A 144,179-nucleotide genomic window follows, 5' to 3' on the forward strand; every position below is an offset into this window, starting at 1 on the left:
TTTTGGGTAATGTTTAGGATTTTAAGTTCTAGTTGAACTTTGATGAGTAACCAGTTGAGTGTTTTTTGAGATGGAGTGATATGTTCACAAGGCTTGAGTTTTAGTACACATCTTGCATTATTATTTTGTATAATTTGGAGTGAGTTTAGTTTTCTAAACGGGGAAACTATTACTTTGAGAATTGTTTCAAGTCAGGTTTTTATGGTGATCTTCTGAAATTCTGATATAAATAATTTCAGAAGTTGCAAAGAAAATAAATAATGTATCTCTCTCTCTATATATATATATATTCACTGGAAAAACGTTGTTAAAGGGACATTATGGTTAAGTTGCACTAACAAAAACCTATGAAAGTCACTGAAAAAAATGTTGTTAAAGGGATGTTATGGTTACATGTAAAAAAGAAAAACTCTTGAAACTACCAGTTATGGTATGCTAAGCCACCATATCTCACGCCACCTCCATGCACTGCTAAGACTAACACCCAGGACATCAAAGATGACATCACACATGTTTCATAAAAGAAAGTAAAAGCAGATAAAATAGATGTGTACACCATTTTTAAGTGGCATGCAGTCTGTATCAGTTTGATATATTGACAGTAAGTGTATACTTCCTATACATCCTAATATAACGCATTCCAATCTTCAGCTAGTTATGCAGTCCTAATTTTTTCTCTGCAATCAGGGACTTGTACTCCAACTTTTATAATGGGAAAAGTGGAACTACAAGTCCCAGAACACAAACAAAACATCTAGGACTACAGTAACACCTACAGATTATAATGCATCATGGTGGCAAGAATGCATATAATCCTAAAATATTAAACTTCCACACACCAACTGCCATTTAAAAGTGTACTACAAATCTTTTCCATCCATTTTTCTTCTCTTTTATAAAAAGTTGCAGAGCTTCTATAAATGCACATACGCATTTCTTAACTTTAATGAAAATGCTCCTAAAAGCAAACATTTTTAACCGTCCACCGATTTAAATTCACTGTTTTCCCCATGACTCCCCCTGCCTTCATATTTAACAACCTTGCTTACTAAAAGTATTTCACCATTACCACATATCCCCACTAGCTTTCTTTTACAATTACAGGGGTGAAGCACATTACTGAAGACAAGAACTGAAAAAGAATAACCTTCACTTCCAACAAAGTAAGTAAAGTAATGTACCATGTATATGTATGTAATTACATCAGCACAGTTGCACTATTTATTGCCCCAGACTACTCTTTTCAAACCAACATTTCTTCTACTCTAAGCCATTATATTCCACCATTCACACTCTTCGAAATTCCTTTCTAAACACCACCTTTGCAACACCCACAGTGTTCCTCAAAACAGCACAATGTCCCTAAAGATTCCATCACACTACCACTCCCTTACTCACTAATACAACACCATCCCACCTCTGCAGACTCTTACTCTAACAACCTTCCCAACCATACCTAATATTTTATTTTTATATATTAAATTTATAAAGCACACTGGACGCCCAGAGGCATTGAGGTGCTGTTACAAGAATGTGTCTTAGTTACATGGAAAATACATTGCTACTGGGTACAGTCAGTGTAGCAGAATTGTGATGCCCAGTTATTTTTACAGTTGTGTGGTTACAAAAGCCAATACAGTTGCACTCATCATATTGAAAACAGTGAAAACTCAGTCGCAGGTGAAGACTGGATCATACAAACAGCAGAGTTTTAATTGCTTTGTGGGAGGCCAGGTGAGCCTCTATCCCTCTGAAAGTGGGGTGGTAAGGAGTTCCATTGGGTAGTAGCAATGAAGGGGAAACTGGAGCCACCGGCACAAGCCCTGAGTATCTTAGGCTCTGTGATTCTGTTGGTGTATGCTGTTCTGGTGTGTCTAGCTGAGTGTGGATTTGTGATTCTCTGTGAAAGGTACAGTGGGGCTGCATTGTGGACACCACCTCACAATCAAATATCTCTCTATTTAACTCTACAATCACATCCACAGACACATGCACCATACATGCATATACATTGCACAACTTTCCAGTGTAAATGTTCTCTTTTCTCAACAGACACAAGAAAATGCCTACTAAAAATCAACTCCTTAGAAAAGAAAGAAAAAGTAGGGCAGATAAGAATAAAACTACACCATATAGTCATCAACCTCTGAAACAATTTATAGAAAATATTAAAACAAAAGAGCTCAACAAAACAAAACCAGCCAACACAAAAAAATGTAAGGCCCCCTCCTTCAAAAAAGAAAAGCAAAAAAAAAATTGTACAAAGAAAAGCATACCTACTAACGGACCTAACATTTTATCTACCGGTGGTAACATAGGCACTGTAAAGCAATCCAAAAAATGTATGTTACAGAAAATGTTCCACAGAAGAGTTCTTCACAATCATATAAAAATATCTGACTTGTCACGATCTACCCTTAAAAACTACCGCAGGAGACTAAACCCGCCAGCTATGATTGACATCACTTTTCTACTAAGGAGAACATTGTTTATATTGATTTTAAACAGAATGAAACCACTAACTAAATTAATCAAGACATTACAAAAAGTACTTCTAAACATGTGTAGTGTCAATATACAGACCTTTTCACACTTTTGTGATGGTGAATGGGTTCACACAAGCAGCACAGAGCCATATTTCAATGAAGAAGCATACAAACAAGAACAACAAAAAAACAATTGCCATAGACAATAATGGTTGAGGGTATGAAAAAGTGGAAGAAACCATTATGACAAAAAAAAACGCCCTTACAGAAACAAAGTCCCCAACAACCAAATGCTCCTTTCACCCAAACAAACTGTCCAGTGTGCAAATGGACATGAAGCTCAATGTTTAATGTACACCAATAATCCTTTAAATCTTTATAACAATTCCTCAATCACTATGTGAAACTGAAAGAAAAAAAATAGAATGAAAACCTTACAAACCATGGACTCCTGTCCATTGCACAGCCACACTTGTCTGCAAGGACATTCATTAGCTTGCATTTTAGGAACTGCTTACAAAAAACACTTTCCACCACATCAACATGTTTGCAACGCACCATTCTACTATACAGAATCCTATGCATCGACTATACTATGCAAAAAGTCCTGCTCTAGAACTGCAAACTTTAAATAACATTCTCCTATATCGCACAGACAAAGAACTGCTTCAAGAAATAGAGCACATCCAACGTAAATACATTGGATCTGAAGTTGACTTACACAATTCTTTACTTTCAGAAAACATTTCTGAAAACCTCATAAACTCCAACATCCTAATATCCTAATAAAGGCATACAAAAAAGAAATAGCTATGATTCAAAACACATCTTCTGAAATACCAGACCAAATATGTGTCTTTTGTCACAGAACATTTAACAAAAAGAGCAAAAAAAAATAGTAGATATAGCCTACAAAATAGAAGACAATGAAGAATCCTATTGGTTCCAATTAGCTTTATATCTAACAGCAGAAACTAAATTAAAAAATAACTGACCACTCAGCAATTTGCAGGTACTGCAACACAATGCTTGATAATAACTAAATGCCATCACATACTATCACTAAATAGTCTCACTTCTGCAACAACGTAACTTGTATGAGAGCATAATAATCAAAACAGTACACCCATTTCAAGTTATAATACACCTTCAACCAACATCAGCAAAAATTACCTACATCTGTGTTACTAAACGGCATCCGTGACAAAGTAGTATATTTGCCATTAGATCTGAAAGAAAATATACACACTATAGGAGCGCAATGACCAGTACATCAATCTTTCATTTCACTAGTTAATGGTGTGCCAACAAAAGACAACACAATTTGGCAACAACTTGTCAACTTAAACAAAGTTAGACAAGCCTTACAATATCTAAAATATACCAATGAATACTACAAAGATTAACAGGGTAATTCATGGAATAAATGTGCGCCGAAAAGGGGAGCCAAGCGTGAAAATCGCAGGCACGCGTGTTAAAGCCGCCCACGCAGCCATTCGTCGATTCATGGAATGCGCTGCGCATGTAAACCCTGGGATGTGCGCCAAATCCGTGGGTGGCGCACACCGGCGCACACATCACTAAACGCTGTAGTGCACACAAGTAAAGGGGGCGGAACACGGGGTGTAACACGCGAAATGGGGAACAACGTATGAAAATGTGGGCATTACGGGGGAAGTACAGCAGGTAAATGCTCGCAACGCCAACACGCACGCTAACAACACGTATTCATGGAATCGAACAGGGGAAACCCGTGCGCCAAAAAAGAAACGCTAATCCAGAAACAGCAGGAAACGGGTGGAAGCGGCCCAGCGCAGCATAAAAATGCCTGCAAACAACAAAAAAGCTCATATGCTACAATGAATATACCGTTCCTCGCAGCAGTGGTCATGGGACACAGCAGGAGGAGGAGGATAGCCAGACCCCGCATTTTTTTATCCAGAACCAACCTTTTTGGGATGCCTGATGACCAGGTCTATGGGAGGTACAGGATTCCACCAATAATAATCCTAGAACTGGTCAGGGAGTGGGAGGATGACCTCACATCACCCACCCTGTGCTCCCAAGCACTGAGCCCCTTGGAAAAGGTGCTCAATGTACTGCATTTCTTGGCTACTGGGTCATTTCAGTGGACAAGTGCCATAGTTGGGGGTGTCTCCCAGGCCACACAGTCACACTGCCTACACCAGGTGTTGGCGATCATTACTGCATGCTCCTACGTCCGCAGGCACATATAGATACAGAACACCTGCAGAAATGCAGGCCGTCGTCCAGGACTTTTAAAGGATGGCACACCTTGCTAGGTGCCATTGATTGCATGCATGTGGCTCTACGTCTTCCCAGGGCCACTGAGCACATCTATCGAAACCGCAAGCACTGGCATTCCATCAATGTGCAGGTTGTATGTGATGCCAAGGGAATCATCACCTCAGTATATGCCAACTATCCAGGGTCCAGCCTTGATAGTTTCATATTCCGAATGTCACACCTAAACCGGGTCCTGGAAGCTGGGAGGCATGGTGACATATTGGCTAATTGGTGAGTACAAATGCCTCTGCACATGCATGCATGTCAGACACTGAGAATGGGAAAACCCAACTAATGACAACCATTATCACCTCCCCAGGGGACAGTGCCTACCCTCTGAGCACCTATATGATGACGCAAATACGGAACCCCACCACACCACCCGAGTTAAGATACAAAACAGCCCATATTGCAACCCGGGGCATAGTGGAGCACTTTCGCTCCCTGGACCACTCTGGTAGGCAACTGCTACATGTGCCCCCAGTAGTGTGCACAATTATAGTGGCAAGATGTGTCCTGCACAACGTTGCAACCAGGCGGGGCATGTCAGTGGACATGGTGGTGCCCCCACATCCGCAACACATGCACGCCCGCTGCGCATGGGAAGTGAAAGGGCACGTGGTGAGGCAGCCCCTACCCAGCTTGTTGCAAATTTCTTCACCTAAAATCCCACCCCTGCAGAGTGCACACAGGCCTGGCACATACCAGCTGACAATTTATGATGATGACAAAAGGGACAGTCAACTGTCACAACCATACCACCCTGAGATTGTTTACCTGGAAGTGCTACATTGTGTGCATCCCTAGCTACTTAAACACACCCAATGCTGTGTAAGTAAAAAGCACACATTCATGCAGCATGAAAGACTACCCCCTTGCAAAATACTACAACCAAATAGTGGCATGTCACCCAACCCCTCCCTAACCCCATATAAGCTACCCAACACACCATGGCATGGCATGCTATGTGAAAGCAACCAAATGAATGCACAACACATGACACAAGTGTCACAAAGTGCACTGTCCCAAATGGAAACAGGCCAGAGACAATGTCCTCTCACTAATGAAAAAGAAACAGCACACATCAACAAATACTTACCAGCAAGACAAAACATTAGTACAGGATCCAACAGTGGCAACGTATGAGAGTAAAAAATGAAAGTAGTGCAAGTGTCACAACCTGACAAAGGCAGCACATCGACCCCTTCCAACTGCAGTGTGTTGCTGGTAGGCAAATGTGGCAGTATACTGCATACAACATGAACTGCATCTGCAATGTAGACGGGCTCGTTAAGACACGAAGAAGCTACATGTATATATGCAAAAAGTCCTGTATGTAATACTATATACAAATCAACCATGCAGTGGAGAAATCAACACCAATCCCCACTAGGGATGTATACACAGTTTGGACTACAGACTGCCCACACAATTTATGGGAGCCCAATGCCTCTGTGTAAGTTACTGTCCCTTGGTCACACCCTTTGCGAGCTCACTGAAAGGGGAAGCAGGAGGGACGTGTGTGTCAGGAACCCAAGTTTCTAACCCAAAGACAGGACAAGCCTGCATGTGCCCAGCTGGAATGCACAGTGGATGCCTACGGGAGCCACACAAAGCAACACACTGTAACATGAATTCACAATCTGAAAGAAAATGGTTATGAACAAAAAAGTAAATGCAAATTAAATAAAGAAAAAGAAAAAGTAAATGAAAAGTAAGCAAAATAAATAAAATAATAAAGTAAAAATCAGAGTACAATTTAAATTAAAAAATTAATGAAAACAAAAAACAAATGAAAAATGAAAATAATAAATAGAAAAAAGAAGCAGCAAAAAAGATAATAAATATATTACATTCTAATTTTAATTTGCAATTCGGAATGAAATATGAAAAAAAAAAATGGAGGGAGGAGGTACAGGGTGCACCCCAACACGCACATGCGTGGATGTTGGGAAAAAAAAAAAAACTCCATGGGCTCATGGCCTGCACGGCTACCATACAGTGGGAGAACTGCCGTCGCTGTCATTACCCTCTGGTGGTACATTAGAAGTTGCGCGTCATAAGGGAGGCAGGCCATGTAAAGCCCTGGTATGCTCCTCCATGGCAGCAAGCATGCGTGTCTGAAAGGTTTGGTTCTGCAGGATGATGGTACGGAGATCCCCATGCAGCACCTATTTCACGCATTTCTGCCTCTAAGGCCTCGTGTGATGCCTGGATCTCCTCACGGGTTGCCTGGAGCTCAGCTGAGAGTGTGCGTGTTAAATGCTCCAGCTGCTGTTCTGACCTTGTACTCTGGGACACCTCAAGTGCACCCAGAGTATCTCTGAGGGACCTGTGTTCTAGCCTCAGGGCATCCCTGTGGGCCTGTGACTCTGCAGTTATGGCTGTGCGCAGAGTCTCCAGTCCAGCCCGTCGGTCCCTGTTGGACGTCAACATGTCCTCCCTGTGTGAGCGGCACATGGACTCTGTTGCCTGCTGCGGGAGCTCCACCTGCCTTTCAGGGGAGAGAATGGAAGTGGCCACCCTATCCACGGCCTGAGCCATCATCTCACACAATGCCCACAGTTGTGCAGCAATAGTGTACATGGAGTTCTCACATACAGTATTGCCTGGTGGTGCACGACCACCGCGTTGGCGGGCACCACACCTGTTTGGGGCAAGGTGATGTGCACCTTGCTGTGCTGGCACTGCCTGAGGCTGCAGGAATGCATTCCTCTTTTGATCTGCTGGCCCACGAACAGGAGAAAATATAGTGGAGTGTGACCCTGCATCCGTAACTGCCACAGGCAGACTTTCCAACACTGAATGCCCTATAGAGGGGTCTACCCCCAGTGCAGGTGGTTTGGACAGAACAGCATCCCTGCCAGAAACACTCACCTGCGACGGGACATTTGTCTCAATGTCAGATTCAGCACCTGAGGCATAGAGGTATTCGGAGGTGTACCCAGAGACACCCATGGACAGAATGGTCTGTAGGAGTAATGGATTTTCACCCACCACCACCCCACGTCCTCCACTGTTGCCTGGTTGTGGCTGTGATTACTCCTGCCTCTGCGCCATCTCCTCCTCCTCAACAGCCTCTAGTGCCTCATCACCTGCAAAAACATAAAAGAAAATTAATGAAGAGAGGCCTGAGCAGCATAGCCCACACGCATAGGCATCACGAGGTACACATTGAATACATAAATGACACATGTCACACATGACAGTAACTCTGGCATGCATGCACTGGCATTGAAGTGGAAGGGGAGCCTACAAGCAGACACTGAGGACTCCAAGATGGAAAAGCAACACATGTGCTGCATGCTGCACAGCACCAGCATCACACATTAGCCTGTGAGTGGCATGGGCAATCCACATACATGACACATGCCAGCACACAGATGGCACATAGCATAGCCATGGCAGATTTGACAAGGACACCCAGATGGTAGCAAATCAGTACTGTCACCCATCCATGTGAGATGAACATCATGAAATAGAACATGCAAAAGAGTGTGACAAGACACGCATGTGCCACACGCTGCAACAAAGCCAGTGTTCACTAATACAGTGCTGGCATGGATACATCAATGGTTGGTCACTTGTACATGACAGAAGACACTTGTCATGTTGAACATTCAAACAGGGCCCCGAAGTGATTGTGTGCAGGGCACGTGTAGGTGCACAATACTCAATCAGCCTGATTGATGAAATCATTCCCATAATAAGTGAACAAATGTGGGGCATTGTGGGTTGTAATCTATGTCTGAAGTATGTTACATTTGGGGCAGAACGGCACAAAAATGTGTGTTAAACATGCAAAGGATTCCATCAATCAGGCAGAATGAACAGGAAAACAGTTTGAACAATGTTGTGGCATGATGGCAGTTGAAGGGAAAGTGCAGTAATCAGGTGCAATTTGTTAACTGCGGTCAGAAGGGATACTGTAAAACCCAAACCCAAGGCCGGGGGATGGTTTGGAGGCACCACATGGGTGACCCAAATCAGTCATGACTACACAGTCTCACCTGGCACTCAATCAGAACACATCACCCAAGCAACATACACATGGTTTGCACACACATGCATGCCAACTCACCAGACATTGCCTCAAGATCTGGTAGGTCTCCCACGCCTTGGATCTGATCCTCTGTGATGAAGCCTCTAGCGATTGACTCATGTTGTGTGAGTACTTCCTCCTCTGGTGGAGACCCACTGCCAGTCACCAGAGTAGAGGCATGATTGGAAGCCAGCTTGTTTTTTGCTCTGCGTTTTAGGTCATTCCACCGCTTAGAGCAATCATCAGTTGTGCGCCTCAAAAATCCAAGGGAACTAATCTGGTCCGCGATGCACTGCCAGTGGGCCCTACGTTGAGCAGTCGTAGTCTTGCACCCTGCAGTCATCAGCATTTCGCGGCCATTGGCCGACACATAGCCCACAAGTGCATCTAGTTCCACATCATTGAGACTACGCTTCCTAGACGTGCCGGAGGGGGGAGCCGTGTCTGGGGTCCCAGCCTGTACCACAAGAGCACCCTTCTTCCTCTTGAGAGGTGGTGCGGACCCTGAGTGGCTTACGCTGCTCTGGTCGGTAGGGGCTGAAGGGCAGGTGAACTGGGCACTGAAAGTAGCCAAAGGCACGATGACCAAAGGTCTCACTGCAGGCATTGGCTGTTGGGTAATGTTGGCAGGACCAACCTTGGTGTGATGGTCTCGGACCAACACTGTCCCAGTGGGGTGACTTGGAGCTGGGGTGGATTGAGCTGCAGCTGCCCCTGCAGCCTCCTCACCCTGGCTACTTGGGGCAGCAGATGACATTGCTGCCCCAGATCCACGTGGCCTGGGGACAGCAACTTTCACCACCATGCGTGGCTTTGACTTGGTGACACGGAAGTCGGCCTGTGAGTCATCCTGTGCCGTTTGGTCAACAATATGGGCCGGGTTAACAAGGCCTGAGCTGGGATGGTGTCAGCTGCATTTCCCCGACCCATTGGGGGGGTATAGGTGTCCCCGATTGGTCCTCCACACACTGGCCTCTTGGGCCACCCTGTACATCCTGGCCATGTCCCCTACCGTGGATACCTCTTGGAGGTCGGCCACCTTTGCCTCCCTTACCTCTTGGTCGCCTCCCAACCATGGCACTGATGTTCTTGTGCGAAAGGGAGGTGCAGTAAACAATTGTCCTGGGCAATTGGGGTGAAAGGGGCATGGTACTAGATGGAATACGTATCCCACTGCTCTAGCAAGGCTGTCTGTGACCCCTGGGGGAAGATGACAGGTCACGCAATGCTCAGGCACCGCAAAAACAAAATTGTACTTGCACGGAACCCCTGGTAGCCCACGTGCATGGAATAAAGAACCTGCACTATGCTGTGGCATCCAGAAACACAAAAATAAGCGTACGCATGGTACACGCAGGCTACAATGATCTCTGAATGGGTACGCGACACACAGGGCAACCACAGTTGAAAAATATGTGCGCAGCTCACCATCTGCCTGGAAAAAGAACATGAAAAAGACGCACGTGTTTGCGTTGGCAGCACCCCCACCAAAAGAAGAATTGAACGCTGTCTAAGTATACAAGGAGTACGAACTGGAACCGTTGTGAAGTAATCGCGTGTGAACCGACAAGAAGTACAAGAATCACCTGCTCACTCTCCACAAAAAGCATGTACAAGAAAATGTCATCCTACGCGTACCTTTTAACCCAGCCCACACGTGTGACGTCACTTACGCGCATACGTGCTAAGGGCCTTTCTTCCAATTACACTCAGTAACACCCGGACATGCAGTTTTTGCACGTGTACAATCAACATGCACCCATGTGGAGGGAAACGCCTGGGTACATTACGTCACAGACGCGCTCATGCGCTAAGGGCCTTTCCTCGAATTACACGCTGACGTGCAGTTTTTTCACGTGCCAAATCACTCTGTATCAAGCTGGTTAGGCGACAACACATGGAAGACCATGCTCCTGCCGAGAAGGCCATTTTCCTCCCCCCCAGAGCCCCGAGCCCACTCCCACCTGCCATCTGCTGCTGCCTGCCTGCCTGCTGGCCACGTGCCCTGCTATTTGGTGCCTGCATGTCAGCCATCTGCAGGGGTCCAGTTGCTGTAACCACCCCTGCTGGAACAGAAGACTCCCGACTGAAGTTCCATCGCTCCACAGCCCAGCACCAGGACCCAGTTGCCCACCCATACCTGCCTAGAGGGTTGCCATGTCGGGGGAAACACCATCGGAGACCACTGGCAGCCCCCAGCCAGAGAGGCAGAGGGCTACCAGCTTCAGTGCCGCAGAAGTTGGTATCATGTTGGAGCAAGTCCTGGTGAAATATGATGCCTTCTTCGGAAGCTCACGCGCCGACAATGAAGGATGGAAGAGGATCTGGAAGCACATCGTGGCTGCCATCAACGTGGAGGGGGTGGCAGTCCGCGACATGGAACACGTCCGGAAGCGCTGGGAGGACTTCAGGTCTAGGACCCTCAGAAAGGCCCGGAGCCTCTTGGAGGCAGCGCATACAGAGGGGTGCCGGGTCTGCCTTACCAACATCCAGATGAGGGTCCTGGAACGCATACACCCAGCGCTCCACCTCCAGGTCCTTCAGAGGCAGACCCTTCCGGAGTCGACTGGTAAGTGTCCATGCGTACTGATTGGATGCAGTGCATGTTGAGGTGCGCCAGGAGTGTGCAGGTTGGACATATGTCTTGAAAGGCCCATGTATGGATGTGTATGTACAGGGACATGAGCCTGCCGCATGTGAGTCCAGTCATGTGTGAGGCACATCAATGGTGTATGTGTTCAAATGCATGATGCACAAATGCATGTGTGGATGCACACATGTTTACATTTCTGTGTATGTACTATGGCATGGTTGGGGTGTGACACATGGATGCTGGTTCCACCTTCATGTACGCGCATGGTGTGCATGTGCGTGTGTGTATTTGACATGTGTGCCACTGTGATACACCATGGATGCATGTGACAACGACATGTAGGAGGCTGATTGGCAGATGTGACATAGTTGCCGATGATTTCACTGTGACAGGTGGTGGAGATGTACAGATGCATGTATGTCTGGTGGCGTGTGTGCATGTGTTGGGCACTCCCCGTGTTGCATGTGATGTCAGGCTGACCTTCGGATGCTCATGCTGTTGTATGTGTATGGATGGTTCTGCCTGCTGCATCATTCCTGTTAATTTGCGCATTAGTGTGATTTCAAATGATATGTGTGTTGGGGAGTGTGATGTCATCTGTGAAGTTTGAGACTGCCACTCATGTGCCACTGTCATGTGTGTATCAGACCATTGTACAGTGCCTTGATGCCTGTGTTCTGTCTCTCCCTGTCTGCAGCGTCAACTGATGAAGAGGGCGGAGACGGTTCTGTGGAGCACAGTGGCAGGGAACCCACCGCCAGCCGGAGACGCAAGGACCAGCTCCCCTCCCATGTTGTCATCTCTTTGGGGAGTAAGGAGTCAGGTGCCACGTCCGCAGCCGCAGCTGCCAAGGGTAGGTCCAAGAGGCAGATGTCGGAGGTGGACTCCTCAGCAGCAGAAGGGGCAGCTGAGACCCAATAGGCCTATGGAGAAAGATAGCACCGAGTCATCCAGGTTGTTGGTGGGTTTGGTTGAGGAGGAGGCCGTGGAAGGCCCACGCATGGGGCATGGACAGGGGGTACTAGTGGTGCAGTCTAGGGGCAGGGACAGGAGGCAGCACAGGCGGCCGCGGAGGTGCCTGTGTGTAATCCTGTCCTATATCCTGTGACTGCATCATCCCACACCAGCAGGGATGCCTTCGTCCAGACCTGTTTTCAGGGAGGGGATGCGCGAACAACAACTGGCCTTCCTCTCCCTGCAGATGTGGCAATCCAGGACCATGTTGAGCCTGTCCTGGCTGGGGTGGCATTGCTTCAACGTGGCATTCGGGATGACGTGCAGGGTTCCCGTGTGGACAATGCACGTTATTTTGGATGCTCGTTGAACGCGTTGACCTACTAAGACGGGTCACCAGTGCTGGATTCCTTCATGTGCTGGAACTTCTACCGACCCCCTCCTCAACGGAACCCCCTATGCCTCAGTCGTCCTCCGTGCCATCTTCCTTCCCACATATCACCTGGGAACCCTGTGGAGATGCCTCTGACCCAGCTGCCAGGCTGGTGGAGGACACATCCCTGCCACAGTCGGGAGTCAGAGGGCCAGCAGGGGTGGCCACCCCAACAACTGGACTTCAGCAGGAGGAGGACTTTGCAGGCATTGACAGGCAGGGCACATGCACAGCAGTAGCAGGCTCAAGGTGGGAGCGATGATGGCTCAGGGCCATCAACATCACAGGGGCAGGAATCGGCCAGAGGGCAGGAGGACCCTGTATTGGGAGTGTCTTCCGTGTGGCAGCGGTTGGGCCGGCAAATAGATGCGGAGCAGCGGCAGGCGGAAGAGGCACAGCTCACTATGGTCAGGGCGGAGAACTCCATGCTCAGGGCGTTGAAGAGGAGTTCGATGATGCCCAGACCCGGGACATCAACAAGTGAGCTGTTGGACTTGCCCGCCACCTTTGTACATAGTTATTTAGGGTTAGGCTTCCTTTGTGTTTTCTTTATTTTGGAGTCCATGGACTTTGCTCCAACTTTATGTACATTGTTATTTTTATAGGATTTTTGGTAGGTTTCATTTTGTATTGGCATCATGGACCCTTTGGACTTTCACAGACTTGTACATACTTTAGTTATTTTGTCATCCCATGGATAAATGGTTTTTGTTTTTATTTTCTCATGTCCTTTATTTGGACATTTGAAATGGACCACTTCCCTTTTTTCCTCTTGTGGATTTTTGTCTTACATTGGATTTTTTTTTTTTTTTGGATTCAATCATTTCTTAATTTGCAAGTTTGATATTTCTTTATGTTTTTTCATTACGCATTTTAATACAAATCATATTTCTTCATTATTGCTTTTGTGTACTCTCATTGGTTTTGTGCATGTCTCAATGAGTATTGCCTCAGTTATGTGCTGCCACTGTGTGCCTCTGTTGTACATTTATGCATGGCCATGGTGGATCTTTTGAGGCTCTCATGGCATGGGTAATTTGGGAGTGGGGGCAGTGGATGCTTGTGTGCTTGTACTGGGGATCAGGGGGGATTTGTGTAGGCACTAGGCCCATGGGTCTCTTTTGTTAGAACATGGTGTTTGGTAGACATGAGTCGGGGCCTGCTGGCAGGTGCCCGTCAATGGTGGGTGGGTTGATGGGGACATGAGTCGGGCCTGCCGGCAGGTGCCCGTCAATGGTGGGCGGGTGGATGGGGGACATGAATCGGGGCTCACAAGTGCGCTCACAATTGCATGTTGCCATGTGGGCTGCCTGCAGGGCATGGTGAGGGGTGTAGGGTAGTCCCCTGTGGTGTGGGCTGCCTGCAGGGCATGGGGAGGGGGGAAAGGGCACACCCGGGAGGGTCCACAATGCCAAATTGCATGTTAAACTCCCCATGCACCCCCGGAATAGACGTACCCGGCTCTCCCAAGGCCTATCGCATGTGAAACTTCCCGCACACCCCCAAAATACACATACCCCGCTCGCCCAAGGCCTATCGTGTGCGAAATGTCCCGCGCACCCCTGAAATACACGTACCCCGTTCGAACAAAGGCCTATCGTGTGTGAAACTTCCCGCGCACCCCCGAAATACACATACCCCGCTTGCCCAAGGCCTATCGCGTGTGAAACTTCCCACGCACCCCTGAAATACACGTACACCGCTCGCCCAAGGCCTATTGCGTGTGAAACTTCCTGCGCACCCCCGAAATACACGTACCCCGCTCGCCCAAGGCCATCGTGTGTGAAACTTCCCGCGCACCCCCAAAATACACGTACCCCGCTTGCCCAAGGCCTATTGCGTGTAAAACTCTCCGCGTACCCCCGAAATTCACGTACCCCGCTCACCCAAGGCCTATTGCGTGTGAAACTTCCCACGCACCCCCGAAACACATGTACCCCACTTGCCCAAGGCCTATCACGTGTGAAACTCCCTGCGTACCCCTGAAATACACATACCCAGCTCGCCCAAGGCATATTGCGTGTGAAACTTACTGCGCACCCCTGAAATACACGTACCCCGCTCGCCCAAGGCCTATCGCGTGTGAAACTTCCCGCGCACCCCTGAAATACACGTACCCCGCTCGCCCAAGGCATATCGCGTGTGAAACTTCCCGTGCACCCCCGAAATACACGTACCCCGCTCACCCAAGGCCTATCGCGTGTGAAACTTCCCACGCACCCCTGAAATACACATAGCCCACTCGCCCAAGGCCTATCACGTGTGAAACTCCCCGCACACCCCCGAAATACACGTATCCCACTCGCCCAAGGCCTATTGCGTGTGAAACTCCCCGCGTACCCCCGAAATACACGTACCCTGCTCGCCCAAGGCCTATTGCATGTGAAACTTCCCACGCACCCCAGAAAAACACGTACCCCACTTGCCCAAGGCCTATCACGTGTGACACTCCCTGCGTACCCCTGAAATACACGTACCCCACTCGCCCAAGGCCTATTGCGTGTGAAACTTCCCGCGCACCCCTGAAATACACATACCCCACTCGCCCAAGGCCTATCGCATGTGAAACTTCCTGTGCACCCCCAAAATACAACACCCCGCTCGCCCAAGGCCTATCGCGTGTGAAACTTCCCATGCACCCCTGAAATACACATACCCCGCTCACCCAAGGCCTATCGCGTGTGAAACTTCCTGCATACCCCCAAAATATACATACCCCACTCTCGCCAGGACTATTGCGTGTGAAACTTCCCGCGCAAACCCAAAATACACATACCCCACTCTCCCAAGGCCTATAGCATGTGAAACTTCCAGTGCACCCCCGAAATACACATATTCCGTTTGCCCAAGGACTATCACGTGTGAAACTTCCCGCGCACCCCCGAAATACACGTATCCCACTCGCCCAAAGCCTATCGCATGTGAAACATCCCACACATCCCCGAAATACACGTACCCCGCTCGGCCAAGGCCTATCGTGTGTGATACTCCTGCGTAACCCCGGAATACACATAGGCACCCCATCCACCCTGGGCATGCCCCACAGGCAGCCCACACCACAGGGGGTGCTTTTTTAATGCAATTTACCTGACGCGAGTTGGGTACACGTATTCCGAGGGGTACGCGAGTACCTTTTCATGCGCTTTGGCTGCCGTGAGCGGGGTAGGCGTAGTATTTTTACGCGATTACAGTGTAGCGGCCCTGTAAGATGGTCCAGGGTTAGCACAGCCCTTTGCGCTGCATTGGGGATTTCAATGGCTTTTCCTTGTGCAAGGGGCGTTCTTGGGGGCGTAACTGGCACTGCAGGATGTTCGCTGCGCCAGCGCTCAAAATGGCTTGGAAATTCCATGAATACGCGGTGCGCAGAATGCTGTTTAGCGCACACGGCTGGTGCACGCTCCCTCTCTGTGCTACTCGCGTGCGCTGCCTCTGCGCTGAAATCTATGAATTACCCCCATAAACATAGAGGCAAACTTAAGAGAAACTACCCAAATAATTCAATACTCACCAGCAACAGGCCACTTTGAACGTGTAGATCCTGTTACTGCAGCCAACATTTTAGACCAATATAGAATTCACCCACTACACTCCAAAGACATCATTGACAATCCATTATAACCATATCAAATACATAAAGCCAAACAATGCCCAATGAGCATATAGGAAAAAAGTATAGAAGCAAAAAAGAAAAAGAGGAATATATGATGAAAGGTCCACGCAAGTCAGTGTATCAGAATATCGCTCTTTAAGAATTCAGACAAAACATTGAAAATATTTTCCACCTCTTCAAAAGTGAACTAGCAACTCTATGTTATGGAGTTGCACACACATTAAAAACAGGCTCTAATTTTTTAAACATATCTGCTAAAAAACTGCTTCAAAAAATAAAAGACAAAGATGAAGTTTTACAGTCAAGTATCACACATCTCTTGGCAAACATGCGTGGTACAAAAGAATACTGGATCCGATGCCACGCTGATGTGAGTTGTATGCTAAGGAACTTAGGCCCACCCACAGTGTTTGTTACTTTAAGTTGTGCAGAGGTTTGCCTAGCATTTCGGTGCTGGACCGCCCTTGTGGGCAGGACAAAAACTGATATGCAAATGGTTATTACTCGTTGGTGAAAAGTACAGTGAACAAAAAGCGATGGCTGCAGACTCTAAAAGTGGGTAAAAAACACTGAACAGGTTATCATGCCATGTTCATTCTAGAGAGGGGTGCCTGCTGCCTTTTTTGTATTTATGCATCGGATAACTTGCACTAATTCCTACACACTGTAAAACAAAATAAAGACAGAATAGATATAAAAACAGTGGGAGAACTCTGTTCTCTTGACCCTGTCAATGTATCAAGGTACCTTCACCATCGCTTCATTGCCATGTTGCACTTTGTCTGCAATAAAACTACCCCTCCTCTCAGAGAAGTGCAACACTTCTTTTGGGGAAAAGAATATCAATCCGTAGGACTACCACACATCCACATGTTTTTCTGAAGAAAAGGTGCTCCACAATTTGGCCATGATAGTGATGTCACTGTTTTACAGTTTATTGAAAAATAAATTACCTGTGACATCCCTTCAGATAGTGACCACCATACACAAATCTCATGCTACCAAAAACATAAGTGTGGCAAATACTGCTGACGTAGATATAAAAACAAAGGCAAATACTATGCCAAACGTTGTTTTGGCTTCCATAAACCGGTTTGCACAAAAGGACAAGTAAATAGTTTGATGTCTTCTGTTAGACACAGTGTGAAAGGCAAATACACCAAAAATATATAAAACATTAAAAGGTACAAAGCATCCAAGTACATCAATGATTACAATGCAGTCATTGCCTTGTTGTGGAATGCTAACATAGACATACAATACATTGCAGACAATTCTACTGCAGTTGCAAGATATGTCACAGCCTCACAAAAGCTGAGAAAACAGAGCTAAAAGACCTCTAGCATGACATATCATCTAACAAAACACTATCACAAGAAATGTACATCTTCGGTAAGAAATACTCTCCCATATGCCGTATGCAGGTGCTAAGAAGTAGTAGACCATTTAACAGGTACAGCCTTATATGGCTAATCTGAACACAATGTCTGGCTGAATCTTGGACTAGCTTTATCTTGACAAAATAGTAATAAAATCCTACCACGAGATAAAATCATAGCCACAAATCCCAACAGCCATGACATTTTTAAAAAACAATTTAATTGACACATACATACTACCGAAACAGAAGTTCTGCTTTGGAAACCATGTGTCTGTACGACATTGCTCAAAACTACACCTACAAAAACAATGTCACACCAATTGAGACAACTGGCAAATACTCAGTCTCAAATTGTGAAGGAAGCCTAGTGAAACTCACCAAACCCAGTCTAATTAATCATATCAAGTTATCAATTAAATCCCCACAACATAGAGAACTGTATTACATGGCCCCATTCCAACTTTTTATACCTTGGAGAAAAGAAAAATAATTATTAGATGACTATCACTCATTCCAAGCTGCATTCAAAGCAAATGAAAGCAGTATAACAAATGACAATTTCAAATAACACAAACACATGTTTGACAATGAACGCCTACAAGAGGAAAACATTGTTGCTCAACTTGGCCCTCATTACAACTCAGGCGGTAAGGGGTTTACGGCGCCGTAAACAGCGCCGACCCTTACCGCCTGAGTACGAGGTCCCTTAGCGCCATGGCGGATTTAACACCTGCTTTTAGCAGGTGTTAAAATCCATGGCGCTAAGGGACCATGGAGTTAATTACGCCACCGTAATTTACAGTGGCGTAATTAACGCCTTCCCCACTCCCATTATGCCCTATGGGGCAAAAATGGGAATGGGGAAGGGTAAATGGGGATTGGGGACTTACCGCCCCGCCAAGGTTGGAATGGGGCGGTAAGTCCGCCAACCACCATGGCGTAAACGTAGTTTACGCCATGGTGGTAAAGTCACGGCCCAGGCGGTAACATACCGCCTGGGTCGTAATGAGGCCCAAAGACACTCCTGAGGGAAGTCAACCTGCCCTTACAAGAAGCCAAGAACTATTTGGCGAACCACTCATTCTAAATGTAGCTTTAATAGCCATGACAGAGGTAGAAAATAGCATGTCACTCAAAAAATGTAACATGTTTTTAAACATGAAACTAAAACCTGTAGCTGTAAATATTGTAAGCCTCTGCTCCTGCATGGAAGTGGTGAAGCTGGTTCTGGTAAAACATTCTTAATTAACATAATCAGCACAGTTCTAATAAACCTCACAAACAACCGTTGGTTCTAGTGAGAACCCCCACAGGTCTAGCTGCCTACACGGTAGGAGGTGTAACATTACACAGACTCCTGCTCCTACCCATTGAGAACCAAAACAAATGAGAATATTACAAATTATCAGCAGAAGCTGCTACTGAAATAAGCAGAATTATAAAACAAATGAAAGTGCTCCCAATAGATGAACTAAGCATGGTTTCCAACCTCATGTTCACCCCTTAATTCATCTCTGAATGCAAGAAGTCCTAAAAACCAACTACAAAGAACGGTTTGGAGGAAAACATGTTATTGTTTCTGAGACCTACTACAGTGAAAGGTCAACCTTTTTTCAAAACGTTAGGACACAAACAGAGTAGCAATACCCTAGGCAGCATTGGACATGTAAATCTCTGACAATATTTTTATTACAGAGAACAAACTAAATACATGCATGAGACCGCAGACCACAACTAAGCTAATATTTTAAAAAGCATTGGAACTTTTCTGCTTACTAAAGATGCAAAATCCATATTAAAAAGTACAATAATCCATGAGCTCTATGGACAAAACACATGTGATCCTAATGTCATGGAACTATTAACTCAACAAAATACATGTCCTAATGCCAACCCTTGCAAGCTGTAGTCAATTCAACAAGACTATGTTAAAAAAACAAATGCAACCCATACTGCATACCACCTCCACAGACAAACTAGAAGTGCACGACATTACACTTCCTATGTGTCAACAAGTAAAAACATGACTAAATAGCTTGGAAAAATGTTTTCCTACACAGCTGGATTGTAGAAAATATTGACTTAGTGTCTAAACTGCAGAGTAATTCTAAAATATAACCTTGACATAGAACAATGTTTATTCAATGAAGCAATTGGTACAGTTGTTTTATTCCAAACATATCCACATGACAACAACATTCAGTTTGTCAACCTCCGCTTTGACAAACTTGCAGAAGTTAAATAAATTGACCGGATAATAGTAGGTTTCCTTCTTTCCAAATATATGTATGTACGCACTCAAAGAGCAATTTTCTCTATCTCTTGCATATGCTGTCACTATTCACAAATCACAAGGTCTCATCCTAGATCAAGCATAGATTGACATTGGCAGCACAGTCTGTAAAGAAGGTATGAGGTGCATAGCACTTTCACATCTGCATACACTCAGTGGTCTATTCCTAGTTAACTGATGCAAACAAAGTCAATGCTGACATTCATTGCATCCTTGAATTCAACAGGGTATGGGCATTATACGCCCTCCATATAGATATGTACCCTCTACCTCAAAAACAGAAACATTACTGCTAAAGAAACAATGGGCCTCATTATGTGTTTGGAGGTAGCCATGCCATTTTTACCGGCATGGCTACCCCCAAACTTGGTTCCGGGTACCAAAAAATGGGAATTACTGAGCTATTCTGACCTTTGTGGGCCCGGTAATTCCTATTCACAGGACCCGTACCCGGTACATCCCCATTCCCATTTGAGCCCCCATAGGGCTCAATGGGAATGGGGAGAATGGTAACAATGGTCCCGTTAATAATGGGACCATTGCTACCTTCCTGTTCTGCTAGCGGGTACCGCTCTGCACATCTGGTGTGACCACATGTACAGAGCGGCCCCGCGATCAGAACTCGGAATGTTGCAACGAGATAACAACGGCTCCGGTAGTGCTACTGGTGCCATTGTTGCCTTACTGCACCACTCATAATGAGGCCCAATGACCAACACCTTCTGCATCAAACAATACAACCACAAAACTGTCTAGTGAAAAGGCAACTGCATGTCCATCAGAAAACAAGGACACAAATGTCTCTTTTCCAGAAAGATCTAAAGGCCCAACAAAAGGTCCAAAAACTCTTTGGTCCATTTCAATTCAGCAACCCAACTGGAGTAAATTGTTATGCTAATGTAACAATGAATACTTCTTTCAACTGCCACATTCAACATTTACTTAAATGGCTCAGACCAGTTGTTTTTGCAAATGCCTGTCCTTCATAGACATGTCACAAATAATCCTGACAACAATTACTGTGTATCAGGTATAAGGCACACATTGGACTAATGGTAACATTTACCATAAACACACAGGAAGATTCACAAGAATTCCTTATGTACTTACTCCAAGTACTGGAAACCAAAAACTACATCCCTATAAATGAAATCTTCCAAGATGTCATACACATGGAAACATACATGCACTCTCTGCAACCATGTGTATTGCTCTCCCAGAGTGCACGGAAAATCCTAAATCACCAATGCAATTACAGAGCCAATACTTTGAACGCAGAAAGACGCAATAACTTGCAACCACACACTCTTAGAAAATAATGAGCACTTATACGGCTATTTATTCAAAGCTTAAAAGCAACCATTGATAACATAGAAATAACTCACAGAAGAAACATAGAAATATATCACATAAGAAGCAAAGAGTTCAAAAGGAAATACATCACCATGAGCGTAACTGGATTCCTCATCTCGCCAGAAGCGGCTGGAAGACCCCGATAACAGCCAAGCCGAGAGCACAACAATCCACAGGAATGCTGGATGAAAGCGTCCCCCTCCGGCTGAGTCTCACCTGACCACCCCCGGAGTTCCGCATATATGCACACTCCGAAAAGGGGTGGCGATTTCGTGATCCTTCTGGCAACACACTTGCGCATTGATGTGCAGCCGTTGGTTGCCAGCTGGGTCAACCGACAGTACCCTCAAGGAGCAGAGTGCCTCCCTCCTCTAAAAACAAGCACCACGAAAAACAGTCCCATAGCTCATAACAAGACATAACAAAGTTAGCTTTCCCAGCCGAAATGTACTTGACTGCATACCAGGTTTGGAAAGCATGTTTTCTTCAGCACCGTGAATCTAACTCTGAGAAAAATGCGTGCAGCGTTTCACTGCGGCATGAAGTAAATATCCATCATGGCTCGAGCGCTCCCAGAATGCACTGGGCACCAGCGCCATTTTAGTTCAAGCATAACACCATGTTTCACAATACCACAATTCTTATGAACAATCTATTTGTGTACCCAGACCAAATTCTGAATCCATTGCATTTCACCATCTTCTTCATATGTTTCATATTCTGTGAGTGAACCCCAAATGAATTACTGTAAGAACATATTTGAATTATAAGTCTACAAATATAGTACTTTTTTTATTTCTTTGTTCCTAAGTATTACTGGCTAAGATATATCACTAAAGGAAAAAAGAGGGAGCCTGACATGTGATGCCATCAGTGATGTCATCAATGATATTTGTGATGTCATCTTTGATGTCCTGGGTGTTGGTCTTTGATAGATGTTTACTAGGATTCCCTTACTTTATAGACATATAACAGGCTGAACCCCCTGTTAGTAATTTTGATGTCTGCGGACAATGCTCATGTCCGCGGACGTACGCAGACAACATCAACACTACCCAAAAACTCAGGGGGTATCTTAGATTGTTCTATCATGCCATATAAACACTGAACAAGTTCAAAAAGCAGCACATAAACACATTATATGTAACAATAAATAAGAAGTGCAACCTATATATGTAACACATCAACCGTCCATTTAAATACCATGTGTACTAAAATGGAATATACCAGCATAATTACTTCACAGTAAATGGCAGCAGGGAGCAACAGCACACCTACACAACAGTAAGAACATATCTTACCAAAAACTAGTAAGTAAACTTCATTGTTCTTATATATTTAAACTATATATATATATACATGTAGTTATGGTTAAGTTGCTGTTTCCATAGGAAGAGCACTTTTTGGGCGGCTTATAACTTCGCTCTCCCTGGATGGATCCTCACCAAACTTTGCAAAAAAAGTAGTTTGGTCACTCTGAATTGTTTTGCGAAGTTTGGTGAGGATTCGCCCAGGGGGGGAAAAGTTATAGGGGGGTCCCAAAACTTTTTTTTCCCATAGACTGAATGGGAAAAAACTTTGCGCACGGCTACAGCCCGAACCGCTGGACGGATTTACACCAAATTTGTGGCAGGAGCGGCGGCCTGGTCCCAAAAGCGTGCTTTTGTAAATTTGGTGTAAATCTGTCCAGTAGTTGTTTTAAAAATGACCAAAATGTAAGGCAAAAAAATTAGTGATATCTGCGTTCGCTTCGCGGACGGACTTCCCTGTTCGCTCCGCGGACAGCACCCCAATTGGCCCATGGGCTTGCGTCATGTCCGCGGACATGCGACGTGTTCGCTGATTGGACGGCGAGGGGCGTGGAGCGCGTCAGATTTTCTGTGGCGCCCGCCATCTTGTATTCGCAGTCGACCGCGTACAGTGCAGTGAAACGTGGTTAAAAAATTGTATTTAGTGCCGTGTGTTGGTGTGTAAGAGTGTTTGGGGAGGGTTGGGGAGTATGAGATAGGTTCAATGTTTTGTTTTTTATGTGCTAGACCTTTTTGTTGCTTTCGATTTGTCCGCGGAGAACACGGCTGTTCTGACATTTTGTAAATAAACTAAATGGTGGGGTGTTTAGACATAGCTCTCAACCATTTTTGTTTTACAGGCGGGTGAAATCACCCGATTCTGTTTTTAGCGGGTGAGACGCCCATTGGAATGAATGGCCGTGCAGGAGGCTTGGCGGGTGAGTCTGCCCTTTACAAGGCGTGTGACACCCGCCAAAAGCGTGTGAGTTGAGAGCTATGGTTTAGAGGACGGAGTATGTGTCATTTTTGTTCGCAAGGAAGGTAAAAATGAGCTATGAACACTCACGGTGTACTTAATTGTTCGTAAATACACAAACTGGGGGTGTCCTCAGGACGCTGTCCATATTGTAATCTGTCTAGTTGAATGTGTTCTAAGAACACTCGCAGTGTTCCGAAATGGTTGCAATTACACAAAATGGGGGTGTTCTGAGAACGTTGTTTGTATTGTTCGTTGTCAGGGTGAAAGTGTTTTAAGAGCACTCCTTTTGTTCGCTAATAGTACAATTTCCTAGGGGCGTCAACCGACTTTTTGTCCACTAAAGAAACGATAAATCCGGCTGGTGTGCGTCGACATTATGTGATAATCCTATGACTGGCGCTATTGACCTGGCTGACTTGCTTTTGCGACACTAAATCATATGTCCCGCCCCTAAGCCTGATATTATCAAAGCATTCATATTCCCCGCCTTTCTCCATGACGTTACAGGGTGCGTAATGAAACGCGCCCAGTCGTCTCCAGTACTACGCGACTTTACACAGAACCCAGAAGACATCACACATTATGTCACAACACAGCGCGCCACAATTCGGAATATGAAACTGTGATTTAAAAGCAAAGAGCAAGATTGTAAATGTTGTAAAGTACATTTATTTGACATCAAATGTTTACAGAATATTCAGCAATTTGCATTTGTCTTTGTTGTCGATCCGCAAAAGTTCATGTTGAGACACGCAATGTTCCTTTGCGGTACAGAGAGTGTTAGATCAGCTTACAACTCAGTGCGCCACAATTCGGAATATGAAACTGTGGTTTAAAAGTAAACAGCAGGATTGTACATTTGGTAAAGTACATTTATTTCACATGAAATGTTTAGTGAATATTCAGCGATTTGCTATTGTCTCTGCTGTCGATCAGCAAAAGTTTATTTGGAGCCACGCATTGTTCCTTTGCGGTAGATAGGCTGTTGGTTTATGATAAAAGAGGTAAATGGTCGCTCTGATAATCGGAAGGTTGCTCCAACAACGAGCCATTAGACCACCCTATTGGTTGGTATGTTGTTTGTAGCCGCTAGTACTGCGTAAGGGCATATTGGTCCTTGGCGATTGTCCCATAAAATGGTGAGGGTCATGAAGTTGCATATTTGGACTTGCACCTGGCAGTTGAAGACCCCATCCGCTGGAGTCTGTAAATCGTGACATAGACAAAATGGGGCCACGTACCTGTTTTAAAAAACATAAATTAGTCTCACCAGCCGATCTTCATTAAAAATCATCATTTTATTTATTAGGGCGTGAAACTATTTGCTATCGAAGATAGTGCAACAGAGTATGTTAATAATAAAATAATAATATTTTCCCATTCATATAGCTCTAAGAACTGTGAGGTATGTAAGCGGTGCTTATTATTAACCACGGTGTGTGGTGCTCATTTATCGACCACGGAAGGATGAATGGCTGAGTTTCGCCTTGCCGGGATTCGAACTTGCGTTAGCAAGCTGTGCACGCATGTCAAAGCGAGCGCTGTACTCGCTGTGCCACTTGACAGGCTACAGTGAAGTGGCACAGCGAGTAGAGCGCTTGACCGCCTATAGACCGGTTAAATTATTTATATTAACCCACTCTGTGTCGTCTGCCTTTTTCAGTGCCCTCTAAACGACAGGGGATCAATTCGGCGGTGATAGTGCGCGGTAGAAAACATTATGCCACTTTCAACGAACAAGTTCAACTTCAGCGGTCTTTAATGCTACGCTATTGTAATTATATTTGGTATAAAGTAATCTAAAGGGTTACTTACAGTACAATTGCAATTTCCATTGTCTACGAGTGGTGCATTCCCAAAATACGACTCCGCGTGTGCCAACGATCTTTCGCATAGTGAAATAATATGTAAAAGTGGTTTTGTTTCAGAAATTTCATCTTTATCTTCTCTTACGTTTTAGCAACACTCCTTCAAGAGAAGTCTTTCATCACAATATCTGTCTGTCAAGGTCAAAACACAATACAACCTTATAGTCTGCTTCGTGAGCCTCTCCGGGGCCCGCGAAAAAAATGGAAGCAGCTGACCTTCACTGTGAACGAGCATAAATTCTTACTTTGCAACATTCTGTGTAAAGCCATCTGTAGAAGTTGGTTTTTGCACGCCATGTTTGTACATTGTTTGCGTGATATTAAAAAAAGTTTGTTTAAAGGACGTTATGGTTCTAAGTACAGCCGAAAGACCCCTGAAAATAGCAAGTTATGGTAAGCTATGAAAAATAACTCGCGCCATGCACTGCTAAGACTAACACCCAGGACATCAAAGATGACATCGCAAATGTCATTGATGAAATCACTGATGACATCAAATGTGTATGTACTTTTCATGGAATTTGTGTAATAGGGATTTTTATTATAATGTTCCGAAAAAAGTGTCAAGGATATTGCAATAAATATCATACCGTTATTAGTGCTTTGAACGATGCATTTATATCAATAAATAGCATTGTATTATGGGATTCTATGTAGTATACTGAGCTACTAATGGAGAAAGATAGCATTGTGTGCAGAGTACAAGATAAAAGTATAATATTTGTAATGTTAATATGTTGAATAATGAAATGATAATTGTCCTGAAATGTTCGAAAATTCACAAAATGGGGGTGTTCTGAGGACGTTATTCGTATTGTGTGATTGCTTAGCTGTATGCAATGAGGGAATGGTACAGAGAGTAAAGTGGACGCCGTCCGCGGACACCGCGGCTGTTCTTGGACAGGGCATGGTAAATCCGGGTTTTTCCAGGAAATCCAACATGGAAAGAAGACTGTACGGATCAGCCAATCAGATGTCGAGGTTGTGGATTTGTGTTGAAAGAGACTGTGTGTGGTGAAGATGGCAGAAGTGGAGAAAGTCAGGGTGTTGGTGCTCGGAGATATGTTTGTGCATGGTTTACAGCAGTACGCTGAATGCAGGCATGTTGCAAAGAACTTTGATGTGAAAGGAGTGGAGGTGGTGTGGAACACTGTGCCTGATTGCAATGTACAGGGAATTGTACAAGTTTGTGAGGATATGGCCACGATGAACAGCCCGCATGTGGTAGTTTTGCACTATGGTGCTTTCCATTTGGGCAACGTCAGTGCCCCTACTTTGTTGGCTGATTTGGAACGCTTGGTTCAAGCCGTAATGAAGATCCTTCCAAATGCGAAAGTAATTTTTTCTGGATTACTACCTAGGGCAATATGGGACAATAGTTCAGTTTTTTGTCCTCAGCAAAACATTGCTAGGTGTGTCATCAACCGAGGCATGTGTGCCTTCATGCTTAGAGCGGGTATGTTCTTCTGTAACAATGAGAATATTGATGCCAGTAATGCTGTTAATTTTAAAGAAGATGGCATTTCTTTATCTTTTACCGGAAATGCCTTTCTATTTTGGAATGTAAGGGTTGCTTTGGAGAAGGTTATGTGAAGATTTTAAGAGTAAAGTAAGAAAAAAAAACAAGAAAAAAAAATATAAAATAACAGGTGTCTGTCAAGCATCTGTAAAAAAAAAAACGGCTCTTTTCAGAGCCAACTTCAAAGGGGAAATGGGGCACACTATTTAAATTTACATTCACCACGCTCAGATTTTCAATGTGTCCGCAGACATGGCGGTAGTCCGCGGACATGAAAATCACTACGAGGGGGTTAGTATGTTCTATGTTACATGTCAGGGATATTATGGTTAAGTTGTGCTACTAAAAACCTATGAAATTCAGTGAAAAAACTTTGTTAAAGGGACGTTATGGTTCCAAGTAAAACCGAAAAACCCTTGAAATTCGCCAGTTATGGTAACATAAGCAACCATAACTCGCGCCACCGTGCACTGCTAACACTAACACCCAGGACATCAAAGATGACATCACAAATGTCATTGATGACATAACTGATGACATCACATGGCTGGGTCTCCCTTTTTATCCTTTACTGACATATCGAAGCCACATAGTTTTCTTCAGTAATAGTCAGGAAGTAAAAATTGAAAAGGTACTATATTTGTAGTCTTGGGGTCCTGTCACATCATATGAAACATGTACATAGCGGAAGATACAGGCTTGAAAGAGAGCAATCCTTTCTGTGCATGAAGATAATCATTATGGTTATCAGCACTTTGTCATAGTTTTATTTTTATTACTCTACCTTCCCTCTATATGCTCATATTTGTATACATTATACTCACTCTCCATAGAGTGAATGGGAAAAGGATTTCCACCAAATTTGGACCAGGAGCAGTGGCTTGGTCCCGAAAGCGTGCTTTGGCAAATTTGGTGAAAATTCGTCCAGTAGTTTTTTTTTTAAATGACCAAAAAATAGGTTAAAAAAAATTAGTGATATCTGTGTTCGGTTTGCGGATACACTTCCCTGTTCGCTCCGCGGAAATCGTCCTGATTGGCCAATCGTCTTGCGTGATGTTCGCGGACATGTAAAGTGTTCGCTGATTGGACGGCGTGGAGCGTGAAGCGCGTCAGATTTTTTGGTAGCGCCTGCCATATTGGATTCGCGGACGTCCCCGGACAGCGCGGTGAAACTTTGTTCAAAATGTGTATTTTGTAGAGTGTGTTGGTGTGTAGGAGTGTTTGGGGAGGGTGGGAGTGTGTGAGATAGGATGAAAGTTGTGTTTTTTATGTGTTAGACGTTCGTTTTGTGTTCGATTTGTTTGCGGACATCACGGGTGTTCTGAAATGTTCTAAATAAACTGACTAGGGGGTGTTCTAAGGCGTCAATATGTGTCCGTTTTGTTCGCAAGCAAAGTGAAACTGTTCTAAGAACACTCCCGGTGTCCTGAAATGTTCGTAGGGGGTGTCCTGAGGACACTGTCCGTATTGTTCTCTGTCAAGTTGAATGTGTTCTAAGAACACCCGCGGTGTCCTGAAATGTTCGCAAATAAACAAAATGGGGGTGTTCTGAAGACGCTTCTAAGAACACTTGCGGTGTCCAGGGAGTGTTCGTAGGGGGTGTCTTGAGGACGCTGTCCGTATTGTTCTCTGTTAAGTTGAATGTGTCCTAAGAACACTTGCGGTGTCCTGAAATGTTTGCAAATAAACAAAATGGGGGTGTTCTGAAGACACTTCTAAGAACACTCGCGGTGTCCGGGGAGTGTTCGTAGGGGGTGTCCTGAGGACGCTGTCCGTATTGTTCTCTGTCAAGTTGAATGTGTCCTAAGAACACTCGCGGTGTCCTGAAATGTTCGCAAATAAACAAGATGGTGGTGTTCTGAAGACGCTTCTAAGAACACTCGCGGTGTCCGGGGAGTGTTCGTAGGGGGTGTCCTGAGGACGCTGTCCGTATTGTTCTCTGTCAAGTTGAATGTGTCCTAAGAACACTCGCGGTGTCCTGAAATGTTCGCAAATAAACAAAATGGGGGTGTTCTGAAGACGCTTCTAAGAACACTCGCGGTGTCCGGGAAGTGTTCGTAGGGGGTGTCCTAAGGACGCTGTCCGTATTGTTCTCTGTCAAGTTGAATGTGTCCTAAGAACACTCGCGGTGTCCTGAAATGTTCGCAAATAAACAAGATGGTGGTGTTCTGAAGACGCTTCTAAGAACACTCCCGGTGTCCTGGAATGTTCGTAGGGGGTGTCCTGAGGACGCTGTCCGTATTGTTCTCTGTCAAGTTGAATGTGTTCTAAGAACACCCGTGGTGTCCTGAAATGTTCGCAAATAAACAAAATGGGGGTGTTCTGAAGATGCTTCTAAGAACACTCGCGGTGTCCGGAGAGTGTTTGTAGGGGGTGTCCTGAGGACGCTGTCCGTATTGTTCTCTGTCAAGTTGAATGTGTCCTAAGAACACTCGCGGTGTCCTGAAATGTTCGCAAATAAACAAGATGGTGGTATTCTGAAGAAGCTTCTAAGAACACTCCCGGTGTCCTGGAATGTTCGTAGGGGGTGTCCTGAGGACGCTGTCCGTATTGTTCTCTGTCAAGTTGAATGTGTCCTAAGAACACTCGCGGTGTCCTGAAATGTTCGCAAATAAACAAGATGGTGGTGTTCTGAAGACGCTTCTAAGACCACTCGCGGTGTCCGAGGAGTGTTCGTAGGGGGTGTCCTGAGGACGCTGTCCATATTGTTCTCTGTCAAGTTGAATGTGTTCTAAGAACACCCGTGGTGTCCTGAAATGTTTGCAAATAAACAAAATGGGGGTGTTCTGAAGATGTTTTTGAGAACACTCCCGGTGTCCTGGAATGTTCGTAGGGGTTGTCCTTAGGACGCTGTCCGTATTGTTCGTTGTTAAGTTGAAAGTGTTCTAAGAACTATCACGTTTTTCTGAAATGTTCGTAGGGGGTGTCCTGAAAACGGTGTCCGTATTGTTCGCTGGCAAGTTCAAAGTGTTCTAAGAACACTCACATTGTTCGCGGACATTAAAAGTTTCCCATAGATCATAGTTGAAATGTTTGACTCTATGGATGTGATATGCTGCGGTGGTTGTTGCCAGGGCATAGAGTCTTGGGTGCATGGCCATTTGGCCATGCACCCAAGACTCTATGCCCTGGCAACAACCACCGCAGCATATCACATTCATATTTGCTTATAACTTTGGGTGAAAAACAAATGTATAAGTAACAAAGTTATTAGATACTATGGATGTGATATGCTGCTATGGTTGTCCTTATTATTGTATACTTACTGTTTGGTCTAGTAATGGGAGTCCATATTTTTCTTCTTCATTTCTGTGATAAAAGAAAATAGCTTGTTAGTATTAGTATTTTGTAATAATTTATTACATTGTATAAGCAATGTACTTTTATTTTTTTTCGACCCTCATATTTAATAGAGTACAAATCAGAGTACTGTGCAATTTGCTCAGTTTCTGTATTTGTTGCTAAAATCATTGGGTCTGTGGGAGAAAAAAAAATCCATGTTGGATTAAAAAAAAACCTTTTTCTGTTATGCTACAGTTTATTTGTTTGTTTGTTTTCAGTGTTCACTTGTTGTTTCTGGCTAATGCTTTATACTTTGCTTTGTTGTATTTTTTTTGGAGCAGTAACAGATTCTTCATTTGTTTTGATATTATAAAATTTTGGAGCAGTTAGATACCAATTGGCGTATTCTAACTGTCTATTTTTTTAATATATTTTAGTGGTTTTGATTTATCTATTTGGATATTGTTAAATTTTGGGACAGTTAGATACCAATTGGCGTATTCTAACTGTGTATTTTTTGGTCTAATTTAGTGCTATTCATTTATCTGATTAGTTGTTCTAGAATCTTTGAGCAGTTAGATAGCTTTTGGAGTATTCTAACAGTTTATATTTTTTTAACACAAATTTACTTAAAGGTTTAAATACAGTTTATTTATCAAATTTTGGTTTTAAGAACATCAAATAAGCGTTTGTAAGATTTGCTGGTAATCTCTGCTTTAGAGTAATGGTACTATCATTACATTCAAACCATCCACATTTCTTTTTTATGTATGCAGTGTAGTGCCCTGAATTGGCTGTGGCTCCTGCGTGGTAGATTATACCTATTGTTGTGAAGGTTTTCTTACCAAGTGATATTTGACCATATGTGAATCCAGTCAGCTTGCAGTTGTTTTTGGTACCATCTGAATTGTAACGTAGAAGCATTAGTATTACGTATTTACTAAGTGTTTGTATTACTAACGTGGAGCGATTATCTGAATTGCAGGTAGAGCATAATCACCATGGTTTGCATTTTGTACAAGTTGCTGAAATGGAATGGATTCACAATTTGGTATTGATATATATATATGAAGCGTTCATTGGGGATTTCTTCTTGTGTCACATTGTTGCAGAGAGTGCATGTATGTTTCCACATGTATGAAATCTGAAAGATTTCATTTATAGGTATGTTTTTGTTTTCCAGTACTTAGTAAGTACATTAGAAATTCTTGTGGATCTTCCTGTGAGTTTATAGTGAATTTCACCATTCCAGCACAGTAGTCCAATTGTCGTCTTATTCCAAAAACACTATATGTGTTGTCAGGATTGTTTGCTGCATTTCTGTGAAGTACTAACATTTGCAAACACAATGGGTCTGTACTGTGTAAGTAAATGTTGTCAACAATTGGTGGTAATTGAAATAGAATATTCATTGCTACATTTGCATAGCAACTTACACCAACTATATTTGAGAATTTAAATGGTCCAGGTAGTTCTGTATCTAACTGCTTTTTTTGGACTTTGTCTTCCTTCTTTAAAGAAGTACCTGGTTTACTTTCTCTAATTGATTCTTTTTTGTTTGTGGTACTTGATGAAGTATTAGTTTCTTTTACTCTCTTTGGAGGATTTGCAGTGACGTCCTGTTGCATTTCTGTTTGATTTAGTTTTCTTTTACAACGTTTTAGTTTTTGTGGAACAGAATATGTGTTTAGATGGGGAGTGTATAGTGAGCGAAGTCTATTATATTCTAAAATGCAAGGATTATCAGCGTTTACTTTACTTGCATCAAAGTTGATTAGAAATAGACCGTCAAGTGCACGTAAGCGTGATAGTGCTACGTAGCTCATGCCTTCTTTAAAGACTGTGTTACCAATATCTATCATTGCTTTGTCTAGGGTAAGACCTTGTGATTTATGAATCGTGACTGCGTATGCAAGAGTTAGAGAAAATTGTTCTCTGCGTACATACATATCTTTGAAGAGAAGTATCTAGCTGTTGAGCGTCCTATCCGTTTTACTTCTGAAAGTTTGTCAAAGAGTATATTGACAAACTGAATTTTGTTGTCACGTGGGTATGTTTGAAAGCCAACAACTGTACCCAGTGCTCCATTAACTAGTCCTTGGTCCACGTGAAGGTTACGTTTAAGCATTACTCTGCAATTTAAGGATAATTTTAACATCTTTCTAAGCCTGCTGTGTTTGAGATTGATTTTTCAAAATTATTTATTCTTGTTGTGGCTTGGTCACAGATGGGTAGTGTCATACCATGTACATCTAGTTTGTCTGTGGCGCTAATTTCCATTATTAGTTGCATTTCTTTACTTAACATTATTTCATTGAATTTGAGACAGCTTGCAAGAGTTGGGATTAAGGCCATACAATTGACATTTTTGTGGGCTAATTGTTCCATAACATCTGTAGCACATGCATTATCACCATAAAGTGCATTAATGTGCCGGGTTTTCAATGTTGCTTCTGCTTCTTTAGAAAGTATACAGTCAGTCAACAAGTTTATTCGGATTCCGAAGAAAATCCATTAAACACAAAAAAACATCATACAAAAACAATTACATTCAATATTCCAAGAGATAACAGAATGCACCCCATCAAAAATAATTGAGGAGGAAAATAAGTAAAACTAAGAGCCCCATTATCATCAAGAAGTCCCCCATTACAAGGGCCTATCCCCCAAGGAACCTGACCAATGACGTCCCAGAGGGGTGAGGTTAGCACCAGACAGGGGGGAGGGTCTCATAGTTAACCTCGGGGGGCACTCGAGGACTATTAGAGGATGACTACTGATTAGAATACCACTCCAGGGTGACCAACTAGTCCCCCCACATTGTCCTAGGACCGCCCTTGCCACTCCCAGGTCCCAAAATGCAAGTTCCACAATGTCACCCTGCTGATTGTCCACTCTTGGCATTCTGCGACACCCTGCCAAGGATTCCCTGGACACAAAAGAGCAGCCTCTTATGGACCGCAGCCAATGTAGACTTTTGTTGAGGAGGGCATCCCTTGACTCCTTCCTGTCCCTTGCCAACCCGGGTACGCCATGCAAGTACACGGTAGCTTGCCCAGTCCGGCCTAGGACATAGGGTGGAGGTAACTTCTCTCTACGCCACGAGCCATAGGCTCTCCCCTCTCCAGGAATGAGGCGTGTTGGGCCCGATTTGCTTGGTGCAGTGTCCTCCCGAGATGTAGGTTTAGCCTTAGATTGGGGCACCCCATTGGACACTCTAGGCTCGACACAAGTACTGGGGTTGATACCCTTGGCTGCTTGTAGATTCCCAAGCACCATGCTAGAGCAAGGTTCAGTGAACGTGGGTGACACAGGGGCCTGTTCCTGATGGTGTGCCAGGGGGTGGGCCAGGGGTGAGACGTTGGGTCCTTTGCGAGCTATTAGAATGTTACAGGGCTCCCCCTTGCACTGCTTTTCCCCCTGCAATCCTATGAGGACTGAGAGCAGATTTTTGATAACTGCCAACTCAGCCAACACTTGGGTGCATACACATTTGCACACCCTGGCTGTAGAATCACCCCAAATTGAGGGGTCAGTGGCTGGTTTTGTAGCGGAATTGGGGTCATCAGGTTGTTGCTTCGGAGCCCCGGGTAAGGATAGATGAGAATGCGAGCTGACTGAAGGGCTTAACGATGACATATAATCACTCCAGAGACTACTATTGTCAGAGGATAAATTCAGCGGGGGTATGTCAATAGGCGGACTGCAAAAATGCAGGCTGCCCTCGTTGAGTGAGCAGACAGGGGTGGAGCTGGACGGGGCCACCTCTGTGCAAGAGCCAGGGTTAAGACAAGGGACTGGGATGAGGACCATGCTGAGGGATCCGGGGGTAGGATTTAGTGGAGGACAGCTGCTTTCCAATGTTACAGTCCCGGCCGCTTCCCTCTCTTGTTCCCCCTCTTGCTCTTGCTCGAAACAGGATTGGCCGGATACAGGAATCCCAATTGAGGCGCTGGGTATCGTGGGGAGCTGAGGCGTGGGGAGCTCGACCTCATCAGAGTTCTGGAGGGCCGAGTTAGGGGGTTTGACTGTATGACACTGTTGACGCTGCCTCCTGACAACCAGCATCTTGCGATCCGATTTAGGACCGTTCACATGGGGAGCAGACGTGAGGCCAAAAGGGGGGGGGAGGGGCAAAACAGAAGGAGCTTTCCTTGGCACAGCATGAGACTTTAAGGACCTTAGAGACTTTAGGAGAGTCATGGTCAACAGTCTCTGTCCCCCCTTGGCAGCAGTTGGATTAGTGGTTGCTTGATGACTGTCTCTTATGTGGCTTCGTGTGGTACTTACTCGTGGTCCTCAATTTTCTGAATTTGCAAGCCGGACCAGGCAGGTCTCCCGCCGCAGGCCAAACCTTGCCCCGCCGCGCTCTTCACCTCGACACGGTCCAGCACAGATCGTTGAAGGCCAGTCTGTCTAGCCCCCCCACTGATCCGCGAACACCCCAGCGGGCCGCCAAAGAGAAATACACGGGGGGGCGTGGCCACCAGTAAGGAGTCCCTCCAGGGACAAACAGCGTTCGCAGCGGGCCGCCAACACCAGTTTTCTTTTACAACGTTTTAGTTTTTGTGGAACAGAATATGTGTTTAGATGGGGAGTGTATAGTGAGCGAAGTCTATTATATTCTAAAATGCAAGGATTATCAGCGTTTACTTTACTTGCATCAAAGTTGATTAGAAATAGACCGTCAAGTGCACGTAAGCGTGATAGTGCTACGTAGCTCATGCCTTCTTTAAAGACTGTGTTACCAATATCTATCATTGCTTTGTCTAGGGTAAGACCTTGTGATTTATGAATCGTGACTGCGTATGCAAGAGTTAGAGAAAATTGTTCTCTGCGTACATACATATCTTTGAAGAGAAGTATCTAGCTGTTGAGCGTCCTATCCGTTTTACTTCTGAAAGTTTGTCAAAGAGTATATTGACAAACTGAATTTTGTTGTCACGTGGGTATGTTTGAAAGCCAACAACTGTACCCAGTGCTCCATTAACTAGTCCTTGGTCCACGTGAAGGTTACGTTTAAGCATTACTCTGCAATTTAAGGATAATTTTAACATCTTTTCTAAGCCTGCTGTGTTTGAGATTGATTTTTCTAAATTATTTATTCTTGTTGTGGCTTGGTCACAGATGGGTAGTGTCATACCATGTACATCTAGTTTGTCTGTGGCGCTAATTTCCATTATTAGTTGCATTTCTTTACTTAACATTATTTCATTGAATTTGAGACAGCTTGCAAGAGTTGGGATTAAGGCCATACAATTGACATTTTTGTGGGCTAATTGTTCCATAACATCTGTAGCACATGCATTATCGCCATGAAGTGCATTAATGTGCCGGGTTTTCAATGTTGCTTCCGCTTCTTTAGAAAGTATACCAACTCTCAAACTTTTTAAAATGTTGGCATAAGTTAGATCTGCAGATTGGCGCATGTTTTCTGTTAATTCTCTGTATTGGAAATGTTGCCAAAGGTTGACATTCCCAATGCTGCCAACAGTTTTACGGCAGAGTTTGTGTCCTAATGTTTTAAAAATAGATTCACCTTTTACTGGTGTTAATTGAAGCAGATCTCCAAAAACAATAATGTGTTTTCCTGCAAAGAGCTCTTCAAAGTCTGTTTTGAGTACTTCTTGTAATCTAAGGTGAAACAAAGCTAATATCAGGTTGGAGACCATGCTCACTTCATCTATTAGTAGCATTTTCATTTGTTTCAATACTCTGCGTAATTCCATTGCAGCTTCTGCAGAAAGTTTGTAATAGTCTAATTTGTTCTGGTGTTCTACTGGTAATAGTAGTAATCGGCGTAATGTAACACCACCTATGTTGTAGGCAGCTAAACCTGTGGGGGCAGTGACAACAGCTGACAGTTTGTTGTTTGTCAATTGTTGAAGGAACTTACTAATGATTTTGATTAGGAATGTTTTGCCAGAACCAGCTTCACCACTGACGTACAGTAGTATAGGTTTATAATTATGGCAGGAACATTCTTTATTTTCATGTTTTACACCATGTGCAATTTGTTTTGTTACTTCTTGAAAAATACTACTTTGCTCATTGTTTAGTTTTGATTGTAGTATAGTTAAGTCTTCCTTATCTTCATACTGACACAAGGTGTTTTCTACTTCTATCATAGCTAATTCTGCCTCATTTGTTATTAGTGGTTCTCCCAGTGGTTCTTGGCTTCCTGTTACAGAAGGTTGACTACTGTCAGGAGTATCCTTATCTAGTTGGGCTTGGAGTTCTTCTTCATGTTGCTGTTCATTGTGCAACATTGTTTTGTACTGTGTAAAGGTTACATCAGTTATAGGGCTTTCATTTGCTTTGAAAGCATCCTCATATGAGTCATAGTTATCTAGTAATTGTTCTTCTTTTCTCCATGGTTTCAAGAGTTGTAGCAGGGACATGTAATATACTTCTTTATGTTGAGGAGTCTTCAATGACAATTTGATATGATTAATTAAATTTGGTTTAGTGAGTTTAACTAAGCTGCCTTCACAGTCTGTCACTCTATATTTACCTTTTTTTTCATCGGGTTTCATATTATTTTTGTATGTGTAGTTTTGGGCTATTTGGTATAGACACATGTTTTCCAAAGTATTACTTCTGTTTGGGTAGTATGTGTCCAATAAATTGTTTTTTAAATGTCTTGGCTGTTGGGATCATGTTTGGCTATTGTTTCTATATCTTCATATGATTTTAGAACTCTTTTTCTAGATTTAGCTGGACCAAGACTTAGCCATACTATATTTTCAGATTTACCATACAATGAAGTACCAGTTAAACGATCAGCTGCTTCATAAGATCCACATTCTCTATGGGTGAGCATTTTTATGCCCAAGCTGTATAAATTCTGAGATACTGTTTTATCTGATGACAGGTCATTCCAGAGATCTTGGAGCTCTGTCTTTTCTGCTTTAGTTAAGTATGCTGTGACATATCGTGCAACTGCAGTAGAATTGTCTGCAATGTACTGCACATCTATGTTTGCATTCCATAAGTGGGCAATGATTGCATTATAATCATTGATATATTTTTCTTCTTCTTTTCTTTTTATGTAACATGCATTTTTAGGTGACTTTCCTTTAACAGTATGTCTAACTGAAGACATGAGGTTGTTTACTTGACCTGTATTTGTAACTGGTCTAGGGAAACCAAATCGGCATTTGGTGTAGTATTTACCTTTGTTTTTGTATTTGCGACGACAATATTTTCCACATTTGTGTCTTTGAAATTGTAAAATTTGTGCACAAAGATCACTATTTGTGGCTTCTGATGGAATTTCACAAGTGACATATTTTTCAATAAACTGTAAAACAGTGGCATCACTGTCTTGAACAAATTTAGGAGCATCTTTAATCCATAAAAGCATGTGGATATGTGGTGCTCCTCTGGCTTGGTATTCTTTTCTCCAAAAGAAGTGTTGCACTTCTCCAAGGGGAGGAACAGTTTTATTACAAATAAAATGTAGCATAGCAATGAAGCGATGGTGAAAATATCTTGAAACATTAACGGGATCCAAAGAACAAAGTTCTCCAGGTGTTAGAATATCTATGTTTGTTTTGTTTTTATTTGATATGCGTAGGAATTCATGTAAATCTTCCCATGCATATTCTACACAACTTAATGTAACAAACCAAGTGGGTGGGCCAAGGTTTCTGATCATACAACGTACATCTCCATGACGTCGAAACCAGTACTCTTTAGTACCACGCATATTTGCTAATAGATTTGTAATATTTGATTGTAAAACCTCATCCTTTTGTTGCATTTTCTCTAATAATTGTGTAGCTGTCATATTTTGAAAGTGTGATCCTGATTTTAATATGTGTGCAACTCCGTAACATAAAGTTGCTAGTTCACTTTCAAAGAGTTGGTGGAATATGTATTCCACATTTTGTCTAAATCTGGGATCTTCAGAATACATCTGTAATGAGCGGTATTCTGAAGCTGATATTTGAATAGGTCTATCATCATACCTTCCTCCTTTGCCAGTGGGAAAGAGTAGAGGAAAAGCATGTGCTTCTATACTTTTTTCCCATATACTGTTTGGCGATCCTTTTGTTTGACGCATTTGGTAAGTTTCCAGTATATCTTGTACGGTGTCATTACAGTGCAAAGGATGAATTGTATAATGGTCTAAAGTATTTGATATTGTAGCAGGATCTAGTAGCTCAAATTGACCAGCTTCTTGTGTTTCTTGAATTATTTCAGTTGTATCTTTCAAGTTTTCTTCAATATCAATTTCTTTGTAATATTCATTATTCTCTTTAAGATATTGGAAGGCTTGTCTAACTTTATATAAATCTACCAGCTGTTGCCATATTTTTTTGTCTTTTGTAGGTACTCCATTTACTAATATAATTAAAGATTGCTGCATTGGACGTTGCACTCCTAGAGTATGCACATTTTCTTTTAGATTTAATGGTAAATAAACTACTTTTCCACGAATGCCTTTTACCAATTCAGAGGGAGGTAATTTTGCTGTTTTTGGTTGAAGGCGTATTATTGCTTGAAATGGGTGTACTGTTTGAATTATGATGCTCTCATATAAATTAAGTTGTTTTAGAGGTTTTGGTACTGGGTATAATTCCAAATTATTTGTGATAGAACGTGAAGGAGTTTGGTTGTTGTCAAGTTTTGTAGTGCAATAATTGCAAAGTATTAAGGGCTCAGTTATTTCATATTTGTTTTCTGCTACAAGGTAGAGAGCTAATTCAAACCATTTAGAATCTTCATTGTCTTCTATTTTGTATGATAGGTCCACAGTTTTTGTGTTACTTTTATAAAAAATTCTACGGCAACATACACATACATGGTTTGGTACTTCAGCCGATGTACTTTTAAATTTTAGTATTTCTTTTTTTTATGTGTTTAGCAAAAGGTTGCCATGTGTAGAATTGTTGCTTAATTGGTTTAAAGCTATTTCATTCTGTAAATGGCTTTCACTTCCAAAATATTTTTTCTGGATATAGTGAATTTCTTCAAGTAGGTTTTTTGCTGTACCATGTAGAAGGATGTTATTTAACTTTGCTAGTGCTAAAATCAGGACTTTTAGCATAGTACAGTTTATAGACTCGATTTCTTATAGTTGAATCATGTGTTGATATCCTTTTGATATCATGGAAAGTGGTTTTACAAGTAGGTCCTGTAATGCAGGCCAACGAATGTCCTTGTAGTCCTGTGTACTTGCGCACTGGACAGGTATCTATATTTTGCAGTAATTTAATTTTGATTTGAAACATTTTTTGGGAATGTTACACATTGACGTGCATGGCCATTTGTGCACTAGACGTTCTGATTCTGTTGAATGGAGGGGTAATTCTAAGTTTTCAAGACATATTTTTGTAAGAAGTACTTCTTGTTCCATTATGGTATTATTCACTTTTTCATAACCTCAACCACTGCTATGTATGGCAATTGTATTAGTTTGCTTTTGTTTGTACGCTTCTTCATTAAAATATGGTTCTGTGTTTGTAGTGTGATTCCATTCACCTCCGCTGATACTTAAGAAGTTCTTTCTGTTGATATTTCGCTTATTGAGAAATCTTTTTTGTAATTTAGTAATTTAGTTATTAGTTTTGTTAGTGGTTTCATTTTGTTTAACAGTAAAATAAATACATTTCTTTTGAGAAGAATTGCACTGTCCATCAATGCTTCTAAGATTAATTTCCTACGATAGGTTTTAAGCTTTGAACCTGATTTCTCTCCTGTTTTTATAAGATTTTGAAGGACCTTGTGACGATATATTTTGGCTAAAATACTTTTCTTGGTATGCTTACTTTGCACTATATTAACATTTGAAGAAGTAGTTTTATCTGTACTGATAGCTGATTTTCTGTTAATTGTTTTTTGGTTTGTTTTACATTTTGATAGAGTAAGCGAAGTTGTTGTACTTGAAACTTCTTGTGTTTCACAAAATGATTGTATTAGCTGTTTTGTTTAAACTTTTTTTACAAATTCTGCTAGAGATGGATGCTTATGTTGGACACCTTTATTTTCATTTGCTCTATTTTTGCGTTGCTTTCTACGGACTTGACTTTTGGTAGGCATTCTTTAGGGTCTGTTGAAAAAAATAAAGAAGATATGGGTTGGGGTGTTCTGGAATGTATGTGTGCTGTGTGCATGTATGTATGTAATGGTGTGTGATTGTGCATTGGGAACTAAAACTATCAGGGATAGGTATTCTTGAATTTATGTGTTACTAAACTGGGGTTCAGATGACATAAAAAAAGTAAGCTAGTGGTGTGGAAAAGTACAAATAGTAAATCTAATGTTTACAATTAAAACAGTTGTTTGTTCTATAATATGAAAATTGTAGTGGTTCAGTTGGGTAATGTGTGTGTTCTGGCTGTAAATCGCTGTTTAAGACATGGACATTTTTGGACAAAATGGTACAAAATCTCTATTTTTAGAAACCGAAATAGCTCGTATTAATGTTATAGTATATTTGATTAATAATACAAATATTATGGTGATATTTAACTTACTTTTTTTTAAAATAAACAGGTAACTTCTTATTTTTTCTTTCTTCGAATTCGGCAGCTTCTTTTCAGGAAACTGGTCTTCACTGCAACTGTAAAAGCTTCAAATTAGTAACTTTGTTTGTATATAGCACTGTTTTTAATTTAGATATTGATTTTTTTAATTGAAATCCTCAGTGCCTTCTGTAAAACCATTAAACTAATTTATTTACATAAGATACATTGCATCAGTTCAGTACATATGATATGTTCTTAATGAACAAATTGTATTGAATGACTAACTGTAGCAAAAAAAATATCTTTACTCTGTCTTGTGAAATTTATAATATATTAGTGAATACCACTATTTCTGTAAGTAAACTGTTCTAGGTAATAGCGCCTCAATGTCATGTCTAATTTAAAGTAATTAAGTAAATAAATAAATAAAAACAAAAAATATGAAATTGTATAAGTATTTTTATAAAGGTTTAAACATAGATTGTGTTTGCATGCAATTTTGTTTCAATATATGTAGTCTATATATTTCATTTAAAAAATGTTAGTTTAACATGATTTGAGTGTGTGTGTATAAAGAAAGTAAAAAGTATAAAGGTTTATAAGTGATAGTTGATTTTAGGAAATTGAAAAAAGTACAGTAAATTCATTTTACAGATTTTACAAGGTAAAAGTCTGTTTGAAAATGTGTTCATCTACTATACAGAAAATATGCATACCTGAAGTTTGTGTTCATGCATATGGATATGCATGGAGCTGCAAGTAGAAATCTTGAAGACTTGTACAGTATTTCTGGTAGATGCTGCTTGCCAATGATATGACATTTGCAATGCTGATCTATGATGATGCAGTTAGATGTAGAGGTCTTGAATGTGATTGGTGCATGGTCATGTGATTTTTGAGGTACATCCAATGAGGGAATGGCAGAGAGAGTGTAGTGGAAATGGTAGAAGGACTGTTCATGTTACGATATGTCCGCGGACATGGCGGTAGTTCACGGACATCGGGAGTAACATCCGGGGATTTTTGGGTTCAGAAGTCATGCAAATGAGAATAAGCACTGAAAGGGATTGGTCAGGAAAGTTTGGTGGGTGTGTTGTGCCAGGAGAGATTTTCTCAGATACTCTTTTTGCTGAGAGAACAAAAGATAGCTATGGCTGTGTGTTTCAGAAAACAGATTGTTTGGATTTTAGGAGATTTGTGCATACATTGGTTGAAGGTGCATGCAGAAAGCTGTGGAGTAGCTGTAGATATTGGATTCCCACATGTGGAAGTAAACTGGCATGGAGTACGTGGAATGAAGTGGTTGGACTTGCTACCTCTCTGTGCTACTTTGGAGACAGAGCAACATCCAGATATAATTGTAATTCATTGTGGAGGGAACAGTTTAGGACATGTGACTGGAATGTTTTTGCAATTTGCTATGAAAGAAGGACTTAGGAAGGTTATGGACATGTTTCCTAATTCTCAAGTGATATTTTCACGGATTGCGCAGAGACAAATGTGGCTTCGTTCTTCTTCATTTGGTCCACAAATGGAAAAAGCAAGGCGCAATGCTAATAAGGCTGTTTGTGGCTTTCTAAGAGATTTTGGCATGTCTTCTTTTCACAATGAAAATATTATGTTTTGTAGTACATACATTTTTCGCAGAGATGGAGTCCATCTTACTTATGCTGGCAATCAGATTTTTCTGAGAAATGTACAAAATGCATTGCGACCTTTTTTGGAATTACAACAACGATTTTAAAGTAGATGTTAAGCATTTACAATTTTTGACTTACAAACACCACCCAAAGGCTCTTTTCAGAGCCACCACCTCTTTCCAGAGAAAATTACAATGTTTGTGATTGAGTAGCAACCCAATTTTTTTAATGTTCGCGAACTGTCCGCGGACTTCTAAAAAATACAAAGAGCCCTGCTTCATTTATTCTCACTTCTATTTTTTAACTGGGAAAGGCGGCTCTGAAAAGAGCCTTATTTTTTTTTGATTTTTGTCATTTTGTATTTTTTTTGGTTTTTCAGACACGACACACTAGGAGAGGAGGGTAAAGGAGGGTAAAGGGGGGACACCAACCACAGGGATAAGAAAGGGCGAGCTGAGAGAGGAAGATGTAGAGTGGGTTTTATTTGGGTAGTGAGCAGGTCTTCTCGTGCTCTGAGACGATAGTCTCAAAAGCACTCCGAAGTCGCTCCCCCCTGCAGAGTACTGTGTCACAGTACATACATACAACTGTGACCCTCGAAAGGTAAGGGTCATCAGCATTCTGTATGGCCTGTGAGGCAGCTTGAGAAAGACGCTGTCCCACAGAGGTGGTCCTTGTGGTGACAGGATCAGAAACAGAGGATGAAGTAGAGGAAATCAACCTGCTACGTTCTTCGCAAGGTATAACCCTGCGAATAGCCCCAGAGTGAAATGACCTCAGGTGTCGCTTCATAGTAGTGGTCCCAAAGCTGTGCTTACCGTGTTTCCCGCGACTGAGTATCATTTTGCACTCATTGCAGGTAACACGGTTCACACGAGCCTTAGGACCATTCCCATGAATGGAAAATAACCGCCACACCCAAGACTCACGCCTAGTGCGGGTAGTAGGGATTTCCTCTACCTCATTCTCATCATCCTCTTCTTCCGCCTCCGCATCCTCACTCCTGTTCCCCTCTTCAGGCCCTTGGGGAGGTGGTGGTGATGGAGGGGGTGGGGGTGGTGCTGAAGCAGGTGCAGCACCAAGTGGCAGTTCAGCAGCCAAGGATGCCATCTCGATGATGGTGTAGTCTGCAGGTGGCAGCAAAAATCACTGTGTTCTGAAGAATAGCCAGAAACACAATACGAATAAGCTCTTGGGCGTGGTCTTTTTTTTCACTGAATTTCATAGGTTTTTAGTAGTGTAACTTAACCATAACGTCCCTTTAACAAAGTTTTTTTCACTGATATATATATACATACTTTCAATATTTGGTACACTAAAAGTAATATATTACAGAGAAATGTCTGAAGACAGTGATACTAATGGTAGACACTTCTTTATATAAGAAAATTAATAATCATTACTTTATGTGTACTTAACATATATATATTTTTAACAGACCATACAAACATTGAAAATAATACAGCAAAAGAGACATTAGAAAATAATCTACAGCGCATGGAACAACAAATGTATATGCTTATGGAAAATGTCAATCTTTTGAAACATTTTGTAGAGGACCACATAAAAGAAAAAATTAAATATCATTGTCCCACATGCACCTGTTCCCGTCTCCATGTCCAGTCAACTATCCCCAAACCCTCATCACCAAGAAAAACGTTATGATGAGACTTCCATCCCTTCATCCCCTCACATCGATCCTCTCCATAGCCCTAATTTCCGTGTATTTGTGTCAGTTTCTGCTTCCCCATCTATTTCATACATTTTATATCTGTATATAATTAAAAAAATATATTATGTGCGTTTTAATTCAGTCCTTTATGTCTTATTTTTTTTAAAAAGGCAGTTAAGGTGTCCGCGGACAGCGAAGGTGTCCGGTATGTCGTAATTAACCAAAATGTAGGTGTCCTAAGGACACTTTACCTGTCTGTACTGTCCGCAAGCAACATGGAACTGTTCTTAGAACACACCCGGTGTCCGGAATGTTCGCAATTAACCCAAATCGAGGTGTTCTAACGACACTATACTTGTCCGTACTGTCTGTAGAACATCTACGCACATGCGCACCACACCCATAAGTCCTACGAATATCGTGCCTGTCCGTAACTGTCCGTCTCACTTGTGTCGCACTTTTAATTAGTTTGAGGACCTGAACACTGTCCGTAGAACACCCATGCACATGCGCACGACCGTTCCTGTGCATTTGGTGTCCTGCGGACACCCATTTCCTTCACGGACGTGTTCGCGACGTCATCATGTGACCGCACCCAAGCTGAGTGTATGTCCTGATTTACGGACACTGTCCAGGTCCCCGAACATTTTAAAAGTCCTTTGCAGACAATCCAAAGTAATTTACAGTACACATTCAACATTGCACATGTCCCAGACAATGACCCTGCCTTTTTACAAACTTTTTGGAACTTTTTGAGCCTTTTTAGGGTGTTCGATCTGTCCGCGGACAGCGCGGCTGTCCGCGGAGCGCACACCTGCACCCCTATGAAAGGACACACCCCAGAGCTGATCTTCATTGTGCTTCTGGCTATTGCAGATTGACTTTTGCTGCCTTTGCTGCTCTTGCTGAGATTATCTCACCAACCCTGATGGCATCCACAGCTGATGCTGCTCCAGCTGGTCCTATATCTGCCTGAGCACCACCCCCAATCCCTCCAGCACCACCACCTCTCCAAGGGCCTGCAGAGGGGAACAGGCGTGAGGATTTAGAGGAGGACGATGAAGAGGATGACAAGGATGAGGAAGTGGAAGTCCCTACTACAAGCACTCCCCGTGAGTCTTGGGTGTGGCGGTTGTTTACCATTCAGGTTGATGTACCAAAAGCATGTGCGAACAAGGTCACCTGCAACCAGTGCAAAATGGTGCTGAGTCATGGGAGGCTTGGTTCGTACAGCTTTGGTACGACATCCATGAAGCGACAGTTAAGGTGGTTCCATGGTGGGGCCATTCGCAAGGTTGTACCTTTTGATCAACGTAGTAGGATGAGTTCCTCTACCACATCCTCCGTTTCCGCTCCTGTCACCACAAGAGACACTCCTGTGGGACAGCACATCCCTCCAGCTGCCTCACAGGCCATCCATGATGCTGTTGACCCTTACCTTTTGAGGGTCACAATATTGTGTATGTACTGAGACGCAGTACTCTGCAGGGGGGAGAGTCTTCGGAGTGCTTTCAAGACTGCAGTCAAGGAGCACGAGAAGGTTGGCTACCTACCTAAATAAAGCCCACCCTACATCTTCCTCTCTCCACCTGCCCTTTCTTATCCCCATGGTTGCTGTCCCTTCCTTAACCTCCTTTGCCCTCCTCTCCTAGTGTGTCATGTGTAAAAAAACAAAAAAATATAAAACATCAAAAATCCCCCCAAAAAAGCTCTTTTCAGAGCCACCTTTCACAGTTTAAAAATAGAAGTGGCAAATAAATGGATCAGGGCCCTGTGCAATTTTTAGAAGTCTGCGGACAGTTCACGGGCATCTAAAATTTTGGGGTGCTGCCCTATCATAACCATTGCACTTTTCTCTGGGAGGAAGTGGTGGCTCTAAAAAGAGCCTTTTGGTGGTGTTTTTATGTGTTTGAAAAACTTGAAATGGTCAACACCTACTGCAAAATGGATGGCTGTAATTTCAAAAAAGGTTGCAATGCATTTTGTACATTTCTCAGAAAAATCTGATTGCCAGCATAAGTTTTCATTGTGAAAAGAGGACATGCCAACATCTCTTAGAAAGGCACAAACAGCCTTATTGACATTGTGCCTCGCTTTCTCCATTTGTTGACCAAATGAAGAACGCAGCCAAATTTGTCTCTGCGCAATACGAGAAAAAATTACTTGGGAATTTGGAAACATGTCCATAACCTTCCCAAATCCTTCTTTCATTGCAAATTACAAAGAAATTCCAGACACATGTCCTAAACTGTTCCCTCCACAATGAATTATAATTATGTCTGGATGATGCTCTGTCTCCAAACTAGCACAGAGAGGTATCAAATCCAGCCACTTCATTATACGCACTCCATACCAGTGCACTTTCACATGAGGGAATCCAAGATCTGCAGATACTCCACAGCGTTCTGCATGCACCTCCAACCAATGTATCCATTAATCTCCCAAAATCCATGTAATCTGTTTTCTAAAACACACAGCCATAGCTATCTGTTCTTCTCTCAGGAAAAAGACTTTCTGACAAACTTTCTTCTTACACAACACACCCAGCAAACTTTACTGACCAATTGTCACGGATGGCACTCTGTTAAGAGTGGCACAGGGCACCCAGGTAGGGTTTGGGTGGTTGTGCTGAAGTAAGGTGGATAGACAAATACACACACAGCAGAAAGTAAAAGGTAACAAAGAGTAGGCAAGTGTAACAGGGGAATAAAGGTACAAACAAACGGGATTCCCTCTTGGGGTGTATGCAGAAGTGGGAAAGAGTGTTCCACAGACCTTAGGAAAAACTCCAGCCTTCTACACAGATTGCTATAAGAGAGGCCCACGCTGTTTGCTCATGGCTGGGAACAACAGCTGTGGGTGTCTGTAACACAGAAACGAGGCAAGGGAAGGGGCAGAGGTTGCCTGCCGGAAACCAACAGACAAACTCTGTACAAAGGGGTCTACAATAATACTAGAGAAGACAATTACAGACAAATCCAGGAAAAAAGGAAGTCGATGAGCAAACTAGCAGAAGGAAATGAAAGGAAAGCAGTATAACTGAATTGGACAGGGATAAAGAACTGAGGGTTGAAAACAAGGAAGAAAGCAAGGGAGCAGCAGTCAGGAAACAGGGGGGCTGCAATAACTGAAAGTAATAAATGCAGGTAAACTGTTGTGGATTGCAGAGGACTGTAGGGTGCAAGGTAGAGAGCTCAGAGGAGCAGGACAGCAAGGAGCAAGCCCAAAGGAGCAGAGCTGTAAGGAAGGGAGCCCAGAGGATAAGGGCTGTAGGCAGCCGAGTGAAGCAGGCTGCAAGGCAAGGAGCCCAAATGACAAGGGCTGTAGGCAAGGAGCCCAAAAGACTAGGGCTGTAGGCAGCAGGGTGTAGCAGGCTGCAAGGCAGGATGCCCAGAGGAGCAGGGCTGAGGCAGGGAGCCCAAAAGGCTAGGGCTGTAGGCAACAGGGTGTAGCAGGCTGCAAGGCAGGACGCCCAGAGGAGCAGGGCTGAGGCAGGGAGCCCAAAATGCTAGGACTGTAGGCAGCAGGGTGTAGCAGGCTGCAAGGCAGTATGCCCAGATGAGCAGGGCTGAGGCGGGGAGCCCAAAATGCTAGGGCTGTAGGCAGTAGGGTGTAGCAGACTGCAAGGCAGGAAGCTCAGTAGACTAAGGCTGTAGGTAGAAGGCAGCGGAGCGTGATTGGCTGCAATGCAGAGAGCTCAGCAGGGCACTGGATCAAAAGCAGGAGTAAGCAGGAACAGCATACAAAAATTCGTAGCTCGAAGCAAAAAGGTGCTGGAAGGACTCTTAATGCAAGAGACTGAGACCCTGCAGGCAGCAGCTTTTATACCGCCCTGCCCAACACAGAGGCAGGCTAATTGGCCGCACCTGGATCAGCACACCTGAATACAATCTGCCTCCTCCCTCTCTGTTCCTGAGCTGGTGGAAGCAGAGCTGATCCCTAGGGCTTCTGGGGATTGTAGTTCCGATGATGACAAATAGGAATGGCCAGAAATAGACAGTTATGGCAAAGTGCATTGTGGTACTTGTAGTTAGTTGGGAAAAATAAAAAAGCACCAAAGTCTCGCATATGGGAAATAAGGTCCAAAAAGTGAATAGAGGTTGATCCAAGAGTTTTCTGTAGATAAAAGAATAACAATTAGTCCATATTGATCGCCAATGTATGCGCCCATGGCGCAGGCATGACACCAATCCCTTGCTTTGCTCATTCTCATTTGCATGCCTCTCCACCTCAAAATCCCTGTATGTAATATGCGGTGTCCGCGGACTACCGCAATGTCCGTGGACATTTCGAAAATCTGAGCGTAGTAAACTTAAATTTAAATAGTGTGCCCCATTTCTCCTTTGAGGTTGGCTCTGAAAGAGCATTTTTTTGTTTTTTTTGCAGAAGCTTGACAGACACATTTTATTTTGTATGTTTTTTTTTCTTACTTTACTCCTAAAATCTTCACAGAACCCTCTCCAGAGCAACCCATACATTCCAAAACAGAATTGCATTTCCTATAAAAGATAAGTAAATGCCATCTTCTTTCAAATAAATAGCATCACTGGAATCAGAATTCTCATTATTACAGAAGAACATACCAGCTCTAAGCATGAAAGCACTCATGCCTCAGTTGATTGCACACCTAGCAATGTTTTGCTGAGGATAAAAAAACAGAACTATTGTCCCATATTGCCGTAGGTACTAATCCAGAAAATATTACTTTGGCATTTGGAAGGATGTTCATTACTGCTTGAACCAAGTGTTCCAAATCTGCCAACAAAGTAGGGGCACTGACATAGCCCAAATGGAAAGCACCAAAGTGCAGAACTACCACATGGGGACTTTTCATCCTGCCCATATCTTCACAAACTTGTACAATTCCCTGTACATTGCAATCAGGCACAGTGCTCCATCAGATCTCCACCCCTTTAACATCAGAATTGTTTGCCACATGCCTACATTGAGCATACTGCTGTAAACCATGCACAAACATATCTCCAAGCACCAACACCCTGACTTTCTCCACCTCTCTCATCTTCACTACACACAGTCTCTTTCAAAACAAATCCACAACCTCAACATCTGATTGGCTGATCCCTATAGTCCCCTTTCCATGCTGGATTTGCTGGAAAACCCTGGATGTCGCACACCCTGTCCGCGGAGAGCTGTGGTGTCTGCGGACCGTGTAACTCTTGCACAGCCCTTCTACCCTTTCCACTTCATTCTCTCTGCCATTCCCTCATTGGATACAGCTAAGCAGTCACACAACTGTCCATCAATCAAATCCAAGACATCTACATATAACTCCATCATCAGAGTTCAGCACTTCAAATGTATTGTTGATCACTCTGAGTACAAGTCTCATATCATTGGAAAGCACCTACTACAAAAACTACTGTACGAGTCTCCAAGATTTCTACTTGCAGCTGCATGCATATCCACATGCATGAATACAAACTAGAGGTATGCATATTTTCTACACAGTACATGTACAACTCTTATGAATGCATATAAACAGAGTAACTGCCACTTAATCTATATAACCTATGACATTAATTTACTGTCATTTTTCCCATCTGCTATAATCAACGGTCACTTCCAAACCTGTCTGCTATCTAATTTTATTTTTTTACATACACAGCTATCTAAAAAATTATAATATTAAAAGATGGGAGAAATAACAGTATAATTGTAGAAAAACACTTAGTAGTGTATTATAAAATTACACACAGCCAGGATAAGGCTATGCATCTTCATACACTCACACAGATAGACACTATCCTTGAAAAGCTCCCAGCTGAAATAACACCATTGCCTGTAAATCAATTCCTTCTGCTTTATTACCCATACCTTCACAAATGCATATATTCCATGCTTTTCTATACAGTTTCTGCCATTTACCTTATAAAAATTGCAAAATAAGTATATCATTATTTTTTCTATCTCCTAACATTCAATAACACAGCCTTAAGAAACCAAGTGAGTTTCATACACTTAGCATTCTACTCATTTTCAAAGCATGTTGAACTAACATATTTTAAGTAAGTAAAATATAAAGCCTGCACATAGTCAAAGAAAACTGCATTCACATTCACATACTATGCTCAGTTATCACACAGGAATACTACTACTACTACAAAAACATACAAATCAACGTCTAAATTAACATCAGTGCTATAAACACACAAAATTACTAACTTCTTTCTTTGACAATTGCAGTGAAGACCACTCTCCTGAAAATGAGCAGCATCTGAAGTACAAACATCAACTCAGAAAAAAACTGCTCATTCCAAAATAAAAAAGTAAGTACAATACTACCATAATATTCTTACTGTTACTCAAACACACTGTGGGGTTGATTCATGGAATTTGTGCGGCAGAAAACAGAGATTTGTGCACCATTCTGCCCACAAATCCCCATGTGTTAAACAGGGATTAGCAGACAAAGTGGCGCACAAATCCCTGTTTTTCGGCACACAAATGACATAACTCAGCCCCTAGAACAGAACAAAAAACTGTTTTAATTCTATACCATTAGATTTAGTATTAGTGATTCTCCTCACCACTAGCTTACTTTGTACTGTCATCTGAACCCCAGTATAGTAACACACAAATACAAGAATAGCCTTCCCAACTACTTGCAGCTGCCCAATGCACGATCACACACCACCAAATACATCCTTACCATCATACTCAGACACTCATGCACACAGCACACATACATTGCAGAACAGCCCAACCCATACCGTCTTTTTTTTGTCAACAGACCAAGAAGCAAGTCTGTAGAAAGCAACACAGAAGTAGAGCAAATTAAAATAAAAAATAAGCATCCATCTCTAACAGAATTTGTACAAAAAGTTCAAACAAAATATCTAATAGAGTCATTAAGTGAAATAAAACAAGCCTCCAATACAAAAACTTTCCCTCCTCTTTCAAAATGTAAAACGAAACTGAAAGTGATTAATGAGAAATCATTTACCACTACTGCTAACACTGCTCCTATAAATATTGATGAAGTGGCAAGTAACCATACCAAAAAAGTATATTAGACATTTTTTTTGCCACAGAGTCCTTCAGAATCTTTTAAAAACAGGAGCAAAATCATACACAACCCTTAAAACCTACCGTAGAAAATTAATCTTAGAAGCTTTGATAGACAGTGCAATCCTTCTAAAAGGAAGTTATTTATTTTTGTGTTAAACAGAATGAAACCACTAACAAAACTAACTAATAAATTACAAAAAAGACTTCTCAATAAATGTGATGCCAACAAAAATAACTTCTTAAATATCTGTGGAGGTGAATGGAGTCACACCACGAGCACAGAACCATATTTCAATGAAGAAGCATACAAACAAAAGCAAACAAACACAATTGCCATACATAGCAGTGGACAAGGGTATGAAAAACGTAATAATACCATAAGGCAACATGAAATGCTGCTTACAAAAATGTTCCCAGAAAACTCAGTATCACCTCTCCATTCGACTGAACCAGAATGTCCAGTATACAAATGGACATGCAAGTCAATGTGTAACATTGCCAAAAAAATCTTTCAAATCTTTACGTCAGTTCCTCAATCATTATGTGAAAGTCAAAGACAAAATCAAAATGAAACTAATACAAAATATGGATACCTGTCCAGTGCGCAAACACACAGGACTACAAGGACGTTCATTAGCCTGCATTTCAGGACCTATTTCCAAAAGCACCTTCCATCGTATCAAAATGATATCAACACATCATGCAACTATAAGAAATCGAGTCTATAAACTGAACTATGCTAAAAGTCCTGCTTTAGCACTAACCAATTTAAATAACAATCTTCTACATGGTACAGCAATAGACCTACTTGAAGAAATAGAGCATATCCAGAGAAACATTTTTGGAAGTGAAAGCCACTTACAAAATGCAATAGCTTTACAACAGACTAGCAACAATTGTACAGATGTCAACCTTCTACTACACACATACAAAAAAGAAATACTAAAATTTAAAAGTACATCCGCTAAAGTACCAAACCATGTGTGTGTGTGTTGCCGCAGAAATGTTTATAAAAGTAACACAAAAACTGTAGACATAACATAAAAAATAGAAGACAATGAAGATTCCAAATGGTTTTAATTAGCTCTCTACCTTATAGAAGAAAAGACATATAAAATAACTGACCCCTTAATACTTTGCACTTACTGCACCACAAAACTTGACAACAACCAAACTCCTTCACGTGCTATCACAAATAACTTGGAATTATTCCCACTACCAAAACCCCTGCAACAACTCACTTTATATGAGAGCATCATAATTCAAACAGTGCACCCATTTCAAGCAATAATACACCTTCAACCAAAAACAGCAAAATTACCTCCCTCTGAATTAGTGAAAGGCATTTGTGGCAAAGTAGTTTATTTACCATTAGATCTGAAAGAAAACGTGCACATTCTGGAAGTGCAACATCCAATAGAGCAATCTTTAATTGTCTTAGTAAATGGTGTCCCTACAAAAGACAAAATAATTTGGCAACAACTCATAGCCTTAATTAAAGTTAGACAAGCCTTGCAAAATCTAAAAGAAAATAATGAATACTATAAAGAAATGAATATTGAAGAAAAAATGAAGGAAACCACTGAAAAAATTCAAGAGTCACCAGAACCTGGTCAATTTAAACTTCTAGATCCTGCTACAGTATCCAATATTTTAGACCATTATACAATTCATGCATTACACTCTAATGACACCATAGATGATGCACTAGAACGATACCAAATGCAACACACCAAAGGATCACCAATCAGCATATGGGAAAAAAGTATAGAAGCACATGCTTTGCCTTTACTCTTTCCTACTGGGAAAGGAGGAAGGTACGATGATAGACCCATTCAGATAACAGCATCAGAATACCGTTCATTACGAATGCATTCTGAAGATCCCAGATTTAGACAAAATGTGGAATACATATTCCACCTACTCTTTGAAAGTGAACTAGCAACTCTATGCTACGGAGTTGCACACACATTGAAATCAGGTACCCACTTTTAAAATATGTCAGCTATGCAATTACTGCAAAAAGTGCAATAAAAATATGAGGTTCTACAATCAAGTATTACAAATCTATTAGCAAACATGTGTGGTACTAAAGAGTACTGGTTCTGACGTCACAGAGATGTACGTTGTATGATAAAAAACCTTGGCCCACCCACTTGGTTTGTTACATTAAATTGTGCAGAATATGCATGGGAAGATTGACATGATTTCCTACGCATATCAAACAAAAACAAAACAAACATAGATATACTAACAACTGGAGAACTTTGCTCTCTAGATCCTGTTAATGTTTCAAGATATTTCCAATGTCGCTTCATTGCTATGCTACACTTTATTTGTAATAAAACTGTTCCTCCCCTCGGAGAAGTGCAACACTTCTTTTGGAGAAAAGAATACCAAGCCAGAGGAGCACCACATATCCACATGCTTTTTTTGATTAAAGATGCTCCTAAATTTGGTCAAGACAGTGATGCCACTGTTTTAAAGTTTATCGAAAAATGTCACTTGCGAAATTCCATCAGAAGCAACAAATAATGATCTTCATGCACAAATTGTACAATTTCAAAGACACAAATGTGGGAAATATTGTCATTGAAAATACAAAAACAAAGGGAATACTACACCAAATGCCGCTTTGGTTTCCCTAGACCAGTTACAGAAACAGGTGAAGTGAACAACTTCATGTCTTCAGTTAGACATAGTGTTAAAGGTAAATCACCTAAGAACACATATTACATAAAAAGAACAGAAGAAGCAAAATATATCAATGATTACAATGCAATCATTGCCCTCTTATGGAATGCAAACATAGATGTGCATTACATTGCAGACAATTCCACTGCAGTTGCACGATATGTTAGCTACTCCCTCCTATCACGCTCTCTATGATGACTGTATTAACTCTGCTAAATGAACTTATTTCTCTGATCTTCTCCATAGTCAATCTGCCCACCCTTGGCTGCTTTTTCAAACTCACCTTCTCCCCCCCCTACGTCTGATCCTTCTATTATTTCATCTCTACCAGCATCTGATTTTGCACATTTTTTCTCTTCTAAATTTAATTCCCTACGTCAGGATATTCTATCCTCACCCTCTTATAATTATTCTCTGTTATCTTTTCGTACTCCTTCTAATATTATTTCTAACTTTGTTCCTGTTTCTGACTCTGATGTGGCTCTCGCGTTGGCCAAAGCCCACCCCACTGCCGCCCACACTGATTCTATTCCTTCTCTGCTTATTCCTAAAATCTATCCGCTCTTTGTACCATTTCTTGCTTCTATATTCAATAACTGTCTCTCTACTTCCACTTTTCCTTCTGATTTCCAACACGCAATTATTATCCCTATTATAAAAAAAAACCTACAGCTAATCCCCTTCTTGTTTCAAACTTTCGTCCCAAATCTCTTTTACCTTTTCTATCTAAGCTTCTGGAGCGCCTTGTTTATTCACAAATTTCAACGTTTGTGTCTGGTCCCCCCCCACTCAGTCTGGCTTTTGCCCCCATCACTCCACTGAGACAGTCTTGACCTGTGTGCTTAACTCCCTCCTCATAGCCCGCTAATCTAGACACTCTTCTGTTCTCATTATTCTTGACTTATCTGCAGCTTTTGTCACTGTGGATCACTCCTTGCTTTCGGACTCCCTTTCTTCTTTTGGTCTTCGGCGTTCTGTACTATCGTGGTTTTCTTCTTATTTATCTAATCAAACTTTTTCTGTCTCCTGGGGTGGCAACACTTCTGCACCTTTTCCCCTTGATCACAGTGTTCCTCAAGGGTCAGTCCTAGGTCCTTTTCTATTCTCCCTATATAACTCACTACTTGTTCCAATAATTTCTTCTTTTGGACTATCGCATCACTTCTATGCTGATGATTCTCAGCTCTTTCTATCCTTCTCGTCTTTTCACTCCTGATATTAATCACACTCTTTCAACATATCTTTCTGCCATCAAATCTTGGATGGCCTCTCATTTTCTTACTTTAAATGCAGGAAAGACTGAGGTCTTATTCTTTCCTGCTAACACTCCCTCCAAATCCCCCTCCTCAGTATTTCTTTTTTCTTTTCCTCCCTCTATTCTATCTCTCCCACTGCGCATAACCTTGGTTTTTAAGGGCACATTCTTTGGCCCTCCATGTTCACGTCTCGCTCCTCTTAAATCAATCTATCACTCTTCCTTTTGCTTACTTTGTCTTCTTTCCTATCAGGACTCAATCTTTCCTTCTCTTGGTTGGCTGCCCTTCCATTCTCAACTTAAATTTCACTTTTTGTTTAGTTTTTAAATCCCTCTACGAGCTCACCCCTTGCTTCTATTTTCTCTTTCTATACTCCTCACTCTCTGCGTTCTTTCAGTCTTTTCAGGCTGAATGTTCCCCACCCCCCTGTGCTCAATCCCACTTTCGTTCATTTCAGCTCCTCTTAATTGGAACATGCTCCCCCTGTCTCTCTGTTCCATTACTTCTTACTCTCTGTTCTGTTGTACCCTGAAAACTCACCTGCTTCTTTGTCCTCGATTGCCTGTTACCGAAAGTATCTGAATGTCGACATGCACTACCGATTTTTATGTACCGTTGTTTCTTTCTATGTAAAGCGCTTTGGACAAAGGCGCTATATAAAGTACAATAAAAATATAATTATAAAAATACAAAAGCAGAGAAAACAGAGCTTCAAGACCTCTGAGATGACCTATCATCGGGCAAAACACTGTCTCAGAAATTGTACAGCTTAGGCATAAAAATGCTCTCTCATAGAGAATGTGGCTGCTATGAAGCTGCAGATCATTTAACCGGTACTGCTTTGTATGGACAATCTGAAAATATAGTATGGCTAAGTCTTGGTCTTGCTAAATCTAGAAAAAGAGTTCTCAATCATACAACGACATACAAACAATAGCCAAAAATGATCCTAACAGCCAAGACATTTTGAACAATAATTTACTGGACACCTACTACCCAAACAGTAGTACCACTTTGGAAACAATGTGTCTATACCACATAACCCAAAACCTCACATAAAATAAAATAATATAAAACCCGATGAAAATAAAGGAAGATACAGAGTGACAAATTGTGAAGGCAGCTTAGTGTAACTTACCAAACTAAACTTAATTAATCATACCAAATTGTCAATAAAAAATCTTCAACATAGAGAACTATATTACATGTCTTTGCTTCAACTTTTTAAACCATGGAGAAAAGAAGAAGAGTTACTAGAAATCTATGACTCCTATGAAGATGCTTTCAAAGCAAATGAAAGCGCTATAACCGATGTAAACTTTACGCAATACAAAACAATGTTGCACAATGAGCATCAAAACGAAGAAGAATTCGAGGCCCAACTAGATAAGAACACTCCCGACAGTAGTGAACCCTCTGTAACAGGAAGCCAAGAACCACTGGAACAGCCACTAATACCAAATGAGGCAGAATTAGCTATGACAGAAGTAGAAAACACCATGTCTCACTATGAAGAAGATACAGAAGACTTAACTGTACTGCAATCAAAACTGAACAATGAGCAGCCTAGCATTTTTAAAGAAGTAACAAAAGAAATTGCACATGGTCTACAACATGAAAATAAAGAATGTACCTGCCAAAATGACAAACCTATACTACTATATGTCAGTGTTCAAGCTGATTCAGGCAAAACATTCTTAATCAAAATCATCAGCAAGTTCCTTCAACAATTGACAAACAACAAACTGTCAGCTGTTGTAACTGCCCCCCCCCCAGGATTAGCAGCCTGCAACATAGGCGGTGTCACTTTACACCGATTACTACTCCTTCCAGTACAACACCAAAGCAAATTAGAATATTACAAACTTTCTACAGAAGCTGAGAAATGGAACTACTCAGAGTGTTAAAACAAATGAAAATGCTATCAATAGATGAAGTGAGCATGGTTTCCAACCTTATGTTGGCTTTGATTCATCTCAGATTACAAGAAGCACTCAAAACAAACTACGAGGACCTCTTTGGAGGAAAACACATTATTGTTTTCGGAGATCTTCTTCAATTGACACTAGTGAAAGGTGAAACTATTTTTAAAACTTTAGGACAAAAACTCTGCCATAAAACTGTTGGCAGCATAGGAAATGTTAACCTTTGGCAACATTTCCAGTACAGAGAAATAACAGAAAACATGTGCCATTCTTCAGACCTCACCTACGCCAACATTTTAAAAAGTATCAAAGTTGCTGTACTATCTCAAGAAGCACATGCAATATTAAAAACCCGGCACATCCATGCACTTTATTACCATAACTCATGTGCTACTGATGTCATGGAACAATTAGCACACAAAAATGTTAATTGTATGTCCTTGATGCCAACTCTTGGAAGCTGTTCCAAATTCAATTAAACAATGTTGAAAAAAGAAATGCAACCAATAATTGAAATTTGATCCACAAACTGGATGTACATGGTATGACACTACCCATGTGTCAACAAGCCACAACAAGACTAAAAAGCTTAGAAAACTCTATCTCCAACACAGCTGGTTTGGAGAAAATATTAAAATTATCTTTAAACTGTAGAGTAATGATTAAACGTAACCTTGACGTGGAGCAAGGACTAGTTAATGTAGCACTTGGTACATTTGTTGGCTTTCAAACATACCCACGCGACAACAACATTCAGTTTGTAAATGTTCTCTTTGACAAACTATCAGAAGTAAAAAGTATAGGACGCTCAACAGCCCGATTCCTTCTTTTCAAGGACATGTATGTACGCAGAGAACATTTTTCTGTAACTCTAGAATACGTAGTCACAATTCACAAATTACCCTAGATAAAGCATTGATAGATATTGGGAACACAGTCTTTAAAGAAGGCAGGAGCTACGTAGCAATATCACGCTTACGTACACTTGACGGTCTATTTCTAATGAACGTTGATGCAAGTAAAGTAAACACTGATATTCCTTGCATTTTAGAATACAATAGACTAAGTTCACTATACACCCCATCTAAAAACCTATCATGTTCCACAAAAAGCAAAATGTTGTAAAAGAAAACTACTTCAAACAGAAAGGCAACAGGATCTCACTGCAAATCCTCCAAAGAGAGTAAAATAAGGTAATACTTCATCAATTACTACAACCAAAGAAGAATCTACTACTCAAAGTAATTCAGGTACTTCTTCAAAGAAGCAATACACACTGCAAAGAAATGACATGGACACAAAACGATCTGGTCCATTCAAATTTTCAAATATAAGTTGTGTAAATTGCTACTCAAATGTAGCAATACATATTCTGTTTCAATTGCCACCAATTGTTGACAACTTGTACTTACACAATACAGACCAATTGTGTTTGCAAATGTTAGTCCTTCATAGAAATGCAAGTAACAATCCTGACAACACATACAGTGTTCATGGAATAAGACAAGAATTAGACTACTGTGCTGGAATGGTCAAATTCACTATAAACTCACAAGAAGATCCACAAGAATTTCTTTTGTCTGTACTACAAGTACTGGAAAACAAAAACATATGTATAAATGAAATCTTGCAGATTTCATACATGTGGAAACATACATGCACTCTGTGCAACAATATGGCACAGGAACAAATCCCTAATGAACGCTTTGTGTATGTATCCATACCTAACTGTGAATCCGTTCCATTTCAGCAACTTGTACAAAATGCAAACCATGGCAGATTATGTACTACCTGCAATTCAGATAATCACTCCACCTTACAAATACAAACACATAGGGCCTCATTACGAGTCCGGTGGTAACCTGCCAGTTTTTCCGACTAGGTTACCGCCGGACTCATCTAACCATTCTGCCTCCGTGCTTCCCGGAATTACCGGGGCATTATGACCCTGGTGTCACGGGAATTCCGGAGGTGGAATTCGGTAAATCCTCATTCCCATTGAGTCCCATAGGACTCAATGGGAATGGGGACCATGGAAACACCGACACCATCTCGTGATGGTGCTGGTGTTTCCGCGTCCACCTGCAGGCGGGCGGTGTTAAACCCGCCAGGTCAGACCTGGCGGAAACACCACCTCCCGCCTGCAGGACTCGAGATCGGGCGGTCCGGATATAACAGTGGCGGCGGGTTTACCACCACTGTTATTTCTGGACCGCCCAACCCGTAATGAGGCCCATAGTAAATACATAATATTAATGCTTCTATGTTACAATGCAGATGGTAGCAAAACAACTGCAAACTAACTGGATTCACAAATGGTCAAGTATCACTTGGTAAGAAAACCTTCACAATTGGTATAATCTACCATGCAGGAGTCACAACCAATGAAGGTCACTACACTGCATATATAAAAAAGAATTGTTGATGGTTCGAATGCAATGATAGTACCATTACTCTAAAGCAGATATTACCAGCAAATCTTATAAACGCTTATTCAATCTTCTTGAAACCAAAATTTAATAACTAATCTGTACATAAACATTAACACAACGTCAATTGGAAAACTATAAACAGTTAGAATACGCCAACAGGTAAATAACTGCCCCAAGATTCTGTAACAACCCAACAAATAAATCAATACCACTAAATTATAAGAAGAAATAAACAGTTAGAATACACCAACAGGTATCTAACTGCCCCACAATTTTGCAACAACCAAACAAATAAATCAAAACCACTAATAACTAATCTGTGCATACATATTAATACAATTTCAATTAGAAAAGTATAAACTGTTACAATATGCCATCAGGTATCTAACTGCCCCAAGATTCTGCAACAATCAAACAGATAAATCAATACCACTAAATTATAAGAAGAAATAAACAGTTAGAATACGCCAACGGGTATCTAACTGCCCCAAAATTCTGCAACAACGAAACAGACATATCAATACCACTAAAATATAACAAGAAATAAACAGTTAGAATATGCAAACATGTATCTAACTGCCCCAAGAATTTGTAACAACCCAACAGATAGATTAGCAACTTCAGAATATAAATAAAAAAACAATAACCAGTTTCAATTCAACAACAGGTATCTAACAATCTGCAAAAAGCCAACAGATAGAACATTAGCCAGAAACAACAAGTAAACACTGAAAACAAAGAAAGAAATGTACTGTACCATAACAAAAAAGTGTTTTTTTAATCCAACATGGATTTTTTTTCCCACAGACCAAATGATTTAAGCAACAAACACAGAAACTGAGCAAATTGCACAGTATACTGGTTTGTAAACTACTAAATATGAGGGTCGAAATAAAGCAGAAATGTCTATTATGCAATGTAATAAGTCTTTATAAACTACGTACAGTGACATGATCTTTTCTTTTAACACAGAAATTGAAAAAGAATATCTGCTCCAGTTACCCAAGTCATGAAAAAATATATTCAATCACAAAAAATCAAACAGTAAGTATATTACAATAAATACAACTCATAAATACTGCTCATTAACACAACCATTAAAGCAAACATCTAACCATACACCACAATACAAAATGTTTATTTCCATGGATATATTATACTGCAGTGCTTGTTACCAAACTCTACAATCTTAATGACATCACATAGCCAAAACTTCGCATACACACTATACAAATGAAACAGTACACAAACTGTACATTTACAAATAGTTGATAGATGTTTGATTCTATGGGTGTGATATGCTGCAGTGGTTGTGGCCAGGTCCTAGAGTCTTGGGTGCATGGCCTATGGCCTAAGGCCTTCTGCCATGCACCCAAGACTCTAGGCCCTGGCCACAACCACCACAGCATATCACACCCATAGATCACACCCATAGAATCAAACATTTTAACTGGCTATATGGGCAACTGCATTGCATTGTTTTTGTCCGCAGACAGCCGCCGTGACCGCGGACATGACAAACACATCAGGGGTGCCTGCCACCTAAATAAATACAGCATTTCACACATCTCTTACTCCGGCACCCTCCCCAAGCCCTCTTACACCCCAACACACTTGGATCCAATATGGCGGGTGCATCAAAACAATGCAACACACCTCACGCTTCATTCCAGCCAATCAGCTAACAAGTCACACGTCCGCAGACATGACACAAGCCGATTAGCCAATGGGTGTCCTGTCCGCGGAGCGAACAGGGAAGTGTGTCGGCAGAGCAGACATAGATATCACTATTTTTTGTGACCTACTTTTGGGTGGTTGTTTTTAAAAAAAATATTGGACGGAGTTTCACCAAATTTTCAAAAGCACGCTTTTGGGACCAAGCCGCTGCTCCTGCCGCAAATTTGGTGAAAATCCGTCCAGCAGTTTGGGCTGTAGGCATCAGCAAAGTTTTTCCCCATTCGGTCTATGGGAAAAAAAGACATTTTGGGACCCCCTATAACGTTGTCCCCCCTGGATCAAACTTCACCAAACTTTGCAAAATTTGGTGAGGTTTCGTCTAGGGAGAGCGAAGTTATAAGACGCCCAAAAAGTGCTCTTCCTATGGGATTAGCAATTTAACCATAACTACACAGCCACTACCGTGGCTGTGTAATATATATATTACATGGCCACGGTATTTGGTGTAAATCAGTCCAGTAGTTTTTTTAAAAATGACAAAAATGTAAGTACAAAAAATGAGTGATATCTGTGTCTCCTTCACAGACACACTTCCCTGTTCGCTCTGCGGACTGGACGCGGATTGGGCAAGCGCTTGCGTGATGTCCGCGGAGATCTGAAGCGAGCTCTGATTGGCTGCTGTGAAGCATGCAGTGTGTCTATTGTGAGAGACACCCGCCATCTTTGTTCATCAGTTCATGGAGCGTTTCACAGTAAGCTCCATGTGTTCCTCCCATTTCCCCCACCCCAGCTTATGCTCCATGTCTCTCTCCCAATCCCCCCACCTCCCGCTCATGGCCTGTGTCTCTCTCCCGTTTCCCCCACCCCCCGCTCATGGCCCGTGTCTCTCTCCCATTTCCCCCCACCCCCTGCTCATGTCTCGTGTCTCCCCTGTTCCCCCACCCCCCGCTCATGCCCCTTGTCTCCCATGTTCCCCCCACCCCCCGCTCATGCCCCGTGTCTCCCTTGTGTTTCCACCAGCCCCTTGCTCATGCCCCGTGTCTCCCCTGTTCCCCCCACTCCCGCTCATGCCCCGTGTCTCCCTCCCGGTCCCCCCCACCTCCTTCATGCCCCCCACACCGCACTCATGCCCTGTGTTTCCTCTGTTCCCCCCACCCCCCGCTCATGCCTCATGTCTCCCCTGTTCCACCCCACCCCCTGCTCATGCCCCGTGTCTCCCTCGTGTTAACCCCCCACCCCCGCTCATGCTGTCTCCCTCATGTTCCCCCAACCCCCGCTCATGCCCTGTGTCTCCCTCCTGTACCCCCCACCCCCCGCTCATGCCCCATGTCTCCCTCGTGTTCCCCCCCACACCCCGCTCATGCCCCGTGTGTCTCCTGTTGTCCCCCGCTCATGCCCCGTGTGTCTCCTGTTGCCCCCACTCATGCCCTGTGTTTCCCTCGTGTTACCCCCCACCCACACGCTCATGCCCTGTGTGTCTCCTGTTGCCCCCCACCCCTGCTCATGCCCCGTGTTTCCCTCGTGTTCCCCCACCCCCGCTCATGCCCCGTGTTTCCCTCGTGTTACCCCCCACCCACCGCTCATGCCTCATGTGTCTCCAGTTGCCCCCCACCCCCGCTCATGCCCACGTGTCTCCCCTATTCCCCTCCATCCCTCGCTCATGGCCCTGTGTCTCCCTCCTGTTCCCCCACCCCCTGCTCATGCCCTGTGTCTCCCTCCTTTTCCCCCCACCCCCTGCGCATGCCCCGTGTGTGCCCCGTTCCCCCCACCCCCTGCTCATGTCCACGTGTCTCCCCTGTTCCCCCCACCCACTGCTCATGCCCCGCGTCTCCCTCCTTTTCACCTCCACCCCGCTCATGTCCACGAGTCTCCCCTGTTCCCCCGCACCCCCTGCTCATGCCCACGTGTCTCCCCTGTTCCCCCCCACCCCCTGCTCATGCCCCGTGTTTCCCCTGTTCCCCCCACCCCCGTTCATGCCCACATGTCTCCCCTGTTCCCCCCCACCCCCACTCATGCCCCATGTCTCCCTACTGTTACCCCGACCCCCCTCTCATGGCCTGTGCCTCTCTCTTGTTCCCCCAACCCCCGCTGATGCCCCGTGTTAACCTCGTGTTGCCCCCCACCCCCCAGCTCATGCCCTGTGTCTACCTCGTGTTCCCCCCACCCCCCGCTCATGCCCTGTGTCTTCCTCGTGTACCCCCGACCCCCTGCTCATGCCCTGTGTGTCTCCTGTTGCCCCCACCCCGGCTCATGACCCATGTCTCCCTCATGTTAACCCCACCTCCCGCTCATGCCCCTTGTTTCCCTTGTGTTACCCCCACCCCCCGCTCATGCCCCGTGTTACCCTCCTGTTCCCCTCACCCCCGCTTATATCCCGTGTCTCTCTCTTCTTCCCCCCACCCCCCGCTCATGCCCCATGTCTCCCTCCTGTACCCCCACCCCCCGCTCATGCCCTGTGTCTCCCTCCTGTACTCCCCACCTCCTGCTCATGCCCAGTATCTGCCCTGTTCCCCCGACCCCCCACTCATGCTCCTTGTCTCCCTTGTGTTCCCCCCACCCCTCGCTCATGCCATGTGACTCCCCTCTTCCCCCTCCGCTCCAGCCCTGTGTCTCCACTGTTCCCCCCAGACGACCCCACTCATGCCCCGTGTCTCCACTGTTCCCCCCACCCCCGTTCATGCCCCTTGTCTCCCTACTGTTCCCCTACCCCCTGCTCATGGTCCGTGTCTCCCTCCTGTACCCCCCACCCCCCACTCATGCCCCATGTCTGCCCAGTTCCCCCCACTCCCCGCTCATGCCCCATGTTACCCCCCACCCCCAGCTCATGCCCCATGTCTCCCTCATGTTCCCCCCACCCCCCACTCATGTGCCGTGTCTTCCCTGTCCCCTCCAAACCCCGCTCATGCCTCGTGTCTCCCTTCCATTCCCCCAATCCCCGCTCATGCCCCGTGTCTCCCTCCTGTACCCCCCAGCCCCACTCATGCCCTGTATCTCCCCTGTTCCCTCCCACTCCCCGCTCATGCCCCATGTCTTCCTCCTTTCACCCCCACCCCCCACTCATGCTCTGTGTCTCGCTTGTTCCCCCACCCCCTGCTCATGCCCCGTGTGTGCCCTGTTCCCCATCACCCCCCGCTCATGCCCCGTGTGTGCCCTGTTACCCCCCACCCCCACTCATGCCCCGTATCTCCCCTGTTCCCTCCCACTCCCCGCTCATGCCCCGTGTCTCCCTCCTTTTCCCCCCACCCCCTGCTCATGCCCTGTGTGTGGCCTGTTCCCCCTACCCCCCGCTTATGCCCACGTGTCTCCCCTGTTCCCCCCACCCCCCACTCATGCCCTGTGTCTCCCTCCTTTTCCCCTACAACCCCCGCTCATGCCCCGTGTCTCCCCTATTCCACCCCACCCCCTGCTCATGCCCATGTGTCCCCCTCCTTTTCCCCCCACCTGCTGCTCATGCGCATATGTCTCCCCTGTTCCCCCACCCCCACTCATGCCCACGTGTCTCCCCTGTTCCCCCCACCCCCGCTCATGCCCACGTGTCTCCCCTGTTCCCCCCACCCCCCGCTCATGGCCCTGTGTCTCCCTCCTCTTCCCCCACCCCCTGCTTATGCCCTGTGTCTCCCTCCTTTTCCCCCCACCCCCTGCCCATGCCCCGTGTGTGCCCTGTTCCCCCCACCCTCCACTCATGTCCACGTGTCTCCCCTGTTCCCCCACCCCCCGCTCATGCCCCGCGTCTCCCTCCTTTTCGCCTCCACCCCCGCTCATGTCCATGAGTCTCCCCTGTTCCCCCGTACCCCCCGCTCATGCCCACGTGTCACCCCTGTTCCCCCCACCCCCCGATCATGCCCGTGTGTCCCCTGTTCCCCCCACCCCCCGTTCATGGCCACATGTCTCCCCTGTCCCCCCCACCCCCTCTCATGCCCCATGTCTCCCTACTGTTCCCCCCACCCCCCGCTCATGGCCTGGGTCTCTCTCTTGTTCCCCCCACCCCCTGCTCATGCCCCTTGACTCCCTCCTTTTCCCCCCACCCCCCGCTCATGCCCCTTGTCTCCCCTGTTCCCCCCACCCCCGCTCATGCCCGTGTCTCCCTACTGTTCCCCCCACCCCCGCTCATGCCCCGTGTCTCCCTCCTTTCCCCCCCCCAACCACAGCTGATACCCTGTTGGGTTCTCTTTATACACCCCGCCTTCTCTTTCCATGACAGCCATCTTGGTAAAAGATTGTCATTAGTACACCGGGCGGCCGCAGGCGGCCCGGTTTGGGAAGACATATTTTTTTTTTTACCACCCGGTGTTCCCACTTTGACGACCTAAGATGCTAGTGGTGACATCACATGTCTGGCTCACTCTTTTTTCCTTTACTGACATATCTAGGCCACATGGTTTTCTTGAGTAATTCCCTTAGGGTCCAGTCAAATCATGTGATACATATACATAGGGTAAGTAGCAGCTTTGAAACAGAGCAATCATTTCTCTGCATAAAGGTAATGAGTTAGGTTATGAACACGTTCTGCTAATACTGCTGTTTTTTTTCTTACTTCAATTTCCTTGTATATACTCATATTTGTATGTGGTGTTGTCTCTTGGGGGCCGATTCATGGAACAAATGTGCGCCGAAAATCCCAGCGCAAGCAGGCGCAAGGTGGCGCAAGCGTGAGAAAGCAAGCACACGCGCACGCGTGCGATTCAAGGAAGGCGCTGCGCTTGTTTCTCACTGGTTGTGCGCCAAATCCATGCATGTCGCACGCGGGCACACACGTCATCAAATGGCGTGCGCTACACGCACAGCAAAAGCGCACATAGCGCAGCGCACACAACAAAAGTGGGCGGAACAGTGGGCGTAACACACGGAATGGGGAATAACGTGTGAAAAAGAAGGCGTAACTGGGGAAGTACTGCAGGGAACTACACGGAACGCCCACACGCATGCGAACAACCTGTATTAATGAATTCGAATACGGGAAACCCGCGCACGGCAAAAGACGCACACAGGCGTGAACGCGTCCGCCACACGAAGGCAGGCGGAAGCGTCCCCGCGCACAGTATAAAAGTGCGCGCAAACAACAAACACGTATATACAGCTACGATGAATGCCCCATTTGTCGCAGCGCTGATCGTGGGACACTGCAGGAGGAGGAGAATAGCCAAGGCACACATTTTTTCACCACGGACAAGCCTTTTTGGGATGCCTGATGACCAGGTCTACGGCAGGTATAGGTTTCCACCCCGTATCATCCTAGACCTGGTCAGGGAGTGGGAAGATGACCTTACATCCCCCACCCTTTGCTCCCAAGCATTGAGCCCCTTGGAGAAGGTGCTCAATGTCCTGCATTTTTTGGCCACTGGGTCATTTCAGCGGACTACTGCCATAGTCGGGGGGGTCTCACAGGCCACGCAGTCACGCTGCCTACACCCGGTCTTGGCAATCATGACAGCGCGCCCCTCAGTCTGCAGGCACATATACATGCCCAGAACACCAGCAGAAAGGCAGGCCGTTGTCTTGGACTTTTACAGGGTGGCACACTTCCTCAAAGTGCTTGGTGCCATAGATTGCACCCATGTGGCCCTACGTCCACCTGGGGCCACTGAGCACATCTACCGAAACCGCAAGCACTGGCATTCCATCAATGTACAGGTGGTATGCGATGCAAAGGGAATCATCACCTCTGTCTATGCAAACTACCCTGGCTCCACCAATGACAGTTTCATATACAGAATGTCCGCCCTGAGCCGGGCCCTGGGAGCTGGGCAGCATGGCGACACATGGCTCCTAGGTGAGTACAAATGCCCTTGCACATGCATGCATGTCACACACACACACACACACACACACAAATGCAAAAACCCCAATAATCACAACCATTATCACCTCTCCAGGGGACAGTGCCTACCCTCTGAGCAACCACATGATGACGCCAATCCGGAACCCCACCACACCACCCCAGGTAAGATACAACGCGGCCCATATTGCAACCAGGGCCATAGTGGAGAGCACATTCGGAGTGCTCAAGTCACGCTTCCTCTCCCTTGACCGCTCTGGTGGGCAGCTACTCTATGCACCCCCAGTAGTGTGCAGGATCATTGTGGCAGCATGTGTCCTGCACAATGTTGCAACACGGCAGGGCGTACCGGTGGACATGGTGGTGCCCCCACATCACCAACCACAGGCACAGGTGCTGCACATGGGTGGGGATAGGGCACGTGGCGAGGAAGCCCGGATCCAGCTTGTGGACACATTTTTCACCTAAACTCCCACCCCTGCGGAGTGCATACAGGCCTGGCACATAAAAGGTGACAATCGATGATGACAAAGAGACAGTCAACTGTCACAACCTTACCACCCTGAGATTGTTGCCATGGAAGTGCCACATTGTGTGCATCCCTAGCTACTTAAACACAAGCAATCCTTTGTGACCAAAAGGCACACATGCAAGGTGTGAATCACACACACCTGCAAAACAGGCCATGACTATCACTGGTATGTCACTCAAACCCTCCCAAACCACAACATGACATGGCAGGCAATAGCCATACACCAACACAGTACCAAAAAGATACACATTGCCATGTGAAAAATGTAAATTGGCATCAGACAATGATGCCTGACATGTAATCAGATGAAATGACTGACCAACTACCTCCCACCCAAAATAAGTCATACCCAAATGCATTCCAAAAGTCGTAGTTGTAACATAACAATGAATGCCTATCTACATGCACATTGTGCATTTCTAAATCAACACTGCATCTTCTGTGTGCCGTGTCCACCTCCTGCAACACACTACTCAGTGCACAGCACAGTTATCAGCCATTACGTGGGATGCACACCCTGAACATCACATCTAAGCGACAAACCACATCAAAAAGCAAATTAGGCATGTACAGGATCCACAATTGGTCATAGGACATGTGCTGCAGGGACACAGTGGGCACCAGAAGGAAAACAGAGTGTACACGTGGACATGGAAGGGTGGTTGTACATGTAGTGCATTATAGTGTGAGTGTGTGGGTCTGTAGGGACTCAACATATGCACGTGCAATCAAGTAACCATCAGTGTCCTCTACACATCACATGTGAACATTCACCATGTGTACACCCCAGCATGTCAAACCACAACTATCCCCTCACACCTGATAGGTAAACACAACACATGAACAGGCATTTATCAGCAGAACACATCATGGTCATAGGATACCACAATTACAATGTCAGGGTGCCCATCACACTGCAGGGCAAGGCAACTATAACCAACAAAGCACCCCCCTCCCTCACAAATCACCATGACCCACTGAACAACTGAACCAGGGTTATGGAGCCTTCATCCCTGAATTTCACCTGGCCACATGATCACCCTTCCCCTTTGTCACCATCTCCCACCTTGTGTGTAAAAAGTTGCCAGCACCCTCTGAGTCCACCTTGATTTGCAAAAACACTACATCCAAGAGAACTCAAAGCAGGCCAACACAGAAGCCAAGCAAAAAGCCTGCAGGCAGAAAAACTAACCAGAACAGCCTCCAGTAGATGACTTGAAGTAGCAGTACCTCACAAATGCCAAGTACTACCACAATGACGTAACAACCAAGGTAGCACAGTAAAAACAATGTCACAACAGGATGTGTACCATGTGTGGTACATAACATAGAATGATGCACCACAAACGGATGTGGACTGTCACAGCTCCCGTGTACAGGCGCAGGAGTGGCACAAACCAACCACCCCCCACCGTGGTCTGGTTGGCTGCAAGGTCAAACTCACACGGAAGGAGGGTCAGGTATATGCAGTCGGGACAGGCGTTGGCATACTGGATAACCAGAATGAGGGGAAGGAGAGGGGAGTAGGATTGACACAGGAAAGTAGGGAATACCCAAAAATGTAGTACTCACATTAACACGTACACAATCATACCAAACTTGTTCATCATGCACATAGCAGCAATTCACTGAAATGGAAGTCAAAGAGAAACTTATCTCTGGGGTGAGTGCTGGCCTCCTGCCTGCGCACTCTCAGGTCCGGTAACAGGAGCACTTCAATGCTGCAAAGAGAGCCACATTTAAAAATCTGTGCATGCCCATAACACACAAACACACCACCAAATATGCCCCAAAGTAACAAACTACTCTACAAACAGACAATCTGGTGTGGATGCTTTGTACCCATATGTAACATTACCCCTGTGATGGTTCATACACAGTCAATGCAGTAAGTCAGGCGCCGGTGGGTGCGTGGCAAATGGAACACAGACGCATATAGCAAGGTATGACTTCAGAACAAGTCGTGTTCCACCATGACCGAAAAAAAGTAGGCAGTGCATGTTTCAAATTCTACATGGAAATGAAATTCACTGCACCCGAGTCTGTCCCTTGCTGTCTGTCCCTGTGAGCTGCTTCTTTCCATGTCTCGGAACGTTACATGGGTGATACAAGTGCCTCAATGGACCATGGTGGACCGGAGAGTAAGTGCCACTGCCCCTGCAGATGCCCCAGACAACCTTAAAATCAACTAGCCATGAGTCCACCAACACATCTGAGCTGTATTGTGCGCTTCAACACCAATATTCGTCCAAGCTCACCCTCAGTGCTCTACTAAGAATGCATGTGCAACTGGCCTGGTGGAAGGATTGCTGTGTTGTTGCCCCCCTGTGCTGCTCACCTTGCCTAGAGTCCCTTGAAACACGTCAGAAGTTTTATGATGTATGATTGCAATCCCTGTGGGCACCACCAAACGTGTCCAGATTCCAGACGTCCAATGGACCATGGCCCTCATTACGACCCTGGCGGAGGACCATGGTGCAATTTGCACCATGGTCCATGGCGCAGAGCTGCCAACTCCGCCATGGGGGTTGGCGGACTTACCGCCCCATTCCGACCTTGGCGGGGCGGTAAGTCCCCAATCCCCATTTACCCTTCCCCATTCCCATTTTTGCCCCATAGGGTATAATGGGAGTGGGGAAGGCGTTAATTACGCCACCGTAAATTACTGTGGCGTAATTAACAACAGGTCCCGTAGCGCCATGGATTTTTCCGCCCAGAAAAACCAGGCGAAAAAACCACCATGGCGCTACGGGAACTCGTAGTAAGGCGGAAAGGTACGCCATGAATTACGCTGGCGTAAAACCCTTTCTGCCAGGGTCGTAATGAGGGCCCATGTCTGCTGGCAAAGGTGGTCTGGAGGCTCATCCCCCTGCAGAAAGGGCATGAAACACATGATTAATGCTTTAGATTCATCTGTGTGTGTCTCTTCAGGCATCACATCACTGGACCATGTCAGAGATGTACATCAGAAATCACACTATCAGTCCGTCTTCCAAAGCCAAAGTGTGGAACACACTGGCCCTCATTACAAGTCAGGCGGTGGACCATGGTGCTATTAGCACCATGGTCCATGCCGGATTCCGCCATGGTGGATGGCGGAATTACTGCCCCATTCCAAGGTAAGTGGGGCGGTAATTCCCCATTCACCATTTGCCCTTCCCCATTCCCATTTTTGCCCCATGGGGCATAATGGGGATGGGGAAGGCGCTAATTACGGCACCGTAAATTACGGTGCCGTAATTAGCACCAAGGTCGCTTAGCGCCTTGGACTTTAACGCCTGCAAAAAGCAGGCGTTAAAGTGTGAAACAGGCGTTAAGGGTTAACGGCGCCAACGGCGCCGTTAAACCCTTAACGCCTGACTTGTAATGAGGGCCACTATCTACGGCATGAATTGCAACAAGCACATGTACAGTAAAGATACGAAACATACTACACAATGCATAGCAATGAATGTACACATTAATCATGAAACACCCCATCTAGCAAAAGCAGAACAGTGGTCAATAACACCCCAATCATCCGCACTAGGGGTGTTAACACAAGTTCCACAGCAGCAGACATGCCACAGATATGACAGTCCAAAGCCCTTGTGTAATAGGCTGTTATACCGAACCATCCTTGCGAGCCCATGGATAAGGGAAGCAGGAGTGGCATATGTGAGTCAAGGACCCCAAGCAGCAAACACATACACAAGACAAGACTGAAGGGCCCAGCTGGAACAGACAGTGGATGCTTTCAAAAGCCACAAAGCACCACACTGTCACATGAAAGCACAATAGACAAGCAATGTTAAACTATATTAACTAATTACACTAACTATGAAAAATCTACATTACCTAATTAAACTAACTATCAAGCAGAAACTAATGGCCACATACGACCCGGGGGGGCACCCAGAAAGGGGGAGGTACAGGGTGCTGCTCAACACCCACATGCAATGATGTTGAGGAAAAAAAAAACACCATGGGCTCCATGCCTGCACAGCCCGACCTATGTGGGAGATACCTCGTCATCCGAGTCTGGCTCATCCTGGAAAGGAGGACGTGGCACAGTAGCCTGGCCACGCCAAGCCGCAGCTTGCCCCTCATTGGCAGCAAGTCTGCTGGACGGGTGAGCCTGGTTATGTGTGGTGATGACAGGTAGGTCTGTATGCAGAACCTCCCGTGAAACACGTGCTTCCTCTTGCAAGGTAGCACGTGTAACATGGAGTTCCTCCTGCAAGGCCCGGCTGGACAACCACTGCACCTCCCGGCAAGCCTGTAGCTCAGCCGAGATGGTACGCTCAAGCTGTGCAAACCTCTCCTCTGACCGCTCCCTCTGGGACATCAGAAGGACCCCAGAGTGGATTTGAGGGAAGCATACTCCTCCCTCAGGGCCTCCATGTGTGCCTCTGCGTGAGCAGCAATTGCTTCACGCAGAGACAACATTTCAGCCTGGTGTGCCCTGTCTGAGGCCGCCATGCCAGGCCTGAGCGAGCGGGCCGTGGACCGTGCCGCCTGCTGCTGGAGAAGCACCTGCCTAACAGGGGGGAGCACGGATCGGGCCACATGCTCCATGCTCTCAGCGATGTTCTCCATTGCTGCCCCTTGCCGTTCTGAATTGGCAGTCATGTCTTGCTCCCACTCAGTATACTGCGGTTGCGCGCGGCGACCGCGTTGCTGGGCTTGACCCCTGCGGGACCCAAGGACCGGGTGTCCTCTTCGTGTTGGCACGACTACATGCCCCGTCGACGTGATGTCCCAGGCACATCAGTGACTGTGTGGAGGGTGACCCTGCATCCTGATCCACCACGGGCGGAGGTTCCGAGTCTGTTTGACCCCTCAGTGCAGGTGTCGTGGACAGAGGAGTGTCCACATCAGAACCACTCACCCCTGACACATGGACCTGATGCTCATCCAACTCGACATGGACGTCGGAGTCGTCATCAGGGCTGGACTCATAGGCAGCCAGAGACAAGATGGACTGTAGCACTTGGGGGTTTTTGTGGCCTACCACCCCACGACCCCCACTTGTGCCGGGTTGTTGTAGTGAGAACAACCCTGTGCCTGGCATGACAACACCATCCTCCGGCTCCATTGCGTCATCATCTGAAAAATAGAGAGAAAAAAGGTCAGTACACATGTCAGAAGCACACAACACACACACACATCAACAACAAACACATCAGGCAGACATGTGACACACAAAATAGAACCTGGCATGCATGCTGGGTCAACTTGGAATTGCTTCTGTGATCAGACCTGTTGAAAGGTGGCAGTTTGCATTGAAGTGGGTCTATGCAGTGCAGCAAATGCGTATGTTACTCACTACCTACATGTACAAGTACTACATGGCGTGTGTCAGAGAATTTGAAGGCAGTGCAAGGTCAACTTCAGGCATCACGTGCAATGTGCATTCAATGGGTAGCATATCTACAAGCAAAGCACCCCTCCACCCAAGTGCAAAAGCAGGGATGCCTAGCATGGTATCAAAAGGCTGACCATAGACCTGTGTATTGACAGGCAGTGTTGACTAGCATCAACAGCTTCATGTGAGTCAAGTGATAACACTGCAAATGATGATGGGACAGTAAGCAGGACACATGATGAAACGTCTGGAGGCCACCAACATGTGAAGAAGACACTACACCAGTTGGACAGAGTCTTTGGCCATTAAACAGGCTGAGGCCTGTGACCCATCCAGATTGTCTCACCCTAAACATGTGTGCAACGCAGTACTGAGCCACAGTTGACATGGGAAGGCTGATGAAATGCCATGCAACGTATGTCACCCAGGACTTGTATTACAGTGATCATCCAGTCAAGGACACATAGGGGCATGCGTGCAATGCACATGGAGCATGAATAGGCATTCATATCCCTGCGGAGCATCTGACCTCTGCACAGTACAAGTGAGATACCCTGCATCAAGTACTAAGACTGTACCACACAGCATATGTCTGGCAGATTGGTTGCGGGAAGTTAGCATGTATGCAGGACGCATGAACAGGGAAGTACCCAATGGCAATATTGAAGCAGACCAGTGCAAAGGTGGAATTGGGGTGCAAAGCGGGGTGTGGAGGGGCATGGGAGTATGCCTACATGGAGTACCCACATGCAGGCAGAGGACACATGCACGTCAGTCATGCTATGACAGCGTGCCTGGGCTGAGAGAAAGGTCACTCCACGCTACATGCAGAAGGGCCAGTGAGCTGGAACATGGACCGGAGGGGCATACTGGTAACCGGCATGTGAGTAGGGTGCAATAGTGGTGATGCGGACGGTCCCCGTCTGCTCCACATGTCCACCATCCAGCAGAGCAGACATGCATCATGGAAGTATTGTATTACTTGCACATCAGAACCATGTACACGTCACATGTAGTGGCAATCATGCACAACACATCCCACAAGTAAAACACACACGTCCTCAACAAACACGCATTAACACTCACTGGACTGGGCATCAAAGTCCAGCATCTCTCCCACTCCTTCGACCGATTCAGAGGGTATGAACTCCGCAACGAGTGACGCATGCGGAGTGAGGACTTCCTCCTCTGGTGCAAGCCCACCGCCAGTCACCAGAGTCAAGTTGTAATTTGAGGCACGCTTAGCCTTAGCGCTGCGTTTGATGTCACTCTAACGCTTTTTGCACTCTTGCGCCGTGAGCACCTCATGGCCGAATGCATTGACATGTTGCGCAACATGCTTCCAGTGGGTATCACGTTGGGCAACCGTAGTCTGACTATTGGCACCCACTAGCATGTCACGGCTGTGGCCCCGCACGTAGCCCACGAGGAAGTCCAGTTCCTTGTTGCAGAAAGGCTTCTTCCTCGACGTGCAGGAGGTCGTGGCTGTGTGTTGGGTCCCAGCCTCTGCTGCAGGTGCAACCTTCCTCCTCTTGGATTGTGGCTGAGACCCTGGCTGGCTAATGCCACCCTGACCAGCATGGCCAGTGAGTTTGGTGGATTGAGCCAAGGGAGTGGCAGGTGGAGGGACGACCAAAGGCCTGACTTCTGTCAGTGGCAGCTGGGTGCCCTCTAATGGACTCTGCGCAGCAAGATCCGCTGTGGCAGGGTCATTGACCGCAACTGTTCTGGTTGGCAGACTCACAACCGGGGTTTTGTTGGGTGCATCTGCCCCTGCACTTGCCAACACCCGGCTGTTCGGGGCAGCAGATGACATAACTGCCCCAGGGACATGTGTCTTGGTCAGGGCAGCCATGCGTGCCCCTACGGTTTCCCTCCTGGCCTGTTGGAAATCTTCCAAGGGCATCTCAAGTGCCAATGCAGCCTGCGCTGGCAGACCATGAGCCTGGGTGGCAGTGTCCACAGCTGCACCTGCAGCTACCACTACCCTTGGGTCCGTGGCAGTCGATGGAATGGACTGCCGGTTCACACGGGTGCCAGTGCCAGATGCAGAAGCTGCATCTCCCGGAACCACAGGGGGTGGTGGCATGACTGCACCGACACATGGCACAACATCGCGCTCAAGTGGTACACCCCTGACTCTTCCCCCTCTGCGGCCGCCCTGGACACCCTGGAGTCCCCCTACTCCCTGGTCACCCCGGCCACGTCCCTGACCACACCCACCACAAGGAGTACCCCCAGCTGAGGCGCCCCTCACCTTTGGTTTCCTCCCAACCTTGGCACAGATGTAGTAGTGCCGGCACAGATGGAGTAGTGCCAATGGGAGGTGTACACCACAATTGACCTGGGCAATTGGGGTGAAGGGGGTGGGAAGCAAGATGTTAACAGCCCCCCTGCACCTGCAAGGTTGTATGTGACCCCGGTGATGTAGTGACAGGTCACACAACGCTCAGGCACCCCAAAACTGCTGGAAAACCGTGCACGCAACCCTGCAGCCTACGTGCGTGGAATAAACCTCCCGCAGTACGCGGTAGCACCCAGTAAAATGAAAAACGCGTACGCGTGGGACACGCAGGCTACTATGACATCAAAAACGGTGCGATACACAGGGGCACCCGCAGTGGGAAAAATAGCGTGCACGACTCACTGACTAGCGCGATGCAGAAAAACACGCGTAGCCAATACACCAGCCAAAAGAAGAGATACGTCCTTGATAGCTGTGAAGTTGTGATGGCACGCAAAACACCACGAAGCAGCAACACACGCCGGTCTCCACGAAAGGTACGTACAGCGAACTGCTGGCCCCGCTCACCTTTAACCTGTGCTGAGGGAAACGGTTGCGTGCGTCACATCACTTACGCGCGTAGGCCCTTTCCTCGGATTCCACGCATTCACACGGGGACGTGCATTTTTATTTCGTGTGTGCGCTAATCCACTGTGCCCACGTCACGGGGGAAACGCCCGTAAACGGCTGCGCGCATCACGTCACAGAAGCGCTTACGCGCAAAGGGCCTTTGGTGGAAATCGCTGACGCGCTTACGTGCTAAGGGTCTTTCCTCGCATTACACGCTGACGTGCACTTTTTTCACATGCCAAATCACTCCGTATCAAGCTGGCCACGCGAAAACACACGGAAGACCATGCTCCTGCCCTCAAGGCCATTTTCCTACCCCCAAGAGCCCCGAGTACGCTCCCACCTGCCATCTGCTGCTCCCCGACTGCCTGCTGACCACGTGCCCTGCTATTTGGTGCCTGCACATCAGCCATCTGCATGGGTCCAGTTGCTGTGTCCACCTCTGCTGGAACAGAAGACTCCCGACTGGGATACCATCGCTCCACAGCCCAGCCCCAGGACACAGTTGCCCACCCACGCCTGCCTCGGGGGTCGCCATGTCGGGGCAAACACCATCTGAGATCACTGGCGACCCCCAGCCAGAGGGACAGAGGGCCACCAGCTTCAGTCAGAAGGAAGTTGGTGTCCTGGTGGAGCATGTCCTGGGGCATTATGATGCCCTTTTCGGAACATCATGCGCCTACAAGGAAGGACGGGATAGGATCTGGGACGACTTTGTGGTTGCCAACGCGGCTTGCACCTCATGGAGGGGGGCCGGGACAGCATGAGTACCATCAAGATGAGGGTCCTGGAACACATAGGCCCAGCGCTCCACGACCAGATCCTTCGGAGGCAGACCCATCTGGAGTTGAGCGGTAAGTGGCCAATTATTGCTGTGTGAGACAGGGCATGTTGCAGGGTGCTGGTTGTCTGATACTTGCCTGTATGTGTGACATAGGCCATGTACTTATGTGTGTGTGCAGGGACATCATGGTCATGCATGTGAGACCAGTAATGTGTGAACCACATGGTTGGTGCATGTGTTACAATGCAACGTGCGGAGCAGCATGCGGAATGCACACATTAATGCATGCCTGTTTCTGTTATTGGACATGGATGGGGTGTGAGAGATAGGTGTTGCTGTCATGGACATGTATGGTGTCCATGTCTGTGTGTCTGACTTGCGTGTCTGCGACTTGTAAATGCCATGGATGCATGACACATGTCGGTGACAATGTTCAGATTCACTGATGCAGCCTACTCATCCTTGTATCCACTGTGTCTGGGGTGTACGAGGCCAGATGGATGAAACTACGGTGAAGTGTGTGCATGTGATAGGCATGACCCATGATGCATGTGAGTTTCAAACCAGCATTGTATGTTTCAAGAGTCCCTTGGACATGTATGCTAATGTTCATAGCATGCGCCATGCCTGTTACTGCATGTGTTTTGCCTACACTGACCCATGTGTTGTGGAGGGACATGATGAAAGTGATGTTTGACAGTGCCACTCATCTGCTATTGCTTCCTGTCTAGGGGACCATTGTACAGAACCCTGATGCTTGTGTTCTATGTCTCCCTCTACACAGCGACAAGTGATGAAGTGGGCGGAGACGGCGCTGTGGAGCAAAGCGGCGGGGATGCCCCCACCGGCCGGCGATGCAAGGCCCAGTCACCCTCCCAGAAATTACCATCGTCCGGGAGTGAGGGGACTGGTGCTGCGTCTGCCACTACGGCTGCAGCAGAAGGGGTGGGTGAGCCCCCACAGGGGCTTGCAATGGCAGAAGACGGTGTGGAGCAATCCAGGTTGGTGGTTTCCACAGAGGAGGAGGAGGCCGCTACTGAGCCGCACATGGGGCCTGGTGGGGGTGGTACCACTGGTGCAAGTGGTGCAGTCCAGGGGCAGGAGGCAGCACAGGTCGCCGTGGAGGGGCCTGTGCATGTCACTGTCCCTGACACTGTGACTGCACCACCATGCACCAGCAGGGATGCCCCATCCCAGGCCCGTCCACAGGTAGGGGGGATGTCCATGTCATCTGACACTTCTCTACCTGCGGACGAGGGGACCCCTGGCCATATGGAGAAGGTCCTGATTGGTGTCGCGTTGCGCACGCATGATATTCGTCATGACATGTGTGCTTCACGGGGGGGCATGCACGTCATCACGAAGAGCAGCGTGCCAACGTGGCCCAGTTGGGAGTGTCCATGGTCGAGGGTTTTGTACATGTGTCGGCCACTGTGGCGGCCCTCTCCTCCTCTGTGGAGACTATGCGCCAGTCATTCTCCATGCCGTCTTCTGGCCCAGATGCCACCAGGGCCCCCTGTGGACCTGCCCTGACCAACGCAGCCAGCTCGGTGGGGATCCCATCCCTGCCATAGTCAGAAGTCGGAGGTCCAGCAGGGGTGGACACCCCAGCAACTGGACCCCAGAAGATGGAGGATCTGCCGGCATCATCGGGCAGGGCACGTGCACGACGGCGTTGGTGGATTCCATCAGCCTGGATGCCGTTGTGCTGGCAGAGGCAGTTGCGTCGGCAGCAGCGGCAGGCTCAATGTGGGAGGCATCATGGCTCGGGGCCATCTACATCAGAGGGGCAGGCATCAGCTGGAGGGCAGGAGGACCCTGGAATGGGAGTGTCTTCCGTGCGGCAGCGGTTGGGCCAGCGGATAGGTGCAGAGCGGCAGTGGGAGTAGGAGGCACGGCTCACAATGGTCAGGGAGGAGAACTCCATGCGCAGGGCGCTGAGGCGGGCTGAGTGCCTCAAGGGAATTCGCAGGGAGTTGGAGGTGGACATGGCGTTATCCCTGCGAGACCTCGGGTCCAGAGAACAGGCTTGCCTCCAAGACATTGAACAGGAGTTCGATGATGCCCTGGCCCATGACATCAACAAGTGAGCCATTGGACTTGCCCACCGCCATTGTATATAGTTCATTAGTGTTAAGTTTAATTTCTTTTTTCTTTCATTTGGGGCGCATGGACTATTCCCCACATTTTTGTATATAGTTAGTAATTAGGTAGGTTTCACTGTGGTGTGGGCTGCCTGCAGGGGCCGTGGAGGTGGTAGAGGGCACACCTGGTAGGACCCACACTGCCAATTCACGTGTAGGACTCCCCGCGCACCCTCGAAAAATGCGTTCCCCGCTCTGACAGCAAAATCGCGTGTGAAACTTCATGCGCAGCCCATTAATACACCTACCCTGCTCCAATCGCGTGTGAAACTTCCCGTGCACCCCTGAAATACACGTACCCAGGCCAAAAGCATGTAAAACTTCCCGCGCACCCCTGAAATGCACGTACCCAGCACAATCGCATGTAAAACTTCCTGCGCACCCCTGAAATACACATACCCAGCCCAATCGCGTGTGAAACTTCCCGCGCACCCCTGAAATACATGTACCCAGCCCAATCGCGTGTGAAACTTCCTGCGCACCCCTGAAATACACGTACCCAGGCCAATCGCATTCAAAACTTCCCACGCACCCCTGAAATACATGTACCCTGCTGAAATCGTGTGTGAAACTTCCCGCGCACCCCTGAAATACACGTACCCAGGCCAATCGCATGTGAAACTTCCCGTGCACCCCTGAAATACACATACACAGGACAATCGCGTGTGAAACTTCCCGCGCTCCCCTGAAATACACGTACCCTTCTGAAATCGTGTGTGAAACTTCCCGTGCAACCCTGAAATACACGTACCCCGCTCGCACAGGGCCCTTTCACGTGTGAGACTTCCCACAAACCCCATAATACACGTACCCTGCTGAAATCGCATGTGAGACTTCCCGCGAACCCCATAATACACGTACCCCGCTCGCACAGAGCCCTTTCGCGTGTGAAACTTCACGCGCACCCTAGTAATACACGTTCCCAGCTTGGCTTTGCTGTTTGGTGGCCCTGTAAACAGGTCCAGGGTTAGCGCGGCCCTTTGCGCTGAATTGGAGATTTTGATGGCTTTTCCTTGCACGACGGGCATTCTTGGGGGTGTAACTGGCGCTACTGCAGGGTCGCTGCGCCACTGTGCACCACGGCTGGTTTTGGTAGGTAAAATCCATGAATATGCTGTGCGCGGAAATGGATTTTAGCGCACGCGGCTGGCGCAGAGATTCACACGTGCACACTCTGCGCCAGCCGCGTGCGCCATTTATGCGCTGAATTCTATGAATAACCCCCTTCGTGTTTTGTCTATAATAATGCAATTATGTAGTAAGTGGGTTTTATTACCTACTTATCACATGTTTCACAGTACGCAAAACTCTAATAAGAAAACAGTTATCATTTCACTATTCAACATGGCAAGCTTATTAATATTACACCTCCATCATGTATGCTGTACACAATGCCTATGTTTCTACATTAGTACCTTAGTAAACTGGATGGAACTTCATAATAGAATGCTATTTATATCAATGCATTGCTTAATGCACTAATTAGCACTTGATATTTATTCCAATGATCCTTGACACTTTTTTAATTAACATTACAATAAGAATCCCTTGTACAGACTTTTCATGAAAGGTAAATGCACATGTGATGTCATCAGTGATGTCATCAATGACATTTGTGATGTCATCTTTGATGTCCTGGGTGTTAGTCTTAGCAGTGGACGGTGGTGGCGCGAATTATGGTTGCTTAGCTTACCATAACTGGCGAATTTCAGGGGTTTTTCGGTTTTACTTGGAACTATAACGTCCCTCTAGCCACATTTTTTCACTGAATTTCATAGGTTTTTAGTAGCGCAACTTAACCATAACGTCCCTTTAACAAAGTTTTTTTCACTGAATTTCATAGGTTTTTAGTAGCACAACTTATCCATAACGTCTCTTTAACAAAGTTTTTTCACTGAATTTCATAGGTTTTTAGTAGCACAACTTAACAATAATAACTTTGACTTTATGTACAGATAATATGGAGCATACTGAATCCCTTCTACTGAATTTGATGTCCACAAACTTTTTTTATGTCCGCGGACATGTTCAGACAAAAGTACCACTACCTAAAAACTCTGGGGGTGTATGTTCAACATTGTTATATCATAACATAATAACATTTAAAAAATTCACAAAGTAGCACACATACATATTATATGTAGTAATACATAAGAAATGTAACCCATATATGTAACACGCTAACCATTCTTTTAAATACAATATGTTCTAAAATGGAATATACCAAAAGAAGATAAATTGGCTTCCAACATAATTACCTCACAGACACTCCACAACTAAGAGCAACACCAGACCTACAGAGTACTCAGAACATATCTTACCTGACATAGTAAGTGTACTTCATTTTACTCGTTTATTTATAAACTGTCTGTATTAGATTAAAAAAAATATATTATCTTTTTTTTTTCTCACAGAAATGTCTAGTACTCTGGAATGGCTAGAGGAGCATTTCCCACATGAGAAAATGTCAGAAGATAGTGAAGCTAATGGTACACACTTTACAATATTAAACATTTAATTATTATTATTGTATATATATTTAACATATATATATATTTTTTGCACAGAAAATACCAAAATAGAAAATACCTCTGAAGAAACTGTTACGGATAACACTCTTGAAAGCATAAAAGAAAACATTGATTTATTGTTGACCAATTTTAATAATTTGAAAACTTTTGTTGAGGATCATTTTAAAACAAAAACCTCATACCATTGTCCCACATGTACTTGTCCCCCCTCACCATATCCCAGTCAATTATCCCCAAACCCTCTCAATAACCCAAAACTTTTTGATGAGACTTCCATCCCTTCTTCACCTGATACCAATCATGTTGAAACCCCTAATTCTCCTGTTTTTGTTTCTGTTTCTTCCTCAACTTCTCTGTCATAAATTGTTAGCATATGTTAAATAAAGTTCCATTTTTATATTGTGTTGTAATTAGTTTCAGTTTTTAAAAAAAAAAAAACAATTTAGGTGTCGGCAGACAGCACGGTTGTTATGAAATGTTCGTAAATAAATGAAAATGGAGGTGTCCTGAAGAACACTATACCTGTCCGTACTGTTCACTAGCAAGTTGAAACTGTTCTAGAACACACGCGGTGTCCTGAAATGTTTGTAAATAAACGAAAATGGAGGTGTCCTGAAGAACACTATACCTGTCCGTAGTGTTCGCTAGCAAGTTGAAACTGTTCTAAGAACACCAGTGGTGTACTGAAATGTTTGTAAATAAACGGAAATGAAGGTGTCCTGAAGAACACTTTACGTGTCCGTAATTGTCGCTAGCAAGTTGAAAGTGCTCTAAGAACACACGCGATGTCCTAAAATGTTCGTAAAAATAAACAAAAATGGAGGTATCCTAAAGAACACTATACCTGTCCGTACTGTTCGCTAGCAAGTTGAAACTGTTCTAGAACACACGTAATGTCCTGAAATGTTCGTAAATAAACAAAATGGGGGTGTCCTGAAGAACACTATACCTGTCCGTATTGTTCGATAGCAAGTTGAAACTGTTCTAAAAACACATGTGGTGTCCTGAAATGTTCGTAAATAAACGAAAATGGAGGTGTCCTGAAGAGCACTATACCTGTCCATAATATTCGCTACCAAGTTGAAAGTTTTCTAAGAACACAAGCGGTGTCCTGAAATGTTCATAAATAAACGAAAATGGAGGTGTCCTGAAGAACAGTATACCTGTCCATACTGTTTGCTAGCAAGTTGAAACTGTTCTAAGAACACATGTGGTGTTCTGAAATGTTCATAAATAAACAAAAATGGAGGTGTCCTGAGGACGCTTTGTCTGTCCGTATTGTTTGCAAGGAAGTTAAACTGTTCTAAGAACAAACGGTTGTTCGTAACTCTTCGTTTGACGTGTGACGCACTTTTAATTACTTCAGGACCTGAACAGTGTCCGTAGAACATCAACGCGCATGCGGAAACCAATGTCTGTGCATTTGGTGTCCTGCAGACAGCCGCTTCCTTTGCAAACATGTTCGCGAAGCGATCATGTGACCGCGCCCACTCTGATCGCGTGTTCTGAATGCAGACACTGTTCGTGTCCCTGAACAATTTAAAAGTACATTTTCAAGTAATCCACAATACTTCTCAATAAAAACTCACCATAGCACAAGTCCCACATACTAATCCTGAGTTTCTACATACTTTTTGAAACCTTTTGAACCTTTTTTTGTGTTCGATCTGTCCGTGGACAGCGCGCATGTCCGCGAACCGCGTACAAGCACCCCTATAAAAGACCACGCCCTAGAGCTTATTCTCGTTGTGTTTCTGGCTATTCTTCGGAACACAGCGATTTTTGCTGCCACCTGCAGATTACACCATCATCGAGATGGCATCCATGGCTGAACTACTGCCACCTGGTGCTGCACCTGCTTCAGCACCACCCCCACCCCCTCCACCACCACCACCTCCCAAAGGGCCTGAAGAGGGGAACAGGAGTGAGGAAGCCGAGGGGGAAGAAGAGGATGATGAGAATGAGGTAGTGGAAATCCCTACTATCCGCACTTGGCGTGAGTCTTGGGTGTGGCGGTTTTTACCATTCATAGGAATGGTCCTAAGGCTTGTGCGAACCGAGTCACCTGCAATGAGTGCAAAATGGTACTCAGTCGCCGGAGGCATGGTTCGTACAGCTTTGGGACCACTACCATGAAGCAAAGACAAAATCAAAATTAAACTACTGCAAAACATGGATACCTGTCCAGTACGCAAGTACACAGGACTACAAGAACATTAATTGGCCTGCATTACAGGATCTACTTGCAAAACCACCTTTCATGATATCAAAAAAGATATCAACACATCATTCAATTATAAGAAATCTAGTTTATGAACTGTACTATGCTAAAAGTCCTGCTTTAGCACTAGCCAATTTAAATAACATTCTTCTACATGGTACAGCAAAACACCTACTAGAAGAAATCCAGAAAAAATATTTTGGAAGTGAAACCCACTTACAGAATGAAATAGCTGTAAACCAAATTAGTAAAAATTCTACACATGGCAACCTTTTACTACACACAAACAAAAAAGAAATACTAAAATTTAAAAGTACATCAGCTGAAGTACCAAACCATGTGTGTGTATGTTGCCGCAGAACTTTTTTATAAAAGTAACACAAAAACTGTAGACCTATCATACAAAATAGAAGACAATGAAGATTCTAAATGGTTTGAAATAGCTCTCTACCTTATAGCAGAAAACAAATACGAAATAACTGACCCTGTAATACTTTTTAGTTACTGCACTACAAAACTTGACAACAACCAAACTCCTTCAGGTGCTATCACAAATAATGTGGAATTATATCCACTACCAAAACACCTTCAAGAACTTAATTTATATGTGAGCATCATAATTGAAACAGTGCACCCATTTCAAGCAATTATACGCCTTCAACCAAAAACTGCAAAATTACCTCCCTCTGAATTAGTGAAAGGTATTCGTGGAAAAGTAGTGTATTTACCATAAGATCTAAAAGAAAATGTGCACACTCTACTAGTGCAACGTCCAATGCAACAATCTTTAATTATCTTGGTAAATGGAATACCTACAAAAGACAAAAAAATTGGCAACATCTGGTAGATTTACATAAAGTTAGAGAAGCCTTGCAATATCTTAAAGAGAATTATGAACATTACAGAGAAATTAATATTGAAGAAAACTTGAAGGATACAACTGAAATAATTCAAGAGACACAAGAAGCTGGTCAATTTGAGCTACTAGATCCTGCTACAATATCCAATACTTTAGACCATTATACAATTCATCCTTTGCACTGTAATGACACCGTACAAGATGTACTGGAAACTTACCAAATGCGTCAAACAAAAGGATCGCCAATCAGCATATGGGAAAAAAGTATAGAAGCATGTGGTTTTTCTCTACTCTTTCCCACTGGCAAAGGAGGAAGGTACGATGATAGACCTATTCAAATATCAGCATCAGAATACCGCTCATTACGGATGTATTCTGAAGATCCTAGATTTAGACAAAATGTGGAATACATATTCCACCTACTCTTTGAAAGTGAACTAGAAACTTTATGTTACGGAGTTGCACACATATTAAAATCAGGATCACACTTTCAAAGAATGACAGCTACACAATTATTACAAAAAAATTGCAACAAAAAGATGAGGTTTTACAATCAAATATTACAAATCTATAAGCAAATATGCGTGGTACTAAAGAGTACTGGTTTCAACGTCATGGAGATGTACGTTGTATGATCAGAAACCTTGGCCCACCCACTTGGTTTGTTACATTAAGTTGGGCAGAATATGCATGGGAAGATTAACATGATTTCCTACGCATATCAAACAAAAACAAAACAAACATAGATATACTAACACCGGGGAACTTTGTTCTCTGGATCCTGTTAATGTTTCAAGATATTTTCACCATCGCTTCATTGCTATGCTACATTTTATTTGTAATAAAACTGTTCCTCCCATTGGAGAAGTGCAACACTTCTTTTGGAGAAAAGAATACCAAGCCAGAGGAGCACCACATATCCGCATGCTTTTATGGATTAAAGATGCTCCTAAATTTGGTCAAGACAGTGATGCCACTGTTTTATAGTTTATTGAAAAATATGTCACTTTTGAAATTCCATCGGAATCCAAAAATAGTGATCTTCAAGCACAAATTTTACAATTTCAAAAACACAAATGTGGCAAATATTGTCGTCGCATATACAAAAACAAAGGTAAATACTACACCAAATGTCAATTTGGTTTCCCTAGACCAGTTACAAATACAGGTCAAGTCAACAACCTCATGTCTTCAGTTAGACATAGTGCTAAATGTAAGTCACCTAAAAATAGATATTACATAAAAAGAAAAGAAGAAGAAAAATATATCAATGATTACAGTGCAATCATTGCCCACTTATGGAATGCAAACATAGATGTGCAGTACATTGCAGACAATTCTACTGCAGTTGCACGATATGTCACAGCATACTTAACCAAAGCCAAAAAGACAGAGCTGCAAGACCTCTGGAATGACCTGTCATCAGATAAAACAGTATCTCAAAAATTATACAGCTTGAGCGTAAAAATGCTGTCCCATAGAGAATGTGGATCCTATGAAGCAGCTGATCGTTTAACTGGTACTGCACTGTATGGTAAATCTGAAAATATAGTATGGCTAAGTCTTGGTCCAGCTAAATCTAGAAAAAGAGTTCTAAAATCATACGAAGATATAGAAGCAATAGCCAAACATGATCCCAACAGCCAATACATTTAAAAAAACAATTTATTGACACATACTACCCAAACAGGAGTACCACTTTGGAAACCATGTGTCTATACCACATAGCCCAAAACTACACATACAAAAATTATATAAAAACTGATGAAAAAATGGTAAATTCAGAGTGAAAAGCTGTGAAGGCAGCTTAGTAAAACTCACCAAACCAAATTGAATGAATCATTTCAAATTGTCATTAAAGACTCCTCAACATAAAGAAGTATATTACTTGTCCATGCTACAACTCTTTAAACATTGGAGAAAAGAAGAATACTAGATAACTATGACTCATATGAAGACGCTTTCAAAGCAAATGAAAGCACTATAACTGATGTAAACTTTACACAGTACAAAACAATGTTGCACAATGAACAGCAACACGAAGAAGAACTGCAGGCCCAACTAGATAAGGACACTCCTGACAGTAGTCGACCTTCTGTAACAGGAAGCCAAGAACCACTGGGAGAGCCACTAATAACAAATGAGGCAGAATTAGCTATGATAGAAGTAGAAAACACCATGTGTCAGTATGAAGATAAAGAAGACTTAACTATACTACAATCAAAACTAAACAATGAGCAACGTAGCATTTTTCAAGAAGTAACAAAAGAAATTGCACATGGTGTACAACATGAAAACAAAGAATGCACCTGCCAAAATTACAAAGCTATACTATTGTACGCCAGTGGTGAAGCTGGTTCTGGCAAAACATTCCTAATCAAAATCATCAGTAAGTTCCTTCAACAACTGACAAACAACAAACTGTCAGTTGTTGTCACTGCCCCCACAGGTTTAGCTGCCTACAACATAGGTGGTGTCACTTTACACCGATTACTACTCCTGCCAAACACCAAAACAAATTAGACTATTACAAACTTTCTACAGAAGCTGCAATGGAACTACGAAGTGTATTGAAAATGCTACTAATAGATGAAGTGAGCATGGTGTCCAACATAATGTTGGCTTTGATTCACCTCAGATTACAAGAAGTACTCAAAACAAACTATGAAGAGCTCTTTGCAGGAAAACACATTGTTTTCTGAGATCTTCTTCAATTGACACCAGTAAAAGGTGAGTCTATTTTTAAAACATTAGGACACAAACTCTGCCGTAAAACTGTTGGCTGCATTGGAAATGTCAACATTTGGCAACATTTCCAATATGGAGAATTAACAGAAAACATGCAACAATCTGCAGATCTCACTTATGCCAACATCTTAAAAAGTATCAGAGTTGGTATACTTTCGAAAGAACCAGAAGCAATATTGCACATGGATCCTGAAGCAATATTGAAAACCTGACACATTCATGCACTTTATGGTAATAATGCATGTGCTACAGATGTTATGGAACAGTTAGCCCGCAGAAATGTCAATTGTATGGCCTTAATGCCAACTCTTGCAAGCTGTTTAAAATTCAATGAAATAATGTCAAGTAAAGAAATGCAACCAATAATGTAAATTAGCGCTACAGACAAACTAGATGTACATGGTATGACACTACCCATGTGTGAAAAAGCCACAACAAGACTACATAGTTTAGAAAAATCAATCTGAAACACAGCAGGCTTGGAAAAGATATTAAAATTATGCAGAGTAATGTTTAAACGTAACCTTGATGTGGACCAAGGACTAGTTAATGGAGCACTGGGGTACAGTTGTTGGCTTTCAAACATACCCAAGTGACAACAAAATTCATTTTGTCAATATTCTCTTTACAAACTTTCAGAAGTAAAAAGGGTAGGACGCTCAACAGCTTGATTCCTTCTCTTCAAAGACATGTATGTACGCAGAGAACAATTTTCTCTAACGCTTGCATACACAGTCACCATTCATAAATCACAAGGTCTTACCCTAGACAAAGCAACGATAGACATTGGTAACATAGTCTTTAAAGAAGGCATGAGCTGCGTAGCACTATCACACTTACGTACACTTGACGGTCTATTTCTTATCAACTTTGATGCAAGTAAAGTAAACAGTGATATTCCTTGCATTTTAGAATACAATAGACTTCGCTCACTATACACCCCCCATCTAAACACATATTCTGTACCTTAAAAAGTAAAACTTTCTAATAAAAACCTAAATCAAACAGAAATGCAACAGGATGTCACTGCAAATCCTCCAAAAAGACTAAAAGAAACTAAAACTACATCAAGTACAACAAACATAAAAGAACCCATCAGTGAAAGTAAACCAGGTACTTCATCAAAGAAGGAAGACAAACTAAAAAAAAAATCAATCAGATACAGAACTACCTGCTCCATTTAAACTCTCAAATATAGTTGGAGTAAGTTGCTACGCAACAAACAATCCTGATAACACGTATATTGTTTATGAAATAAGACAACAATTGGACTACTGTGCTGAAATGGTTAAATTCACTATAAACTCACAGGAAGATCCACAAGAATTTCTAATGTACTTATTACAAGTACTGGAAAATAAAAACATACCTATAAATGAAATCTTCCAAATTTCATACATGTGGAAACATACATGCACTCTCTGCAACAATGTGACACAAGAAGAAATCCCCAATGAACGCTTCATATATATATATCAATACCTAATTGTGAATCCATTCCATTTCAGCAACTTGTACAAAATGCAAACCATGGTAGATTATGTACTACCTGCAATTCGGATAATCGCTCCACGTTAGTAATACAAACACATAGTAAATACGTAATACTAATGCTTCTATGTTACAATGCAGATGGTACCAAAAACAACTGCAAGCTGACTGGATTCACACATGGTCAAATATCTCTTGGTAAGAAAACCTTCACAACATTAGGTATAATCTACCACGCAGGAGCCACAACCAATTCAAGGCACTACACTGCATATATAAAAAAGAAATGTGGATGGTTTGAATGTAATGATAGGACCATTACTCTAAAGCAGAGATTACCAGCAAATCTTACAAAACGCTTATTTAATGTTCTTAAAACCAAAATTTGATAACTAAACTGTACTTAAACCTTAAGTAAACTTGTAGTAAAAAAATATAAACTGTTAAAATGTTCCAAAAGCTATCAAACTTCCCAAAGATTCTACAACAACTAATCAGATAAATGAATACCACTAAATTAGAGCAAAAAATAGACAGTTAGAATACGCCAATTGTTATCTAACAGTCCCAAAATTTTACAATATCCAAACAGATAAATCAATACCACTAAAATATATAAAAAAATAGACAGTTAGAATACTCCTACTGGTATGTTACTGCTCCAAAAAACTGCAACAAGCCAATGTATAAAGCATTATCCAGAAACAACAAGTGAACACTGAAAACAAACAAACAAAAAAACTGTAGCATAACAGAAAAAGGTTTTTTTTTAAATCCAACATGGATTTTTTTTCTCCCACAGACCCAATGATTTTATCAACAAACACAGAAACTGAGCAAATTGCACAGTATTCTGGTTTGTAATCTACTAAATATGAGGGTCCATAAAAAAAACATGTTGATTATACAATGTAATAAGTCATTACAAAATACTAATACTAACATGGCCATGCACCCAAGACTCTATGCCCTGGCCACAACCACCACAGCATATCACACCCATAGAGTCAAACATTTCAACTATGGCCTATGGAAACTTTTAATGTCCGCGGACATTATGAGTGTACTTAGAACACTTTCAACTTGCCATCATACAATACAGACAGCGTCCTCAGGACACCCCCATTTTGTTTATTTACGAACATTTCAGGCCACCATGAGTGTTCTTAGAACACATTCAACTTGCCAGAGAACAATATGGACAGCTCTTCAGGACACCCCCTACGAACATTTCAGGACACCGTGAGTGTTCTTAGAACACTTTAAACTTGACGACGAACAATACGGACAGCGTCCTCAGGACACCCCCATTTTGTTTATTTATGAACATTTCAGGACACCACGGGTGTTCTTAGAACACATTCAACTTGCCAGAGAACAATACGGACAGCGTCCTCAGGACGCCCCCATTTTGTTTATTTGCGAACATTTCAGGACACTGCAAGTGTTCTTAGAACACATTCAACTTGCCATCGAACAATACGGACAGCGTCCTCAGGACACCCCCATTTTGTTTATTTACGAACATTTCAGGACACCGCGAGTGTTCTTAGAACACATTCAACTTGCCAGAGAACAATACGGACAGCGTCTTCAGGACACCCCCTACGAACATTTCAGGACACCGCAAGTTTTCTTAGAACACATTCAACTTGCCATCTAACAATATGGACAGCGTCCTGAGAACACCCCTATTTTGTTTATTTGCGAACCTTTCAGGACACTGCGAGTGTTCTTAGAACACATTCAACTTGCCAGAGTACAATACGGACAGCGTCTTCAGGACACCCCCTACGAACATTTCAGGACACTGCAAGTGTTCTTAGAACACTTTAAACTTGACAACGAACAACACGTACAGCGTCCTCAGGACACCCCCATATTGTTTATTTGCGAACATTTCAGGACACTGCAATTGTTCTTAGAACACATTCAACTTGCCAGAGAACAATACGGACAGCGTCTTCAGTACACCCCCTACGAACATTTCAGGACACTGCGAGTGTTCTCAGAACACTTTAAACTTGACAACGAACAATATGGACAGTGTCTTCAGGACACCCCCTACAAACATTTCAGGACACCGCAAGTGTTCTTAGAACAGTTTCCGCTTGCTTGCGAACAAAACGGACACACATTGCGTCCTCAGAACACCCCCCCATTTAGTTTATTTAGAACATTTCAGAACAGCCGTTTTGTCCGCGGACAAATCGAACACAACAAGAGTGTCTACCACATAAAAAAACACAACTTTTAACCTATCTCATACTCTCCCACCCTCCCCAAACACTCTTACACACCAACACACTCTACTAAATACAAATTATAAACCAAATTTCACCGTGCTGTCCGCGGACGTCTGCGAATCCAAGATGGCAGGCGCTACGGAAAATCTGACGTGCTCCACACTCTGCCTCATCCAATCAGCGAACACGTCGCATGTCCGCAAGCCGATTGGCCAATCACTACACTGTCCGCGGAGCGAACAGGGAAGTGTGTCCGTAGACCGAACACAGATATCACTAATTTTTTATGACCTACTTTTTGGTTATTTTAAAAAAATTGACTGGACGGATTTTCACCAAATATGCAAAAGCACGCTTTCGGGACCAAGCCACTACTCCTGGTCTAAATTTGGTGAAAATCCGTTCAGCGGTTTGGGATGTAGGCGTGAGCAAATTTTTTTCACCATTCAGTCTATGGGAAAAAAAAGTTTTGGGACCCCCCCTATAACTTTGCCACCCCTGGATGAATCCTCACCAAATGTTGCAAAAAAATTCTGAGTGGGCCATATACTTTTTTGCAAAGTTTGGTGAGGATTCGTCCAGGGGGAGCGAAGTTATAAGCCGCCCAAAAAGTGTTCTTCCTATGAAAACAGCAACTTAACCATAACTGCATGGACACTACCGTGGCCATGTAATATATATATTTATTCAAGGAAAAAAATTAACTTTAGTTGCAGGAACGTTAAGGTGATAATATATTGTAAAAAAAGAAAAGCTGAAATTCAAGGAAAAAACATTAGTTGCAGGAACATTAAGGTGTGTAATATGATGTCCCAAAAAATATTGAAATTCAAGGACAAAACTTTAGTTGCAGGGATGTAAAAAAAACTGAATTCATGGAAGAAACTTTAGTTGAAGGTACGATAAGGTAATATATTCTAAAAAAAACCTTGAAATTCAATGGAAAGACTTTATTTGCAGGAACATTAAGGTGAAACCTTAACACAACAAAACCTTGTAAATTCAGATAAAGAAACCTATAATCGCTCCCCCTGTTGCCCTGCATATGACCACAATGATGACATCACTGGTGACATCCCTAATTAATTACAGCAGTAACCGGCATTAAGCCAAATATATTTTAACACTTTAATGAGCAGTAATCATGGCCTTCAGTCATGCACACTAGCCACAGCCTTCAGCATGTGCACAACATATTTTAAAATACCAACAGGCCACCAACCATAGACTTTAGCCTTCATATATGGCTACAGCCTTCAGTCATATTCACTGTATATTATATACACTAACCAGCTACTAGCCTGGGCAATTAGCACAATACTGGCCAGTAGCCACAACCTTTGCTGTGCCCGCTATATATTCTAACATATAATTGAGCTACTAGAAATGGCTTTTGACATGGCATTTGACCAGTAGTGTGCACATCTTTTGCAATTGTCCAATGTATATTTTAAAATACTAACATGCCAGAAGTGATGGCCTTCGGCAGTGCCCATTATGTATTATACAACATTAACTAGCTGCTAGCTATGGCATTCAGTGTGCCCATTGTATATTATATACACTAACAAGCCACTAGGCATGGTCTTCAATACAATAGTAGCCAGTTGCCATGGCCTTTGGCTGTGCTGACTGTATATTCTAACATTTTGATGGGCACTAGCTATGTCCTTAAGCCATGGCTCCAGACTACAGCTTTTAACATTGGCCTCTGTATATTTTAACCTCTTTAGTGCCAAGGATGAGCTATCTCATCCTTGGGATTACCTCCCTGTTGCCAAGGACGAGATAGCCCGTCCAATCGCACAAAACTGTAATACAACCCCTCTGCCCTCGCTAAAGGGCAGCCTGCCATTTTGAATTATTTTCTTTGTTTACTAAACTTGCCTTGGTGCAGAGGGGCACATTGGTGTGCCAATCTGGCCCTAAGGTACCCACACCTTACTGCCCCACCCACTGGGGGCCCTGTCCCACCATTTTTTGGGGCTCTCACCCCCCTGACCCAAATGGGTGGCGGGGGCATCTCATGCAGGCCTCCCTGGGCCTCCTACAAACGGCTGCACGAGGTACACTGCCCCTCCATTTGCGGCGGGGGGAGAGGGCCCCCAAAAATGGAGAGACAGGCCCCCAGTGTGTGGGGCAGTAAGGTTAGGGCATCCCAGTGCCAGTTTGGCACACCAATGTGCCCCTCTGCGCCAAGGCAGGTATATAAACAAGGAACACAATTCAAAATGGCAGGCTGCCCATTAGCGGGGGCGGAGGGGCCCCCTACACCGCTGTGGAATTTTCTAATGTGAAGGGGGGTGCACCTCACCACCCCCACCCCAATTGGAGGTGCGGCCCATCTCATGTAGCCCTCCACAGTGGCAGATAAGGTGGGGCTGTCCTGCACTCCTCTCTGGGCTCAGGCGTCCCTTCCTAGGAGCATTTTGTGCCCAAAATGCCACAATCCCCGACAAAGTGTGATATTTGGTGGGGAAAAAACACAATGGTCACTTTGTCTGTGGTTCTGGGTAATAAATCCTCGGCCGCTTCGCGCAAATTATACCTCTGCGGATTCCCACGGGTGTCGCTTTTTGGAAATGCATGGGGTTCCCTGTTTTCCTTGGTGGCTTGGACACCTGAGGCCCATATCTGTATGGTGTGCGGAGAAAGTGTGAAATTCAGGTGTCAAAACAGACTTGGGGTTACCTGTGTTTTAGTCTTTCCACTTGACGCCCAGCTGTGAGGTACTGTTTTCATCGGGACACCTGTGGGAACGTGGGACGGTAGGCAATGTGTTGTTGGCGGCGTGTTTCGATGGGTGAGCTTAGTGAAATGTGCAGAAAATGCGTTTTTTTCCCCACTTTCTGGATTTTGCGGGGGGGTCTGGGTAATACATTCTGGGATGATGTGCACAAATCATACCTCTGTGGATTCCCACGGGTGTCCTCTTTTCGGAAATGCATGGGGTTCCCTGTTTTCCTTGGTGACTTGGACACCCGAGGCCCATATCTGTATGTTGCGCTTGTCTAGAGAAAGTGTCAAATTCAGGTGTCGAAAGGCTTTCCCCTTGGCGCCCAGGTAGGTGCACCCACACATGTGAGGTGCTGTTTTCATCGGGACACCTTGGGAACGCGGGACGGTAGGCCATATGTTGTTGGCGGCGTGTTTCGATGGGTGAGCCGAGTGAAATGTGCAGAAAATTGGTTTTTATTCCCACATTTTGGACTTTGCGGGGGTGTCTGGGTAATACATTCTTGGCCGATTTGCGCAAATCATACCTCTGCGGATTCCCACGGGTGTCCGCTTTTCGGAAATGCATGGGGTTCCCTGTTTTCCGTGGTGGTTTGGACACCCAAGGCCCATATCTGTATGGTGTGCCGGTCGGCAGAGAGTCTGAAATTCAGGTCTGAAAACAGACTTGGGGTTACTTGTGTTTTAGGCTTTTCCCTTTGCGCCTAGGTAGGTGCACCCACATATGTGAGGTACCGTTTTCATCGGGAAACCTGTGGGAACGCGGAACGGTAGGCCATGTGTTGTTGTGGGCGTGATTTGATGGGTGGGCCAAGTGAAATGTGCGGAAAATGCGTTTTTTTCCCCACATTTTGGAATTTGCAGGGGGTCTGGGTATTAAATCCTGTGCCGATTTGCGCCAATCATACCTCTGCAGATTCCCACGGGTGTCCTCTTTGCGGAAATGAATGCAGTTCCCTGTTTTTCTTGGTAGCTTGGACACCTGAGGCCCACATCTGTATGGTTTGCCCGACGGCAGAGAGTCTGAAATTCAGGTCTGAAAACAGACTCAGGGTTACTTGTGTTTTAGGCTTTCCCCTTGGCGCCCAGGTAGGTGCACCCACACATGTGAGGTACCGTTTTCATCGGGACTCCTGTGGAAATGCGGGACTGTAGGCCATGTGTTGTTGGGGGGGTGTTTCGATGGGTGAGCCGAGCGAAATGTGCGGAAAATGTTTTTTTTTGTGACATTTCGGACTTTTCGGGGGTGTCTGGGTAATAAATTCTGGGCCGATTTGTGCAAATCATACCTCTGCCGATTCCCTCGGGTGTCCTCTTTTTGGAAATGCATGGGGTTCCCTGTTTTCCTTGGTGTCCGAGGCCCAAATCTGTATGGTGTGCCAGTCGGCAGAGAGTCTGAAATTCAGGTCTGAAAACAGACTTGGGGTTATTTGTGTTTCATGCTTTCCCCTTGGCGCCCGGGTAGGTGCACCCACACATGTGACTTACCATTTTCATTGGGACACCTGTGGGAACGCGGGACGGTAGGCCATGTGTTGTTGGGGCATGTTTCGATGGGTGAGCCAAGCGTAATGTGCGGAAAATGCGTTTTTTCCCCACATTTCGGAATTTGCGGGCAGTCTGGGTATTAAATCCTGTGCCGATTTGCGCAAATCATACCTCTGCAGATTACCACCGGTGTCCTCTTTTCGAAAATGCATGCGGTTCCCTGTTTTTCTTGGTGGCTTGGACACCTGAGGCCCATATCTGTATGGTGTGTCCGACGGCAGAGAGTCTGAAATTCAGGTCTGAAAACAGACTCAGGGTTACTTGTGTTTTAGGCTTTCCCCTTGGCGCCCAGGTAGGTGCACCCACACATGTGAGGTACCGTTTTCATCGGGACACCTGTGGGAACGCGGGACGGTATGCCATGTGTTGTTGGGGGCGTGTTTCGATGGGTGAGCCGAGTGAAATTTGCAGAAAATGTGTTTTTTCCCCACATTTTGGACTTTGCGGGGGTGTCTGGGTAATAAATTCTGGGCCGATTTGCGCAAATCATACCTCTGCGGATTCCCAAGGGTGTCCTCTTTTTGGAAATGCATGGGGTTCCCTGTTTTCCTTGGTGGCTTGGACACCCGAGGCCCATATCTGTATGGTGTGCCGGTCGGCAGAGCGTCTGAAATTCAGGTCTGAAAACAGACTTGGGGTTACTTGTGTTTTAGGCTTTCCCGTTGGCGCCCAGGTAGGTGCACCCACACATGTGAGGTACCGTTTTCATCGGGACTCCTGTGGAAATGCGGGACTGTAGGCCATGTGTTGTTGGGGGGGTGTTTCGATGGGTGAGCCGAGCGAAATGTGCGGAAAATGTTTTTTTTTTTTACATTTCAGACTTTTCGGGGGTGTCTGGGTAAAAAATTCTGGTCCGATTTGTGCAAATCATACCTCTGCGGATTCCCACGGGTGTCCTCTTTTCGGAAATGCATGGGGTTCCCTGTTTTCCTTGGTGTCTGAGGCCCAAATCTGTATGGTGTGCCAGTCGGCAGAGAGTCTGAAATTCAGGTTTGAAAACAGACCAGGGGTTATTTGTGTTTCATGCTTTCCCCTTGGCGCCCGGGTAGGTGCACCCACACATGTTACTTACCGTTTTCATTGGGACACCTGTGGGAACGCGGGACGGTAGGCCATGTGTTGTTGGGGGCGTGTTTCGATGGGTGAGCCAAGCGTAATGTGCGGAAAATGCATTTTTTTCCCACATTTCGGACTTTGCGAGGGTGTCTGGGTAATAAATCCCGTGCCGATTTGTGCAAATCATACCTCTGCAGATTCCCACGGGTGTCCTCTTTTCGGAAATGCATGGGGATCCCTGTTTTCCTTGGTGTCCGAGGCCCAAATCTGTATGGTGTGCCAGTCGGCAGAGAGTCTGAAATTCAGGTCTGAAAACAGGCCAGGGGTTATTTGTGTTTCATGCTTTCCCCTTGGCGCCCGGGTAGGTGCACCCACACATGTTACTTACCATTTTCATTGGGACACCTGTGGGAACGCGGGACGGTAGGCCATGTGTTGTTGGGGGCATGTTTCGATGGGTGAGCCAAGCGTAATGTGCGGAAAATGCGTTTTTTCCCCACATTTCGGAATTTGCGGGGGGTCTGGGTATTAAATCCTGTGCCGATTTGCGCAAATCATACCTCTGCAGATTCCCACGGGTGTCCTCTTTTCGGAAATGCATGCGGTTCCCTGTTTTTCTTGGTGGCTTGGACACCTGAGGCCCATATCTGTATGGTGTGCCCGACGGCAGAGAGTCTGAAATTCAGGTCTGAAAACAGACGCAGGGTTACTTGTGTTTTAGGCTTTCCCGTTGGCGCCCAGGTAGGTGCACCCACACATGTGAGGTACCGTTTTCATCGGGACTCCTGTGGAAATGCGGGACTGTAGGCCATGTGTTGTTGGGGGGGTGTTTCGATGGGTGAGCCGAGCGAAATGTGCGGAAAATGTTTTTTTTTTTACATTTCAGACTTTTCGGGGGTGTCTGGGTAATAAATTCTGGTCCGATTTGTGCAAATCATACCTCTGCGGATTCCCACGGGTGTCCTCTTTTCGGAAATGCATGGGGTTCCCTGTTTTCCTTGGTGTCCGAGGCCCAAATCTGTATGGTGTGCCAGTCGGCAGAGAGTCTGAAATTCAGGTCTGAAAACAGACCAGGGGTTATTTGTGTTTCATGCTTTCCCCTTGGCGCCCGGGTAGGTGCACCCACACATGTTACTTACCGTTTTCATTGGGACACCTGTGGGAACGCGGGACGGTAGGCCATGTGTTGTTGGGGGCGTGTTTCGATGGGTGAGCCAAGCGTAATGTGCGGAAAATGCATTTTTTTTCCCACATTTCGGACTTTGCGAGGGTGTCTGGGTAATAAATCCCGTGCCGATTTGTGCAAATCATACCTCTGCAGATTCCCACGGGTGTCCTCTTTTTGGAAATGCATGGGGATCCCTGTTTTCCTTGGTGGCTTGGACACCCGAGGCCCATATCTGTATGGTGTGTCGGTCGGCAGAGAGTCTGAAATTCAGGTCTGATAACATACTTGGGGTTACTTGTGTTTTAGGCTTTCCCCTTGGCGCCCAGGTAGGTGCACCCACACATGTGAGGTACCGTTTTCATCGGGACACCTGTGGGAACGTGGCACAGTAGGCCATGTGTTGTTGGGGGCGTGTTTCGATGGGTGAGCCAAGCGTAATGTGTGGAAAATGCGTTTTTTTCCCACATTTCGGAATTTGCGGGGGTGCCTGGGTAATACATTCTGGGCCGATTTGCGCAAATCATACCTCTGCGGATTCCCACGGGTGTCCTGTTTTTGGAAATGCATGGGGTTCCCTGTTTTCCTTGGTGGCTTGGACACCCGAGGCCCATATCTGTATGGTGTGCCGGTTGGCAGAGAGTATGAAATTCAGGTCTGAAAACAGACTTGGGGTTACTTGTGTTTTTTAGGCTTTCCCCTTGGTGCCCAGGTAGGTGCACCCACACATGTGAGGTACTGTTTTCATTGGTACACCTGTGGGAACGCGGGAACGGTAGGCCATGTGTTGTGTTTGTGTGGTTTTCATAATGTTTTGACCCATTTGCTGGTGCCCTTTGTCACATAACCCTTTCATTTCCCGGATGTGACCTACATTTAGTCGCTACTTTAGGTACAATACACTTTTGTAACCTGCACAAGTCACCTACCCTTGAAAAGGTCTCCCTGTGCTCGTTCAAATAATGTATACTTTCCGTTCCTCACCACATTGGTTTTCCCGATTTCCACATGCTAAATGCGTCTGTTCAGGCCGTGAGCGTAAAACTTCTGTGTACCATGGCTCAGTGTTTGGCTTGTGGTAATGCTTGTTTTATAAAACACTTCAAAAAATGTGTGCTTTCCTAACTGCAAGAGTCGGGGGAATGTAGCAGAGCATTGCTTTTCTCAAAATTCATAGAAGCCATTGCTGTACCAAGCCAACCATCTTCAACACATACCTTTTTTTGGTCATTTTCCCGCTTTTTCCCCAATCTATGGCATTGTCCCCTACCTAGTTGTTGCCTGACCTGCGCAAATCATCCCTTCCTAAACTTGGAATTTTGTCTGCTTTTCAGAAATATATGCCTTTCTGTCCTCCAATTCGGCTTTCTTACCCTTTTCTCCCATTTCGTCCATGCATGTCCAATTGGCAAAAATGGCCAAAATCGCCTACCTCTCACAAAACGGTTGATCACCACATCAAAATATTTTTTTTTTCGTTTCCACTCAACCTGTTCTTGAAAGCCATACAATTGGGGAACTCAGCTCAGCAAACCATTTGTTCCTAGCTCTTACAAGGAAAAATACACAGGCTTATTTGTACATCATTTTATTGGCATTTGTTGAAAAAACCCAACATTTTCACACTTTTTGCTTATTTTCTCTCATCCCCCTACAGCAACCTAGGATTCCTTGGTGGCATTACGACCACCTAAATGTGGGAAAAAAGGAGCCAAATTTGGCCGAGATATCTCATGTAACAAAAAAGTTACAAGCCATTGAATGGCCACATGCCGATATCACCAAAAAAGGCTCCGGCACTGGGGGGAAATACCCATGGCAGTTAAAGGGTTAAAAGAGTGATGGGCTAATAGACATGCCTTTTAACCATGTACATTGGTATTTTGCAACACTAACTAACCACTAGCTATGGCCTTTGATGATGGCCAGTGACTACGGCCTTCATCATTGACAAGTCAACAGCATGCATTGTTATTAAGATAATCAAAGTTTTTATGAGATAATGTATTTAATTATGTTATGTCTAATGCCATTATTGACGTAAACCGTTATATAACATGTAATTAGTGTTGTCACCAGTGATGTCATAAGTGATTTTATCAGTGATATCATCATTGATTTATTTCATCAGTGATATCATCATTGTGGTTATAGGCTGTGAAACAGGGGGCATGAAGACAAGGTGGATTTAGCTGAATTTTCAGGGTTTTTTGTTGTTTTAAGTTCCCACCTTAACATCCCTGCAACCAAAATTTTTTTCCTTGAATTTCAACATATTTTATTACAGTGTATTTACTCACCTTAATATTCCTACAACTAAAGCTTTTTTGTTGAATTTCAAGTTTATTTGTGCAATGTATTACTCACGTTAACATCCCTGCAACTAAAGTTTTTTCCTTGCATTTCAAGTTTTTTTTTAATTCCATAGATAATTGACAGTAAAAATCCAGATAATTGGCCTAATGAAGAAAATGTATTATGTTATTGCAGTAAAAGAAGAAGAAATCGCACAACCACATTCCCCCCAAATAAACTTGTTTTTAAAGAACTTAGTTTGAATACTTAATTCTTTTTAAGTATTTCACTTAGATTTATTAATGATTAAAACATGTTTAAAATGTTCTAGTAACTGTGTACAAATTGGGCCTCATTACGAATTTGGAGGTAGCCATGCCGTTTTTAGCGGCTTGGCTACCCCCAAACTTGGGTCCAAGTCCGGGTCCCGCAAAAGGGGATTTACTGGGCCATTCTGACCTTGGAGGGCCGGGTAATTCCATTCCAAGGGACCCAGACCCGGTACGTCCCCATTCCCTTTTGAGCCCCCATAGGGCGCAATGGGAATGGGGAGGATCCTAACAACGGGGCTGTTAATGACAGGCCCATTGTAAGAATCTTGTACTGCTAGCGGGTCCCGCTCTGCATGTCTGGTCTGGCCAGGCATCCAGAGCGGGACCCGCTGCAGACCTCGTAATGTGGCGGCCCAGAATGAACGGTGTCGGTCCCTTACCGGCAACGTTCGTTCCGCGGCTGCCAGCCTCGTAATGAGGCCAATGTATCTTATAATACAATTTTACTATAGTACCTCCCACACATATATGCGGTTCCGGAAGCACCTCAAGACCTTCCTCTTTCTTCTGCTTTCTCTCCTCCTCTCCCATGCTGATCTCCTGGCTAAAAGTGAACCTGCACTGGTTATCTGGCCACCATCTGATCTCTGGCCCAGGTCCCCTGCCCACCAGTTGCACACCTGCACTGCCCCACTGGCAACCCTTGCACTGGGGGACTGTTTTGTGTATCCCTAAAGCCCCCTACCAGCACTTGACACCTGATGTCTGCACGTACCTGTGCCTTTGCAACCAGCTGGCCACACTTGTATGTATTGTCTTATTTAATATACTGTTGTCCTATGTACTGCGATGCCCCCTCCCCCTTTGGGGGTCCCCGTCTGCTCCACATGTCCACCATCCAGCAGAGCAGACATGCATCATGGAAGTATTGTATTACTTGCACATCAGAACCATGTACACGTCACATGTAGTGGCAGTCATGCACAACACATCCCACAAGTAAAACACACACGTCCTCAACAAACACGCATTAACACTCACTGGACTGGGCATCAAAGTCCAGCATCTCTCCCACTCCTTCGACCGATTCAGAGGGTATGAACTCCGCAACGAGTGACTCATGCGGAGTGAGGACTTCCTCCTCTGGTGCAAGCCCACCGCCAGTCACCAGAGTCAAGTTGTAATTTGAGGCACGCTTAGCCTTAGCGCTGCGTTTGATGTCACTCTAACGCTTTTTGCACTCTTGCGCCGTGAGCACCTCATGGCCGAATGCATTGACATGTTGCGCAACATGCTTCCAGTGGGTATCACGTTGGGCAACCGTAGTCTGACTATTGGCACCCACTAGCATGTCACGGCTGTGGCCCCGCACGTAGCCCACGAGGAAGTCCAGTTCCTTGTTGCAGAAAGGCTTCTTCCTCGACGTGCAGGAGGTCGTGGCTGTGTCTCAGCCTCTGCTGCAGGTGCAACCTTCCTCCTCTTGGATTGTGGCTGAGACCCTGGCTGGCTAATGCCGCCCTGACCAGCATGGCCAGTGAGTTCGGTGGATTGAGCCAAGGGAGTGGCAGGTGGAGGGACGACCAAAGGCCTGACTTCTGTCAGTGGCAGCTGGGTGCCCTCTAATGGACTCTGCGCAGCAAGATCCGCTGTGGCAGGGTCATTGACCGCAACTGTCCTGGTTGGCAGACTCACAACCGGGGTTTTGTTGGGTGCATCTGCCCCTGCACTTGCCAACACCCGGCTGTTCGGGGCAGCAGATGACATAACTGCCCCAGGGACATGTGTCTTGGTCAGGGCAGCCATGCGTGCCCCTACGGTTTCCCTCCTGGCCTGTTGGAAATCTTCCTAGGGCATCTCAAGTGCCAATGCAGCCTGCGCTGGCAGACCCTGAGCCTGGGTGGCAGTGTCCACAGCTGCACCTGCAGCTACCACTACCCTTGGGTCCGTGGCAGTCGATGGAATGGACTGCCGGTTCACACGGGCGCCAGTGCCAGATGCAGAAGCTGCATCTCCCGGAACCACAGGGGGTGGTGGCATGACTGCACCGACACATGGCACAACATCGCGCTCAAGTGGTGCACCCCTGCCTCTTCCCACACTGCGGCCGCCCTGGACACCCTGGAGTCCCCCTACTCCCTGGTCACCCCGGCCACGTCCCTGACCACACCCGCCACAAGGAGTACCCCCAGCTGAGGCGCCCCTCACCTTTGGTTTCCTCCCAACCTTGGCACAGATGTAGTAGTGCCGGCACAGATGGAGTAGTGCCAATGGGAGGTGTACACCACAATTGACCTGGGCAATTGGGGTGAAGGGGGTGGGAAGCAAGATGTTAACAGCCCCCCTGCACCTGCAAGGTTGTATGTGACCCCGGTGATGTAGTGACAGGTCACACAACGCTCAGGCACCCCAAAACTGCTGGAAAACCGTGCACGCAACCCTGCAGCCTACGTGCGTGGAATCAACTTCCCGCAGTACGCGGTAGCACCCAGTAAAACGAAAAACGCGTACGCGTGGGACACGCAGGCTACTATGACATCAAAAACGGTGCGATACACAGGGGCACCCGCAGTGGGAAAAATAGCGTGCACGACTCACTGTCTGACTAGCACGATGCAGAAAAACACGCGTAGCCAATACACCAGCCAAAAGAAGAGATACGTCCTTGATAGCTGTGAAGTTGTGATGGCGCGCAAAACACCACGAAGCAGCAACACACGCCGGTCTCCACGAAAGGTACGTACAGCGAACTGCTGGCCCCGCTCACCTTTAACCTGTGCTGAGGGAAACGGTTGCGTGCGTCACATCACTTACGCACGTAGGCCCTTTCCTCAGATTCCACACATTCACACGGGGACGTGCATTTTTATTTCGCGTGTGCGCTAATCCACTGTGCCCACGTCATGGGGGAAACGCCCGTAAACGGCTGCGCGCCTCACGTCACAGAAGCGCTTACGCGCAAAGGGCCTTTGGTGGAAATCGCTGACGCGCTTACGTGCTAAGGGTCTTTCCTCGCATTACACGCTGACGTGCACTTTTTTCACATGCCAAATCACTCCGTATCAAGCTGGCCACGCGAAAACACACGGAAGACCATGCTCCTGCCCTCAAGGCCATTTTCCTACCCCCAAGAGCCCCGAGCACGCTCCCACCTGCCATCTGCTGCTCCCTGACTGCCTGCTGCCCACGTGCCCTGTTATTTGGTGCCTGCACATCAGCCATCTGCATGGGTCCAGTTGCTGTGTCCACCTCTGCTGGAACAGAAGACTCCCGACTGGGATACCATCGCTCCACAGCCCAGCCCCAGGACACAGTTGCCCACCCACGCCTGCCTCGGGGGTCGCCATGTCGGGGCAAACACCATCTGAGATCACTGGCGACCCCCAGCCAGAGGGACAGAGGGCCACCAGCTTCAGTCAGAAGGAAGTTGGTGTCCTGGTGGAGCATGTCCTGGGGCATTATGATGCCCTTTTCGGAACATCATGCGCCTACAAGGAAGGACGGGATAGGATCTGGGACGACTTTGTGGTTGCCAACGCGGCTTGCACCTCATGGAGGGGGGCCGGGACAGCATGAGTACCATCAAGATGAGGGTCCTGGAACATGTAGGCCCAGCGCTCCACGCCCAGATCCTTCGGAGGGAGACCCATCTGGAGTTGAGCGGTAAGTGGCCAATTATTGCTGTGTGAGACAGGGCATGTTGCAGGGTGCTGGTTGTCTGATACTTGCCTGTATGTGTGACATAGGCCATGTACTTATGTGTGTGTGCAGGGACATCATGGTCATGCATGTGAGACCAGCAATGTGTGAACCACATGGTTGGTGCATGTGTTACAATGCAACGTGCGGAGCAGCATGCAGAATGCACACATTAATGCATGCCTGTTTCTGTTATTGGACATGGATGGGGTGTGAGAGATAGGTGTTGCTGTCATGGACATGTATGGTGTCCATGTCTGTGTGTCTGACTTGCGTGTCTGCGACTTGTAAATGCCATGGATGCATGACACATGTCGGTGACAATGTTCAGATTCACTGATGCAGCCTACTCATCCTTGTATCCACTGTGTCTGGGGTGTATGAGGCCAGATGGATGAAACTACGGTGAAGTGTGTGCATGTGATAGGCATGACCCATGATGCATGTAAGTTTCAAACCAGCATTGTATGTTTCAAGAGTTCTTTGGACATGTATGCTAATGTTCATAGCATGCGCCATGCCTGTTACTGCATGTGTTTTGCCTACACTGACCCATGTGTTGTGGAGGGACATGATGAAAGTGATGTTTGACAGTGCCACTCATCTGCTATTGCTTCCTGTCTAGGGGACCATTGTACAGAACCCTGATGCTTGTGTTCTATGTCTCCCTCTACACAGCGACAAGTGATGAAGTGGGCGGAGACGGCGCTGTGGAGCAAAGCGGCGGGGATGCCCCCACCGGCCGGCGATGCAAGGCCCAGTCACCCTCCCAGAAATTACCATCGTCCGGGAGTGAGGGGACTGGTGCTGCGTCTGCCACTACGGCTGCAGCAGAAGGGGTGGGTGAGCCCCCACAGGGGCTTGCAATGGCAGAAGACGGTGTGGAGCAATCCAGGTTGGTGGTTTCCACAGAGGAGGAGGAGGCCGCTACTGAGCCGCACATGGGGCCTGGTGGGGGTGGTACCACTGGTGCAAGTGGTGCAGTCCAGGGGCAGGAGGCAGCACAGGTCGCCGTGGAGGGGCCTGTGCATGTCACTGTCCCGGACACTGTGACTGCACCACCATGCACCAGCAGGGATGCCCCATCCCAGGCCCGTCCACAGGTAGGGGGGATGTCCATGTCATCTGACACTTCTCTACCTGCGGACGAGGGGACCCCTGGCCGTATGGAGAAGGTCCTGATTGGTGTCGCGTTGCGCACGCATGATATTCGTCATGACGTGTGTGCTTCACGGGGGAGCATGCACGTCATCACGAAGAGCAGCGTGCCAACGTGGCCCAGTTGGGAGTGTCCATGGTCGAGGGTTTTGTACATGTGTCGGCCACTCTGGCAGCCCTCTCCTCCTCTGTGGAGACTATGCGCCAGTCATTCTCCATGCCGTCTTCTGGCCCAGATGCCACCAGGGCCTCCTGTGGACCTGCCCTGACCAACGCAGCCAGCTCGGTGGGGATCCCATCCCTGCCATAGTCAGAAGTCGGAGGTCCAGCAGGGGTGGACACCCCAGCAACTGGACCCCAGAAGATGGAGGATGTGCCGGCATCATCGGGCAGGGCACGTGCACGACGGCATCGGTGGATTCCATCAGCCTGGATGCCGTTGTGCTGGCAGAGGCAGTTGCGTCGGAGGCAGCGGCAGGCTCAACGTGGGAGGCATCATGGCTCGGGGCCATCTACATCAGAGGGGCAGGCATCAGCTGGAGGGCAGGAGGACCCTGGAATGGGATGTCTTCCGTGCAGCAGCGGTTGGGCCAGCGGATAGGTGCAGAGCGGCAGTGGGAGTAGGAGGCACGGCTCACAATGGTCAGGGAGGAGAACTCCATGCGCAGGGCGCTGAGGCGGGCTGAGTGCCACAAGGGAATTCGCAGGGAGTTGGAGGTGGACATGGCGTTAGCCCTGCGAGACCTCGGGTCCAGAGAACAGGATTGCCTCCAAGACATTGAACAGGAGTTCGATGATGCCCTGGCCCATGACATCAACAAGTGAGCCATTGGACTTGCCCACCGCCACTGTATATAGTTCATTAGTGTTAAGTTTAATTTCTTTTTTCTTTCATTTGGGGCGCATGGACTATGCCCCACATTTTTGTATATAGTTAGTAATTAGGTAGGTTTCACTGTGGTGTGGGCTGCCTGCAGGGGCCGTGGAGGTGGTAGAGGGCACACCTGGTAGGACCCACACTGCCAATTCACGTGTAGGACTCCCCGCGCACCCTCGAAAAATGTGTTCCCCGCTCTGACAGCAAAATCGCGTGTGAAACTTCATGCGCAGCCCATTAATACACCTACCCTGCTCCAATCGCGTGTGAAACTTCCCGTGCACCCCTGAAATACACGTACCCAGGCCAATCGCATGTAAAACTTCCCGCGCACCCCTGAAATGCACGTACCCAGCACAATCGCATGTAAAACTTCCTGCGCACCCCTGAAATACACATACCCAGCCCAATCGCGTGTGAAACTTCCCGCGCACCCCTGAAATACATGTACCTAGCCCAATCGCGTGTGAAACTTCCTGCGCACCCCTGAAATACACGTACCCAGGCCAATCGCATTCAAAACTTCCCACGCACCCCTGAAATACATGTACCCTGCTGAAATCGCGTGTGAAACTTCCCGCGCACCCCTGAAATACACGTACCCAGGCCAATCGCGTGTGAAACTTCCCGTGCACCCCTGAAATACACATACACAGGACAATCGCGTGTGAAACTTCCCGCGCTCCCCTGAAATACACGTACCCTTCTGAAATCGTGTGTGAAACTTCCCGTGCACCCCTGAAATACACGTACCCCGCTCGCACAGGGCCCTTTCACGTGTGAGACTTCCCACGAACCCCATAATACACGTACCCTGCTGAAATCGCATGTGAGACTTCCCGCGAACCCCATAATACACGTACCCCGCTCGCACAGAGCCCTTTCGCGTGTCAAACTTCAAGCGAACCCCAGGAATACACGTACCCCACTCGCACAGGCCCTTTCGCGTGTGAAACTTCACGCGCACCCTAGTAATACACGTTCCCAGCTTGGCTTTGCTGTTTGGTGGCCCTGTAAACAGGTCCAGGGTTAGCGCGGCCCTTTGCGCTGAATTGGGGATTTTGATGGCTTTTCCTTGCACGACGGGCGTTCTTGGGGGCGTAACTGGCGCTACTGCAGGGTCGCTGCGCCACTGTGCACCACGGCTGGTTTTGGTAGGTAAAATCCATGAATATGCTTTGCGCGGAAATGGATTTTAGCGCACGCGGCTGGCGCAGAGATTCACACGTGCACACTCTGCGCCAGCCGCGTGCGCCATTTATGCGCTGAATTCTATGAATAACCCCCTTCGTGTTTTGTCTATAATAATGCAATTATGTAGTAAGTGGGTTTTATTACCTACTTATCACATGTTTCACAGTACGCAAAACTCTAATAAGAAAACAGTTATCATTTCACTATTCAACATGGCAAGCTTATTAATATTACACCTCCATCATGTATGCTGTACACAATGCCTATGTTTCTACATTAGTACCTTAGTAAACTGGATGGAACTTCATAATAGAATGCTATTTATATCAATGCATTGCTTAATGCACTAATTAGCACTTGATATTTATTCCAATGATCCTTGACACTTTTTTAATTAACATTACAATAAGAATCCCTTGTACAGACTTTTCATGAAAGGTAAATGCACATGTGATGTCATCAGTGATGTCATCAATGACATTTGTGATGTCATCTTTGATGTCCTGGGTGTTAGTCTTAGCAGTGGACGGTGGTGGCGCGAATTATGGTTGCTTAGCTTACCATAACTGGCGAATTTCAGGGGTTTTTCGGTTTTACTTGGAACCATAACGTCCCTCTAGCCACATTTTTTCACTGAATTTCATAGGTTTTTAGTAGCGCAACTTAACCATAACGTCCCTTTAACAAAGTTTTTTTCACTGAATTTCATAGGTTTTTAGTAGCACAACTTACAAAGTTTTTTCACTGAATTTCATAGGTTTTTAGTAGCACAACTTAACAATAATAACTTTGACTTTATGTACATATAATATGGAGCATACTGAATCCCTTCTACTGAATTTGATGTCCACAAACTTTTTTTATGTCCGCGGACATGTTCAGACAACAGTACCACTACCTAAAAACTCTGGGGGTGTATGTTTAACATTGTTATATCATAACATAATAACATTTAAAAAATTCACAAAGTAGCACACATACATATTATATGTAGTAATACATAAGAAATGTAACCCATATATGTAACACGCTAACCATTCTTTTAAATACAATATGTTCTAAAATGGAATATACCAAAAGAAGATAAATTGGCTTCCAACATAATTACCTCACAGACACTACACAACTAAGAGCAACACCAGACCTACAGAGTACTCAGAACATATCTTACCTGACATAGTAAGTGTACTTCATTTTACTCATTTATTTATAAACTGTCTGTATTAGATTAAAAAAAATATATTATCTTTTTTTTTCTCACAGAAATGTCTAGTACTCTGGAATGGCTAGAGGAGCATTTCCCACATGAGAAAATGTCAGAAGATAGTGAAGCTAATGGTACACACTTTACAATATTAAACATTTAATTATTATTATTTTATATATATTTAACATATATATTTTTTTTTTGCACAGAAAATACCAAAATAGAAAATACCTCTGAAGAAACTGTTACGGATAACACTCTTGAAAGCATAAAAGAAAACATTGATTTATTGTTGACCAATTTTAATAATTTGAAAACTTTTGTTGAGGATCATTTTAAAACAAAAACCTCATACCATTGTCCCACATGTACTTGTCCCCCCTCACCATATCCCAGTCAATTATCCCCAAACCCTCTCAATAACCCAAAACTTTTTGATGAGACTTCCATCCCTTCTTCACCTGATACCAATCATGTTGAAACCCCTAATTCTCCTGTTTTTGTTTCTGTTTCTTCCTCACCTTCTCTGTCATAAATTGTTAGTATATGTTAAATAAAGTTCCATTTTTATATTGTGTTGTAATTAGTTTCAGTTTTTTTAAAAAAAAAACAATTTAGGTGTCCGCAGACAGCACGGTTGTTATGAAATGTTCGTAAATAAATGAAAATGGAGGTGTCCTGAAGAACACTATACCTGTCCGTACTGTTCACTAGCAAGTTGAAACTGTTCTAGAACACACGCGGTGTCCTGAAATGTTCGTAAATAAACGAAAATGGAGGTGTCCTGAAGAACACTATACCTGTCCATACTGTTTGCTAGCAAGTTGAAACTGTTCTAAGAACACATGTGGTGTTCTGAAATGTTCATAAATAAACAAAAATGGAGGTGTCCTGAGGACGCTTTGTCTGTCCGTATTGTTTGCAAGGAAGTTAAACTGTTCTAAGAACAAACGGTTGTCCATAACTCTTCGTTTGACGTGTGACGCACTTTTAATTACTTCAGGACCTGAACAGTGTCCGTAGAACATCAACGCGCATGCGCAAACCAATGTCTGTGCATTTGGTGTCCTGCAGACAGCCGCTTCCTTTGCGAACATGTTCGCGAAGCGATCATGTGACCGCGCCCACTCTGATCGCGTGTTCTGAATGCAGACACTGTTCGTGTCCCTGAACAATTTAAAAGTACATTTTCAAGTAATCCACAATACTTCTCAATAGCACAAGTCCCACATACTAATCCTGAGTTTCTACATACTTTTTGAAACCTTTTGAACCTTTTTTTGTGTTCGATCTGTCCGTGGACAGCGTGCATGTCCGCGAACCGCGTACAAGCACCCCTATAAAAGACCACGCCCTAGAGCTTATTCTCGTTGTGTTTCTGGCTATTCTTCGGAACACAGCGATTTTTGCTGCCACCTGCAGATTACACATCATCGAGATGGCATCCATGGCTGAACTACTGCCACCTGGTGCTGCACCTGCTTCAGCACCACCCCCACCCCCTCCACCACCACCACCTCCCAAAGGGCCTGAAGAGGGGAACAGGAGTGAGGAAGCCGAGGGGGAAGAAGAGGATGATGAGAATGAGGTAGTGGAAATCCCTACTATCCGCACTTGGCGTGAGTCTTGGGTGTGGCGGTTTTTACCATTCATAGGAATGGTCCTAAGGCTTGTGCGAACCGAGTCACCTGCAATGAGTGCAAAATGGTACTCAGTCGCCGGAGGCACGGTTCGTACAGCTTTGGGACCACTACCATGAAGCAAAGACAAAATCAAAATTAAACTACTGCAAAACATGGATACCTGTCCAGTACGCAAGTACACAGGACTACAAGAACATTAATTGGCCTGCATTACAGGATCTACTTGCAAAACCACCTTTCATGATATCAAAAAAGATATCAACACATCATTCAATTATAAGAAATCTAGTTTATAAACTGTACTATGCTAAAAGTCCTGCTTTAGCACTAGCCAATTTAAATAACATTCTTCTACATGGTACAGCAAAACACCTACTAGAAGAAATCCAGAAAAAATATTTTGGAAGTGAAACCCACTTACAGAATGAAATAGCTGTAAACTAAATTAGTAAAAATTCTACACATGGCAACCTTTTACTACACACAAACAAAAAAGAAATACTAAAATTTAAAAGTACATCAGCTGAAGTACCAAACCATGTGTGTGTATGTTGCCGCAGAACTTTTTATAAAAGTAACACAAAAACTGTAGACCTATCATACAAAATAGAAGACAATGAAGATTCTAAATGGTTTGAAATAGCTCTCTACCTTATAGCAGAAAACAAATACGAAATAACTGACCCTGTAATACTTTTTAGTTACTGCACTACAAAACTTGACAACAACCAAACTCCTTCAGGTGCTATCACAAATAATGTGGAATTATATCCACTACCAAAACACCTTCAAGAACTTAATTTATATGTGAGCATCATAATTGAAACAGTGCACCCATTTCAAGCAATTATACGCCTTCAACCAAAAACTGCAAAATTACCTCCCTCTGAATTAGTGAAAGGTATTCGTGGAAAAGTAGTGTATTTACCATAAGATCTAAAAGAAAATGTGCGCACTCTACTAGTGCAATGTCCAATGCAACAATCTTTAATTATCTTGGTAAATGGAATACCTACAAAAGACAAAAAAATTGGCAACATCTGGTAGATTTACATAAAGTTAGAGAAGCCTTGCAATATCTTAAAGAGAATTATGAACATTACAGAGAAATTAATATTGAAGAAAACTTGAAGGATACAACTGAAATAATTCAAGAGACACAAGAAGCTGGTCAATTTGAGCTACTAGATCCTGCTACAATATCAAATACTTTAGACCATTATACAATTCATCCTTTGCACTGTAATGACACCGTACAAGATGTACTGGAAACTTACCAAATGCGTCAAACAAAAGGATTGCCAATCAGCATATGGGAAAAAAGTATAGAAGCATGTGGTTTTCCTCTACTCTTTCCCACTGGCAAAGGAGGAAGGTACGATGATAGACCTATTCAAATATCAGCATCAGAATACCGCTCATTACGGATGTATTCTGAAGATCCTAGATTTAGACAAAATGTGGAATACATATTCCACCTACTCTTTGAAAGTGAACTAGAAACTTTATGTTACGGAGTTGCACACATATTAAAATCAGGATCACACTTTCAAAGAATGACAGCTACACAATTATTACAAAAAGTGCAACAAAAAGATGAGGTTTTACAATCAAATATTACAAATCTATAAGCAAATATGCGTGGTACTAAAGAGTACTGGTTTCAACGTCATGGAGATGTACGTTGTATGATCAGAAACCTTGGCCCACCCACTTGGTTTGTTACATTAAGTTGTGCAGAATATGCATGGGAAGATTAACATGATTTCCTACGCATATCAAACAAAAACAAAACAAACATAGATATACTAACACCGGGGAACTTTGTTCTCTGGATCCTGTTAATGTTTCAAGATATTTTCACCATCGCTTCATTGCTATGCTACATTTTATTTGTAATAAAACTGTTCCTCCCATTGGAGAAGTGCAACACTTCTTTTGGAGAAAAGGATACCAAGCCAGAGGAGCACCACATATCTGCATGCTTTTATGGATTAAAGATGCTCCTAAATTTGGTCAAGACAGTGATGCCACTGTTTTATTGAAAAATATGTCACTTTTGAAATTCCATCGGAATCCAAAAATAGTGATCTTCAAGCACAAATTTTACAATTTCAAAAACACAAATGTGGCAAATATTGTCGTCGCATATACAAAAACAAAGGTAAATACTACACCAAATGTCAATTTGGTTTCCCTAGACCAGTTACAAATACAGGTCAAGTCAACAACCTCATGTCTTCAGTTAGACATAGTGCTAAATGTAAGTCACCTAAAAATAGATATTACATAAAAAGAAAAGAAGAAGAAAAATATATCAATGATTACAGTGCAATCATTGCCCACTTATGGAATGCAAACATAGATGTGCAGTACATTGCAGACAATTCTACTGCAGTTGCACGATATGTCACAGCATACTTAACCAAAGCCGAAAAGACAGAGCTGCAAGACCTCTGGAATGACCTGTCATCAGATAAAACAGTATCTCAAAAATTATACAGCTTGAGCGTAAAAATGCTGTCCCATAGAGAATGTGGATCCTATGAAGCAGCTGATCGTTTAACTGGTACTGCACTGTATAGTAAATCTGAAAATATAGTATGGCTAAGTCTTGGTCCAGCTAAATCTAGAAAAAGAGTTCTAAAATCATACGAAGATATAGAAGCAATAGCCAAACATGATCCCAACAGCCAATACATTTAAAAAACAATTTATTGACACATACTACCCAAACAGGAGTACCACTTTGGAAACCATGTGTCTATACCACATAGCCCAAAACTACACATACAAAAATAATATAAAACCTGATGAAAAAATGGTAAATTCAGAGTGAAAAGCTGTGAAGGCAGCTTAGTAAAACTCACCAAACCAAATTGAATTAATCATTTCAAATTGTCATTAAAGACTCCTCAACATAAAGAAGTATATTACTTGTCCCTGCTACAACTCTTTAAACATTGGAGAAAAGAAGAAGAAATACTAGATAACTATGACTCATATGAAGACGCTTTCAAAGCAAATGAAAGCACTATAACTGATGTAAACTTTACACAGTACAAAACAATGTTGCACAATGAACAGCAACACGAAGAAGAACTGCAGGCCCAACTAGATAAGGACACTCCTGACAGTAGTCGACCTTCTGTAACAGGAAGCCAAGAACCACTGGGAGAGCCACTAATAACAAATGAGGCAGAATTAGCTATGATAGAAGTAGAAAACACCATGTGTCAGTATGAAGATAAAGAAGACTTAACTATACTACAATCAAAACTAAACAATGAGCAACGTAGCATTTTTCAAGAAGTAACAAAAGAAATTGCACATGGTGTACAACATGAAAACAAAGAATGCACCTGCCAAAATTACAAAGCTATACTATTGTACGCCAGTGGTGAAGCTGGTTCTGGCAAAACATTCCTAATCAAAATCATCAGTAAGTTCCTTCAACAACTGACAAACAACAAACTGTCAGTTGTTGTCACTGCCCCCACAGGTTTAGCTGCCTACAACATAGGTGGTGTCACTTTACACCGATTACTACTCCTGCCAAACACCAAAACAAATTAGACTATTACAAACTTTCTACAGAAGCTGCAATGGAACTACGAAGTGTATTGAAAATGCTACTAATAGATGAAGTGAGCATGGTGTCCAACATAATGTTGGCTTTGATTCACCTCAGATTACAATAAGTACTCAAAACAAACTATGAAGAGCTCTTTGCAGGAAAACACATTGTTTTCTGAGATCTTCTTCAATTGACACCAGTAAAAGGTGAGTCTATTTTTAAAACATTAGGACACAAACTCTGCCGTAAAACTGTTGGCTGCATTGGAAATGTCAACATTTGGCAACATTTCCAATATAGAGAATTAACAGAAAACATGCAACAATCTGCAGATCTCACTTATGCCAACATCTTAAAAAGTATCAGAGTTGGTATACTTTCGAAAGAACCAGAAGCAATATTGCACATGGATCCTGAAGCAATATTGAAAACCTGACACATTCATGCACTTTATGGTAATAATGCATGTGCTACAGATGTTATGGAACAGTTAGCCCGCAGAAATGTCAATTGTATGGCCTTAATGCCAACTCTTGCAAGCTGTTTAAAATTCAATGAAATAATGTCAAGTAAAGAAATGCAACCAATAATGTAAATTAGCGCTACAGACAAACTAGATGTACATGGTATGACACTACCCATGTGTGAAAAAGCCACAACAAGACTACATAGTTTAGAAAAATCAATCTGAAACACAGCAGGCTTGGAAAAGATATTAAAATTATGCAGAGTAATGCTTAAACGTAACCTTGATGTGGACCAAGGACTAGTTAATGGAGCACTGGGGTACAGTTGTTGGCTTTCAAACATACCCAAGTGACAACAAGAATCATTTTGTCAATATTCTCTTTGACAAACTTTCAGAAGTAAAAAGGGTAGGACGCTCAACAGCTTGATTCCTTCTCTTCAAAGACATGTATGTACGCAGAGAACAATTTTCTCTAACGCTTGCATACAGAGTCACCATTCATAAATCACAAGGTCTTACCCTAGACAAAGCAACGATAGACATTGGTAACATAGTCTTTAAAGAAGGCATGAGCTGCGTAGCACTATCACACTTACGTACACTTGACGGTCTATTTCTTATCAACTTTGATGCAAGTAAAGTAAACAGTGATATTCCTTGCATTTTAGAATACAATAGACTTCGCTCACTATACACCCCCCATCTAAACACATATTCTGTACCACAAAAAGTAAAACTTTCTAATAAAAACCTAAATCAAACAGAAATGCAACAGGATGTCACTGCAAATCCTCCAAAAAGACTAAAAGAAACTAAAACTACATCAAGTACAACAAACATAAAAGAACCCATTAGTGAAAGTAAACCAGGTACTTCATCAAAGAAGGAAGACACACTAAAAAAAAAATCAATCAGATACAGAACTACCTGCTCCATTTAAACTCTCAAATATAGTTGGAGTAAGTTGCTACGCAACAAACAATCCTGATAACACGTATAGTGTTTATGAAATAAGACAACAATTGGACTACTGTGCTGAAATGGTTAAATTCACTATAAACTCACAGGAAGATCCACAAGAATTTCTAATGTACTTACTACAAGTACTGGAAAATAAAAACATACCTATAAATGAAATCTTCCAAATTTCATACATGTGGAAACATACATGCACTCTCTGCAACAATGTGACACAAGAAGAAATCCCCAATGAACGCTTCATATATATATATCAATACCTAATTGTGAATCCATTCCATTTCAGCAACTTGTACAAAATGCAAACCATGGTAGATTATGTACTACCTGCAATTCGGATAATCGCTCCACGTTAGTAATACAAACACATAGTAAATACGTAATACTAATGCTTCTATGTTACAATGCAGATGGTACCAAAAACAACTGCAAGCTGACTGGATTCACACATGGTCAAATATCTCTTGGTAAGAAAACCTTCACAACATTAGGTATAATCTACCACGCAGGAGCCACAACCAATTCAAGGCACTACACTGCATATATAAAAAAGAAATGTGGATGGTTTGAATGTAATGATAGGACCATTACTCTAAAGCAGAGATTACCAGCAAATCTTACAAAACGCTTATTTAATGTTCTTAAAACCAAAATTTGATAACTAAACTGTACTTAAACCTTAAGTAAACTTGTAGTAAAAAAATATAAACTGTTAAAATGTTCCAAAAGCTATCAAACTGCCCAAAGATTCTACAACAACTAATCAGATAAATGAATACCACTAAATTAGAGCAAAAAATAGACAGTTAGAATACGCCAATTGTTATCTAACCGTCCCAAAATTTTACAATATCCAAACAGATAAATCAATACCACTAAAATATATAAAAAAAATAGACAGTTAGAATACTCCTACTGGTATGTTACTGCTCCAAAAAACTGCAACAAGCCAATGTATAAAGCATTATCCAGAAACAACAAGTGAACACTGAAAACAAACAAACAAATAAACTGTAGCATAACAGAAAAAGGTTTTTTTTTAAATCCAACATGGATTTTTTTTCTCCCACAGACCCAATGATTTTATCAACAAACACAGAAACTGAGCAAATTGCACATTATTCTGGTTTGTAATCTACTAAATATGAGGGTCCATAAAAAAAACATGTTGATTATACAATGTAATAAGTCATTACAAAATACTAATACTAACATGGCCATGCACCCAAGACTCTATGCCCTGGCCACAACCACCACAGCATATCACACCCATAGAGTCAAACATTTCAACTATGGCCTATGGAAACTTTTAATGTCCGCGGACATTATGAGTGTACTTAGAACACTTTCAACTTGCCATCATACAATACAGACAGCGTCCTCAGGACACCCCCATTTTGTTTATTTACGAACATTTCAGGCCACCATGAGTGTTCTTAGAACACATTCAACTTGCCAGAGAACAATATGGACAGCTCTTCAGGACACCCCCTACGAACATTTCAGGACACCGCAAGTGTTCTTAGAACACTTTAAACTTGACGACGAACAATACGGACAGCGTCCTCAGGACACCCCCATTTTGTTTATTTTCAAACATTTCAGGACACTGCAGGTGTTCTTAGAACACATTCAACTTGCCATCGAACAATACGGACAGCGTCCTCAGGACACCCCCATTTTGTTTATTTATGAACATTTCAGGACACCACGGGTGTTCTTAGAACACATTCAACTTCCCAGAGAACAATACGGACAGCGTCCTCAGGACACCCCCATTTTGTTTATTTGCGAACATTTCAGGACACTGCAAGTGTTCTTAGAACACATTCAACTTGCCATCGAACAATACGGACAGCGTCCTCAGGACACCCCCATTTTGTTTATTTACGAACATTTCAGGACACCGCGAGTGTTCTTAGAACACATTCAACTTGCCAGAGAACAATACGGACAGAGTCTTCAGGACACCCCCTACGAACATTTCAGGACACCGCAAGTTTTCTTAGAACACATTCAACTTGCCATCTAACAATATGGACAGCGTCCTGAGAACACCCCCATTTTGTTTATTTGCGAACCTTTCAGGACACTGCGAGTGTTCTTAGAACACATTCAACTTGCCAGAGTACAATACGGACAGCGTCTTCAGGACACCCCCTACGAACATTTCAGGACACCGCAAGTGTTCTTAGAACACTTTAAACTTGACAACGAACAAAACGTACAGCGTCCTCAGGACACCCCCATATTGTTTATTTGCGAACATTTCAGGACACTGCAAGTGTTCTTAGAACACATTCAACTTGCCAGAGAACAATACGGACAGCGTCTTCAGTACACCCCCTACGAACATTTCAGGACACTGCGAGTGTTCTCAGAACACTTTAAACTTGACAACGAACAATATGGACAGTGTCTTCAGGACACCCCCTACAAACATTTCAGGACACCGCAAGTGTTCTTAGAACAGTTTCCGCTTGCTTGCGAACAAAACGGACACACATTGCGTCCTCAGAACACCCCCCCATTTAGTTTATTTAGAACAATTCAGAACAGCCGTTTTGTTCGCGGACAAATCGAACACAACAAGAGTGTCTACCACATAAAAAAACACAACATTTAACCTATCTCATACTCTCCCACCCTCCCCAAACACTCTTACACACCAACACACTCTACTAAATACAAATTATAAACCAAGTTTCACCGTGCTGTCCGCAGACGTCTGCGAATCCAAGATGGCAGGCGCTACGGAAAATCTGACGTGCTCCACACTCTGCCTCATCCAATCAGCGAACACGTCGCATGTCCGCAAGCCGATTGGCCAATCACGACACTGTCCGCGGAGCGAACAGGGAAGTGTGTCCGTAGACCGAACACAGATATCACTAATTTTTTATGACCTACTTTTTGGTTATTTTAAAAAAATTGACTGGACGGATTTTCACCAAATATGCAAAAGCACGCTTTCGGGACCAAGCCACTACTCCTGGTCTAAATTTGGTGAAAATCCGTTCAGCGGTTTGGGATGTAGGCGTGAGCAAATTTATTTCACCATTCAGTCTATGGGAAAAAAAAGTTTTGGGACCCCCCCTATAACTTTGCCACCCCTGGATGAATCCTCACCAAACGTTGCAAAAAAATTCAGAGTGGGCCATATACTTTTTTGCAAAGTTTGGTGAGGATTCGTCCAGGGGGAGCAAAGTTATAAGCCGCCCAAAAAGTGCTCTTCCTATGAAAACAGCAACTTAACCATAACTGCATGGCCACTACCGTGGCCATGTAATATATATATTTATTCAAGGAAAAAAATTAACTTTAGTTGCAGGAACGTTAAGGTGATAATATATTGTAAAAAAAGAAAAGCTGAAATTCAAGGAAAAAACATTAGTTGCAGGAACATTAAGGTGTGTAATATGATGTCCCAAAAAATATTGAAATTCAAGGACAAAACTTTAGTTGCAGGGATGTAAAAAAAACTGAATTCATGGAAGAAACTTTAGTTGAAGGTACGATAAGGTAATATATTCTAAAAAAAAACTTGAAATTCAATGGAAAGACTTTATTTGCAGGAACATTAAGGTGAAACCTTAACACAACAAAACCTTGTAAATTCAGATAAAGAAACCTATAATCGCTCCCCCTGTTGCGCTGCATATGACCCCAATGATGACATCACTGGTGACATCCCTAATTACATTACAGCAGTAACCGGCATTAAGCCAAATATATTTTAACACATTAATGAGCAGTAATCATGGCCTTCAGTCATGCACACTAGCCACAGCCTTCAGCATGTGCACAACATATTTTAAAATACCATCAGGCCACCAACCATAGACTTTAGCCTTCATATATGGCTACAGCCTTCAGTCATATTCACTGTATATTATATACACTAACCAGCTACTAGCCTGGGCAATTAGCACAATACTGGCCAGTAGCCACAACCTTTGCTGTGCCCGCTATATATTCTAACATATAATTGAGCTACTAGAAATGGCTTTTGACATGGCATTTGACCAGTAGTGTGCACATCTTTTGCAATTGTCCAATGTATATTTTAAAATACTTACATGCCAGAAGTGATGGCCTTCGGCAGTGCTCATTATGTATTATACAACATTAACTAGCTGCTAGCTATGGCATTCAGTGTGCCCATTGTATATTATATACACTAACAAGCCACTAGGCATGGTCTTCAATACAATAGTAGCCAGTTGCCATGGCCTTTGGCTGTGTTGACTGTATATTCTAACATTTTGATGGGCACTAGCTATGTCCTTAAGCCATGGCTCCAGACTACAGCTTTTTAACATTGGCCTCTGTATATTTTAACCTCTTTAGTGCCAAGGATGAGCTATCTCATCCTTGGGATTACCTCCCTGTTGCCAAGGACGAGATAGCCCGTCCAATCGCACAAAACTGTAATACAACCCCTCTGCCCTCGCTAAAGGGCAGCCTGCCATTTTGAATTATTTTCTTTGTTTACTAAACTTGCCTTGGTGCAGAGGGGTACATTGGTGTGCCAATCTGGCCCTAAGGTACCCAAACCTTACTGCCCCACCCACTGGGGGCCCTGTCCCACCATTTTTTCGGGCTCTCTCCCCCCTGACCCAAATGGGTGGCGAGGGCATCTCATGCAGGCCTCCCTGGGCCTCCTACAAACGGCTGCATGAGGTACACTGCCCCTCCATTTGCGGCGGGGAGAGAGGGCCCCCAAAAATGGTGAGACAGGCCCCCAGTGTGTGGGGCAGTAAGGTTAGGGCATCCCAGTGCCAGTTTGGCACACCAATGTGCCCCTCTGCGCCAAGGCAGGTATATAAACAAGGAACACAATTCAAAATGGCAGGCTGCCCATTAGCGGGGGCGGAGGGGCCCCCTACACCGCTGTGGAATTTTCTAATGTGAAGGGGGGTGCACCTCACCACCCCCACCCCAATTGGAGGTGCGGCCCATCTCATGTAGCCCTCCACAGGGGCAGATAAGGTGGGGCTGTCCTGCACTCCTCTCTGGGCTCAGGCGTCCGTTCCTAGGAGCAGATATCTGGTCCTAGGGAGGGCTGCATGACATGGCACCCACTCCATTGCGGGTGGGAGTTAGGGGGTCAACGCCCCATCCCGTTAGAAAATTCCCCGACCCTGTGTGTTGCCCCATAGCCTCCTCTAAAAAGCGTTCCACCATTTTCAATTTTTTCGTTTGGTAACCCAACTCCCCTTGGTGCAGAGAGGCACATTGATGTGCCAATCTGGCCCTTGGGTTCCCAAACCTTACTGCCCCACCCACTGGGAGGCCTGTCCCTCCATTTTTGGGGGCCCTCTCCCCCCCAACCCAAATGGAGGGGGTGTACCTCACACAGCCGTTTGTAGGAGGCCCAGGGAGGCCTGCATGAGGTGCCCTTGCCACCCATTTGGGGTGAGGGGGGAGAGGGCACCCAAAAATGGTGGGACAGGCCCCCCAGTGGGTGGGACAGTAAGGTTTGGACACCCTGGCGCCAGATTGGCACACCAATGTGCCCCTCTGCGCCAAGGCAAGTTTAGTAAACAAAGAAAATAATTCAAAATGGCAGGCTGCCCTTTAGTGGGGCTGTGGGGCACCCCAAAGGGTCTAGGAATTTTCTAACGGGATGGCCCATTGACCCCCCTAAACCCCAACCACATTGGGGTGGGTGTCATGTCATGCTGCCCTCCCTGGGACGAGATATCTGCTCCTAGGAACGGACGTCTGAGCCCAGGGAGGAGTGCAGGACAGCCCCCCACATTATCTGCCCCTGGGGAGGGCTACATGAGAAGGGCCGCCCCTCCCATTTGGCCATGTGTGGATTCCCACGGGTGTCCTCTTTTGGGAAATGCATGGGGTTCCCTGTTTCCCTTGCTGGCTTCGGCACCCTAGCCCCAAATCTGTAGGTTGCCCACATGAACAAAATGGGCAGTGGCGAAAGTCTTGGGGTTACCAGTGGGTTACCCTTTTCCTTTTGCACCCACGGTGGTGTGCGGAGAAAGTGTGAAATTCAGGTGTCAAAACAGACTTGGGGTTACCTGTGTTTTAGTCTTACCACTTGACGCCCAGCTGTGAGGTACTGTTTTCATCGGGACACCTGTGGGAACGTGGGACGGTAGGCAATGTGTTGTTGGCGGCGTGTTTCGATGGGTGAGCTTAGTAAAATGTGCAGAAAATGCGTTTTTTTTTCCCCACATTCCGGATTTTGCGGGGGGGTGTGGGTAATACATTCTGGGATGATGTGCACAAATCATACCTCTGTGGATTCCCATGGGTGTCCTCTTTTCGAAAATGCATGGGGTTCCCTGTTTTCCTTGGTGACTTGGACACCCGAGGCCCATAGCTGTATGTTGCGCTTGTCTGGAGAAAATGTCAAATTCAGGTGTCGAAACAGACTTGGGGTTACCTGTGTTTAAGGCTTTCCCCTTGGTGCCCAGGTAGATGCACCCACACATGTGAGGTACCGTTTTCATCGGGACACCTGTGGGAACGCGGGACGGTAGGCCATATGTTGTTGGCGGCGTGTTTCGATGGGTGAGCCGAGTGAAATGTGCAGAAAATTGGTTTTTATTCCCACATTTTGGACTTTGCGGGGGTGTCTGGGTAATAAATTCTGGGCCGATTTGCGCAAATCATACCTCTGCGGATTCCCACGGGTGTCCGCTTTTCGGAAATGCATGGGGTTCCCTGTTTTCCTTGGTGGTTTGGACACCCAAGGCCCATATCTGTATGGTGTGCCGGTCGGCAGAGAGTCTGAAATTCAGGTCTGAAAACAGACTTGGGGTTTCTTGTGTTTTAGGCTTTCCCCTTGGCGCCCAGGTAGGTGCACCCAAACATGTGAGGTACCGTTTTCATCGGGACACCTGTGGGAACGCGGGACGGTATGCCATGTGTTGTTGGGGGCGTGTTTCGATGGGTGAGCCGAGTGAAATTTGCAGAAAATGTGTTTTTTTCCCCACATTTCGGACTTTGCGGGGGTGTCTGGGTAATAAATTCTGGGCCGATTTGCGCAAATCATACCTCTAAGGATTCCCAAGGGTGTCCTCTTTTTGGAAATGCATGGGGTTCCCTGTTTTCCTTGGTGGCTTGGACACCCGAGGCCCATATCTGTATGGTGTGCCGGTTGGCAGAGAGTCTGAAATTCAGGTCTGAAAACAGACTTGGGGTTACTTGTGTTTTAGGCTTTCCCCTTGGTGCCCAGGTAGGTGCGCCCACACATGTGAGGTACTGTTTTCATTGGGACACCTGTGGGAACGCGGGACGGTAGGCCATGTGTTGTGTTTGTGTGGTTTTCATAACGTTTTGACCCATTTGCTGGTGCCCTTTGTCACATAACCCTTTCATTTCCTGAATGTGACCTACATTTAGTCGTTGCTTTAGGTACAATACACTTTTGTAACCTGCACAAGTCACTTACCCTTGAAAAGGTCTCCCTGTGCTCTTTCAAATAATGTATGCTTTCCATTCCTCACCACATTGGTTTTCCCGATTTCCACATGCTAAATGCGTCTGTTCAGGCCGTGAGCGTAAAACTTCTGTGTACCATGGCTCAGTGTTTGGCTTGTGGTAATGCTTGTTTTGTAAAACACTTCAAAAAATGTGTGCTCTCCTAACTGCAAGAGTCGGGGGAATGTAGCAGAGCATTGCTTTTCTCAAAATTCATAGAAGCCATTGATGTACCAAGCCAACCATGTTCAACACATACGTTTTTTTTGGTCATTTTCCCGCTTTTTCCCCAATCTATGGCATTGTCCCCTACCTAGTTGTTGCCTGACCTGCGCAAATCATCCCTTCCTAAACTTGGAATTTTGTCTGCTTTTCAGAAATATATGCCTTTCTGTCCTCCAATTCGGCTTTCCTACCCTTTTCTCCCATTCCGTCCATGCATGTCCAATTGGCAAAAATGGCCAAAATTGCCTACCTCTCACAAAACGGTTGATCACCACATCAAAATATTTTTTTTTCGTTTCCACTCAACCTGTTCTTTAAAGCCATGAAATTGGGGTACTCAGCTCAGCAAACCATTTGTTCCTAGCTCTTACAAGGAAAAAAACACAGGCTTATTTGTACATCATTTTATTGGCATTTGTTGAAAAAACCCAACATTTTCACACTTTTTGCTTATTTTCTCTCATCCCCCTACATTCCTTGGTTTCCTTGGTGGCGTTACGACCGCCTAAATGTGGGAAAAAAGGAGCCAAATTTGGCCGAGATATCTCATGTAACAAAAAAGTTACAAGCCATTGAATGGCCACATGCCGATATCACCAAAAAAGGCCCCGGCACTGGGGGGAAATACCCATGGCAGTTAAAGGGTTAAAAGAGTGATGGGCTAATAGACATGCCTTTTAACCATGTACATTGGTATTTTGCAACACTAACTAACCACTAGCTATGGCCTTTGATGATGGCCAGTGACTACGGCCTTCATCATTGACAAGTCAACAGCATACATTGTTATTAAGATAATCAAAGTTTTTATGAGATAATGGCCCTCATTACGACCCAGGCGGTAAGTTACCGCCTGGGTCGTACCCTTACCACCATGGCGTAAACTACCACCATGGCACAAGAGAAAGGACAAAGGTATTGGAACAAGAAAAGTAAAACAGGAATGGATAAATAAAGGTACTGCTTTTTCAAAGTTCCTGAAGGCTTACAATGAAGTTCACTCACCAAGAGACAAAAAGCAATGACAGAAAACCTGAAAGAGGTGCAGGAGAGAGGGGTATAAATGCAGTTATGTGATATAACCTACCAGAAATGTGTTTCTCGTACACACAGGTACGCTCAAGTGCAATTACGCATTTACACCTAAATTATTGACAAATTGCATGGCGCAATGAGAAGACACACATGCACATGGCTGTTGCCATGTCGACAAAAAGCCCAATCACATTTAAAGTTTCATTGATGCTGCTACGCGGCTTTGCACCTATTTTTCCAGCCAATCAGGTCATAGGCTATGGTTATACACCTAGCCGTGTCAATGCACAGATCAATCGTACACTGTGATGTACTGACGCGGCGATGTCCATGCCATATGATGAAATCCACGTGTGCACAATTACTCAATCGGATGTTGTGCTTCATTGACGCGGTACGCATCTATGAACCTGTTGCACCAGCCAATCAGATCACGTACTGTGGTTGCATGCCTTCACATGACTCCTAGCCACATCAATGAATGGAATAATCACATGCTGCTGTTTATTGACACAGCTTTGCCCACGAAATGTGATGAAATCTGCATGTGTGAAATGACCCAACTGGACCTTGTGCTTCATTCACGCAGGTATAAGTCTTTTCTCCTGTTTTGACAGCCAATCAGATCACGTGCTGTGGTTGCATGCCTACACAGGAGTCCTAGCCAATTGCACGCTGCAGTGTATTGACACAGCTATTCCCACATCGTATGATGAAATCAGCATGTGCAAAATTGACCCTATCAGGATGCGCGGCAGTGCATAGCTTCGCGTCTCACTTCACCCACACAAATTAAGGTTTATATTAATCATTGCTAACAGTGCTTGTTAGTGAAAGGTTATCCAAGTAACTGCAAGTTCTTTTGGCAACTTAACTCTTTAATTCTTCCTCCATTTTACCCATCTTTAACCTAATCCTCTTTTCACTTGTCTTGTGAATTGTTCAACTCGTCTGTTTATTTTTTACTTTTTTCATTTTTTTCCCACTTTTTCATTTTTTGTGGCATTGTCTTTTTAGTCTTGTCATTTTTGTTGTTTTATATTTTGCTCCCCAGTTGGACATTTCAACATGTCTAACAATGATAGCAGCAGCAGCAGCAGAAGCAGCAGCAGCGATGATAATGTTATCTGGTTCCCCAAATCATTGCCACTCAGGAAAAAAGCAACAGGAATGAAGACCATTGCAGACAGCTGGAGATATTTCAAGATAAAGGAACACTGCTCTAAAAAAAGAGGCGCAGGACGTACAATGCACATTATGAAAGAAGACTCTAGTGAAATCTAGGCTCATTGCAAAGCTTGGAACATCTTCGATGATTCATCATCTGTTGTGAGTGCACTGGGATAATGTGGACGAAACATTTCAGAAATAGCATTAACACCATAAGATTAAAATGCATAGGGCTAATGTATTACATTCACAAAACTCAGCACAAACTCAAGCACCTGCATCCAGCAGTGTGACGCCATAGACAGAGAATAAACTCTCAACTTCATCAACTGCATCCAGCAGTGTCAATTCCACCTGTTCTAATATTACCGGCTCCCAATGTTTCAGTTATGAAACTAATGTGTTCTCTATGCCATGAATGGGTAGCCGCGGAAGGTGCCACAACAAGGGTATGGGACAAGTTCATATGTGAAAACTAGATTCATTGTCATAAGTGGCAACAAAATATATGTCCCATTTTATTTTATTTTTTTTAATTTAATTTTCTTAGGTTTTTATGAATACAAGTCACAAAGAAAATGCAAGCAAGAAAATACAGAACAGAGTTGGAGACACTTCCAATTATCATGTAAACGTGAACCACATACATTCTAACAACTTCGAACTGCAGGTCTTCAGAATGACTTTTCCCATCTCCCACCCTCCACCCCCTTGAGTCGGGCAATCCTCATAAGAGATATGTGTGAGCTAGCCTTTAAATAATCACGGTTTGATCCTCAAGGGATTCTCCTAATGGAGAAATCTCTTTTTCATTCATTCATGTCCTTTCAAGCTTCATGATGCATCATACAGTGTACAGGTTGGCCCAGGTCAGCCCAAGAGGCAGGGTAATCCCCTGTCAGCACTTCCACATATTAATTTGGTACTCCTGGCATATATATGCTCATGAAGTCCATCCATAGAACATTACATTGCGTGGATCTCCCATGTATGGATGATGTTATTTTTTCCATGATGCAATTATTTCAGGCTACATTAACCCATTCATTCATCATCAGGACCGTTGTGGATTTCCACTTCATCACCAACAGGGCACAGGCAGCCAGCAATAATTGTGGGACCAGACCTTTGATCCTTCTCCATTCATCCTCACATTTCTCAAAACCGAACAAAATAAGATAAGGGTCCGCAATCCTGTGGACAACATCAAGATCTCTAATCCAGACCAGGACCTCATCCTAGTAAACCCTAATCCAGGGACATCCCAACCATATATGCCAATAATCAGCAATTCCACGACATTCATGCCAGCATCATGGACTAGTTGACTGGAACATCTTAGAGAGCCTATGTGTATCATACTGCCAGCGGTGCAATAATTTGATAGCGTGCAGTTCATATTGACTCAATTTGAATGGTTGCGTCTCCTCCAAATGTCTTGTTCAATGTGTTCACCAAGGTCTCTCTCCCACCTCTCCCTTAGTGGCTCAGTGGTCCCTTTTCGTGCAACTACCAATTCTTTATACATGGCGGATATCAGACTGTTCATCTCTGTCATGGAGTTCAATAGCATTTCAAAGGGGTAAGGTCTCTCTTCAGCTTATCCTTCCACTCTGCCCTTGTCAAAATGTCTTTAATCTGCAAACATTGAAAGGTAGATAATGTGCCTATTCCCAGGGCCTCTGCCAACTCTGGGAGTGTGGAGAAGGAGTCATATTTCAATAGTTGGCCCACCCTCTCCAGGCCCGCCTTGTACCCTGATTGAAATCTCTCTACATTGGGGATGTATTCTCTAATAGCTGGGAACCATAGGTGGCTCAATGGAGACAGCCATGTGGAGACTTTCCGCATCCCTGTACCCTCCCTCCAAATCTCCCAAATGGTTCCCAATATCTGATGATTTTTGAATCTATTTAAGAGCTTATTCCTTGGGACCCACAACCATTCTGAAACCGTCACCGGGGATAGGTAGTTGTTGTCCATGGCAATCCATTGGGGTTCCTTGTGATTACGTAGCTGGGGAATTAGAACTCATAGTTGGGCCGCTTCATAGTATTTCTTAAGATCCGGGAGACCAACCCCCCCTTGTCCTTAGGTAATGTCAGGGTATTATATTCCACCCTAGCCTTTTTCCCCTGCCAAAGGAACTTGACAATAGCTCTCTTGACTTAATTGAAGACATTTCCTGGCATCTTGATAGGAAGCAATTGGAAGGGGTACAGAAACCGGGGATGACAAACCATTTTAATTGCATTGAGTCATCCTAACCAGGGTATTGTCAATTTATCCCATTTATTAAGGTCTGCATGGAACCTTTGGATAAAGGAGGGAAGTTGGCTTCATATAGATCGTCTAATTCTCTTGTGATTTGTATGCCTAAGTATTTCAATTTACAATGTTCAATCGTTATTCCCAATGAGGAGAATTGAATTTCATGTATCTTTATGGCACCTTGCAAAGGGAACAAAATAGACTTGGCTTTATTTACCTTAAAGCCAGAGAGTTCACCATAGTCCTCAATGAGGCAAAGGGCTCTGGGGATTGATGTTGTCGGGTTGGCCACGTGAAGGAGTACATCATCAGCATACAGTGCCATTTTGTACTCAACCCCATCTAATGGTAATCCTTCAACCTGGGGGTCCTCTCTCACCTTTTGGGCCAAAGGTTCCAAAGAAAGAGCAAAGAGAATGGCAGAGAGAGGGCATCCCTGCCTAGTGCCCCGTCCTAGTTCGAACCACCTGGAATATTCACCATTTACAAATATAGATGATTTTGGAGATGTGTACACCACTTGTATTCCCCTTCTGAACTTTGAGCCTATTCCCACCTTTTGTAGAACCGCCATTAAAAAGCCCCATTCTACCCTTCTCCGCGTCGATTGAAAGCAGGACAGGGTGGGTCGTCATGTTCCGGGATGCATTGATAAGGTGTAAGGTCTTTTTCATTGTGTCGGCACCTTGTCTCCCAAGTACAAAGCACACCTGGTCAGGATGGTGAGTTGGGGAATTAGCGACTCTAATCTGGAGGCTAGGACCGGGCATACATTTTTGCATCTACATTAAGCAGAGATATGGGGTGATATGATCTGCACTTTTTAGGGTCCCTTCCGTCCTTGGGAATCACTGTGACATGGGCTCGAACAAAGGAATCTGGGGCCTTCCCTGAGTCTAGGATTTTGTTAAAAAGTTCAACCATGAATGGTAGGAGGTGGACTCTAAAGGATTTGTAGAATCAGGTTGTATAGCTGTCCTCTCCCGGGGATCTGCCTAAGGCCAACCTTTTCATTGCATTCTGGATTTCTTGTTCGGTTATGGGCGACTCTAAGGGTTGTGAGTCCATGCATGATATCTTAGGTATGCTAATAGAGGACAAATAAGTCTTTGTGTCCGGTATGTCTGGGTCCACCTCTGATGTGTACAGTGTCTCATAGAAGGTGGCAAATGCTTCTGGAATGGTGGGTATAGTTGTGAATGGGGCAAGCCCTTCCCCAATTATCTCCAGCAATTTTGCTCAGCTCTTTGTTCTGGCAGCTAACAGTGCAACAGTGCATCGGCTTTGTCACCTTTTTCATAAAATGTCTGCTTCAGGAGTCGCAACTTACACACTGTTTGGTCATGCTCCTAGAGGTGGAGTTCTTCCCTTTTCTTTTTTGCTTCAATGATTTTATTGGGATCCACTCTATCATCTCTCCTAACCTCCTTGTCTATCTGGCAAATCTCCTTTCTAAGTCTATTTTCAATTAGTTTCCTTTCTCTTATTTTACGAGACCCTTCTCTTATCATGACGCCTCTCCAAGATGCCTTCTCTGCATCCCATACTGCTTGTTTGGAGATCTCCCCAGTATTATTCAACTTAAAGTATTCGCTAATCTCTGTCTCCAACTCTGCCTTAAATACAGGGTCCTTCCAGTGAGCCTTGTTACATCTTCATTTATCTCCTGTGACTGGTAAGTTCTCCCACTGGGTGTCAGCCACGACCATATCGTGATCAGACCATGTGACTGGGACAATCTCAGATCCCATCGTAATGTTGTAAAGGTCCTTAGAAAAGTATATGTAGTCAATCCGAGTGAAGTTGTTCTGCGGGGTAGAAGAAAAAGAGTAACCCGTCTCATCTGGGTGCATCCCCTCCACACATAACTCATGCCATACACATCCATTATGTCAGCTAACTCATTACACTCACCCTTGATTTGGTGTCTCATGTCAGGCTTTCCAGACTTCCAGTTTATGGTAGGGTCTGCCCACCAGTTGAAGTCTCCTCTCAAAATAATATGACCTGTGGCCTCAAGCATCATTTTGGGAATCGTTTTAGCAAGAAACCAAACTTGCCCTGAGTTGAGGGATTATATTGTGGCGATTGTCACATTTGCTTTAACAATGGATCTTGTCACCAACAGAGCCCGACCTTCCACATCTGACCATGTCTTGGAAACCGTAAACTCTATTCCTTCCTAATGAGTATCCCCACTCCCCCTCTCCTCAGCGGCCCGGAACCCCGGAATTCTATTCCCCTACGTTTCCCAAAGACTTCTCGTTCTTCCCCCTTCACATATTTAGTCTCCTGAAAAAGAAGAACGTCAATCTCTGCACTACGGAATTCTCGGTATTCCAAGGATCTCTTAGTTGGTGAGTTGAGACCCTTGACATTGAGCAGCTATTTCAACTGATTTTGCATCCGTAGACTTTAACGAACATCTGACTTCATTGCAGACCATCCGGACAGTGCCACATGACTATACGCTGGCGCGGCATGATGGCATGTCCGAGAACCTGTCTGCAGTTCGCGATCAGATCTCTGCTTCAGCGACAGTTCGGAACTGCATTTTCTACTGATCTAGGAACTTTCAACTTCGAAATTTCCTTTGCACAGCTCCTACACCTATTCCTACTCATTATCCATTAACAATCTGTTACACAGTACATACTTGGAAAGATTTTAGCAACCTGCTATTTATCTTAAAAATGGCATCAGCTAATACCATCCCTCCTCCCCAAAAGCCACCACCCCCACCACCAGCTGGAGGACCTTCCAAACAAAAAAAAACGCAGTACTTCCTAGGCAATGAAGAGGACCAAGAAGATGCTGTAGAGGAAGTGTATACCTCTAACACCCAGAGAGAATCATGGGCGTGGCAGTTCTTTGCCACTGTTGGGAATGTACCAAAGGCTAAAGCTACCAAAGTAAAAGGCACAGAGTGTAACTTTGTATTCAGTCGCAAAGTCTCTGGACAGTAATCCTATGGAACCACCTTCATGTGCTGCCACACCAAATCTAATGACCGCAATGCTCTCAGAAAGGTTGTTCCTTTCTTAGCAAGTAGGAGGCTGTCTTCCTCCACCTCATATTCCTCAACCAATACTGTAACCACACAGCCTACTTCTGTGGGACACAAAATCCCACCAGCTACCTTGCAAGCAACTAAAGAAGCTCTTGATCATTTTTTTCAAAAACAACAGTCCTCTGTACATACTACAACAAAAGTGTTGAAGTGTTTTTGAAGCTGTAATCAAGGAGCATGGGAAACACTGTCCCCTACCTTAGAATTAACACACACGCAATATTGCCCCCTGTCCACCTGTCCCTTCATATTGGTGATTGGTGCCTCTTCCCTCATTTCCCTCCCCACCTTTCGTTCTAAGCTCTCCTGCCAAAGAAAATCCATCTGAAAACAACAAAAGAAATGTTCCTTTAGGAACCACCATTCACAGTTAAAAAAATAGAACAAACAAAAAGTATAGACTCCATCTACTTTACATTTCTCAGTAAAGTACATAGACTCAATAAGATTTCCCAACATTTCCATTTACATTTTGTGTTATGCTAATGGGAATATTGTGGCGTTCATCCCCCGTTCATCCCCCGTTCCAGCAGCCCAAGTTATCAGCCCAAGCAAAGCAAGGGTGGATAACGAGGTCTCTGGACCATTATCCCCCCATTCCAGCCCCTGTAATGAGGGATGAAGGCCATTAGCACCCTAGGTTCCCAAAGCGGGAACCTGGGGTGCTTAAAAAAGATTTTTCTTCCAACACGGGATGCCTCCGGTGTCCCGGTGTAGGAAGAGAAATCCTTTTCCAAGATGGCCACCATGGAAGGGGAAGGTGGGGTTCCATAAAGGGCCCCTTTTTGCTTTCCATGGCATCCTGAAAAAGGCAAAGAAAGAACTCTATGACCATATTACTACGAGCACATTTTACTTCCCTTTCAAACCTATCCCAATTTCGAACAACTTTACCACAAAGCCGGTCCCAGTTGGAAATGGCCACTTTAACACCATGTGTTGTCCCTCGAGGTCATGGCCAGTAGCCAGATTGTCCAGATAATGACCTTATTCCATGACTCAGACAATCTGGCCACTGCCCATGGCTACCGGCTATACCTCAGTCACCAAAAAGGTATAACACTATTATATGTACCTACATTATGACACTTGTTCTAAAATAAAACACGGGCCCATTTGCAAAACCATGCTTTCAGGTCCTTGCCAATGCTCCATGCACAAGTTTGCTGGACATCCACCTATGTTTTATTTTTTCAAAAGTGTCAAATGTATGCACATACAATAGTCATATAACCTAGCCCCCACAAAATCCATTCAGACATTATGAAAACATTTATATATAGATCTAAAATCTCTTTGCAAACTTTTGTGTAGATTCATCAAATTGCACCACATTTATAAGCCTTTACAATATTTTCGTACCCCCCCTCTAATTTTGCCCCCTCTTAACAAAATCCCACCAAACATTGCAAACACATGTATATCTAGAATTATAATGATTTGCACACCTTTGTGTAGATTTGTCAAATGTCACCCGATTTATAAGCCTTTAAAATAATTAGCAGGCCCATAATTAGCGCCTTCCCCATTCCCATTGAGCCCTATGGTGGCTCAAATGGGAATGGGGAATGGTCGGGTGAATGGGGACTTATTGGGTCAGCACAGGTCGGAATGTCCCGGTAAGTCTTCATTCTCCCAGACTGGACACGGTCCCGGGTTTGGAGGCAGCCATGGCGCAAATAGCACCGTGACTACCACCAAACTCGGAATGAGGGACAATGTCCCAACTGATCTACATACTTTTTGGAACTTTTTGAGCTTGTTCTTAGTGTTCAAAGTGTTTGAGGACGGCACGAGTGTCTGCAAAGCGCACCTCGGCACCCCTATAAAAGGCCACATCCCAGAGCTGATCCTCATTCTGATTTTGGATTTCTAAGATTTACAACAGGACAATTGTGCAAGTTGCTGTTCTTGGTTCCTGCTTCCTAGTTCCCGGTTATTAACCTTCAGATGGCATCCCAAATTCCTTCTGCTGCTACTGCCTCCGCATCTGCACCCCCACCCCCACCACCACCACTTCACCAAGGGACTGCAGAGGGGAACAGACATGAGGATGCAGAGGAGACGGATGAAGAGGATGAAGAGGATGAGTTAGTGGAAGACCCTCCTACTAGCCCTCATCGTGAGTCTTGGGTGTAGCGGTTATTTACCACCGTTGATGGAAAGTCAAAAGCTCATGCGAACAAGGTAATGTGCACTCAGTGCCACATGGTGCTGAGTCGTGGCAGGCCTAGTTCTTATAGCTTTGGAACAACATCAATGAAGTGACACCTAAAGTCATTCCACTGTGGGGCTATTCGTTAGGTTGTACCTTGCGATAAAGGTAGTAGGTTGAGTTCCTCTACAGCATCCTCCGTTTCCGCTCCTGTCACCACAAAAGACACTCTTGTGGGACAGTGCATCCCTCCAGCTGCCTCACAGGCCATTCATGATGCTGTTGACCCTTACCTTACGAGGGTCACATATTGTGCATGTACTGCAACCCAGTACTCTGTAGGGGGAGAACATTCAAACTGCTTTCAAGACTGCGGTCAAGGAGCATGAGAAGGACTGTCCACTGCCTAAATAAGGCCCACCCTACATCCTCCTCTCTTCACCTGCCCTTTATTATCCCCGTGGTTGGTGCCCCTTCCTTACCCTCCTTTTCCCTCCTTTTCTTCTGTCATGTTTAAAAAATCCCCAAAAATATAAAACAACAAAAACCAAAAAAAACAAAGGCTCTTTTCAGAGCCGCCTTTCACAGTTTAAAAATAGAAGTCATAAATAAATAGTGCAGGGCCCTGTGTTTTTTTAGATGTCCGCGGACAGTCCGCGAACACCTAAAATATGTGCAATATGTGTAAAATAGTCTTGGGAGGATAGCCTAGCGGCAACGTGCTTGCCTTGAAAGCAAGATGATACCAAGCAACACAGGTTCGATCCCTGGGTCCGTGCTTAGAAACCTATGGGTATTAAGCACGTAATAAATAACCAGTCATACTAACCTATCATATCACTGCTACCCTGTGACGACCATGGCACTTATCTCTGGGAGGAAGTGGTGGCTCTGAAAAGAACCTTATTGTGGTGTTTTTTTGTGTTCTGAAAACTTCAAATGGTCAATACCTACTGCAAAATGGATTGCTCTAATTCCAAAAAAGGTTGCAATGCATTTTGTGTATTTCGCAGAAATATCTGATTGACGGCATAAGTATGATGTACTCCATCTCTGCGAAAAATGTGTGTGCTATAAAACAATGTTTTCATTCTGAAAAGAGGACATACCAACATCTCTCAAAAAGGCACAAACAGCCTTGTTAACATTGCGCCTTGCTTTCTCCATTTGTGGACCAAATGAAAAAGAATGCAGCCACATTTGTCTCTGTGCAATACAAGAAAAAATTACTCTGGAGTTTGGATACATGTCCATGACTTTCCCAAGTCCTTCTTTCATTGCAAATTGCAAAGAGATTCCAGACACATGTTCTAAACTGTTCCCTCCACAATGAATTATAGTAATGTCTGGATGACGCTGTGTCACCAAAGAAGCACAGAGAGGTACCAAATCCACCCACTTCATTTCACGTACCCCATGCCAGTGCACTTCCACATGAGAGAATCCAAGATGTGCAGCCACTCCACAGCGATCTGCCTGCACCTCCAACCAATGTATCCACAAATCTCCCAAAATCCAAACAATCTGCTTTCTAAAACACACAGCCATAGCTATCTGCTCTTCTATTAGAATAAAGACCTACTGACAAACTCTCTCCTTACAAAACACACCCAGTAAACCTTATTGACCAATCCCTTGCTCTGCTCAGTTTCATGTGCATGCGACTCAACCCCAAAATCCCCATATGTAATATGCACTGTCCTCAGACAACCCCACTGTCCACGGACAAATCGAAAAATCTGAGCGTAGGGGATGAAAAATGAGATAGTGTGCCCCATTTCACCTTTGAGGTTGGCTCTGAAAAGAGCTGTTTTTTTTTGCAGATGCTCCATACACCTTTTAAACCAAACATGCCTTGGTTGACTAAGCACCTAGTAACATTTTGCTGAGGACAAAAAACTGATTCATTGTCCCATTTTGCCCTATGTGTCAACCCAGAAAAATAACCTTGTCATTCAGATGGACTTTCATGATTGCCTGAACCAAATTTTTCAAATCTTGCAACAAAGTAGGGACACTAACATAGCCCAAATGCACAGCACCACAGTGTTGCACAACTACATGTGGACTATGAAACCTATCCACATCCTGACAAACTACTAGAATTGCCTGCAAATTCAAATCAGGTACAGTGCTCCACACCACATCCACTCTTTTTGTGTCACAATGGTTAGCCACATTCCTAGATTTAGTATACTGCTACAAACCATTCACAAACATATCTCCAACCACCAACACCCTGAATTTCTGCACCTCCGCTACTTTCACTACACACAGCCTCTCTCAATACGAAGCACAACCTCAACACCTGACTGGCTAATCCTCAAAATACACTCCCAGTTCATGCTCGGAAACCCTGGATGTAGCATGTCCTGCTTCCGAACAGCCGTGCTGACCCCGGAGAGCACAAGTAACACTAAGGCAGCCCTTCTACCCTTTCCACTGCACTCTCTGCACCATTTCCTCTTTGGCTACTGTTAAGCAGTCACACAATCATCCACCAATCACATCCAAGAACTCTACATCTAACTCTGTCATCACAGATCAGAACTTTAGATGTACTATTGATCACTCTCAGTACAATTCGGCTGTCACTGCAAAGGACCTACAGAAACAACTACTATAAAACTTCCCAAGATTTACACTTGCAGATTCATGCACATCCACATGCATGTACACAGACTACAGGTATGAATATTTTCTACACAGTACATGTACACCCCTCTAGAAATATAATACATCCTGAGAGCATAGTTCAGCGGCAATGTGCGCACCTTGAAAGCAGGATGACACGAAGCAACACAGATTCGATGCCCGGGTCCGCGCTTAGAAACCTCTCAATGTTTAAGCACATTATAAATACGGAACTAAGACAAAATAATTACGCAACTAAAAAACAAACAATTCCTGTATTAGCGCCTCGATGCGCATAGGCTGTGTAAGCGCTTTAAAAATGTAAATCAAAATAAATAAAAATATGAACAGATGAATGCCACTGACCCTGTATAAACTGTAAAATGAACTTACAGTCATTTCTCCCATCTGCTATGATGAAGTGTCACTTGCTAAGCTTTCAGCTCTCCAAATTTATGTTTACACACACACCTATCTAAAAAAATATTGTTTCATCTTATAAGATGTGAAAAATAACAGTATAATTATGAAAAAGACTGTCCAGTGTGTTATATAATTACACGCAGGCAGGATGAGTACATACATCTTCATTCAAGCACACACACAGACAATATCATTAGAAAAGCTCCTCGATCAAACAACACCACTGCCTCTATATCAAATCCTTCTGCTTTATTACCCACACCTTCACAAAGGCATACAATAAATGCTTTTATGTACAATCTCTGCCATTTACCCTGCAAAAATAGCACAAAATGCATATGAATTTTTCTTCTATCTCTTAACATCCATTAACATAACATTAAAAAAACAACTGTGCTCTATACGTTTACTATTAGACTCATTTGAAAAACATATTCAACTTACAGATTGTAAATAACATATACAGGATGCACATAGGTCAACAATAGTGCAAAACAATGTCTACATTAACAAACTGCTATAAACGCACATATGCACTAATTACTTTCTTTTACACTTTCAGTGAACACCACTCTCCTGAAAAGCAGCAGCATCTGAAGTACGAACAAGGACTTAGAAGAAACCGATTCTTTCCATACAAAAAATTAAGTACAAAACTAACCTAATTTTCTCACTGTTTCTCAAACACATTAGCATTTTACTGTTGTAGAGAAAGAAATATATTAACCCTTTACCATTAGATGTAGTATTAGTGCATCCCCTTACCAGTTGCATACTTTATAATCTCATCAGAAGCCCAGCATAGTAACACACAAATACAAGAATAGCCTTCCCAACTTGATGTACCTGCCCATTGCACAATCACACACCTCAACAATCATACTTACCATCATACTCAAACACGCAAGCACAAAGCACGCATACACTGCACAAAAGCCCAACCCACACTTTCTTTTTTCTCCAACAGACCCCAAAGCATGCATACCAAAATGCAACTCTGAAGAAAGCAACGCAGAAGTAGAGCAAATCAAATTAAGTGTCCAAAATAAGCATCCATCTCTAGCAGCTTTTGTACAAAAAGTTCAAACAAAACAGCTAATAGTCAGCGAAACAAAACAAGCTTCCAGTACAGAAACTTTCTCTAACAAAATGTAAAACCAAACAGAAATTGAGTAACAACACTTCAGCTACCACTAGTTCTAACACTGGACCTATAAGTCTTGATGTAGTGGCACGTAAGTATAGCAAAAAAAAAACGTTTTACAAAAAATGTTCTGCCACACAGTGCTTCAGAACCTTTTAAAAACAGGAGAGAAATCATGCACAACCCTTAAAACCTACCGTAGAAAATGTATCCTAGAAGGTCTCGTAGACAGTGCAATCCTTCTCAAAAGGAAGTTATTTATTTTAGTTTTATAAAGGATGAAACCACTAACAAAACTAACTACTAAATTACAAAAAAGACTTCTCAATAAACAGAATATCACCAAAATAGTTTCTTAAATATCTGTGGAGGTGAATGGAGTCACACCATGACCACAGAACCATATTTAAATGAAGAAGCATATAAACAAAAGCAAACAAACCCAATTTGCATACATAACAGTGGACGAGGGTATGAAAAACTTAATACAACCATAATGGAACAAGAAACTCTGCTAACAACAATATTCCCAGAAAACTCAGTATCACCTCCCCAATCTACTGAACCAAAACGTCCAGTCTACAAATGGCCATGCACATCAATGTGTAACATTGTAAAAAATTATTTCAAATCTTTACGCCAGTTCCTCAATCAGAATGTAAAAAGCAAAGACAAATTCAAAATTAAACTACTACAAAATATGGATGCCTGTCCAGTGCGCAAATACAAAGGACTACTAAGACATTCATTAGCCTGCATTTCAGGACCTATTTGCAAAAGCACCTTCCATCATATTAAAATGATATCAACACATCATTCAACTATAAGAAATCTAGTCCAAAAACTCTACTATGCTAAAAGTCCTGCTTTACCACTCGCCAACCTAAATAACAATCGTCTACATGGTACAGCCAAACAACTACTCAAAGAAATAGACCATATCCAGAGAAAATATTTTGGAATTGAAAGCCACTTACCAAATGAAATAGATGTACAACAAACTAGCAACTACTTTACAAATAGCAACCTTCTATTAAACACATACAAAAAAGAAATATTACAGTTTAAAAGTACCTCCACTGAAGTACCAAACCATGTGTGCATGTGTTGTCGCATGACTTCTTATAAAAGTACCACAAAAACTGTAGACATATCGTATAAAATAGAAGACAATGAAGATTCAAAATGGTTCCAATTTGCTCTCTACCTTATAGCAGAAAAGCAATATGACATTACTGAACCCTTAATACTTTGCAATTACTGCACTACAAAACTAGACAACAACCAAACGCCTTTACGTGCTATCATAAATAACTTGGAATTATTCCCACTACCAAAACCCCTGCAACAACAACATTTATATGAGAGCACCCTAATTCAATCAGTGCACCCATTTCAAGCAATAATATGCCTCCAACCAAAAACAGCAAAATGACCTCCCTCTGAATTAGTCAAAGGCATTTGTGGAAAAGTAGTTTATTTACCATTATATCTCACAGAAAATGTAGGAGTGTAACGGCCAATAGATCAATCTTTAATTGTCTTAGTAAATGGAGTACCTACAAAAGACAAAAAAATCTGGCAACAACTCATAGACTTACATAAAGTTAGACAAGCCCTTCAATATCTAAAAAACAACAATGAATACTACAAAGAAATTAATATTGAAGAAAACCTAAGAGAAACCATTGAAATAATTCAAGAGTCACCAGAAACTGGTCAATTTGAACTTTTAAACCACAGAATTCAATATTTTAGACCATTATACAATTCATCCTTTACACTCTAAAGATACTATAGGTGATGCACTTGAAACGTACCAAATGCGACAAGCCAAAGGATCTCCAATTAGCATATGGGAAAAAAGTATAGAAGCACAGGCCTTTTTCAGCTACTCTTTCCTACTGGAAAAGGAGGAAGGTATGATGATAGACCCACACAGATAACAGCATCAGAATATAGATCTCTACGAATGTATTCTAAAGACCCCAGATTCAGAGAAAATGTGGCATACATATTCCACCTTCTCTTTGAAAGTGAACTGGCAACTCAATACTTACAGTCAAGTATTAAAAGTCTTTTTAGCAAACATGCATGGTACAAAAGAATACTGGGTCCGACTTCACGGGGATGTACGCTGTATGATCAGAAACCTTGGAGCACCCACTTGGTTTGTAACATTAACTTGTGCAGAATATGCATGGGAAGATTTACACGATTAAACAAAAATAAAACAAACATAGATATAAAAACACCAGGGGAACTGTGCTCTCTAGATCCTGTAAATCTATCAATATATTGCCATCATTGATTCATTGCTATGCTACACTTTATTTGTAATAAGACTGTTCCTCCCCTCGGAGAAGTTCAACACTTTTTTGGGAAAAAAGAAAACCAAGCCAGAGGAGCACCACACATCCACATGCTTTTGTGGATTAAAGATGCTCCTAAATTTAGTCAGGATAGTTACACCACTGTTTTGCAGTTCATCCAAAAATATGTCATTTAAGAAATCCCTTCCCAAAAAACACAGTGACCTTCATGCGCAAATTTTACAATTTCAAAGAGACAAATGTGGGAAATATTGTTGTTGCAAAAATAAAAAAAAAGGAAATACTACACCAAATGCCGCTTTGGTTTCCCTAAACCAGTTTCAACAACAGGTAAAGTAAACAACTTCATGTGTTCAGTCAGACACAGTGTCAAAGGTAAATCACCTAAGAACACATATTACATAAAAAAGAACAGAAGAATCAAAATACATCAATGATTACAATGCAGTCATTGCCCTCCTATGGAATGCAAACATAGATGTGCAGTACATTGCAGACAATTCCACTGCAGTTGCACGATATGTCACAGCCTACTTAAACAACGCAGCGAAAACAGAGCTTCAGGACCTCTGGGATGACATATCATCTGACAAAACACTATCACAGAAATTGTACAGTTTAGGCATGCATACTGCTATGAAGCTGCAAACCGTTTAACCGGTACTGCCTTGTATGGAAAATCAGACAATATAGTATGGCTAAGTCTTGGTCCTGCTAAATCTAGAAAAAGAGTTCAAAAATCATACGAGGACATTGAAACAATAGCCAAAAATGACCCAACAGCCAAGACATTTTGAAAAACTCTTTACTAGACACATACTACCCACACAGGAGTACTACTTTGGACACCATGTGTCTCTACCACGTAGCCCAAAACTTCACTTTACAAAAGTAATGTTAAACCAGATGAAAAGCAAGGTAGATACAGAGTGGTAAATTGTGAAGGCTGCTTAGTGAAATTTACCAAACACAGCCTAATTAATCATATCAAATTGTCATAAAAAACTCCTCAACATAAATAGCTGTATTACATGTCCCTGCTAAAACCTTTTAAACCATGGAGAAACTAAGAAGAGATACTGGATACGTATGAGTCCTATGAAAACACTTTCAAAGCCAATGAAAGCACTATAACAGACATCGACTTTATGCAGTACCAAACAATGTTGTACAATGAACAGCAACACAAAGAAGAACTCCAGGCCCAACTACAAGTGTACACTCCCAACAGTAGTCAACCTTCTGTAACAGGAAGGCAAGAACCACTTGGACAGCCACTAATAGCAAATGAGGCAGAATTAGCCATGACAGAAGTAGAAAACGCTTTTGTCAGTATGAACAAGATGCAGAAGACTTTGCTGTACTGAAATCACAACTGAACAATGAACAGCTTAGCATTTTCCAGGAAATAACAAAACAAATTGAACATGATGTGGAACATAAAAATAAAAACTATACTTGCCAAGACTACAAACCTATGCTGCTATATGTGACTGGTGAAGCTGGTTCAGGCAAAACATTGCTAATCAAAATCATCAGCAAGTTCCTTCAACAATTGAAAAACAACAAACTGTCAGCCTTTGTAACTGCCCCCACAGGTTTAGCTGCTTACAACATAGTTGGTGTCACTTTACACCGATTACCACTGCTTCCAGTAGACCACCAAAACAAATTAGATTATTACAAACATTCCACAGAAGCTGCAATGGAACTATGCAGAGTTTTCAAACAAATTCAAATTCTGCTAATAGATGAGGTGAGCATGGTCTTCAACCTAATGTTGCCTTTAATTCACCTCAGATTACAAGAGGTCCTCAAAACAGACTGCCACCAGCTCTTTGGAGGAAAACACATTATTGTTTTCTGAGATCTTCTTCAATTGAAACCAGTGAAAGCTGAACCTATTTTTAAAACCTTAGGGCACAAACTGTGCTGTAAAACTCTTGATAGCATAGGAAATGTAAACCTTTGGCAACATTCCCAATACAGAGAATTAACTGAAAACATGTGCCAGACTGCAGGCCTCACATACGCCAACATTTTAAAAAGTATTAGAGTTGGTGTACTATCTGAAGAAGCACGATCAATATTAAAAACCAGGCATATCCATATACTCTATGGCCATAACTCATGTGCTACTGATGTGATGCAACAATTAACACATAAAAATGTCAATTGTATGTCCACAATGCCAACTCTTGCAAGCTGTTCCAAATTCAATGAAACAATGTTGAAAAAAGAAATGCAACCAATAATTGAAATTTGCTTCACAGGTAAATTTGACGTACATGGCATGACACTACCCATTTGTGAACAAGCCACAACAAGACTAAATACCCTAGAAAACTTTATCTCCAACACAGCTGGTTTGGAGAAAATATTAAAATTATCTTTAAACTGTAGAGTAATGCTTAATCGTAACCTTGACGTGGAGCAAGGACTAGTTAATGGAACGCTTGGTACAGTTGTTGGCTTTGAAACATATGCACGTGACAACAACATTCAATTTGTCAATATTCTCTTTGACAAACTATCAGAAGTTAAAAGGATAGGACGCTCAACAGCCCGCTTCCTTCTTTTCAAAGACATGCATGTACGCAGAGAACAATTTTCACTAACTCTAGCATACGCAGTGACCATTCACAAATCACAAGGTCTTACCCTAGATAAGGCATTAATAGATATTTGTAGCACAGTCTCTAAAGAAGACATGAGCTATGTAGAACTATCACGCTTACGTACACTTGACGGGCTATTGCTAATCAACTTTGATGCAAGTAAAGTAAATGCTGATATTCCTTGCAATCCATAATACAATAAACTACGTTCACTCTACACCCCATCTAAAAACCTATCCTCTTCCACAAGAAGCAAAATGTTGTAAAAGAAAACTACTTCAAACTGAAACGATGCAGGATACCACCAAAATTCCTCTAAAAAAAAAAAATCAAACAAGAATCTAGTCGTCAAAGAACTCAACTACTTCTTCAAAAAACCAATACAAACTCCAAACAAATGACAGAACTATCTGGTCCACTCAAATATTCACGAATGTAGCAATAAATATTGATCAATTGTGTTTGCAAATGTTAGTCCTTCACAGAAATGCAACCAACAATCCTGACAACACTTACAGTGTTCATGGAATAAGACAAGAATTGGACTACTGTGCTGAAAGTGTCAAATTCACTATAAACTCACAAGAAGATCTACAAGAATTTGTAATGAATTTACTACAAGTACTTGAAAACAACAACATACCTATGAATGAAATCTTTCAGATTTCATACATGTGGAAACATACATGCACTCTCTGCAACCATGTGGCACAGGAAGAAGTCCCTAATAAACGCTTTGCGTATGTATCCATACCTAACTGTGAATCCATTCCATTTCAGCAACTTGTACAAAATGCAAACCATCGCAGATTATGTACTACCTGCAATTCAGATAATCGCTCCAACTTACAAATACTGACACATAGTAAATACATAATAGTAATGCTTTTACTTTACAATGCAGACTGGATTCAAACATGCTCAAGTATCACTTGGTAAGAAAACCTTCACAAGAATAGGTATAATCTACCATGCAGGAGCCACAACCAATGCATGTCACTACACTGGATATATAAAAAAGAATTGTGGATGGTTTGAATGTAATGATAGTACCATTACTACAAAGGAGAGATTGCAAGCACATCTTGTAAATGCGTATTTTCTATTCATAAAACCAAAATTTAATATGTAACCTGTCTATGAACATAAACAAAACTTCAACTTCAAAACTGTACGCCAACATGTATCTAACTGTCCCAAGATTCTGCAACAAGCAAACATAAATAAATACCACTAAAATCAAATAACAAATATACAGTTAGAATACACCAACAGGTACCTAACTGCCCCAAAAAACTGCAACAACCCAACAGATAGATGAACAGCATAAAAGTCAAAATAAACAATTATAATACGACAACAGGTATCTAATGCCCCAAAAATCTACAAGCCAAAGATAGAAGATTAGCAAGAAACAATAAATAAAAAGTAAAAAATGAAAGAAATGTATTGTACCACACCATAGAAGTATTTTTTATTTTAATCCAGCAGGGATTTTTTTTCCACAGACCCAATGATTTAGAAAACAAACACAGAAACCGAGCAAATTGTGCAGTACACTGGTTTGAACTATAGTACTCATAAAGTACTAAATATGACGGTCAAACAAAAACATAAATGTCTATTATGCAATGCAAGAACTCATTATGAACTACCTGCTCTAACATATGATCTTTTATTTTATCACACAGATCGAAAAATATGTCTGGACCAGTTACCCATGTCATGAAAAACTGCATACAACCACAAAAAACTCAACCAGTAAGTGTCCAAAAAGTAAACTCAGAAACACTGCACTCCTTGTTACAAACTCTACAATCTCAATTGCATAACCTAGCCAAAACTTCACATACAAACTCTACAAATGAAACAGTAGACAAACTTTTGTATTGTGGATATTAGATGAGTGTTTGATTCTATGGGTGTGTTATGCTGCGGTGGTTGTGGACAGGGCCTAGAGACTTGAGTGCATGGCCTACGGCCTATGGCCTTCGGCCATGCCCCCAAGACTCTCGGTTCTGGCCACAACCACTGCAGCATAAAACACCTATAATACCAAACATTTGACTTTGGTATGTGGGCTGCTTATAGATGATATTAATTATAATCAAGCTGGACTAACAACCCAAAGCCAACATCATACTAAACTAAAATAGGTAATAGTGCATTCATTATGTCCGCAGACAGCCGCTACGACTGCGGGCATGGTGAAAACATCAAGGGCACCTGCCACCTAATAAACAAATACAATATTTGACCCATCTCTTACTCCTCAACACTCCCCAAGCACTCCTCCACACCAACACACTCCCCAAAATTACATTGTGCCTCTGTTCGCCGCCACGCTGTCGGCGTATCCAAGATGGCGGGCGCATTGAAATGATGTGAAGCGCCTCACGGTTCACCCCAGCCAATTGGCGAACATGTTAATGTTTGCGGACAAGACGCAAGCTGATCAACCAATCGGTGTCCTGTCCGTGGTGCGAACTGGGAAGTGTGTCCGCAGAGCAGACATAGATATCACTAATTCTTTTGCCTTACATTGTGGCTATTTAAAACAAAACTACTGGACGGATTTACACCAAATTAACAAAAGCATACTTTCGAGACTAAGCCGCCTCTCCTGCCACAAATTTGGTGGAAATCTGTCCAGCGGTTTGAACTGTAGCCGTGCGCACAAATGTTTCCCATTATGTCTATGTGTCAAAAACACCATAAGGGAGGAAAGTGTCAACACTCTCCCCTGTACCACAGAAGCAGAATGAAGTCGACCCTCCACACATGGTTGGCACAGATACCTGATCTTCAAAACACTGGATACCACGTGGCAGCCAATGGGGGGAAGAGGGTTAGGGAGAGGTTGTGGATGGGGATGGGGAGGTTAAGGAAAACCGGATAGAGGGTTAGGAAATACCTAAAGTGGATAGGATAGGTTGCTTCCCAGTATTAGCCTATGCGGACGATACAGTCCTATTAGCAAGAACACCCAGGGCCTTACTGGTCTTGATTAATGCCTACTCAACTTTTATGAACAATTTGGGCCTAAAAATCAACACCAA

Source organism: Ambystoma mexicanum, chromosome 7q (genome assembly GCF_040938575.1).
Source record: "Ambystoma mexicanum isolate Mex_15411 chromosome 7q, UKY_AmexF1_1, whole genome shotgun sequence".
NCBI classification, from domain to species: domain Eukaryota; kingdom Metazoa; phylum Chordata; class Amphibia; order Caudata; family Ambystomatidae; genus Ambystoma; species Ambystoma mexicanum.